The 106350-nt window shown below is 40.4% G+C and overlaps 1 protein-coding gene across 2 annotated transcripts; it reads right to left on the bottom strand.

The window, feature by feature from the left end:
- Window positions 1–13651: 13651 nt before the first annotated feature.
- On the bottom strand, window positions 13652–83022 carry LDB1 (LIM domain binding 1). 2 transcript variants are annotated; one of them, XM_083364365.1, is made up of 11 exons: window positions 82626–83022; window positions 31590–31692; window positions 27714–27758; window positions 24656–24731; window positions 23806–23908; window positions 21401–21573; window positions 19260–19382; window positions 19050–19133; window positions 18312–18435; window positions 17764–17912; window positions 13652–16465 (listed from the first exon to the last, which is right to left on the bottom strand). In XM_083364365.1, the coding sequence occupies exons 1-11, from the start codon at window positions 82648–82650 to the stop codon at window positions 16235–16237; spliced, it is 1236 nt and encodes a 411-aa protein (XP_083220491.1). In that variant the 5' UTR covers window positions 82651–83022; the 3' UTR covers window positions 13652–16234. The 2 variants fall into 2 exon arrangements, with proteins under 2 accessions (XP_083220491.1, XP_083220492.1); XM_083364366.1 differs by having other exon boundaries at window positions 17770–17912.
- Window positions 83023–106350: the final 23328 nt, after the last annotated feature.

The following is a 106350-nucleotide window of genomic DNA, read 5'->3' as shown; positions in this document are numbered from 1 at the left end:
TTGTCCAAAAATAAATTGGGCTCTTGCGAGAAGGGTCTTCTATATGTGACATCAATTCAAAAGTGAAAAAGACTTTAGAATAATTAACAAGGACTGAATCTGCAGAAGACACTGAATTGCAAGCTAGCTAATTATATTTTAGCCTATCATGTCAAACAAAGATAAAAAAAGTGGTTTGGGAAGATACATAAGCCTATCAGCCACATACAAATACTGATTCTTTAGCAACCTTGCTAATTGCCACTGCCAGGACTTAACACTTTCTAATATGTGGCTTTGGAGGTGAGGGCTCTGCATATATGCTGCTCTCATGGAGCTGTTTTCTAAAAAAAATCAGTTACAGGTGAATGTACTGATGTAGGATTCAAAAACACTAATTTGGCCCGTACCTGGTTCCATAGACGTTCACAGATTTTGATTTACCAGTGAAGGTGGAGTTAGGATGGAAATCAGATGCTAAATATTATGAGGCCACTGCTACCTGCCAAGGAAAGTCCAGAGACATAATTTTGTTCATGAATTCAGAGGGACAATCCCCAGAAAATCTGGTGAGAAATCAATACAGGTAGTCCTTGACTTACAACCACAATTGTAAGTGGTTGTTGTGGCTAAGTGAGACAGTTGTTAAGTGAGTTTTGCCTCATTTTATCGCCTTTCTTACAACCGTTAAGTAAATCACTGCAGTTATTAAGTTAGTAATAGGATTGTTAAGTGAATCTGGCTTCCCCAGAAGGTTGCAAAAGGTGATCACATGACTCTGAGACACTGCAACTGTCATAAATATGAGTCAGTTGCCACACGTCTGAATTTTGATCATATGACCATAGGGATGCTGCAACAGCCATAAGTGGGGAAAAACAGTAATATATCATTTTTTTCAGTGCTGTTGTAACTTCAAATGATTACTAAATGGACTGTTTAGTAATTATCTGTCAGGATTGTCTGTAGTATCTCCTAAGCCCTATTAGGGCAGGTATCTAAACAGTGATAGAGGCTAATACAATGCCCTCTCCTCCTTTACATGAGAATAGGGAGAAGATCCAAAATAGCAGAGCAATTGAAAGAATAACGACAAAGAGGGCCAAGAGAGAGGCTTAAGAAGTCTGTTAATGTCTGACTATGCTGGAGGCCCAGCAAGAAAAAATAGTGCCATCAGAACAAGAAGCTAGGGGTCACATTTTTCAGACAACCAGGAAGCTAAGTGTATGGGTTGGCATCACACATTTGGTGGTGTGTTTTGGAGGAATTGGGATGAGTTTTTGGAGGTTAAAAAGGTAAAGGTTCCCCCGCACATGCGTGCTAGTCGTTTCCAACTCTAGGGGCCGGTGCTCATCTCCGTTTCAAAGCCGAAGAGCCAGTGCTTGTCCGAGGACGTCTCCGTGGTCATGTGGCCGGCATGACTAGACGCCAAAGGCGCACGGAACGCTGTTACCTTCCCACCGGAGTGGTCCCTATTTTTCTACTTGCATTTTTACGTGCTTTCGAACTGCTAGGTTGGCAGAAGCTGGGACGAGTAACAGGCGCTCACTCTGTTACGCAGCACTCGGGTTATAGGAGGTTATAGGGCCACAAAAAAAGAATTTGAGGGGCAAACACTGCTCATTTAGGGTCTGTGAAGAACAAAAGACACAGAGTGGAGCATTGAGCAGGCAACCCTCTTGTGATTATTTTAATGTTTTCTGGAAATACTCAGATTCAGTGTTTTGATTTTCCATGATAAACTATATTTCTCTCTTTTATTGTTTTGTGGAATGTTTATTACTGAATATTACCAATTAATAGTAGACAAACATTCTAACTTGGGGTGAACACATAGTAGTTTCGATTCTTCTAGCAGATACTTGATGATTTCTGATTTAAAATAATTTAACTGACAAAATTTCACTTGCTCTGCACATTTAGGGTACTAAGATACCCTAATATATTATAATGGGATGCATTGCATTATGTTACATTACACCACACCAGAGGTCTTCAAACTTGGCCCTTTTATGATTTGTGGACTTCCAACTCCCAGAATTCCTCAGCAAGGCATGCTGGCTGAGGCATTCTGGGAGTTGAAGTCCAGAAGTCAAAAAAGGGCCAAGTTTGAAGACCCCAGCATTACACCATTTTCATGGGATACACTGACTAAAACATTTCATCATCCATCTGCCCTTTTATTTCTGGCCTCATTTAATTACATCACAGTTTTGGCCCAGTTGATTCTGACTTGTGGATCTTGGAGCACTAATAAAGAGGAAAGTACTGCAAATGCAAACTCTGCCATTACTTACTATAAATTCTAACACTTACCTCTGGAGCTAAAGATACCACTTCATCAATTCATGCTTATGATAAAAAATAATGCTTCAAAAATATATATTACTATTCACATCTACAAATAGCCATATTTTATTTATTTATTTATTTTAATTCCATTTATATCCCGCCCTTCTCCGAAGACTCAGGGCGGCTTACAAGCTTAGCAGTAGCCTTCATTCTATGTATATGCATGCTTATTAGGGCTTTCACACACACCCCAAGCGGCATTATTACAATATGAAGGTTCAGTGACTGTTGGCAAGAACAGAGGGAGACAGAAGAATTTGTGAAGAGAACAAAAACACAAGAGATAAAAATCTACAGATAGGAAGAGGAGATCAAAAGAGGCCCATCATAGCTAGAGAAGCAGAAGACCCCAGAGTGTAATACATAATGCTGACCAACATACCCAAAGCATACAGTACTTTGTGCATTTTTAAATTTCAGTCTGAGCTCCATAAAAACATAAAAACACCATTAAAAAAACAGAATCTCAAAGAAACTGAGCGTCTGGCTGTATACATATGACACACTGAACCGTCACCACTAAGCCATATTTTAGCTTAGTATTTTGTGCAAACACCGTATTGTATGTGGTTCTGGTGGCCTTAGTTTGATCTATTCACTATACGGCACTTGTAGAACCTTACAACATAAAGTAGAAGCTTCTACTGGTACTAAATGGAATTTATTTGTACTGTTGACTTGATTATATCCGTCCTGTATCAGCTATATGAATTGCCAGAGCATTTCTGGTTTCCATTCAAAGTGCTGGTGTGCTCTTTCAAAAATTAAAATTATTAAAGGACAGGTGACTTTTCATTTTGTCAAAAAAAAATTAGTAACTTTTCATAATTCACATGGCTATACAAGTCAGACTTTTGAAATAAAAAAGCACGGGTGTGGCAATTTTATTAAGTATGAGAAAATTATATCTTAAATTTGAGGAAATGATGTGTTAGTGCATTTATTTTAAATCTGAACAGGAATTAGTGAAACAAGAATTAGTGAAGTTATTACTGCACCCCTCCTTTCCTTTGCCATCTAACCCAGGACAAAGTGTTTTATTTAGTCTCTTTTCCAGTGAGAGGAACTAGACCAGGGGTAGGCAACCTTGGCTCTTTTATGACTTGTGGACTTCAACTCCCAGAGCCGGCTCAGGAATTCTGGGAGTTGAAGTCCACAAGTCATAAAAGAGCCGAGGTTGCCTACTTCTGATTACTAGACCATCCCCTTCCACAGCATTGAGGTATGGTCCTGTATCACACATGATAAATGGTCCTGGCAGAGTCTGGAGAATGAGGCACTTCTGACAGAAGATTCTTGTTCACTTTGCTAAGAGTGCCCTGAGGTAGAGTGAAGCCCTGAGAGTCTGAACTGCTTTCATCCTGGCAGAAGGGCATTCTCTTTGAAATCAGCTCACGCCTCTGGAAAACAAAATATCACTTTGCAAAACAAAACAAAATTCAAATGATGACATTTAACAAAGATTACTGAAGAAAGAATAAAGCTTTGCTTTCATAGTTTGCTCTCTGCCCTCAAAACATATGCTTTGCTGAAACTACAGTAACCTATTCTATTGGATGTGCTCTTTCCTAATGAGGAAAAAAAAGGTAATTTCTAAATGATTAATATTTAAACTTAAAATGGTAACATAACAGAAACCTTTGGAGAGATGGAAGATTAGGTTTGTGTTTTTAATGGTTGCCAAACATGTCAGGTTTTACTTTCATTAGATCAGCAAGAATTTCTTTAACAATCCCAACGATAAAGTGATTTTGGTCCTTTCTGAAGTATATTGCTGAAATGAGGCAAGCTGAGGCAATTGTGTGGAAGGGAAGACAGCCCGACTATCTGGTAAATAGATAGGGGGGATGGTAGTGGCAACCTATCAAAAAACTCTGAAATCTCTTGAAGGTTGTACCAACACAAACATGGGTTTTAAGGATTGCCTTCAAGGATATTTTTTTTAAAAAAATCAGTGTTTTCAAGCTATTCTAATAATACACCGAGGACTTCTTATAAATCCAAAATATTTTATTTTGAAGAAAAAGTGTTTTAAAATGTTATTTCATGGTCAATATAGGTGCTTTGGCAACATGGGACATGTAAAGACCAGTTTTATTTGTTGACAAAAGAGGTGGGAATGTCTGACATGAAGAAACATTTGTTGGCTTAGTGATCGGAGGCAGTAAATGCAAATACAAAGCAAACAACTTCTGCAATTGAAAAGGGTCACACAAGTCAGCAAATTGTCTCTCTTCCTGATCAGGTATTATCCCTTGCTCTAGTTTTGTGGAACATCAAGAACAAGGACAAAAGACACCTAGGTTTATAAGACAAAACACTACACAAATTAAGGCTTGTTATCCAAGCAATTAGTTAAAAAATAATGGGTGTGTCCTTTATAGCAACAATATAGAAAAGGCTAATTTCAGAGTACCTATTGGAATCTATGTGTGTAGGAAACGGTATGTATATGCCCAAGGCTTTCAGTTCCACTCCCCCAAGAACCTTGTGGGGCTAATTCAGAGCGTGTGTTACCACATTGTTTTCTTAATGTCTAGAATAGCATATTAAAAAGCTTGCTACTAAATCTGCCTGGTTTACCTACCATAGTGCTTACAGACAAATATAAAAGAATGGACAATATCATCATCAGTGTTTGGGAGGTTTTGGCGGATGATGAAATTCACTTCGCACCTGAGGCCAACTGTTGGCCAGACTCACCTCAAATGTTGTTCAGGAGTACCACCTGTTTCATTTGGACTTCATGGGTCTTCTTAGCAGAGGAAAATACCATAATCTTGCTTGTAAATAGGCAGTTAAGAAATATCAGCAGGTATGGTGATAATATTTGCAAAATCTAAACTACTATGGCTTATACTTTTGACCCTCCCGCTAAAAAGGTTGCTGTCCATCCAAGGATCTCAGGGCAATTAAAATATACACACATACATATACATTAGGAAAAGCACATAGATCATGGCTTCTGGAGTACTTTCCAAATCTTTTTACCACTAGAGGCATTTTTATTTATAACACAATAATGTGTTACAACATATATGTGCGTATCATACAATGTGGAAGTTATATGCTCAACTCTATTTTCACATGATGAGGAAGAAGGGAAGAGGCTTCAAGTGGAAGAACAGGTGTTGAGACATTGCCCAGTTCTGTCTCCCATTGAGGGAGATTTGTTTACTTCTACAATTCCTGGCCCAATTTGGGCCAAGTTCTAAGACAATCTTTCTTTCTTTTGCCAATTCTCTTTTTACACTAAATGTGCATCTTGCATTCTGTACAAAAAGCAGAGAGTTATCCTGTGGATAAACAAAGAACGTGAATATTTTTCATAATTTGTAATATTTGATTGGCTTTGAAAGAATCACAAAACAGGTATCATCTCCTAATTGCACTAGAGACAGAACTAAGACCTTCTAACATCAGATCCAAAAATTACAAGGAAGAAATCAAAGAAAGAAATCAAATAAAAATTGAAGAGGTAAGAAAATAGAGACATGTTGGGTTCTGTACTGGTCGTGATTTTTCTTTTTGTGGCGTCTTTGAGTCAATGTTGACTCCTGGTGACTGCCTGAACAAGTCCCTGCAGTTTTCTTGGTGAGATTTCAAAAGTAGTTTTTCTAATGCAGTCTAAAGAACTATGCCTTTAATTTAAAGGTCTAGATGTGCCATATGTCTGTCTCCTAAGTCCAGATCTACCACATTCGTCCAGTGGGATCAGAGTCATAGGAAAATGGGACATACCAGAGATATCCCTAAGGATGGGAGGGCGAAGGGGGTGGGAAAGACCAGTTTCTGCTGAATATTATTTTCTGTAGTCGCTTCTGCTGAAGAATGCTTGAGTTAAGCCAGAAGAATTAATCTTACAGACTTCAAAAAAGAGGATCATGTGGCCGTCCTATAGATGTCTGCCAGGACAGCATTATAATCAAGACCAGCTGAGGCAGCTATATTCCTAGAGAAAGGAGCTGTAAGGGAAAGCTTATTTAGTTTTTTCCTCAGCCAGTTTGAGGCATTCATTCTTGTTGGGGATGACAATAAAGAGGGGGAAAGAAAATCTCATCCTCTACGGGACACGTTTAATAACCTAAATGTGCTGAAGGTGGTTTATGACTCTTAGAACCTGCCTTGGGCATTTTTGCACAATTTGGGGGAAAAGATTATTTAATGTTCTGGTGGGAGGGTACTCATACATTTTGTAGGATAACTGGGTGAAACCATCCTTAGGACAAGTTTGATAGGTGGTTTAATTCTTCAAACCTTTTGCTCAGAATTGGTGTTTGCACATGCCACCCATTCTACTGATGAGGAAGATGTTTTGCTAGGATGGGTTTGGGGCCATTTGTTGCCCACCTCTTCATCTAGAGCAGGGGTAGGCAACCTCGGCTCTTTTATGACTCATGGACTTCAACTCCCAGAAATCATAGCATAGCTGGCTCAGGAATTCTGGGAGTTGAAGTCCATGAGTCATAAAAGAGCTGAGGTTGCCTACCCCTGATCTATAGTAATACATGGCTAATTCAATATTTTGTTTCATGTAGGGCAGGCATGAAAAGCAATGGGAATAGTTTGGAATTTTGCTGTCCTTGCTTTCATTTTTTTTAATTTGAATTTTTATCCTGCCTTTGTTACTTTGTAAGTAACTAGGCCAGTGGTGACGAAGCTTGACCGTGCCCAAACTGCAACCCAAAACCCACTTATGTATTGTTGGGTGCCGGGCAGGTGTGGCCTGCTGGGTGGGTGTGGCCCACTGGGTGGGCGTGGCTATAGTACTCATGGCAGACTGGGATGGCCAGGGTGGGCGTGGCCAGCTTGATGTTGCCGCTGGGGAGGGATAGCTGTGGGGCCTGGGCAGTGTTGGGAGAGATCCAGGGGGTCTCTGGCAGGTTGGGCAGTGGGCAGCAGGGCGTCTTGCTCAGCTTATGGCTTGTGGGGGGAAGGGGGCAGCTACATCCCCTCCCAAATGCTGCCATCTCATGAAAGCAGGATGAAAACTCCAAAAAGCGACGAACGGCTCCATTTGCCTGGCAGGGCAGGGGGTGCCCTTGCACTCGGAGATGCACGGGAGGCTACTGCCTTGCTTGCCGTGCTGGGGCTGGGCTGGGCATGAAGCCTCCTCGCTGTTTCTTCCCATGGTGGACATTGGGAGCGCCCACCCCACCTACCGCTCGTCCCGGGACAGCTGCTGCCATCTGGTGCTCTCCAGCCTGTCGCCGGCCAGCCGGGCGTGCCGAGCTCAGGCCTCAGAGAGATGGAGGCCGGAGGGGAGTGAGAGCCGCAGCTCCTCATCTCTGCTCTTCTGCCGCAGATGCCACAGCTGTGCTTGCCTTGCTGGCGGGCCTGGCCTTCCTTTCTTTCCCTCTCTCCTTCTTCCTCCCCTCCTTCCTTCCTCTCTCTCTCTCCCTTTCTCCAAAGTCCAAACTTATGTGTCCTCCTTTCCCTGCTAGCCTTCTGCAAAGCGCAAATGGACACTGCTTCCTACTTGTCCTCTCCAAACTCACGCCCACCATCGCTTCCAAAGGCCGTCTGCTCTCTTTCTCTCTCTCTGCACTCCTGCCAAAACCTGCTTTTATAGGTTTCCCTCTCCCCACCTAGCTCTTGCAATTGTTCCCGCAAGAGCACTGTTGGATTCAGTTTCCCTGCCATCTCTAGTTCCCACTAGTCAGGCGCATGTGGAGAGGGAGAGAGGAGTGTCCCTCTGGCACACATGCTGACAGGGGGTCTGTGTGCCCAGTCTGGCATGCGTGCCATAGGTTTGGCACCAGGGAACTAGGCTATGTACATAAATAATTCTCCTTCCTTCTCCTCTTATCCTCAAAACATTATTAATCAGGGACAAGTCTTTATCTTTAGTTGCAATTAGAGCATCATCTTGAGCATCATCAAACAACATGCCCACCTTTGTTCTCAGAATGAGAACTTGTAACACTCTAGTTTTCAGCTGCAGTTCTCTTCTGATGCCTACACAATCTATCAGTCTTCTGCCTGGGAACTAGGCCCTGTCGAAACCAGCAGCCCACATTTTGGAGTGATAAACTGGTCCAAAGGCAGAAATCCTGACAAAGATTGAAGTAGCCAGGGAGGCCCTTGTAGCTAGGACTGTTGTCTCATGTGGTCCATTTTCCTGTCCTCTATTTGAAGGTGTCCTCCTTGTCTGCATTTATGGTGGCTTTTGAAACCAGTGCTGCTTTGAGAACATCCACTGAGGGGTGGGGTGGAGTGAATAGAGCCGGTCTAGGTCTAGATACAGGGCTGCCTATGGGAAGGAACAGAATTTGGCAGCCAGAGAGAATCTCCCACTTGGCCTCTTAGGAAGGGCATGTTTGTTGAACAGTTCTGGGGAGACTAGGTATGACAGGCTTGCTAGCCCCTGGGAAGAAGTCAGCCACCAGCAGGTTCAGCAGAGGATCTGACTGGGCACGTGGGGAGGAGCTCTGTGTATTTTCTGTCAAGGTTCCATACACTTTCTTGAGTGGCTGGGAAAACTCTTGGGCCTCAGGAATGATTGTGTCTTCTCTCTCTAACTGGGTTTGAAAGTGCTGCTATGGTACTTAGCACTGCCAGTACTTCTTTATTGCTTCCTCCTGCGCATCCCCACACTCCTTCTCCAGCCATGATAATTTTTAACCTAAATTTAGCAGTTTCAGAAGAATGGTAGATGATTTCTCAGAAATAAATTGAGTGACAGATCCTAGGTATGGAGCAAAACCTGACCTGTGACCATTCACTTGGGTAGCTTACGAGGTGGCTAAAACTCCATCATAGGAATCCTGTCTGGCCATTCAACCCCATGGAATGGTTGTTCTTCCTACTTAAGCAATGCTCATCATGAAAGGGAACAAAGCTGGAAAATCCATAAATGATCTTACAAGCCAAAAAGGCAGTGCCATTCTGCAGTTTTACTATTAAGACTTAAATAGGGTTTGGCAGTCTAGGCAGAATAATTTATGCCAGCCACTTTTCTGATGACTCAATTGCTGGAGGAATGCATGTTAATGCTGTTCCTTGAAAGAACCCTGTATTTTGTGGAATAAATCACGACTGGGTTCATATTAACCTAAAACATCATACTTACCAGGAAAAGCACAATATGCTAAACCAAAGCCAAAAAGCTAAATTACAGCTTACAATAGGGGTGGGGGAACCTGAGGCCCCAGGACCACTTGTAGCTCCCCACTCCCATTTTTTGCCATGCACAGAGAGCTACTTCTAAGTACAGGTGCTAAAAATCAGCAGTATGATTTCCTGCGATTATAAGGTGCGATAGACAGGGATATATATATAGTAGTCCGGTGTAGTCCGGTGTGACTACAGCCTGTTCAATGGCCTTTGAGATAAGGCTGAAAACAGGAAATAAAGATTTGCCCCATGTTTGGGGCCTAGCAAGGTAATCTAAATAGTTAACATTTGACTCATATACATACATACATACATACATACACACACACACACACACACACACACACACACACACACACACACAGTGTAAGTTCTATGATGCTGTAATTTAGAAACTAGAGATCTCTGGCTCTATCAATTTTGGTTCATCATTCTACCCACAAAAGGTAAAGTGAAGCACTTGGATTTCCCACTTTGCTTAAGCACATATGTTAACTCCTTTATTGTGTGGGTGTGGAGTTCCATTTTTAATCTTTGCCAAAACCTTTAAAAGCCTTTGAAGTAGATATGCTTAACTGTAGAAATGTAACTTTCACTCTCTTATCTCAACTTTAACTCAAGAGTTGTTCACAACCTGTAGAACAAACTGTATCACTGCATATGGCTACAATGTTCTTTAAAAAAGAAAACGCAAGTGCCATTTTTCTATTTTTAGATTTTGGATTCTTTGACAAATTCTTATTCTACAGGAAACTTTATTTTTACAATGGGTGCGGCTGACAGGAACACCTTTGTATAGATTAGCAATGCATGAGAACAGAAGTAGGAAGCAGATTTACAATCAGCAGATGGAAGGTACGGCCACACTGTTCTGGCTTTGATATGGGATTTATTCTGTCTTTGGGGGCCATTCCTTGATACTGTGATTTTGTCTAGTATTGCACTGAAATATATTACATAAACATTAAGATGTTGAGTTCATAATACACAAAGCACATTCTATTTCTCCCCCATTATACATGTATTCTGGAATGCAAAATAGATTTTATAATATAATTAAGTTTACCAACTTATTAAATAGAAACATAATTCTCCAGCTGTCTGCACTGTTAGGACGGTTGATGCATTTTTTCTTTGCAATAGTCACAGGAAAGTGACAAGTGGTCATTTCCAGGAGACATTCCTTCCACACATATACGGTACCCAAAATGCAGCCCAACTGTTATTTCTTTCCCAGTGTTCATTAAGATATCCCAGGACAGGGAGTCATTTTAGCACTAACTTTTTCCCTAACTTGACGTAGGGAAAGAAAATACATACAATAAATGGTGGATCGTAAGCTGAACATGAACCCAACAGGATGATGCAATTGGAGAAAGAGTAAATATATAATGTCAAGATTTACAGAAGTCTTAGTTTGGTACTTAAATCAGGATGATACTGACAAACTAGTTATATTCAAAGGAAAGACACCAAGAGGAGGTCTGGAAATAAAAATAGGAACAGTTGGGGGACCTGGATATCTTTGGCTTACAGAACACTGCAAGGAGACATAATAGTTTTCTTAACGGTAGTATCTGTAATAGAAAAGATTGGGCAAAAATGTTTATAGTTGTTCCACCAGTCAAGACAAGAAACAATGAGTTTTAGTTATTTTTTTGTTGGACATAAGTGGAAACTTTCTTAAGAGTGATAGTTGTCAACTATCAAGCAGACTGTCTCTCCTTTGCTAAGATGTTTAAAGAGAGGCCAGATAGCAATCTGTCAGGGACAATATATAGTAGAAGTGGATTCTTGTACAGGGCAAGTAGTTGCTAGTATATTATCTTTAAGATGTTTTCCAACATTGATTTTATCATTCTAAATGAATAATAGATGGCACTTGAATTTTTCAAGCACAAAAAAGTAGAATAAGCTGATATTCAAGGTTTCAATGCTAGTTAAATGACAATGGATAATGGGAGTAAAATTCAGTGTTATTTTAAAGGATGTGTGTTTATCCATACAGTAATAAAACAATGAGCATATACTTTATTAGTGATGTAAATGGTCCACAATTGAAATGCGCCCCTGATACCAAGTGTATGTGTCACCAACATACCACAACGAAAACTAAAAAAACATTAAAAAAAACATGTACAGTACCTGATCACTTTACAACGCAAGGCGGTCTGTTTTTCATGCCCCTGTACTTAGACTAACTGAGTGGATTCATAAATGGTACAGATCAAAGTATAGATGGGACTGAATTTTTTTAGACACAGCAACACACACCCCATTTGGCATTTGTGGGCTTCGTAGGATGGAATAGGTGCCTTGAGCAACGCATAGGCTTCAAAAGACGTCCTTTAAAAAAGTTAAAGTCTCCTAGTCAAACTCAGCTCCTGATAGATAACAAGAGACAAATTTACTTCCAATATGGAAGTGAGTTGGCCTTTTTTTCTGAGGGGTTTTTTTTTTGGTTGTAACTTCCCAGACTATCCTCTGTTCTTGATTATCACTTTAAAACATGGGCAAGGCTTAATTCTATGAGGCTTGATTCTGCTTTAACCCTCTTAACCAAACTTTTAGCTGTCTCTTTGTTACTCTTTCTTTTGGGAAAAATAAAAATGTTATTAGAAATATGGTGGTATCCTGTATACAGCAACCCATGTTTTTCATTGCCAATCTTAGTGCAAACTACATTACAAACTTATTATGATCAGAATGATGCACTTTCTTATAATATTACCAAATTTTGTCCATCAGGACTTACTAGGAACAGTTTGACCTGACATTTAACTTACTTTGTAATCAAATCTCGATGTTATCAATCTTGTTATATTATTCAAGTTTAATTAAAAACAAAAATAAAAGTACTTTGAGTCTCCTTGCCTCCTTAGCCATATGGGCATGACCCCCACCAATGACAGCTTTTTCTGCTGCTAAACCTACCATTTCTAATAATGAGACCAGAAGCTAGACATCAGAAAGTCAAGAATCCAATTAATATTAGAACAGCAGGTACATTTTCTCTTTCCATAAGAATCATTCTGGTAGGAAAATTATTGGGATGTGACTGTAGCTCCATCAGCTAAATGTTTAAAATAAAATGTGCAAAGTTGCCGGAAGCAGATTTGTTCCTCTGCTGTCTAACAGATGATGATGGGTTCAGGATTTGGGTTTAAGCAGTATATATACAGAAGTTGCTGATTGCTTCTTAAAATATATTTCCCGCATTTTTTAAAAAATTATATGGAGAGAAGAAGCGAAAAGGTAGCCAAAGCCTTGTGTCTCTTTACTGTTGCAAAGTTTGGTTCCAAGAATGAAATATGGCATAAGATTACAATAGTTTTGAAAGACACAGGCAGGGCTTTTTTTTTCTCATAGAACGCTCAGAACGGAGTTCCGGCACCTTTTTTGGATGGAACCTTGTAGGGTAGGCAAGGCGGGTTGTATGACATGGGTGATTTCCAGCACCTTTTTCTTTTACAAAAAAAGCACTGGACACAGGTATTAACATCTTATAAAATGGAGGAAGGGAAGATGCAGGCTGATATAGTGCTAAAGTTCCCTTGGCTAGTGAAACAGAAATCTTTCAGGTATCGTTCTCTCTTTTCATACATTGTCAACACTAGGCACATGGCTAGCTTTTCTCCCCATCTCCTTATCCAACGCGACATGGGTGATTGAATCAGTAATAAGGAACTCTATTGAAGATGAAATGTTCCAACTACCAAACAAACTCATTTTCCATGACATGCATGATTTCTATCAAATTTGTTTGCCTTACTTTCTGTTAGTCAAACAACTGACAATGCAACCATATTTGGACCACAAACTGCCTGGCTGCCTGCAAATGTGGGAACGGTGTGGCTCAGGCTTCTTTGTGATATTTCTTTCCCCTTTACACACAAGAATACTTTCTTCAGCTGCAGAAACTTTTCCGTTACCTTTAGATGGGCTCAAGATTTCTCAGTTGCTTGGTGCACAGATTTCAGAACGCCTTATATCAGCACACAGAGTTGTTTAGAAAGGGAAGCAGGAAACAAGGGCCACAATTTAAAACTGGGAGATGCTGGCAGCAGAGAAAAGTATTAGCCCTTGAATTCCACCATATCAGCTGTTTAGCTCAGCCTAAATAACAGAATTCTGATGACTAGAACCTGCGTGTAAGAACAGACCCCCCCTTTCTCAAGATCCAGATGAGAAATGACACTGGAAGGAGAGCACCAAACCGAAAAGTTGTTTTATTGGTACCATACATGACCATAAATGGCACAAACTATGCAAAAAAAAAAGCTTTACAGTGCCCTAGGGGAGTGGTAAGGGACAAGGTGGAGAGAGCTGACAAGAGGACACGTCATCACTACATGCTGAGCCACAGCAGCAGAGAACGTGATGTTCTTATTTTGAAGTAGGAAATGAAACAGAAAAAACCCCAATCCCTTGTAAATTACACTACTAGTTGCTATAATTACCTGCCCACAGGGTAGGACCTGGGCCCAGTAATACAAAAGTGACCAAACCGCCATGAATATATCTCAGGTTCATCCAACTGGGCTCCATCAGAGTAGAGAATATCTAGGATTCCAGAGCATGACTTGAAAGGAAATTCTTCTCAGTGTTAAGAGAAATCATGGTCAAAACTAGCAGCTCTAGGGAAACTGATGACAAATAATGCTGCAAAGGGGGAAAAAAATCTTTGCAGATAGAAATCACCTTGAAGAAATAGCCTAAGTAAGCTTAAAGAGTATTGTGCCGTGACAGTGCAGCCTTTGTCCCTCTAAATCAGGGGTGTCAAACTCAATTTCATTGAGGGCCGCATCAGCATTGTGGTTGCCCTCAGGGGGCCGGATAGGTATGGCCAGAGTGGGCGTGGCCTACTGGGTGGGCGTGGCTAGAGTGCATATGGCCTACTGGGTGGGTGTAGCCAGCTCTACATCATTTGCATCAAGGGTGCCTATGGGGGCCTGGGCAGGAGTGGGACAGATCTGAGGGTCTCTGGCAGGAGGAGGGTCTCTGGGCCAGGGCCAAGGCAGTGGGGGCCGTTCCCTCACTGTTTCCAGGATGGCTTCGTGGGCCACATGAAACCACTTTGCGGGCCGGATCTGGCCCCCAGGCCTTGTGTTTGACATGTCTGCTCTAAATGCAACCATTTCACAATCAGTCTGGGCCATGAGGTGGCCAAAATATCTTATTTTTTCCACTCTTCTCAAAAATGGAAAATCATGCCTCACTCATGGCAATTTTGAGGCCTCTGTGACATAATTAAAGCATTTTCTCTCTCCAAGTTGTACAGGATAAACCTAGGCTTTAAGGAAGAACTTTGGAAGGTAGAAAGATAAGTAGGTGGATTTGCTACCTTGGGGATTTAGTACCAGCACTTCAAATAAAAATGGAGGTGTCTGACTGGGCAATGGTTTCCTAGAGACCGTTCCATAAAGAGAAGAAACAATTACACTCCCTTTGCAAAATGTGGGTATATTGCTTCCCCAGATGCCACAGCCCTATTCCTGTGGTTCTGCACTGCTGTAAAATGGTAACAGTACCCTCTGAACTGTCCTGCCTCCCAAGAAGGACACCCATCACAATCAACTCCTCCCCCACTACCACTGGTAATGGTAGCGGCTGCCTTAGTGAGAACACAGTGAAAGAACAGCATCATACACACAGCATACAGTGCAGAAATATACAAGCACAAGGTACACAAATTTGAAAAGGGAGGGATATGGTAGGGGAGGGTGGAGCAGGAACAGCAGCACACACTAATTACACGGGTGCGAGGGGCGGGGAGTGGGGCAGCCATGCTGTCCTCAAAGGAGTGTATAAAGGAAGTTTGCAAAGTCTCTCCTTGGTTTGAAGCTCTCAGAACTGTATACAAAAACTAAGACTCCCAATTAGTAGACAAGCCTGTACAAAAATCAGGACTGGGGGAAATAGGGAGGGAGGGCAGATTTTTTTTAAACTTACAATTTTATTTTCTTTCTTTAAAAAAGCCCAAAATACTGAGGGCGGGGTATGTACGAGGACGGCAATTTCCTTTAAGAGCAGGTTGGGGCAAAACAGCCCATGCCTAAGGATATGACCAAAAGGACAAGTGGTGCCCTTCCAGGTAACTGCAGAATATTTTTCTAATGCATTCCAGAAAATTTAAAACCCCATATAATCTCCTGCCATATTGGTTTTCTGGGTTCTTCAGGCAAAGCAGAATTACTGCTCTGCCATCTCTAAGACAGTCAAGATGAACTGCTTAAAATTCAACCCACAAAAATCATAGCTGCACCAATTTGAGTCATGACATTGTCCACAAGACTCTAAGTCTCTCCTGCTAAAATGGAACCTTCTTGATGCTCCTTATATGAAACTGAATGACAGAAGGGGGCTTAGACCAGATTTTTCCTGCCCATGTTAAGTACTCAGTCCTGTGACCTCCAAAGGTACTTCATGCTGATCCACCAAAGCTTGGAGGCTCTAAGGGACTGCTATGAATACCACCCCCTAACAGTGTAGCTTGTGGTATCCAGGGCACTGGATGCATTGACAGGGAAGAAGGAATTAAAATTCTGCTGGGACTAAAAGCCCACTGTTCCAATTCTGCCCTAAAGGGGACAGCCAAGAGTGCAGACAGCAGGGAATCGTGGCCAGGTTAACTGTAGGCAGGCAGGCGCTGCAGTGCTCATAGGCCTTGATACCTTGTTGGCCAGCCACTCTTCTTCACAATTGTCCAGGTAGAATGGTTTCGACTCAGTCCATGGGGCACCAGCCAAGTCAAGTATAGGCCCGGCTGGGCACTGTTTGGGGGGCTTTATTGTGATGCTTGCGACGTTGGATTCTCAGACTTGCTCTCCTGACTGGAAGGGGGCTTGCTGTTCCAGGGACTGTTGGCGCCCAAAGCGGGAGAGTTGTTGAAGCTGTCCTCATCATCAATGCCATTGGCAGCGTCAAACTGTGTGTTCTCCAGTCGAGTGATAAGGCGCTCATCTTCGTCGCCAAACTCCCCACCCATCAGGGTTGGCTCGCCCACCACCATCACATCCTGAGGAGGGAAGAGGGTCCCGAAACATAATCGAGGTGGAGACTGCCCTGACCCATATCACAATGTTCAAGGGAGCTAGCTATCACAACAGCGAGGACCTCTCCCCCTATGCTCCTAGAATGAGGGATCAAAATTAGTCTCAGCCTTTACTCACCCTTCCCTAATCTAGCACCTTCCAGATGTGTTGCAACTCAACAACTAGGAGTGGCATAGAACATTCTAGAAAGCACCTTATTTGGGAAGGTTTCAATGTTCTCTTCGAACATTACCCCTGGACTTGAAACAATGTTGCTATCTGTTTCTACTGTATCTGGGCACAAACAGCATCTGATAAATCAATAGGTGCCCTGGGATATTGGAGAATCACAGTCTCCTCTCAATTCCCACCTGAATGGTTCAAGGCCTGTTGTAACCTACTGTAAGAGGAAGAAGTCTGAGTATCTTTTACTCACAAAAAAATGAAACTCTGGCCCTAACAGCCTTCAAATGAACAGCTACATTAAGGAATTATATTAATCCTTTTTACTTTGTAAGGTAAGATAAAGGTGAAGGTTCCCCCGCACATGCGTGTTAGTCATTTCCAACTCTAGGGGCCGGTGCTCATCTCCGTTTCAAAGCCAAAGAGCCAGTGCTTGTCCGAGGACGTCTCCGTGGTCATGTGGCTGGCATGACTAGACGCCAAAGGTGCACGGAACGCTGTTACCTTCCCACCGTAGTGGTCCCTATTTTTCTACTTGCATTTTTATGTGCTTTCGAACTGCTAGGTTGGCAGAAGCTGGGGCGAGTAACACGCACTCACTCTGTTACGCGGCACTCGGGATTCGACCTGCCAAACTGCCGACCTTCTGATCGACAAGCTCAGCGTCCTAACCCACTGAGCCACTGCGTCCCATACTTTGTAAGATAGGATGGGCATAATCAAGATAAATACCTCTGGGACATCTACAGTAGATTAGCAAGGATTCCTGACATTCATTTAATAGCAACAACTAAGCTGCTTTCCCTTTCTAAACCAGGTTGCTGAAAAAGAACCTCTGAGGGAAAATCAAGAATAGATTTCTAGATAAAAGGAGATCAATTCTGGCTGGCTTATAGACTCAGACATGACCTTATTCCTTCACTCTTATTCTTTCCCTGAATCTGGCTTGGAGGACTCCTAGAAGCCTGAATTCTACCAGGTTTGTTGTAGGAAGCATCACCCATCCTTTCGGGGAGTGCTTCAGCTGCATGAAACGTGGCCCCAGGCCAAGGAATTCTCAGGTTAAAAGGAGAGGGAAGAATGAAAAGGGGATGCTTACAGGTACCTGACTGGAGAGGGCAAAGGTGCTGGCTGGGCTCTTCTTTTTGCTGTTGCTATTGTTGGTATTGCCTCCGCCGGAACTCATGGTGCTACCTCCAGACATCTTCCTTTTCCGGCGCTTACTAGGCTGCTGACGTGCAGGTTCAGCTATGAAGGAGTTTGTGAAACAATATTTGGTGAGAAATATCTTGCCTTTAGTGAAAGTAATCTAATGTTCCCAACTGTTTCAACATAGGCAAATTGTAAATTTGCATGTTCCAAGCAAGATCTGAATAAATGAATAAATACTTCCCACTGTTTATTCATAAATTTATATGCCGCCTGATTCAAACTTCATCGCAAATCTACATTTCCACACTAATTTCCACTTTCATGTTTACGTCCTGTGCTATAGTTTCAGAGATAACGTTTTAGCACAGGATAGCACTCATCGAAGCCCCGAGGCATCCCAGCTGCAGGAAGCCAATGCCTTGCTGCCCTCAGGTGGGCTTGGTTGGAAATACATCTGATTGACTGGTCAGTGCATAGGATAGTCAAAAGTCTCACCAGGTGGCGCCACCATACGTTGCCACTTCTGGAATAAGCACGTCTTGAGGCAATCCCGAGGACTGAGACTGTAGGTCTTGTGTCGAGACATCAACTCCTGCATTGGTTCTAGGATTACACACAGCTGTTAGGAAGAAGAAGAAAGAGAAATTCTGAAATAGAAGACAATCCAGATGGAATCCTCCTGGAGCCATAGATAGATTTCGAGACATTGATCTGAACCTGGCCAGATATGGACACTGACATTCTGACAAAACAATTTCTTAGTGCCTGATACTTGGGACATACAATAAAGAATAATAAAGTGCATCAATAAAGAACAATAGAGAACATTGTTAAAAAATAAAGAACATTCACCTTTCTCTGAGGCCAATCCCAATCAGTTTTGGTAAGAAGCGAGAGGTTCAGCCCATAGCACCCGTTTTGTGGGGTGCCTCAGGGCTCGGTGCTCACTCCTCTCCTTTTTAATATCTATATGAAGCTCATCTGTCACCATGGACTGTGCTATCATCAGTACATGGATGATACCCAATTGTACAGTCATGTCCTGGGTGATGCTATGGATGCCCTTTTACAGTCCCTGGAGATTTTGGAGGTCTGGATAAGGAGCAACTGGCTTCAACTGAACCCTGGTAAAATAGAGTGGCTGTGGCCAAGGGGCTCCTCTATATTCTATAGAGGAGGACATACCAAGGAACTTATTTCTTAGTTTCATAGGTGCTAAAGAAAAGCACTTACTCGGAGGTAGTTGAGTGTGGAGTTTGAAAGTCCACATCGAGTAATATTTTTGGACAACTGGTCCAACATTTGGGGATCTTGCGCCTGGAGAGAGAATGTTAGAAGCAGAAATAAAACAGTTAAACAGAAATATGTTGCATCAACACATAAACACAGCAGAAATATTTAAACCCCGTCTAAACAGGAGCTATTACTAAACTCTGAACTTACATGCATAGCAAGGATGCTACGGGGAATAAGCTCCCGATGCTGCCGGACACTGAAGTGCCATGTCTTTATCCTCATCATGTCATCAAACATGAATTCCAAGTAGAGGCGGCCCTCCACAGACACCTGGAAGAGAAGAATGTAAAGGGCTATGAGATTCAAGTGAGTATTCTCTTAAGTAATTATTTCAATGCTTGTATATAAAGTCTATGGGCCATATAATAGAATCAAATTCTGGACTGCTTTTTAGATTATAGCATCCCACTACTCAAATTATATCCCCAGAGTCATACTATTTTATTAGACCACATCTGAAATTCATTTAGTGAGTATCAGACATTCTATTAGTATTTCCCAGCAGGCATAAACTTTTCTTTTCTTAAAACTGCCTTCTGTTAGATTATTTCCTGATTTTTCATTCTTTGGTATCTAAAATTAAAACATGAGATATAGAAGTCATTATAATTTCAGACTACATTCCTAAAAGAATTGTTGCTTTATCTGACAGGAAAAATTGCTTTCCAAAGTAAATCTGACCTCATGCTTTTTAGCTTGAGGTTTCTCAGGTTTAGATTCAGTTAACAAGCCTGGAGACCCCAGGGGACTGGTGAAATATTGAGATGACCGCTGGTTAATTAGGGGTCCTTGGTGCTGTCTGAGCTTGCTTGTCTTCTTGCAGACATTTCATTACCCAAATATCATCAGTGCTAGTAAGAAGTGTTAAAGATCCCAACCAAAGGATCTCTAAGACCATCCCCACCAATATTGACAGGCCACCAGAATATAAACTGACAGCAAATGGCACTCCTTACTAGCACTGATAATGTCACCCAGTTTGGGAAATGAAACATCTGCAAGAAAACAAGCAAGCTCAGAGCACCAAGGACCCCTCGTTTCAACCCTGAGCTACAAATATTCTCCTTTATTGGTACTGGTTAATTAACATCTCCTCTTCCATCTATTCTATTTTTTATTCTGTTTTCAGCTCTGTGGCTTTTTACATTTGCATTAATATTAATTTGTAGATTTTGTTTTTAATTTTGTTGTAAGCTGCCCAGAATCACTTGATTGTGAGATGGCCAGTTTATATAAATATATTTAATGAATAAATCATTGCAAAGGTTTTAAAATAAGTAACATTAGCTTAACTTTCTTCAGCTTTCTATAAAGGAGGATTACTGGTTTAGAAGCCTTAAAAAATCCTACAAATTTCCTATCCATTAAAGAGCAATTGCATCTGGACCAAATAAAAGAATAACAAAATTTTGTTTTGCCCCTGTGTGTGTCTCTGTGTGTGTCTGTGTCTGTCTGTCTGTCCCTCCCTTCCTCAATTTGGGAAAGCTGACAGGATCCCAGTCTCATATTCTAATGAAATTTTAGGAATAAGAAATTCCTGGTTTGTCATTAAAACTGATAGCAGAAAAGGCTTGCTGCCTAGGACCCACCAAATGAAATCACCTCAGCAGGCCGTCTTTGCTGAATCTGGAGGGATGGGCAGATGTAATGTGCTTTTCTCATAAATCAATAGACAATGTCACTGACTGGTATGAAATTAATTTCCTGTTCTTTTAAAATTAGGGTAATATGATAATGACAAAATTTGCTTTGCATATTCTGTATGTCTCAGCAAATATTCAACAGATGTTGGTTGTCCCAAAGGTGCTTTTCCAAAAGGCAACTGGCCTTTCGCTTCTCATCCCAAAAGCTTCTTTAATTCTAACTGAATGGTGGGTAATAGAAGGAGTTATATTGTTTGGAATCATCTGGTTGCTAGCACTCTGCAAAAAATGTCTGCAAAGAATATAAATCTTTCCCTTCCTTGTTTTTGCAGTACTTGGGTTTTAAAAATGTAATTTCCACTCTCCATTTTTCTACCTATCCCATTTCTAAATAATGCTGAATTTAAATTAAATTTAAAATTGTGCTATATGCATTTGCATTTTTATTAATTCTTTTAGAATAAAAATAAATTTTAAAATACACTGTAACACAATTTTGTTCTAATTCTATTTGTAGCTATCAACTCCTTATTTCCAAGCAGGGGATCTCTTTACAAGAATATGTGAAAAATGATGAAGACTGTAATTAAACACAAGTACCTCCTGGTAAGCCTTGGGGCTGGAGAAATACCATTGCACTCTCACCTGGGTGAACATAGGCTTGCCATGCTGAGTGACCATAGTACATTGATCACAATCAAGTGAAACAAAGTTGTTATGGAAGGATTCCTTTGGGTGCTTCAGAACATAATACAGCTCAGTAGCGCCGCCCTCAAAGATACTGCGGAAGTAGCGAGGAATTAGGGTACGGCCAATTGCTAGACATCAGAAAGAAAAGGGTGATAAAAATCAATTCACTTTTCATTCTTAGGAGTATACATTCATGATTAGCACTGGCAAAAGCATTTTTATGAAGATTATAAACAATAAATGGAACTGCCAACAGGCCAAGACCCAAGTCTTGAATGTACTGCTCAGAAGCAATAATGTTTTTATTGATCATTCCTTGATGCTGCCAAGCTCCATACCCATCTTAGTTATATTTCTTTTAGATTCCTCTAATTTAAAAAGTATGGGGAGTAGCACAGAACTAGCTCAAAAAGAACTTTATTTTCAACAGTGCCTCTGGATCTATCTAGTGTCATCACTATCTTGTAGTATCTTTCAAGGATTTCAAACAGGGATTTTCCTAGCCCTAATTACAAATGTCAGGACTACACTTGAGACTTCTGCATGCAACACATGCAATCTATACTCAACTATGCTTGTTCTACAATAACAGAACTGCTTTAAGTTGTTCTAAACAGATATAATGTATTTTTCCATCTTAAAATAATCCATCTACTTTCTAGAAAAGCCTTCCATCCTTTCAAGGTAGGTAAAATGAGGACCCAGATTGTTGGGGGCAATTAAGCTGACTTTGTAATAATGCCGCTTGGGGTGTGTGTGAAAGCCCTAATAAGCAGGCATATACATAGAATGAAGGCTACTGCTAAGCTTGTAAGCCACCCTGAGTCTTCGGAGAAGGGCGGGATATAAATGGAATTAAAATAAATAAAAATAAAATAAATAAGTCCAAAAACCTGTCAATGCCTTAGGAATATTTTATTCAAAGTATAATATTCCAAAATAGGAACAATATCAATTTGCTGATATATTTAATGGTTTTCCCAAACACCCTAAGCATCCTTTTAATGTCACTTCTAACACTTTGGAAGAAATACCAAAGGAAAACCTTATCAGATGATTTTTAGGTGGGGGTAAAGGAAAAAATATGAAGCCTTATGTAAACTGGACTTCCAACAGTATTGTGATTAGTGATATATAATTTTTATTAAAGTAATACAAATCCTCTTAGAATAACAAAAATGTATTGTTGGTGGAACATGGAATTTTTTTAACAAAAATCATTTCTAAAAATGATTTTGTCCACCCAAAGGTAATGTATTCTAACTGAAAACTTCATGGTAATTTCTAAAAACACACAATGGGGAGCACAACTCTTATACAAGATCGTAAATGCTAAATGCTTGCTGGGAATGCCAGGACAGTTTCTGTAGGGACCTATATATATATAAATAAAAATATATGTACAGTTAAAAATAGTAAAGATTTTCATGTCCACCTCTAGGGGGCGTTGCTCATCTCCGTTTCCTAACAGAGCCAACGTTATCCGAAGACACTTTTGTAATCATGTGGTCGGCATGACTAAATACCAAGGTGCACAGAATGCTGTTACTTTCCCACTGAAGTGGTATCTATTTTATCTACTTGTATTTTCATGTTTTTGAACTCCTAGACTGGCAGGAGCTGGGGCAAGAAAGGGAGCTCACCCTGTCACACAGTGCTTAGGTCTTGAACTGCCAGCCTTCGGTCAAAATGTGCAACATCTTTACCACTAGGCCACCGTACCCCTTTATATACAAAAATCAACTTTCTTAACTTCTGAATTTAATGTTCAGAATTCTTCTGAATATTCCCTTTTGTGATGGTCTATCACAGACATGTCAAACACAAGGCCCGGGGGCCGGATCCGGCCCGTGAAGTGGTTTCATGCGGCCCGCAAAGCCATCCTGGAAACAGTGAGGGAACGGCCCCCACTGCCTTGGCCCTGGCCCAGAGACCCTCCTTCTGCCAGAGACCCTCAGATCTGTCCCACTCCTGCCCGGGCCCCCATAGGCACCCTTGATGCCAACGATGTAGAGCTGGCCACGCCCACCCAGGAGGCCATATGCAGTCTAGCCACGCCCACTCAGTAGGCCACGCCCACCCAGGCCATACCCACCCACCACCCTAAGGGCAACCTCAATGCTGATGTGGCCCTCAATAAAATTGAGTTTGACACCCCTGGTCTATCAAAACAAATAGGCATCTGATGCAGCTACAGCAAATGTGTACCAGGTCCCAAGATCACAATGACAATAGGAATTGTTCCCTTAGGATTTACTCCAGAAGACAGTGGATAAGCAGATAACTATTTGCATCTGCAACTTTATACATGAAAGATTTCTGAAGTACGACAACCAGGCATGGAACTCAAAGTGACTCACTGTATCTCTTTGGTCCATCTTCCAGACAGAAAGTGATTGTTAACATGGCATCATCCTCAAAAAACTCAGTGGTGAAGGCATCCCACCACAGATTGTCACATTCCTATAGGCACAGAGCAGAAGAGATAAAGGTGCTATTAATGGATGGCATATCTGTCCAAGGGGAGCATTCCACATTAATGATTAAATTCACAGTTTGGGAGTACTTCTGGATCTATCCTTGTTGCTTTAGGAACAAGTGGCCACTGCGACCAAAATTATTTTTTACCAACTTAGGTTGGTCCTCTACTTATGCTATTGGACACAGCTAGCTTCAGTACAGTAATCCATCTACTAGTGATGTCTTCTTTAGATCAGGGCTCCCCAACCTGTGGGCCGTGGCCTGCTACTGGTCCATGGCCTAGTTGCAACTGGGCGGCATGAGTGGCTGGCTGGTGCACGCACATGTGTGAGCGCAGAACCCCACTTGTGCAAGTGCTGCACTTGGGGCCCCACTCATGCAAGTGTCATGTGAGCACTGTGAATGCTTGGGGCCCCAATTGTGCAGCACTCTAATGTTTTTATAAAACATTTAACATACATGCTCATTAATTTTACTTATTGTTTTAATTATTAATGTAATTTAAATTATAAACTGTTTTGAGACATCTATTAATAGCAAATGATGCAGAAAAAAATTGAAATAAAATCAGTTCTCAAAAGTTAAATAAAAATCAAGGACTGATTAATAGCTACAGTCCTTTCCTCTCTTGTGCAATCATAAAATATATATACACACACGCACGCACACACACATCCATAGCTTTTCCATTCCTTCTAATTCAGTCATTCAGAAGCCACAGTAAGATACCTCTGTCCAGTTTTGCAGCCGCTTATTGAGTTCAAATATTCTGTAGTCAGTCTGGTTTCCATATGGTGTGTGTCTCCTGTCAAAACAACCACAGTAATTACCTAATATTTATCCAGGAAACCTGGGTGTGCAAAATATTTTATTATTGGGGGGGGGGCATAGATGTTATTGTAATTTCAAACCAGATTTTCACAAAACCTATTATCTTATTTGAATTTTAAAAATTAAATACAACTTTTAAATGGTTCTTATGTGTAGCTTTGCTGAAAAATAAAAAAAAAACATTAGGCAGATGGAACAGAAAATAAATTAGTTACTTACCTGTAACAGCAATTCTTTCAGAGGTCATCTATGAATTCGCTCACTTAGGTTGTGTACCTTCACAGAACCTTCAGGAGCTTGCAGAAACATTTAGAGGGACTACACTGAACCTGTTCAGTTCTTAACGTGGACACAGCGGGATAAAGAAACAGGCATATCACCTCTGACTTAACGAGGTAAAAGGACATACTGCGCGAATTAAGAGATGACCAATCAAAGAAATGGAAGCACATATAAAATACCCATTCTTCTTCATTATGGTCCTTGTGATTCAGAAAGATTGCTGATTAGTAAACTTCTTACTAGGAGTATGGTTTGGCCCACAAGATGACCAGAGGAGAGCTTTATAAAGCCTGCATCTTTCTGGAAGCAAAAGTCCACTCTCTAATACGGGGTGAAAGACGGAGACTATGCACCTGCTCTGAGACATCTATTAATGGCAAATGACACACAGCTTTCCTGTCTCAGAGGAAGGTTTCTGGTCTTGCTGTTGAGGATAGCATGGCAGCCCATGATAATCCTTGATGGTTACAACCACCCATTTGAGCACAAAACCTATAAGCTTTTAGAAAGTCCTTAGAAGGCCAAAAGTAAGTATTAACCTGGTAGAAGGGTGCCATTAAAAAACAGCATAATTTATGCCCATCCAGAAGGGGAAGTTTACTCCCAACCAGAACTGGCACTTATGAAATGACACCATAGGGCTGCAGGCTAGAAATCCATGACACAGGTTCAAAGTAACTTTATATTGTTCCACTAGTGTTGAAAAGACGACTGCAGGCAGTCCTCACTTAACAACTACAACTGGGACTGGCAACTCTGATGCTAAGCAACAATCATTAAGCGAGACATCATGGGACCAGAATGGACTTATAACCGCATTTCTGCTGTGGTTGTTAAGGGAATCACTTGCAATTAAGCGAGACATCATGTGACCGTAATTTGCAATTTTATAGTTGGCTTCTCCATTGATTTCATTGACTCTGCTTATCAGAAACTGATACAAAATAGGACACTGTTACCATCAAAAATGTCTGCTAGTCGTGAAGTGCCTGAATCTCAATCACATGATCACAAAGTTGCTGCAACATTCATAAATGCAAGGACAGGTTGTAAAGTTACTTTTTCAGCATATATGAACTAAGAAACTTGATGAAAGGAGAAGTTAGGAATGAACATACTATTGGTACTGTGGTTGAAAATGAACTCAGGCACTAGAGCAGAAGCTGCATTAGCTATTGGTATGGACAGGACAGGGCTCCCACTAAACGTATTTGTAGGCTCTAGAACAGGAGTGTCAAACTCAATTTCATTGAGGGCCGCATCAGCATTGCGGTTGCCCTCAAGGGGCCGGGTGGGTATGGCCAGGGTGGGCGTGGCCTACTGAGTGGGTGTGGCTAGAGTGCATATGGCCTACTGGGTGGGCGTGGCCAGCTCTACATCGTTCGCATCAAGGGTGCCTATGGGGGCCTGGGCAGGAGTGGGACAGATCTGAGGGTCTCTGGCAGAAGGAGGGTCTCTGGGCCAGGGCCAAGGCATTGGGGGCCGTTCCCTCACTGTTTCCAGGATGGCTTTGCGGGCCACATGAAACCATTTCGCGGGCTGGATCCGGCCCCCGGGCCTTGTGTTTGACATGTCTGCTCTAGAAGCTTCTAAACAGGACTCTGTACATGTGCATTATCTCATGAGTACAAATCACTAATACAACATGGAAAAGGCTGAAGTTTTAAAATATTAATAGGACTTGATTACATCATCGTCTCTAGAATGTGAAATTCTAAATTCTTCTATACTGATTATAAAGTTTAAGAAATCACTTTATATATCTAGAAAATATTTTCAGAAAATAAATTGCTTAGAAAATTTCTGTGGGGTTATGCAATTCTGAGAACATCTTTACAGAAAATGCAGAAAATTACAGGTAGTCTCTGACTTAATGACAGTTTGTTTAATGACCATTCTAAGTTATCACAAGCTTGAAAAAAGTAACTTATGATCTGTTCTTGAACTTATGACTGCTGCACCACCCCCTGATCATATGACTGCATTTCGGGCACTTGGCAATTGGCTTACATTTACAACTGGTTGCAGTGGATCTCTGAAAGCAATTACATCAGTTAGAAAGTTAGGGAAGTTTAATAACCTGGCAAATTGATTTTTTTAAAGTTGGGAAACCCAACTTTAAAAATTGGATGGAAGTGGGAATATTAACTTCATCTATAGATGAATTACTTAATTATCATTAAGTGTCATCTATCAGGTATCGCTCAATGGCATTTATACAGAAGATAATCATTTAAATGAAATATATACATACTTGAATATTTGCAGTAGACAAATATATACAGAATTATAACTTTATTGTTGTAACACCATCTCATATTGTTTCCTTTGTCGTATTTCTTTCACTTTTTGTTAAAGCACTATTTTCCTTTTTCCTTTTTCTCTTTGACAATATGTTTCCCCATCATTATCTTTGTGTTTTCTTTATTTTCTTTTTGTTATTAATTAAAAAGCAATAAATAATATATCATTTATACTTATTTCTTATAAATAATAAGAAAATAATAATCAAGAAATCATTTTAATCATACTTGAAATATTATGATTTTGCTATATTCTAGTTAGTATTATAAGAAGCTTTTTCAATTTTATCTCTCCCCTCCAGCAGGATCAACACATTCGGAGGGCATCAAATTGAACAAGGAAACACTCAAGACTTTATATGATATCTTACCCAATCCCTGGCTCCAGGTATGTTGGTGGATACATAGGAGTTGGTCTGCAAAGAAATAAGCCCATACAAGATTAATTCATCAAAACCCTGTCAAATCATTTAATTACCAAGCAGAGTGTATCCCAGACAAATAACTTTGGAAAAGGTGGAGGTGGGGGAGAACATGCTTTACCAATGTCCACCTTCCACTTCAGATTTTATTTCTTAGCTTAGGCTCCTCCAGTGATTAGACAAATAATTAATGCAAAGTTATTGAAGTATTATTATTATGGGGTATTATTATGATCACCATTATAACACATTGAGAGCTGTAGATAAATCACACTGTACTCAAACGTGTGTACATCAGGCTAGATCACGGGTCGGCAACCCGCGGCTCCGGAGCCGCATGCGGCTCTTTGAGCCGTCTCCTGCGGCTCCCAGCCGCCCGGTGCGTGCGCACCTCTTCGAATGGGCAGTGGTGCGCACGCACCTCTCCAAATGGAGTGTGGCACCGCCCGTTTGGAGAGGTGCGCGCGCACCTCTCCAAACGGGCGGAGGTGCGCGCGCACCTCCCCAAACCTTTGGAGAGGTGCGCGCGTACCTCCGCGCGAACGGGCAGCGGCTCCGCTTCTTGGGAAAGCTGCCGGCAAAGCTGGGCCAAATTTGGATGGGTCCCGCTCTACATGCGAGGCTCCCGAAGTTAATTCAGAAAGGAGTGGATCTGTGTTAGAGGCGCACGGAGCGAGTCCAGCGGAGCGTTCGTCCACCCCTCCGAAGCTCTCGTGTTTCTTGCGCGAGGTAATCGCCCAGAGAAGCCGCTTCGGGTTACAACACAGCGAAAGGTAACTGGAGATGATCCGCATGTGAGCAAACTCACCAGGGGACCCTTGTTGCCCCCCTGGCTTTCCGTCCCCTCCACCCCGAAACCCTTAATTGCAAGACGCCTTCCCATTGACTGAGGTCTCCTCTTCTTTCCTCTGCCTTCCTCTGCCTCCTCCTCCCTTGTACACCTACTATCCACTTTTATGCTTCCTTAGACCTTCCCGCCCCCGCCCCGACGGTTCCCTTCCAGCGGCCGCAGACTCTCACCTTCGGGGTGCGCGCGAAAGCCGCTGATCTTTAGGTGCAGGGCAAGCTAAGGGCAGGGCGGCAGCATCTCGGTCCTAAATGGGAATGTGCAGAGCTCGCGCGCACATGCTCACTGGGGCCTCTTGAGGACTTTGGAGGGCACGTTTCCTTCGGGGAAAGCGAATTGCGCCTTTGCTGGCTGCGGACTTTCAAGCCCGAGAGCGGCGGCGGCGGCGGCTGCCTTTTAGCGCCGGCAGGCTTGTTCCTTCACCCGAGCGCCGGCGGAGTCGGGGAGCTCGGCGCGCACATGCTCACTGGGGCCTCGTGAGGACTTTGGAGGGCACGTTTCCTTCAGGGAAAGCGAATCGCGCCTTTGCCGCCTGCGGACTTTCAAGCCCGAGAGCGGCGGCGACGGCTGCGTTTTAGCGCTGGCAGGCTCGTTCCTTCGCTCGAGCGCCGGCGGAGTTGGGGAGCTCGGCGGCGCCTACGCTCAATAGCAAACTGTGGTGGTGCCACTCTCCATTTGGAGAGGTGCGCGCACACCACTGCCCTTTTGAAGAGGGAGAAGCGGGATACTGGTTGGGTGGGGAAGCGGCAAAAGCGGGGGGGGGGGAGAGAGAGAGAAACGGCTCTGCCTTTGGTTCCCCGTCCTAAAGCACAGGGGCGCTAGAGAAAGTTTGGAGTTGGGTAAGGAAGCGCAAAATTCAGGAAGGAAAGCGGGGCGGCGAGCAAACGGGAGAACCGGGAGCATTGGGGGGGCGGAGGGGAGCGATTACTGTCTCGCTACTAAAACGAGGGCTGGCCACTCCGCTGGGGCGAGCGTGCCTGTCCTGCTCCCTTTCTCTTCCAAGCGGCGCTGCTCAGGGGAGACGGCAAGAGAGCAAGAGCCTCTGCGGGCAGGGAGGGAGGAGCGGCGAGAAAGGGACGTTTGGGGTCTCTCGCCAAGGGGTGTAAGCCGAGGAACCCCGAAAATCTTTGAGTAGAAAAGGAGGAGCTTTGGCAGGGAGGGAAGTGAGGTTGGAAAAGCAGGCCGGGCGAAGGAAGGGAGCGGAGGCGGCAGCTTTGCAGACGGGCCGTCGCGCAACTGGGAACCGGTTCCATCACTCATTAAAAAAATGGCAACTGCACGCGCCCGCAAGAAAAAAACTGTTTTGCGCATGCGCAAAACGATTTTTGCGCATGCGCGTGCATGGATGCACGCACGCGGCTCCCACTTTTTTTTATGTTTGATGGAACCGGTTCCCAGTGGCTCTTTTCCTTTTTCAGGTTGCCGATCCCTGGGCTAGATGAAGGCTGTTTAAGCTACAATCGCTATTAGAAATCAGCTTAACTATTTATTACTGGCAAAGTCCACAGCCAAAAGTATTGTAACAAAGTTCATGTGAATGGAGAATCATTGATGTACAGCCAAAATATAATTAAAGAAAGTTTGTCTTAGGATATTTGAAGTGATTTAACAGTGCTGTATCTTAGTGAACATCTGTGAAGAATACTTTCTTTGTGCTTTTTCTTGTATTTTGGCATCTTTTAAAAAGAAAAAAAAACCTAAAAATCAGTGAAAAAAGGGGAAGCAAATGAAGCAAATAAACAGTTGCTGTTTTGTTTAAAAATATACCATAACTTCTTCAGATGGGAGGACATATTTCCATTTCATTCATCAATACTTGGTGTGAATGTAATGAAATCATACCAAAGGGAAACTGCATCCCTTCCTCAGGAGACTGGGCCGGGAGAAAATGGTTATCCAAGCATCATGAACTGACCATTCCTACTCTGAGGAGATCCCCCTGCTCTGTCAACAAGTTTGATAGCATTTTTTGCCTCAGAAGAAGCTGCTCAGCAGTTCTGATTCTTATTCTTCCTTCTCCTTTTTACATGCAGGCAGTTCTCATGGCCTACATCGTAGCCAGTCATTAACTCGGCTATAAGAACTGAGGAGATGGATCTCTGCCCAAAATTCCTGCAAGAAAGTTTGTTCTATTTTTAGGCTCACATCTATCTTCAGGTTTCTCATCATTGAAGAGCAGTATGTTATAGGTCAGTGGATCACTGAACAAGTGGGCTCATTTTCCAACAATCGCACAGTTTAGCTGACCTGGAACTTCCTACTGCTTGAAACATGTTGCTCCAGACTACTGATACTTAAATTGTGCTCCTAAGAATACTAGCGTGCCAGGAGAATATAAATAATCACAAGTTTATATCAGCACAAAATAGTACATTCAGTATCTCTGCATGATTAATAGTGTTGGCCTATCCTCTTTCCAATCAAGAATGGATCTTGCAAAAAAAAACCTGCTTTGTATCCTGGATAGTCTTTTTTAAGGGTGTTTTTCCAATTTTAAATTAAAAAACAAATCAAACACACTTTGCCAGTTGAAAAAACATAAAAATATCAATTAAATATGAATAAAGAAGGAAGATGTTTTGTATTTGATTTTGATTCATCATGGGAAGAAAACAGTATCCTTATTAACCATTTTATTTCCTGTATCTTAGCAACTCTAATGCCCACTTCCAAAGTAATCCATGTTGGAATGCTTCCCACAAATTCCAACACTAATTACGTTGACAGTGACTGGTTAACTGGGTTAACCTGGGTTAGCTTGCAGGCTATATCAAGGTTGGCTAAAAGGTGCATACAGCTTATGAATGATTTTTGTCGTATTTTCAGAACCCATTTCTTTCATCTCTTTTGATCAGGAATTTAAAGACCCTTCACTGGCTTTAAAGGTCATGCCTTAAATCTCAAAGCAGGTTTGAGATTTAATTGGTTTTGATCAAGAACATCCCAATTTTGTACTACTAAAGGAGCTTTTCACTTACCCCACATCTCGATCCAGCATAGTGCCTGAGTGAAAGGGGGTGAAGGCGTTGCCGTTTGGGGGCTCCTTTGGAGAGTACAGCTTGAATGACTTAGAGGAACAGCCTGGGGAGGAAAAAAAGGCCATAGATTAATGAATGCTACTTAGAAAAATATAACATTTGTGGAATATCATTATGATGTTACAGACACTCTAAGTAAGACTCCCCCTGCAGTACACTAGGTCTGTTTCATGTCTTCAAGTTCCAAATAGAAATGGTTAACTCACTAAGGTAGCCCACTGCTGTCATTTCAAACTGCTACGTGTAAGGAGATCAGTTCTAGAGAAAAATCTAATATTTGAAGGAAACATTTTCTTCTACAGCCTTGATAATTCTTGAAGGAATTTTAACTGACATCTACAATTAATAAGCAGCATTTTACTATTTTTTTTTGTTCAGCAAAACCTACTGTAGATAAAGGATTTTAATCTTTGTTAGAAGGTACAACCCCAAAGTAGTAATATATCACAGACATGTTGGACTTCAAATCAATGAGACCAATTAACAAAACTAAGCAACCAATTAGCATAATGTAGGAAAATATTTGTGGCAATATACACCAATTTCTGTGTGATGTTGGTGTAGAGTTTCTACATTCACAATTAACAGAATAATGTCTTCTGGAAGATCATTAGGAAACATTAATTCCCTCACAAAATAAACAGAAGAACTAGAAATAAATGGTGACAAAAGGATTTAATACATAATCTGAGACAACTAAGTATTCCAGAATTATAAGTTCATGTATTTCAGATACATATACAAGAAAGGTTGCCTAGATCCTTTTCGTGATCTTAGTGGGATACAAAATTTGCAGCTTTTAGAACTCAATGTGGAAAGCTCTCTCCTATGTATAATCCAGTTTGTACATGTAATTACTGCACTCTAACTACTTGGATTGTTCTGAGTTTATAGTGTTTCATTCTGCACAAGATTACAAGACATGTGACAGTTGCATAGTTGCAGCTTAAGCACAATGATGAAAATCCTCAGTGTAGAGTCTATTTTAATATTCTAACCTTTCTGAAGTTGTTTATGGACACATGATTTGATACCATTGAAGCATTTAACAGAGATATGTTTCAAGATAATTACAGAACAAGATCTTCCCTCAATGAAAGGAAGATTAATGCCACTGTTGGATGAGCCATTGGTTAGTGACTCTAAGAATCCTAAATATGGTTTATTTGAATGCTCTTTTATTGAAGAAAATGAAAGTATATACTGTAAAGGGCTTACCATGGATTTGAGAATTCCTGCCAATGCAAATTTATGTGGAACATATTATATAAAGCTTCAGTTCAAAAAGACTACTATTGATCCTATCCTCTAGATAAGCATGATAGAATAGAATTTATAATTACCAACCTCAAGGGTGTGCATTTAACCCTTAACTTCACAAAACTCCCCAAAAGTAGGAAACAGTAATCCACTGCAGATGGATTTATTTCACCAAGTCACATTCATTCATTTCTATTGCTTATGACCACCATATTCCAAGGAAGAGATGTTTTGTGGTTGGTTTTTTTAGTCTGTATTTCAATAACCAATGCTGAGACTGTTATGGCTTTTTCATAAACCATATCTATTTCAGAAAAGCACATGAGGACTAAGGTAGATGTCATTTAAACATAACAAAAATAATTGATGAATTATCCTTTAATTATCCAGTGTGATTCTAGAGGCATTCTCTTAGCCAGCCAACAAATATCACCAGAGGGCTCCATGTGCTGTTCCTCTATTTCCTCTACAATCAATGCATTTCAGTGACAAAGATTCCAGTTTCTCTCCCTTCCTCCCATTCCATTTTTATGGATGTTATGAATTTTCCACTCATTCCCTTTTTCCTCATTTAAATCAGCAGAACAAAGCCAGAGCTTGCCTTTGTTCTTCTAGAAGAAGCAACATGCTAAAACATTAGCAGTTCTTGGTAAGCAAGAAAGACCAGTTCTATTCGTGGCAGGTGCCATCATGTCTATATCACACATGTTACAGCACCTCATTTTCTCCATTCGGGTATAGCCGTTGGTACTGATTATTTAATTAATGTTGGGAATGCTTAGCTGACAATTGCAGAAACATCGGCACAATAAAAGTGACTAAGAAACAACTGAAAACCACCAGATCAAAAATCAGGCCAAGACATGGAATTTTACACACTATATGACTTTACATAAAAGTCAAGAAGCACAGTGAAAAAATGGGACTAAGATTAAATATAAAGACCAAACTAACGACAACAGGTACAGCAATCACCTTTTAAACTGACAATGAAGATATTAAAGTGATGGATAGCTTCTGCCTTTTAAGATCAATTATCAGCAATAAAGAAATTGCAGACTAGCACTCAGTATAGTAGCAAGGAGGGACTTAGAAATGATACTCAGATACCATAATGTGTCTATATCTAAAAAAACAAAAGTGAATCATTCAGGCAATGGTTTTCTTTGTGAACGTTGAATTTGAAAAAGCAAGACAGAAACAATATTTATGTTTTTAAACTGATTTCTGAGAAGACTCCTGAGAATTCCACGTGTAGTCAAGAAAATAAAGAAATGCACCCTTATCTAAATAAACCCAGGGTTCTTGTTCAAGGCATGCATTATAAGCTTGAATTATTGTATTCTGGAAACATTCTGTAAATATCTAGCTCTCTTGTTACATCTATAATGCTGGGAAAGGTAGAAGGAAAAAGAAAAAGATGATCAATAGCAAGGTGGATGAACTTAACTTAGCTGCAACGGATCTTCCACTGGAAGACTTGAAGAACCAGGTTGGGTTAGGGTTCTTCATGGAGAAAATCCATATAGCCGCTAAGAGTTGTCACCAATTTGATGGCGTATAATCAATTGATCAATCACGCTATAATTGCATATTTATTCCTGGCATTTCAAACACTCATTTTGGTCACTTTCCCAGCAATGATATGAATAAAACAGCTGAAGAGTGGCCCACACTCCTCATTCCCGAGATATACACTTCTTTACAATTAATATATAGTTGCTCTATAGCAGTTGCTCTGGAAACCAAGAAATTTGGATTGTATTTCAGTGCTATTTAATCCAAACAAATATACAATCTAATGCCAAAATTCACTTTTTTTTTTCAAAATTACATGACAGAAAAAAATGTGTATAAAGCAGCATGAATTTAGAGACAAAATGCAGACAAACCCATATATGTCAAAAATCACTTGTGCATAATTCACATACAAGCACAGTATATTAAACTCATTATGAGAAATGTACATAAACATTAACACAATGTTTGTGTATTATTTAAATAATAAAATGACACGGATTATAGGTTGAAACTAATTCATATTCACCCAATTTTACACAAACCCATTCAACATGCATATAGGGATGCTCTTGTGATAAAACTATTGGCTGCTATGTATAGGACAGATCATTAATTTTGAATGATAGATTCAGAAACATACATGTTTTGTATGTACAGCTGGTCCTCGACTTACAACAATTTGTTTATTGAGTGTTCAAAGCTACAACAGCACTGAAAAAAGAGACTTACAACCGTGGCAACATCCCCATAGTCATGTGATCAAAATTCAGAAGCTTGGCAATTGACTCTTATCTACAATTGCTGCAATGTTGCAGGGTAATGTGATCACCTGTTGCAACCTTCTGACAAGCAAAATCAATGGGGAAAGCAGATTCACTTAACAACTATATTACTAACTGAACAACTGCAGTGATTTACTTAACAAATGTGGGCCAAAACTCACTTAGCAACATACATTTGGGGGTTAACTGTGATAATAAGTTGAGAACTACCTATATTTTGGCATAGATATATGAATAAAAGGTAAAGGTTCCCCCGCACATGCGTGCTAGTCGTTTCCGACTCTAGGGGCCGGTGCTCATCTCCATTTCAAAGCCGAAGAGCCAGCGCTTGTCCGAGGACGTCTCCGTGGTCATGTGGCCGGCATGACTAGATGCCAAAGGCGCACGGAACGCTGTTACCTTCCCACCGGAGTGGTCCCTATTTTTCTACTTGCATTTTTACGTGCTTTCGAACTGCTAGGTTGGCAGAAGCTGGGACGAGAAACAGGTGCTCACTCTGTTACGCGGCAGTCGGGATTCGACCCGCCAAACTGCCGACCTTCTGATCGACAAGCTCAGCGTCCTAACCCACTGAGCCACCGCGTCCCTTTTAGATATATGAATAATACTAGGTTATTCTCAGTGTGAGGATAAAGCAGTCTGAATTCAGTTTTCATTTTACTTGCATGAAGGCATAACTCCAATTTATAACATTTAAAAGAGCCCAGAGGTTCAGGAGTGGTATCCCCAAAATAAATTCCACAGCTTGAAAACTCACATATAAACCCCATTCACCCATTGTATATGCCTCACCTCAGCAGAGCCTTAATTACAGTCATACCCCTAACTCATGTTTAAACACATCTCTGGGCTTCATACAGAAAAAGAGAGCATGAAGGACCTTCTGGGTGACCTTTCCGTTGCTGTGGAGATAAGAGAAATCACCAGGCAACCAACCTGCTCCTCCCCTCCCAGCATCCCTTGACAGTCACCATCTGCTGCTGGGTGAGTAATGGAGCTTGCCAGGCTGACTGCAACCCCAGGTTGACCAACCTAACTATTCTGGCCAACTCACAGCATCTAGACTTGGCATTCCAAAATATTTGAGTTCCTCCTTAATATGCAGAAGAAACTTAGCTGTATTCACTCATAAAGCTAATACTAGGTTCTGGTTTATATGACCCGTCATAGGCAATAGTGCTGTTTCATGTGGCATTTATATTTCATCTGCCAAAGATCCATCCCATCTATTTTTTGAAGTCAAATATTTTGCAGGTCCACATTTTCATGTATATTTATCAATACTTAAAAAGTATTTCTTACAATATGTATCTTTCTATATCCTATGTTCACTGTGTATTATTTGATCAGATAACTGTATTGAAAAAACAAAAGCACGCCAAAAAATAATTGCAACCTTCGTTTGCAATCTTTAATTGCAATCAGTTTGGGAAGTATAAAGTGTATCAGATCATACCAAAATGTGAATATAATGAATTTGCTTCCCATCCTTTTCTGTAAGTTTTTTAGTTTCCCCCTCCCCATTTGGCCTCCTGCCTGCTAAATCCTGTAAGTACAATAACTTGGTGGTACTTTATAAATAACAGGGACGCGGTGGCTCAGTGGGTTAGGACGCTGAGCTTGTCGATCAGAAGGTCGGCAGTTTGGCGGGTCGAATGCCGAGTGCCGCGTAACAGAGTGAGCGCCTGTTACTCGTCCCAGCTTCTGCCAACCTAACAGTTCAAAAGCACGTAAAAATGCAAGTAGAAAAATAGGGACCACTACAGTGGGAAGGTAAAAGCATTCCATGCGCCTTTGGTGTCTAGTCATGCCGGCCACATGACCACGGAGACGTCCTCGGACAAGCGCTGGCTCTTCGGCTTTGAAACGGAGATGAGCACCGGCCCCTAGAGTCGGAAACGTCTAGCACGCATGTGCGGGGGAACCTTTACCTTTACTTTATAAATGTGGAAACTTCAGCTCCCCAAATGTCTCTGCCTGGGCATTACTGAACATTTTGAAACCTGCACATTGGGAAGATTGTCAGAACCCACTTCAACTAATCACTCAAGAAAGCATAACTCTTGAAACAGGCACTGTCTCAAAAGGAAACTTTTATTAGGGACTAGTGATAGCAGGGAATTCAAGGCGAGAGCTGAAGGCCCAAGTGAATGATATATGCCCCCTGCCACCAAAGTCATAATGCCCGTTTTAAATCCAGCCAATCCACAGGTGGCCTGGTGTGTGGTTAACTGGCACGGTAGGCAGGCATCTCAAGGTCTTCTCCAGCTTTCCTTTCCTTGTTAACTGTCTCCCAGATAAGGAGACACATTCCATTCTCAAAAGGAGGAGGCCAGACAAAGAAAGGAGAAGGCGCAAGTTAACACTATGAATCCCCCATGCACCCTCTCCCCCAACAAGAATGGCAGGCCCCAAAGGGATAGAAGAAAGGAGAGAGCAGATGAGGAGTTTGGGGGTCTGACAGAGATATTAGGTTGGAAAAGGCTGTATGAGACTGATTACCCACAACAACTCTAATCTCTTTGCTTCATCACTACTTAAATTGATCTGGTTGTCATAGGCTGCTTAATTCCGTTAGAAGAACAAAATGTTGGTTTGATGGATAAAAATATGGCTTTTGTATCAGAGAATCAAAATATACTCCTTCATTCATTGCCAAAGTACCACCCAACATCTTCATTTGTTTCCCCCCCCCCCCAGCAATTCAAAAAAGGATTTGTATTCTTGTATGTTAGTACACACTTCATTATGTAGGGAACAGACAAAGAAAAATTATACTGATGAAATAGATAAAACTGATTCAGAAGTACAAACAAAAGACGAAATCAGGTAAAGTTTCCTTGTGTAGAAAAGGCTCCATTTATTTAGAAGAGTAGTAAGGCAGGGAGAAAGTATCATATCTTTTCTTTTCTCTCTACAAATAATGTATGAAAATTGTATTAACATGTGGCAACACTTTAAATATCCCCTAACATAAAACTTGGTTAATACAGGTCATCCTCAACTTATGACCACAACTGAGCCCAAAATTTATGTTGCTAAGTGAGAAATTTCTTAGTGACTTTTGCCCCATTTTGCAAGTTTTTTTTATCACATTTGTTAAGTGAATCACTGCAGTTCTTAAATTAATAACATGGTTGTGAAGTGTATCTGGTTTCCCCCCATTGACTTTACTTGTGAGAAGGTCACAAAAGGGGATCACATAGCTCCGGGACACTGCAACTGTCATAAATGTGAGTCAGCTGTCAAGCATCTGAATGTAAATCACATGACCATGGGGATGCTGCAATAAATGTGAAAAATGATCATAAGTCACTTTTTTCAGTGCTGTTGTAACTTCAAATGGTCACTAAATGAATTGTTGTATGTCGAGGACTACCTGTATTGACCTATTTGGTCTCTTTACTCTGATGCATACTGATTTAAAATTGTTTTTCAAAGAAAACAACTGGATTTGAAGATGCACAAAAGTATCTACGGAAAACGGGATGTCGGGGTGTGCTGAAAATATTTTTAACCATGTGGCTAACATATGCAGTTTACAACTTCAATGGAAATCTTTTGTTATGCAAGCGTTGGATGGGTAGCAGCTGGTATTCAAATTACCTCACTGAGCCACTGTGAAGTTCTACCACTTCTATACCTTTTCTCTAAAGCACCTACTGCAACAAACCGTGAAGGAAAATACCTGGTTCCTCACTGCAGGAATAGGGCTGAAATTTCAGAAAACATGCATTTCTGTATATGATTCCGCATACAACCGAAACAAATAGAACAGTAACACAAACCCAGAGAGAAAAAACACAAAACGTCAAGTTCCACAGCAAATACAGTACACAGAAGAAATATTTTGGCAACAAAACTTTTTCCCTGTCTTTTAAATGTTTCTATGACTTGGATATATACATTGTCTCCAAACTACTATTTCAGATGATGCTGACAGTATTAAAATTATTAAATATGAGGTGAATTACATATGGACAGATTGAGTTTATTAAGTAATAAAATATACTGAATTCCAACGTATCAATATTAGTGGATTAGATACAAATGTGGAGATTGAAAGAAACCTTTCAATAGAAAATAAGAGAGAAAAGTTACAAAATGCGTGATACATTAGACCAGGCATGTCAAACTGCCGGTCTGCGGGCCGGATGCATCATAGCAAAACCACGCCCACCCCATTGCCGGCAATGGCAAAAAAGTCACAGTACATCACAACACGTCATGTAACATTGCGAGTTTGACACCCCTGCATTAGACTATGTCATGGGTCGGCAATGACTATGTCATGGGTCTGGAGCAGCATGCGGCTCTTTCAGCCTTTTCCTGCGGCTCCCAGTTTGCAGAGAGACAGAGACAGAGAGGGGCACTTGCACTTGCCTTCTCTCTCTCTCTCTCTCTCTCTCTCTCTCTCTCTCTCTCTCTCTCTCTCTGTGTGTGTGTGTGTGTAACTCACGCTGTCCTCTGAGAAGTTGTATCAGCTTGTCCAAGAACAGCGTGAACACAGCAGATCGGAAAGAGGGAGGGGGGAGAGGGAGGGAAAGAGAGGGAGAGAAGGGAAGCGCAAGCGCCTCTCACTCACACACACACACCACACAAACACACTAAGTGGGGGAAGAGGACTGGCAGACCAAGGGCAGAGAGGGAGAGGGAGGGAGGGAGAGAGAGAGAGAGAGAGAGAAAGGAAGCGCAAGTGCCTCTCTCTGTCTCTCTTGCGCGCACACATACACAAACTGGAAGACCAAGGGCAGAAAGAGAGAGAGGGAGGGAGGGAGAGAAAATATGAATATATGTGGTTGTCCTTACTGGACTTTTAAGAGATGAGATATGGGGATAATTATGCTGTATTTAAAGATGATAGATAAGCTACCAAAATTGTTTTTACCCATTGGAATGAAGGAGAAAGGGTTTTTTTCCTTCTTTCTCCTGTCCTTTTCTTCCCCCCCCCCCAATTTTTTTCTTTTCTATTTTTCTGTTTGTAGTTTTTATAGTTTGTACCGGCTTTTTATCTCATAAATACTTTTGATTATTTTATTTGAAAGTAACCTTCGACCCAGCGACTTTTTTGGGGGGGGGAGTTCAAAGTGCTTTTGTTACATGCAGAAATAAAAATTTGTTTTCTTCAGTTCACTGATTTCATAAATGCAGCACACTATAGTTTTTTTATACATAGCATAAAGGTAAAAGACAATATATACAGCGTTATCTTCATTTTAGATGCGAAAAGGGTTTTGCAGCTCCGTGTTTTCTTTTCGGTGGGAAACGGGTCCAAGTGGCTCTTTGAGTATTTTAGGTTGCCTATCCCTGGCCTATGTTATACAGGGAGTGCAGAATTATTAGGCAAATGAGTATTTTGACCACATCATCCTCTTTATGCATGTTGTCTTACTCCAAGCTGTATAGGCTCGAAAGCCTACTACCATTAAGCATATTAGGTGATGTGCATCTCTGTAATGAGAAGGGGTGTGGTCTAATGACATCAACACCCTGTATCAGGTGTGCATAATTATTAGGCAACTTCCTTTCCTTTGGCAAAATGGGTCAAAAGAAGGACTTGACAGGCTCAGAAAAGTCAAAAATAGTGAGATATCTTGCAGAGGGATGCAGCACTCTTAAAATTGCAAAGCTTCTGAAGCGTGATCATCGAACAATCAAGCGTTTCATTCAAAATAGTCAACAGGGTCGCAAGAAGCGTGTGGAGAAACCAAGGCGCAAAATAACTGCCCATGAACTGAGAAAAGTCAAGCGTGCAGCTGCCAAGATGCCACTTGCCACCAGTTTGGCCATATTTCAGAGCTGCAACATCACTGGAGTGCCCAAAAGCACAAGGTGTGCAATACTCAGAGACATGGCCAAGGTAAGAAAGGCTGAAAGACGACCACCACTGAACAAGACACACAAGCTGAAACGTCAAGACTGGGCCAAGAAATATCTCAAGACTGATTTTTCTAAGGTTTTATGGACTGATGAAATGAGAGTGAGTCTTGATGGGCCAGATGGATGGGCCCGTGGCTGGATTGGTAAAGGGCAGAGAGCTCCAGTCCGACTCAGACGCCAGCAAGGTGGAGGTGGAGTACTGGTTTGGGCTGGTATCATCAAAGATGAGCTTGTGGGGCCTTTTCGGGTTGAGGATGGAGTCAAGCTCAACTCCCAGTCCTACTGCCAGTTTCTGGAAGACACCTTCTTCAAGCAGTGGTTCAGGAAGAAGTCTGCATCCTTCAAGAAAAACATGATTTTCATGCAGGACAATGCTCCATCACACGCGTCCAAGTACTCCACAGCGTGGCTGGCAAGAAAGGGTATAAAAGAAGGAAATCTAATGACATGGCCTTCTTGTTCACCTGATCTGAACCCCATTGAGAACCTGTGGTCCATCATCAAATGTGAGATTTACAAGGAGGGAAAACAGTACACCTCTCTGAACAGTGTCTGGGAGGCTGTGGTTGCTGCTGCACGCAATGTTGATGGTGAACAGATCAAAACACTGACAGAATCCATGGATGGCAGGCTTTTGAGTGTCCTTGCAAAGAAAGGTGGCTATATTGGTCACTGATTTGTTTTTGTTATGTTTTTGAATGTCAGAAATGTATATTTGTGAATGTTGAGATGTTATATTGGTTTCACTGGTAAAAATAAATAATTGAAATGGGTATATATTTGTTTTTTGTTAAGTTGCCTAATAATTATGCACAGTAATAGTCACCTGCACACACAGATATCCCCCTAAAATAGCTATAACTAAAAACAAACTAAAAACTACTTCCAAAAATATTCAGCTTTGATATTAATGAGTTTTTTGGGTTCATTGAGAACATGGTTGTTGTTCAATAATAAAATTAATCCTCAAAAATACAACTTGCCTAATAATTCTGCACTCCCTGTAGTGATTCCAATTCGGAATGCTTCCTGATTAAAATTCCATTAGTATGGATAGCTATAATATCAAGAAGAAAATCTTTATTTTTTTACAAGTAGAGATATTCTGAAACAGCATAATCCAAAGACCACCTTTTCCCCATTGCAAAAGGGATTTAAGTGCAATTTAGTCCCACATTCTTCACTAATCAAGTTCAGCACCCCAGCTACTACAAATTCATGAAACCAATTATGGTCAAAGGATGAACTTGGGTCTGCACAGCAGTTAATCAATAATATTTTGTGATTGTCATAATTTGCAACAATTATAACGAGGCAGATATATCTTCTCTGATTAACAATATAACACAGCAGTGCCATAAGATCAGAACATACAGAGATCCTCTAAAAAGATAATCTAAAACTAGAACCCAGCCAGATAATCTAGAAAGACATATAATATAGGATAAATCTATATTATCAGTTATCAGTTATGTGACCAGATATTATCAGCTGTTAATGTGAAACAAGGTTTAGCTGGATAAAAGTGAATTGTAAAACTGGTTGTGATTCACTTGAGGAAAGGTAAAGATGGGATAGTGTTTACATAGATCAGATTAAAAAAAAATTGCCTTAACAACTAGAAATGACAGTAGTAGCATAGCCCCAGGACAAACAGAACGGAACGATTTTTATTTATTTAGTAAACCAATTTATTATCTGCCTATTCCCATTCAGCAAATACTGCACCAAGAAATATGGAAAAGTGCTATTAAGGTTCACAAAGAAATCAGTTAAATCTTTGCAATATCTGAAAGAAACAGAAAAGGGGAAGTTGCTGTCCCAATTAAAACATTCAGGTTAAAAATTTATGCATAATATGAATTCCATGTTGAGATTGAACCATATGTTGGAAATAATCAACAGAATTGTAGTTTTTCACCTGTTCACTTTGCTGCACTTCACTTGCCATTCCAGCTTGCTCTGAAAGGAGAATATCAGATCATATGGCCTTATCTGTAGCATCTAACTTGTGGTATTTTAGTAAAAGTCAATTTAAGAATAAGAATTATAAGCAAAGTAGTTTAAGTGACTTAAGCAAATATACCAGGCACTTTTGTTTGCATTTCTATACTGTAGAAGGAAATGACTGTGATCACAAATAGCTCTGGAATTGGCATTAATTCTGTATAGGTTCTAGAAGAGAAAAGGAAAAAAAATTTCAAAATCTAAAATAACTTGGGGCCAAATTATCATGGAAGCTGTCCATTATATTCTATTCCAAGATCAAAGCAAAAGGATTCTACCACTATTAATTTTAACTTTTAACATTACAAGCTTATAAAAAACCTCTGAAATTGGTGCTTTTATTTTTTATTTTCTAGATTGTTCAAACCAGCTACTCTTGAGGAAGTGGACAGGATCCTTGGGGCTTGAGCTCGGCCACCTAGACCCATTCCTCTCCTGATTGGCTAAGGTATCCCAGGAGGTAGCATGTGGTTGGATCCAAGTGGTAAGATGCCTTCCTTCCTTCCCTATCTATCTATCTATCTATCTATCTATCTATCTATCTATCGGATTACGTGTCACCCAGCTTGTCTAGTGAAGACTCTTTGCATGGTGGTTGTGGCTGCCGACTACCCTGAAAGAGGTGGGGAGGTTGCCCCCTTCTCAAAAGGCCACTCTTGGACATCACAAAAGACACCTTTCATCCAGCTTCCAACCTTTCTTTTTTAGGAAAGGTTGTGAGAAGGTAGTTGGTGCCCAGCAACAAAGGGCCTTGGTTGAAACAGATTATCTGGGCTCTTTTCAGTCTGGGTTCAGGCAAGGACACAGCACTGAAATGGCATTGGTCACAATTGTCAGTTCTCTTTGGAGAGCTCAGGATGAGAGTGGTTCAACTATTCTAGCTCTCCTGGATCTCTCAGCAGCTTTCAGAACCACTGACCATGGTATCCTTCTGTATTGGCTTCAGGGGTTGGGAGTTTGAGGCATTGTGTTACAGTGATTCTTCTCCTTCCTCTGTGGCCAGTTCCAGTTGGTGTTGGTAGAAGAAAGTCAAACACTAGGTCCCTGCAATGTGGAATTTTTTAGGGCTCAAGCCTTTTGCCTTCCCTTAACATGTACATAAAACTGCTGGGGGAAATCAGCCAGTATGGGGGCTGGCCTCCCATACCTAATTATTTATCTCTACACCTAGCTGGTGATACTGTGGTTCTGTTGGCCAAGTACCTGTAGGCTTTAAGACTCTGGTTGGGGAGGAACCAGCTTTGACTCAACTCTGGCAAGATGGAGAGGCTCTGGATTTTTGCCCCCACCCCTACCCAAACACCCAGATGATATTTCATCTTTGACTCTGGACAGTGTTGTACTCCCCAGGTTGTGGAGCCTTCTTGGAACTGCTGAAAGGACTGTGTTGTAGACTGGAGATAGATGATGTTGCATCCCTCCCCCTCTGTTGAGAGAGGGCTGTTCAATTTTGACATATATGGCCTCTTTGACCCCTCTTTCAAACCAGTGGTCCTCTCTATCTAAAATGTGGACTTTGCTGTCCTCAAAAGAATGGCCTTTGTCTTTTAAATGCAGATGGACTGCTGAATCTTGTCCTGATGGGTTTGTTCTCCTGTTGTGCCATCCATTAATGAAGTGGCTGTTTTGTTTCCCCAATGTACAGATCTGCAGATGTCTCACTGCATTGTACTACTTATACAGGTTGCTCAGTTGTGTCTGGGTGTTTTATTCTTGGCATGGACAAGTTTCTGCCTTAGTGTATTCTTGGGTTCAAAGTGTGGATGTATGTTGTGCTGGCTGAAGATCCTCCTTTTAGATAATCCTGCAATGTATGGAATGACAACATTGCTTTGTTTATTGTTTTCTTCTTTGTCATTCCATATGCTGTCATCTTCAGTGGCCTGGACAACTCTCTAAAAGGATGCAAATGACCAGCTGTCTGCAAGGAATATAAATCCTTCCATGCCCCACCATCCATCAGAGCTGAAGGAGCTGCTTGGATGAGAAGTGAAAAAACGTTTTCAAAGAAAAACATGAAAGTCCAGTTGCCTCAAAAGCACCTCTGGGACAACCATGACCTGGATGACTGAGAATCTCGCTAAACATTTTTAAAGGATGTTGAAATACAATTAATTTTCATTACAATGAGCCTTTACCACCAATATACAGCATGCAGGGATGCTTTCATTATTAGTGAGCAACTGCAATAATAAATCCAATACAAGATATTTACTTGGCAGTTACTTTAAATTGTATTGTTAGGAACAAATGCTTAGGAGAGCACAATGTCAAATTACTTAATATTATAAATTATATAAGGTATAATATTAAAAAAAAATAAATGTGTATCACTGACTACTAAAGTCCCTTAATCCATTATATCCCCCCCACAGATTTTTTACTTTACAGCTAGTAACTTTCCACAACTATGTTTTTATACAACTCCACTCAGAATGGAGGTGGATAGAACCACAAAAACATGATGCTACTGTTTTTGCTTTATTACAGTCTACTGTTGTTCCTAACAATACAATTTAAAGTAACTGCCAAAGTAAATATCTTGGATTTATTATTGCAGTTGCTCACTAATAATGAAAGCATCCCTGCATGCTGTATATTGCCGGCCACATGACCACGGAGATGTCCTCGGACAAACGCTGGCTCTTCGGCTTTGAAACGGAGATGAGCTAGAGTCGGAAGCGACTAGCACCTTTACCTTTACACCACCCATCTCCCTAATTTTTATTATTTTTTACGTGTAGTCCTCAACTTACGACAATTAAGCCCAAAATTTTCTGTTGCTATGCAAGACGTTGAGTTCTGCCCCATTTTACAACCTTTCTTGCCACATTTGTTAAGTGAATCCCTGCAGTTGTTAAGTTAGTAACATGATTGTTAAGTGAATCTGGCTTTCCCCACTCACTTTGATGTCAGAAGGTTGCAAAAGGTGATTGCATGACTCTTACAACAGTCATAAATATGAGTCAATTGCCAAGCATCTAAATTTTAATCGCATGACCATGGGGATGCTGCAATGGTCATAACTGTGAAACATGAGTCACTTTTTTCAGTCCTGTTGTAACTTTGAACGATCACTAAATGAATTCTTGTTAAGTCGAGGACTACTTGTATTATTATTATTATTGATCATCGCACAGTCAGCCAGATGTTCAGACTGGATTTGGCATTTCTGTCTACCTATCGAGTCCTTACCAAGGACCTGGGATAGGCAGTTGTGGATGTTTGATGGTATTACAGATATCGTCGCAGGATGGAAGCAGTTCCTAGTAAGGCCGCCTTTTGCAATTGACTAATGGCAAATTTATCAATGCCAATGGTGTTCAAGTGGTACTCCAGTTGCTTTGGGATTGCACCCAAGGCGCCTATTACTATTGATACTACCCTTGCTTGCTTTTGCCACAGTCTTTCTATTTCTATTTGTAGGTCTATTTTGTTATCTTCTCCAGTTCTTTCTCATCTATTCTGCTGTCTCCAGGCACTGCCATGTCCACTATCCAGACATTTTTGTCTTTCTTATCGACAATTGTTAAGTCTGGGGTATTATTTATTTTATTTTATTTTTTATTTTAATCCCATTTATATCCCGCCCTTCTCCGAAGACTCAGGGTGGCTTACAATTTAAGCACAAACCAATGTGCTTAGCAATAGCCTTCATTCCATGTATATGCCTGCTTATTAGAGCTTTATTATGTTGCAGGTGCTTGTCTGTTTGAATTCTGAAGTCCCAGAGCAGTTTAACTTTATCATTTTCTATGACTTTCTCTATTTTATGATCCCATCAGTTCTTGCTTACAGGCAAATGATATTTCTTGCATATCTTCCAATGCACCATTGTTGCTATTTTGTCATGCCGCTGCTTGTAGTCTGTGCTATCTTCTTGCAGCAGCTTACCAGGTGGTCCACTGTTTCTTCAGTTTTTTTGCATAGGCAGCACTTACTGTCTGTTGCTGTCTTCTCAATTTTGACTTTGTATGCATTTGTCCTTAAGGCTTGGCCTTGTGCAGCCAGAATTAGTCCCTCTGTCTCTTTCTTCAACTTTCCTGCTCTTAGCCATTGCCAGGTCTTGTTATTATCTGCTTTCCCAGCAATTTTTTTAACGTACTCGCCATGTAGTGCTTTGTCTTCCCATGCCTTATTCTGTTCTTCATTTGGTCTTTCTTGTAGGCCAGTTTGGTCTCTCCAGTAGTCAGTAATCCTTCCTGATATACTAATTTCTGTGCATCTTCATTGTCCTTCAGATATTCTTCCAAAGCCATTTTTTCTTCTTCAACCATCTGATGTACTTGCAACATTCCACATCCACCTATTTGCCTTGGTAGATGAGTCTGTCAATGTCACTGTGTGGATGAAGGGCATGATTCATTGTCATTATTTTTCTGGTCTTCCTATCCATTGCTTTTAGTTCTGCTTGAGTCCAGACCACTATTCCAGCTGTGTATCTAATGAATGGAATTGCCCAGGTGTTGATTGCCTTCATGGTATTTCCTCCATTGAGTTTGGAATTTAAGATCTTCTTCACTCTCTTGATGTATTCACCTCTAATCTTTTTCTTGACTTCAGTGTGCTTGATGTTGTCAGCTTGAAGGATACCCAAGTATTTGTAGTAATCTTCCTCATTCAGACTCTTAATGTTATTTTCGTGGGACGTCTTTATTCCTTCAGTTTTCACTATTTTTCCTTGTTTGAGAGTAAGTGTGGCACATCTGTCCAAGCCAAACTCCATTGCAATATCTTGGCTATATATACGGACAGTGTTCAGCAGCAATTCTATTTCAGATGATGTATTATTATTATTATTATTATTATTATTATTATTATTATTATTATTATTATTATTATCATCATAGTCAGCCAGATGTTCCGACTGGATTTGGCATTTTTATCCACCTATTGAGTCCTTTCCAAGGATCTGGGATACCCTGCTTACTATCATGGCACCAATTATCAACATAGAAAAACTATTATTTCAAAAAAGTAGCTAGAATTAAGTGCTGAACATGTTACAAAGTTTCAGTGATCCAGTCCTAGAACAAATCTCTGAGTGATAAAGGAATGAAAATTCCTAAATTTTATTATTTTTTCTATGTATTTAGAAACAAAAAAAATATTTTATATTTTTATTTTATTTTATTTTTGTTGGATGATGGACATGAATTTATCCCAAGTATGTTTAAACTCCATTACTGATGACTTGACACACTACCTCTGCTGGAAGTTGGTTACAAGCTTCCACTACTCTTGCTATGAAATAATACTTTCTAACATTACTTTTGAACTTCCCTCCTGTCAGTTTGAGGTTATGTCCCGTGTTTTTGATTTTTGCTTAATATTGCCTTCTAGAACTTTATTCACAGGTTTCAGTCATGTTCCTCTCCCTTCTCTTCTGTCCTCCAGGCTGTACATACTCAGGTCCTCCAATCTCTCCTGATATGTTCTGTCCCTCAGACCTTGCACCATTTGTGTTACACGTCTCTGGACTCACTCAATCTTATCAATATCTTTTTTTAAGTGAGGTCTCCAGAAACGGACACTGTATTCCAAATGGGAACTGATTAAAACACTACATAGCAGGATTAAGACCTCCTTTTTCCTGGTGATGCATCTACAGTAGTGATGCATCCCCAGAATTCTGTTTGCCTTCACAGCTGCCTGGCCACACTGTTTACTCATTTTGAAGTCATCTGTTATAAGCACACACCTAAATCCTTTTCTTCTGTTGTTCTAACACTGTAGTTCTAATACTGTAGCCTGCCAGATGATTTCCCCCCCCAAATGCATTATCTTACATTTAGAAACAATGAAATGCATTTGACATTTTTGACCAATTTTCCAGCAATGCCAAATCGTTTTCTATGTTACAAATATCCCCAGGAACATCAGGTCTATTACAAACTTTTGTGGCACCAGCAAAAAGATGAACATTACCTAACAGCCCTTCTGTTATATCACTATTTCTTATCAACCTTTTTCGTTTAATAAAATAGTTCTGAATTTAAGAGTCTACAGTATGGTAATATTTATTTAAGTAATTGTAAAAGAAACAAATGGAAACCAGAATGTAATTTCAAATGCAAAAGGTTCCAACTCAACATTTCTATGATTGCTAAACAACCACTGAGGTCTTTCAGAATTCTGTTTGCAAAGATATAATTAGGCATGGTCTTGTCATGGGTTTGACTGACAACATTTTGGAATCCCAACCCTTTGTCTAGCATTAGGATATTTATGCCTCCTGCTACCCATAGATGGAGTTTAGGCATTCAAGAATAATAATCAATATGTATCATTTGGTCTCTTACACCAGGGGTCCCCAACCCCTGGTCCATGGACCGGGCCGTGGCATACCAGCAACCGGTCCGCACAAACAAGCAAAGCCCCATCTGCAGGATGCAGGCAGCACACAAAACCACGCACCCTCTGGTCCGCGGAAAAACGTCTCTCTACGTAACTGGTCCATGGTGCCCAAAAGGTTGGGGACCTCTGTCTTATACAGAACTGTAAGTTCTACAAAACATATGGTAGTATATTTAAAAAAACTCCAAAAACTTCTATTATGTAAATCTTACAATAATTTGTATTATTTTAGATTTGATACTACTTCCTAATTACGATACTGCTGCATCATGCAATAAGGCAAAATTGTGATGGGGGAAAGTTTTCTGCTGAATTATATATCCTACCACAGTAAAGACATTAAATTCAATTGAGCTTTCACTCATGTAAAAATTCATAGGATTATAAAGCTATATTTTTTTAATCCCATTTATATCCCACCCTTCTCTGAAGACTCAGATAATCAATGTGCTTAGCAATAATTTTCTACAGCTAGTGTTACAATCATTTGTTTAATGATTATTTGAAGTTACCAAAGCACTGAAAAATTGACTTATGATCTGTTCTTGAACTCATGACTGTTGTGGTGTTCCTGAGATCACATGCTCAGAATTTGGGTTGTTGACAAGGTACTCTTAAGTCTAACCTCTCAAAGTTCTAGTTCTGTATATCTTTACCATTTTAAAATAATTGGAAAACATCTGGCTAATAATCGCAAACCAAAAATGCTGGTGGTTTTTATCCTTCCAATATAAAACCTGAAGAAGGCCTAATTACCTGCCAACATAGTAAAATATAAAAGGTTACATATTCAGCCACAGAAGGCTAGAACAGCTCCATTTAAACAGTGCATAGTATCATCATTTTTCTATTCTTTCCAAAAGTATCCTATCTTCCAAATAAATTAACCCTTAAGTAATCTGCCTTTAAGTACCACTGAAGGAAATGGCTGATTTAATTAATGGAGCATTTTCTTCTGTATAGCTGGAAACTCAGGTTTCTCTTCAGACTGTATAATTCTTTCACTGTGTACTCTTTGAATGATATTTGTCAGTTGATCAGCAGACTGTTGTGTAACCACCAGTCCCAAAGGTTGGTACTACCACTGTGTTTAAAAAAGAAAGTGACAGATTTAAATTTAATGTCAAGGGACATTATCCCTTGACATTAGAATAGTTTCCAAAAGCTACCAAACAAATCTGCATTAAGCAGGGGCAAAAGATAAAACTTTTCCTGAAAACCTACTGCCTCCAACCTAATCACAAATTGTTCTGTTTTGCCTCCTTTTCACTAAGCTTTATTCATATAGATATTAATCAGAATAGAGCTGGAAGGGACCTTGGAGGTCTTCTAGTCCAACCCCCTGCTCAAGCAAGAGACCCTATACATTTCAGACAGGTGGCTCTCCAGTCTTCTCTTAAAAATCTCCAGCGATGAAGCACCTATAACTTCTGAAGGCAAGCTGTTCCACTGGTTAATTGTTTTCACTGTTAGGAAGTTTCTCTTTAATTCTCTCTTTGATTAGTTTCCATCCATTGTTTCTTGTCTGTATATGGGTATACAGAGACAAAATATATACCATATACAGATGTGTACAGGGGTATACAGAGACAAAATCGGAATTCACATCTGAATCAAGATCAAATCAAACTACAGTCTAACCTTCCTGTAAATAATATGTCCAATTTTAAATATTCTTACTATTTGTTGTAATGTCCTAAAGCAGTGGTGTCAAACTGCTGGCCCTGATGTGCCACACGGAAGCCACGCCCAGCCCATTGCCGGCAGTGGCAAAACCTTCCCAATACGAGTTTGACATGTCTGTCCTAAAGCTTTCATCCTAACTTTCTCTGCAAAAATGTAATGCTTTATATAACTATGCTTAAAGTTGCAGCCTATGTCCGATTGAATACCACAAGATTTATTTCTAGTAAATCTCCACAGGACCACTGTAATGATGTTAAGAAACTCAACTATTCTCCACTCTCCACCAACATTCAAATAAAGGATATGTTTCCATTGTAAGGAGATCCTGAAGTAACTTGTAATTATCATCCGCAATAAAGCAGAGAAATAAGAAGCCTAACAAGTGATCCTTACCTTTTAAAAAATGAAAAACATTTCCCATCTTATTACACTTCTTCCTCCCTCCCTCCTTTCTTTACAATCTTGACTCTTTAACATCGTAACTACCCAAAAGGCTAGATTAATCAGTAAAGACATTGTCAGCTCCTGCACTGTTACCTCTAGAAAAGAAATTATATACCATAATGCATGTCTCTCTGTTGGTTTTCCTAAACATATTCCTAAATGATAAAAGTTGAGAGAATTAAGCAGCAGTAAGTACAACTACTAGAAATTATTCCTCCATATCAAGGTGCTAAACAGATTAATATTGCTGCCTTACCTAAAAATAAAAATCACACTGGATCAGTTAAAAGATTTATCTAGCCCAGCATTCTATCTTCACAGAGGCCCACAAATTGATCTGGAAGAGCCCACAAACAGAACATGCTGCCAACAGCATTATCCCCATTTTAGTCTCTCTAGTACTAGAGACTAGGTAAGTAGCTTACCTAACTTTTTCAAACTGTCTATGAGAAGTTATATCTTACATCTTGTAATAGCAAATTCCACTTCAATCATGTGCTGTTTGAAGCAGTACTTCCTTTGTTTTGACTAGAATTTCTTACAATTCAGTTTCACTGGATGATCCCAAAGTTCTAGTATTATGAAGTAGTGGACACCCTGCTTTGTTAAAACTCCAAACTGACTTTTATTGACATATTAGAACACTCTGCTGGATCCATTGTTGACTCTGCATTAGAATGAATACTGACACCGTGCCTCTGAGATATTATTGCTTTCCAACACTGCATCTATCATCATATAGTGAGACTAACAATTCATATGAGAAAAGACTCCTTAGGTAACTGTAACAAGTCACCAAATCTTCTAAGAATACATATTCCCCAATTTTTCATAATAGATATGTATATATGGGTAAGGTCTACTCTAAGCATTTCCCAAATTCATCTATCAGCCTTCTTGCTGTTTCCTTAACATCAAGCTGAAAGGTGTGCAGAAATTTCATTCCACTCTGCCATGCCTTAAATCCTATGAGTTCTGTAATCTTGCCTATGCACACCAAGTAGATTATTGGTGCTTTCAGGTAAAATGTGGATATGCAGATTCTATATTATTTCAAAGTTTAGCTCCAGCAACATATACACTACAATAAGTGTTAGCAATATTATGTTAGATCATTTAATTTAGAACTTTGATACTACCAATTCAATATGCAACTAACATAACTTTTGTTTAAGCCTAGATAAAACTATCATTGTAATCTCATTTTAATACTATATCAATGCTCAATACCATGGCCTAAGTAACCAGTAGGCTCTAATGTTCAAAATTAGTTAATATATAATAATCTCCAAGCAAGCATGTTTCTAACATGGCAAGGTTTCTGTAAATGAATAAATCAAGATACAAGGAACTGCCTTCCAACCACACTTAATATACATTTCAACCCATTAAATAATTTCTTCAGTGTTAAAAACTATATTCAGATTCAAGGATATTAAACAGAATTGCTGACAATGCTCTTCATTATTTTGCCCAAGAGTTGTGTCTGTTATAAGCATAAAAATATGGGGCCATTTGTTTCAAATCTAGAAATGATGAAGCAAGTTCAGCAAAGTGTGAGACTTGGTTAAGAAGGCCCCTCTGTATAATCTGGCAGCAATGCCAACACACACTCATTTAAGATACAAACTCCATTTTATCACCAACCAGTCCTGTTCTTCTACCTGAGTGAAATAGTCTGGGAACTGGAAAAACCTGCAACCTCAGCCAAGTACAGAGATGTCTTATTTACAAAGAAAAAAAAACAGGGAAGTGAGGGGAAAGGGTCTGAGACTTGTAGAAATGGTTGCAAGAATAGACTGACAATGTGAAATGGAGCTCTCTCCAGATAAACAGAGCTACCTCACTAGAGTTTGTGATTGCTATACTGCTCACATCTAAGGTGGATTTCTTTTTAGGATACCGGGAACCTGCCTTTCCTGTTTGAAAGTCATCAAGAACTCTAGAAGTTGCAGGGTCAAGCCCCACCTTGTTGCCTATTGGCCAGCCATCGCATTCAGCCCACTGATGAACTACACACCTCGATTGGGAACTTGTAAAGTTTGTTCCTGGTTTTTCAGTCCCATTCCTCCAAAACAGAGTATCCACATCCAAAAGACTCCCAATATAAAGTTATATTCCATGTCCTTCCTGTATTTCCCTTCCCTCTTCCCAACTTACAACTATCTTCTGAGAGAAGAACTTTCATCCATACCCACCAATTCAAGAGGATGAAAAGAATCTAAAATGCGTAAGATCGGAAATAGCAAATTCTCTACCAAAAGATCACTCTCTCACACACACAAACACATATACACACGGAGCACAGGACAGAACCCACACATATATATATCTATATCCAATCCAAACCCATTAATCCGAAATCTTTCAGCATTCGCTTGAGCCTCCTGTTGCCTCTTTCTCTCTTGCATAGCTACTTGCAAATCCTCACACGGATCGGGGACCGACTGCTACAGCAGCAAGAGATCCATTGCTGGGGAGAAGCCATTGGAAAGTGCAGCCACGACCCCCGACCATTCCAAGCACCCCGGGACTCCGCATCCTTCCAAACCCAGCGGCTTACCCTGAGGAGAAGTGCCGGAGCGGTGCAGATGTGGCGGGGCAGGGAAAAGGTGGGAGAAGGCAGGACGGCAACTCAGAACATCTCTGCCCGCGGGCGCTTTACTCCAACCCAGCCATTGGGGAGAGAAAAGTTCGAAATGAAAACAATAGAAGGGAAAAGCCGAGTTGCAAGTGGACGAGGCAGGAGCGGAGTGAGGGGGACCGCCGAGAGGCCTAGCTATGCGAATGGCAGCCGGAGGAAACAGGAAGGCTTCGCTGGAAAGGAGGAAGCCCGTCCTTTGTTTGCCAGGTTTTCCCTGAACAATGGCTGCTGCTGCTGCTGCTGTCTCAGGCCCTCTGTTGGGGTATGGAGGAGACTCTGCTATTGCACACCCGCTCGCTCGCCCTCGCGTACACGCGCGCACGCACACACACACCTCCCAGTGCCTTTCAGAAAGAGGCCCAGAAGCTACCCAAGGAGGAGGACCTCCCTCCCTCCTCCCACTTCTCTCCCCCGCTCCAGGGGCTGCTCGGATCGCAGGAACGAGGGAGGGATCTCCTATGCCAAGGCTGAGAAAAACAAAAGAGAGAGAGAGAGAGACGGTGTCCGACGGAAAGAGGTAAATCCCCAAGGCGGAAGGGAGACAACGCAGCGGAAAGACCAGAGGAGAGAAGAAGGCAAGGGCAGGAGGTGATGCCAGCCCTTGAAAGGGGAAAAGCTTCCTGTTGTAAAAAGTACGCACGGCGGCCTTGCAAAAACAGATCTTGCAACTAAAAGAGCCCCAGCTTCCCCACCTTGGAAGAAATTCTCGGACTGTTCTCTCGCTCCACCACCACCACCACCCCCCCACAAAAAAAAACAAAACCCGTGTTTCAAGGAGGATGGGAAAGCTTCAGTGTGTGTGTTTTATTGTGGCGTCTGAAAATGCTAGGAAGGAAACAGAACTTTGCCATGTCTGGGTTGCTCTCTTGTGCTATATATCTGCAGAAATAAAGCCAGTATTGACTCAGTTACAAGGGTGGGGAAAAGGAGTGAGACGTATTTGTTCAAGACTACATTTGTACTAGGAAGCTTCATACAAAAAAAAAAACCCCACACAAAATCTACCGCAATCAGAAGAATATGCACTAGCGAGCAAATCCCTCTGAATTTAATGGGAATTACTTCGAAGTAAACGTGATGAAAGCCATGATGAAATTGGTAGGGTCATTCATTACCAATATAAAAATAGAAACTTAATTCTATAAAAAGCTGAGGGGAGAGAGAATTGTGGCAAACTCGTATCTATCTGATCACCCTAGATCCTTTAGGTGTGGATGTTTGAGGTGTAGAATGAGCCAGAAGCATGCATAATAGCAATAGAAAATCATAATTTTATCCAGTTATACACAGATTGGATATTAATATGCTAACAAATTATAAGATCATTTAATGGTTCCATATCAGGAGTCCCACATATGGGATTGCATGAGTTCTTTATATGTGAAGTTTTATATAGCTTACATAGCTCTGTCTTCCAATAAAGGGCAAGGAATATAAAAGAAACTACCTTAACAGATAAGGTCCCTGCTATTTCCCCCAAATCTGATATGTATCCTGAGATTATTGCTGTACACTATTTAGTCGTAGGATTTGCCCTGCACTAGACTCAACTTTGCAATTGACTTTTAGAGCTAGAGGTTGAATTGCCAATTTTCATATATACTACCAATAGGAGACTCCGAGAACTGCTTTTCCCAAGATGGTATCCTCAGATTATTTTTAGACTACAATTTGTAGACTTCCTATTTAGCCTGTAATGATAATAGAAATAAAGCAGGTGAAATAGGTGAAGGATTAGGGTGACATGATAACAGTGTTCCAAAATCTCAGGGGTTGCCACAAAGAAGAGGGAATCAAGCTATTCTCCAAAGCACCTGAAGGCAGGACAAGAAGCAACAGATGGAAACTAATCAAAGAGAGAAGCAACCTAGAACTAAGAAGAAATTTCCTCACAGTTAGAACAATTAATCAATGGAACAACTTGCCCCCAGAAGTTTTGGGTGCTCCAACACTGGAGGCTTTTAAGAAGAGATTGGACAGCCATTTGTCTGAAATGGGGGTTGGACTAAAGACCTCAAAGGTTGCTTCCAACTCTATTATTGTTAAATACGGGTATTACAGTGGTTAAAGCTTCTGCTTTGAAATCTTCATATCTAATATAGATGCCAACAAGATAGGGCCATTGTCAATAAGCAAATTACAAACTTAGTCTACAACAAGAAAAGCAAAGTCAATGGCGGAAGCCAGGTTTGCTTAAAAACCATGTGATCACTTAATAACTGAAGTGACTCATTTAACAACTGTGGCAAAAAAGGTTGTAAAATGAGGCACAACTCATTTAACAACTGCCTTGTTTAGTAATTGAAACTTTAGGCTCAATTGTTGACCTGTTTATATATTTATGTATGTGAGCTCTTATAGACTGATTACCTTTTCCTGTTAAATATCCTGAAGACATCAAGGGAAGAACACACACACTTGTAGATAATGCTATTGTTTACATCTTGATTGTTGGTCTAGTCTTAATCTTGAAGACCAACAATCAAAAATAATAACCCAATCTAGTAAACAAGAAACTACTAACTCAGAGAAATGAGCTATCAGTAACCAAGGAACCACCAAGACCGCTTCCACTAACAGTGACAGGGCAAGGCATTAGTATATAAAATAAGTGCAAATCCCACTCCTTTCTAGCACTGATGATGTTACTTAGTTTGGTAATCAAACAACTGAAGAAAACAACCAAGAGAGCATCAATTTGCATTTGTTTTAAAATATTGTGAGCTTTTTAAAATTAATGTATTTCTAGGTTTACTATAATAAAACAAACCACAGGCATCTAATACAAACAAGGAAATAGTAAATGAAAAGATGTCACATGTAGTGATGTCAAAACAAAAAGCCCTTCTTTTCATGCTGGCATCCAACTGTCAGACACAAGTCATATGGTTTGAATAGCGACAATGTGATGAAAGTTTTATCATTTGTCCACACTTCTCCCCCCCCCCTTATGAGACAAGTCTTCAAATTATGGAAGGCATCCTTGATTAGCTTAAAGTAATGGAGACCAAACAAAAATTATCATATTCTCATATCATAATTTCAGTTTAGGGGTTAGCAAACATGGTGTTTTAAACAGTAGTTCAAAACAACAAAATAAAAGAAGAAAACATAATGCTGCAGGAAAATGTACTCTATGTATTTTGAGCAATTGTATTTGGCTAAAACTAAAAGTCTGCACATTTGTTTTTTTTTCGTGAAAGGATTTGAATCTTGGATTTTATGTGCTGAAATACTGTATCATACACTCATGCACACAAATACAATTTGGCCAGAGTACTACTGGGACAAATAAGACTATGCTCTTTGGAACAATAGAACAAAGATGGTTCTAATTATCAGATCTAAGCTTCAGAACTCAGATCACAAATTTTCCAAGACTCAGTTGGTCTCCATGAGTAATCAACAAATGTGGGTCTGTAATATATAAAAATAGTCTTACATGATTGGTGTATCTAGCTTAATATTCCATGACAAGTACTAGTTTCATATGCATTAGATTAAAAAGAGGCAATATAATCTCAAATTCCATTTTTCTGCCTCCCTCTGTATGAATCAGATTTTTCTGGTGTAGTGCCAAAAAACAATGTCGTTTATTTTGGAGAGATAATGAAACGATTGTATAAGTCCCTAGAATGGCTTTCACTTATTTTTAAAAATAAAACATATCATTCAGAACATCCCCGTAGGTGAAAAAAAAAAGAGAAAATATAAACATACTATAGACCACTTACTTTGTGTCATTATCCTGCACGCTTTACAGTCTCTGCACTGCACCTCCTAAAAACACATCAACCCTAAGGAAAGTCTAAAACATTGCATTCAATTACTATCTACCCTGTCTGTATTCATTTAAAAAATCTGCTCCTCTCAACCTCAGACATCAACTAAATTCACACAACATGCTACCTTATAGTTAATATTCTAATTATCTTGCTTAAGGACAGCTGAATCCTATTTTTCTGCAAATCAAAAAACAACCCCCCCCCAACATTCTATACCGCCTTTGAAATTAATTACAACAGAAATAGGCAACCTGATGCTAGATGATACAGATTACAGTTCTTTCCAGACCCGAACTGGATGCCCAATGGTCAGCACCATGGAGTTTGAGTCCAAAACATCAAGCCTATTGCTTAACAAAGTAAATGCTTGTTTACACCCTAATCTTATGAGAACATGTTTTCAAAAATGTTCTTCTTAATTCTACTAGCTGATCATCTCATATGGTGGGATATAAAAATAAACTTAAGTATCCTGCATAATACTCAGATATTGCAAATAACTCACTATAGAGCTAATTAAGCTGAAAAGAGAAGACTAGGAAAATAATCAAGGTCATTTTATTGGGATGAAAAGCCATAGCTGCTACCTTATTCTCAGATGAAGTGGAACATAGAATTTTAATATAGTAAACAAAGGCAGGATTAGACATTCCCCCAACTGCTCCTATGCTACAAAGTGAAATGTAAAACAGTGTAATTTTTTTTAGAAAAAACACCTCTAAAGTTAAGGTGATCCAAATTTAAAAGGCTAGCAGCAGTCTTTTTACCAATTTAGGGTTGCAGAAAATACTTGTTACAAGTAGATGTATAACAACAGGGTTAAACTGTTCCTTCTGGCAGCAACAAGAGATTGTGGATCTGTCATTTGGCATAACCAGCTGCTATGGCTGCAGTGATGATGACTGGGAAGTGTGTGGGTCCAATTATGGTTCACTATGATAGCAGAGACATGAGTCATCATTCCCCAAATGCTGGGTGGCATACTTTGTGACAGAATGATGAAGAGCTATGGAAAACTCAGACGGACTAGTTACTATCCAAATTTTCAGATAAACCTAAAGTTCAGTGATGACAACGACAATACAAACTTTTACAATAACCTTTCTGAAGAAAATCCCTCTTCCCTCATGAATTAGCTGGTGTCATTCTAATGTTATGTAGTGATAAGTACCAATGAGATAATTCAGGGAAATGAAATACCTCAGCATAGAGGTATTGATGGTAAGTATTTCTTAATCTAGTATCTATTCAAAATTCATACTTCCTAATTAAAGTGAACATTTACAGTTCTTTGTTATAAGAATATTAGAAATTTGATATATAATGCAGAATACTACAAAAAATACCTTGTTACAAACCCTTTCTCTCTCCTTTCCATATTTATATTGCTATCATAATGAGGAGGATATCCAAATTAATCTAAATACCAAGGTTGATTTTCTCGAACTGAAAATGGTAAAATACTAGAAAATAGTAAAATAAATTACAATACCCCTAATGCTAGAAACAAAAGTTATAGTTACTATGGCATTTCTAATTTGCAAACTGTTATAGGCTTTATTGAATTTGCTATCAAAATAATCCTGTGAAGCATATTAATATTCTATACTTATAGGACTGAGCCTGAATATTTCTGATCAATGGTTCTGTGACAGAGATGAGATGAATCAAGATTAGATTCCACCCTAGATATCACATGAAATAAATAGTTGCAACAACATACAAACATACATACTTCTCTCTCTCTCTCTCTCTCTCTCTCTCTCTCTCTCTCTCTCTCTCTCACTTTCTCTCTCTCTCTCTGTGTCCATGTCTCTAGGAAATAAATGAGGCAAATGGCTTCTCTGGGAGAGCACACAGCTAGAAATATAGTGATTCATACTAATTTGTCATTGTGTAAAAGAGAATTCCTTTCACCTCTTCAGCATAACTAAAACAAATGTCAATTTTTTTCTGGAGGTATTTGGGAAAAGGAAAGAAACTCTGGATGGGCTAGACCTCGAAGAATTTGGTCAACTATTATAGTTTAAGTAAACTTAAATCTGTTATTTCTTTTCTTTTCAATCCTAGAAGCAACACAGAGGAAATGGAAAATATGTACTGTACAAGGACCAGGATAGATCTTATTCTCTAGCCTTTCTTCAATATGGCTGCTTTCAACTCTTAGTATTTCAAGCCTACAAAACTAAACACCATTCTGGTTGGGAATTTTGAAAGTCGTAGCCTAAAACAACCAGTTACTAAGCTGAGGAAAGCTTTGTGAAGGCATCCTAGATATACATCAGTCTGGCAGCTATGTGACTTAGATGCAGACCGACTGATATGCAGCAACTCCATCTGATTCTGGCCATGGTCAATAATTTAAGATGCACTGGATGAATGCTGAGATGGATCGGGGTGCAGCTGGCAAAAGTCCTATTTAGTCCCCAGTAGGAGGCACTGAGGTATGCTTCCCCCAAACTCTGTATTTAGAAATCCTACAGTACCATGACGCTACACATCCTCTTCACAACCTGTTTTCCTTGTTACCTTCTGGGAGGAGCCTTCATGGTATCCAAAGCAGAACATCCAGATTCAGAGTTTTGTTCCATATAGCATCAACTTCTTGAACTCTCAAGTTTCCTCCTTACGCTATGTGTTCAAAATGGACAGTGATTTATATGTGTATATATCATGTGTATATGTGTGTTATGTATGTATATGGGTAGATATATACTTTCTTTTGAGGGAACAGAATTTCATTTTTAATGTGGGCCAGCATGCTCACAGTAAAAAATGTCAATAAAGGTTATCTTATCTTATCTTATCTTATCTTATCTTATCTTATCTTCTCATCTTATCTTACCAGCCTAGCCCGGCCCCTTTTATACTTGCAGCTTTCTTTTCAGTCCTGGTTCATCAGGCTTTTTATTGCACACTGTGCAGCTAGCAGTGCTGTTCTGGGAGACATAAATCACATGGACACAGTTTTATGGCCATTGATCCAACCACGTGGCAGTCAATGCCACTCTCAGACAAACAGTATTTCCTCTTATTATAAGAGACACAGCTGTTCAGAAACTCAAGCCTTTTTTTTTTGCAGGTGCCCCCTCTCCACTTGCTAAGATTGGAATAGCAATGGGTTACTGTACACTGAGAAAGATGAAGGAATGCATAAATTTAAATTTGAAAACCATATGCACAGAATTCAGGCTTGAAGGTAACAGGAGGGCAAGGTCAAGATTGTTCTGGAACCTAATTTCCCCAGAAAACATCAAAACAAGTATCAGACTGATAGCAAATCCTTACCCTTGCTTTCCAACATTTCTTATAATTCTGTTTATGCACGAAGGAGAGCATTATCATCTGTGAAACAGGCAGGTTTGCTCTGTGACTTACTAGAATAATAATTTGGAAGCAGGGAAAACTCTGCAGGTGTAGAGGCCATTGCTGAGCAGGTGCTCCCCATCATTTGTTTCAGAAAGCTTTCTTCAGATCTTCTGAACTGAACCCTTGATTTTCCTCCTTCACAACAAATTCTGGAGTCAAAGATTCTGACCTGCTCACAGTGTGCTCTCTCTTTGCTCAATGAAATTTCCGGGAGACTTTTGTACTAGGCCTTGTGTATTCTGCAATTCTCAGATTCACAAGAACTCGTGCCGCAGATGCTGCAAATTTGATGGTCATTGCCACAAAAGAACATACGGCTTCTTTTTTCTTTTTTTTTTAAGCAGGGACTTGCTAAAGCAGGGGTCTTCAAACTCGGCCCTTTTATGACTCATGAACTTCAACTCCCAGAATTCCTCAGCCAGCGTACCTGGCTGAGGAATGCTGGGAGTTGAAGTCCATGAGTCATAAAAGGGCTGAGTTTGAAGACCCCTGTGCTAAAGGATTACGGTACATTCACCAACTGCTTTATCTCCAATTGGATTTACCCAAACATTTGTACTGTTATGGAGGCATGTTTAACTAAAGCAGGGGTAGGGAACCTTGGCTCTTTTATTTCTTGTGGACTTCAACTCCCAGAATTCCTGAGTCAGCACGGCTGGTGACTGATGTAGTTCTGATCTCTTCTGTTTCTTTTGTAAAGTAAAGTGTCAGGACTATATTTTCTCAAAACTGAATAAGGCAACAAAACTATCCAGCCTCAATAATATTATGTGTTCTTGATTATTTGGTATACTTTTTTTTTCAACCACAAGAATGGCCAAACATCAAGTGTTTAAAACTATATCCCATCTAAGGATGTGGCAGTCTTGGTTTTTATTTCTTTGAGCTTTAAATTCCCTAATTAAATTCTGCTCTGATTCTGAGATTTCCTGTCACATTTAAATCGATAGCCATTAATAGCTATCAACTAGTTTTAGAAGATATTATCAAGAAAAGTCTTTGTGATTTCTGTGCTTTGCTGAATTTAACTTATTTCTTATTATATTTATATTGCACCTTTTCTCTGAAAGCTTGAGGAGGCCTTGGAAGAGAAAAGAGTTCCTCTCTAATTGTTATCTTCAAAACATCCCTGTGAAATAGATTGAGCCAAGAAAATGACTCACCCCAAATATCACCCTGTGAGCTCTAAGAACAAGTTTGGACCTGAACCTCAGTCTCCCAAGTCCAATTTCAACATGTTAGTTATAACAGCATATACCAGTACAGGGAGTTGTGAAATGCATAAAGATGCTGCCTAGGAAACAATCAGAAAGAGACGCAGGAGCCCCCAGAGGTTTAATTGTCAAAGAAACAAACTTTGGAAGAATCCACCCTATTAGATCGGGCATTTAAAAATGGTGGCAGGAGGTTTGTATTTTCAGATCTGCAAAACTATTGTCAGCTCTCCCAGGCAAGCTAGTCAGGAAACACGACAAGATGGACTAACTGTATTGTACTGTAAGGCAGAGGTGTCAAACTGCTGGCCCACAGGCCGGATGCGTCATGTCGAAGCCACACCCACCCCAACTTTTTCCCCGGCAATGGGGAAAAAGTCGTGATACATCACGGCATGTCACATGTCATGGCGAGTTTGACACCCTTGCTGTAAGGCTATGCTAACAGAATCTTGCAAGTCTGAAAAGCTTGGTCATTTTGGACTCAGGGCTCCTACTTGATGAGCAGGTAGCAGCCATGGCTAGGGATCTGTCTTGTGCACCAATTGTCCTCTTTCCTAAACCAGGAAGCCTTGCTCACCATCACACCCTAGTTATCTTCAGGCTGGATTACTGCAATGCACTTTACATACTGCTGTCTTTGAAGACCGCTCAGAAGTTATAACTGGTGCAGAACACAACAGCACATATAAAATTGGTTACCTATAAGTTCATCCATGTTTCTCCTTTGTTGCGTGAACTGCACTGGCTTCCAGTTTTATTCTGGGGGCAATTCAAGGTGCTGGCTATCACATTTAATGCCTTACATGGCACAGGAGATGGTTATTTGCAGGACTGCCTTTCCCTAAGAGTATTCACCTGTTCCACTAAGTCAGATAGGATGGGCATGCTCTAGGTTCCCTCCTTGAAATCTCACCATCTAGCAGGGCCTCAGAAGCATACCTTTTCTGTGGCTGCCCCTATCTTGTGGAAACAATTTGACAGGCCCCTGCCCTTCTAGCCTTTCAGAAGGCCATTAAGGACTGGCTTTTTACTGAGGTTCTGGGATGGTATGAGTAGAAGACATGCATCTCAAGGGGAATCAATACGGCACAGTTTTTTTTGTTTATTATTTTGTTTTCATGCTTTATGTTTTACGTATTATGTTTTACGTATTATTACGTATTATTTTGTTTTCATGCTTTATGTTTTACATATTTATTGATTTTACAGTTGTAAGTTTTTCAGAGTTGCTTAAGATGACTGGCCATATAATTTTTTAAAAATAAATAAACAATTATGAAAAAAAAATCTGGTTGCATTAGCAGAAGTATAATTTCCAAATCATGAGAAGTAAGACTGTAATGTTACTCTATATTCATCATACTTCATTTGAACACTATATCCAGATCTGTGTACATTTCAGAAAGTTTCAGATATGTTAAAGCAGAATCACAAAAAGGCCACTAGGAGGATCAGGAGATTACAAACTAATCCTATTAACAGAGAGTGAATACACTGAGAATATTTTCCTTTGATAAGAACAGAGGAAAGGGAAAGATGATACAATTCTCCAAATATCTGAAAGGATGTTGCACAGTAGAATGTCCCAACCTGTTCTTCATCATTTTAGAGTACAGGATTCAGAATAAATGAATTTAAGTTACATGAACACACTATTAGTAAAAGCAGCACAAAAATGGAACACATTTTTTCAGGGAGGTGGTAGATTCCCCTTCACTGAATATATTCAGCCAAACACTAGTTAGTCATCTGCCAAAGATAGTTTCATTACTATTAATTGATTGATTGAATTTATATGCCACCCATCTCCTGGTCTGAGGCAACTCTGAGTGGCTTACAATAAAATTAAAAATAGGAATATAAAAACAATTATCAATATGAACCAGATTACAATTTCAATAGGTCAAATACAGACTAAAAAAAAGCAGGGGTATGGAGATGATCAGCAATGGTGTCTTCTTTGTCACTGGACCAACCAACTACAGCTTCCTCCTCAGGGTCCCAAGCCAACCAGCAGAGTCAGGTTTTAAAGCTCTTCCTGAAGTCAGGATGAGAGTGGATCTCGCTTCTAGTGGCAAGATGCTCCAAGGGCTAGGGACCATGGCAGAAAGTGCTCTTCTCCTATACCCCGCAAGCCAAAATTCTTGGCTGATGCAATCGGCGGTGGGCTCTTCCTGCCAGAACAAGTGGGATGGGTCAGTCCCTTTGGGGCAAGATGGCTCCTCAGATGCTCTGGACCCATGCCATAATGGGCTTTAAAGATGAGGATCAACATCTTGAATTGGAAGCAGATCAGCAACCAGTGCAGCTCGTGCAAGAGTAGTATTATACGTACCACCTTAAGGCCTACAGAACAGGTCACGCTGCTGCATTCTGGACAAATTGTAGCTTCCAAATATTCTTCAAGGGTCACTCCATGTAGAGTGTGTTGCACTAATCCAAATGAAAGATGACAAAGGCATGAATGATTGAATGCAGCAATTGCTGCATGCAGCTGATGAACATGAACTTTAAATAGACATAAAACTAATGGTCATTAAGCATTAAGTGAGGACTACCTGTATGGAATAGATCAGGGCTTTTCAACCAGTGGTACATGTACCACCTGTGGTACATTGGCACCTGGCAGGTGGTACGTGACCATCCTAGAAAAGTGGTAGTGGGGGAGGAGAATGAGCTGAACCGGTGGTAGCACCGTACAAGCCTGAGCGAGAGATGGCTGGAGCTGCAGGGCTGAGCGGAAGCGCCAGGATCAGCACCAGCCTCCAGTTGGAGCTCAGCGCTGATCCTGGCGCTTCTGCTGAGCCCAGAAGAACCACCGATCAGCTGGAATGTTGCAACATCTCCAGGGTCTTGTGATTTACATTCAGATGCTTGGCAACTGATTCATATTTAGGATGGTCAGTGTCCCAGGGTCATGTGAAGTGACCAAAACCTGCTGCAACCACCCAGCAGAGGGGGGGGAATAGAAAACAAACACCCCCCACCCCATCCCCACTGCCAATCCTCAACAGAAATGCTCACAACAAAGAAAATCTCGGACAGGAGGAAGAGTGTCGCCGGGCGGGCAGGCAGGTGTCTTGCTCGGCTGTGGCTTGGGAGACACTTTTTTCAGTGCTATTGTAACTTCGAACAGTCACTAAGCGAATTGTTGTTAAGTCGAGGACTACCTGTACTTCATCAGTTTTTCCTCTTTTTTTTTGGTCATCAAGTTTTTTACACCTTGCTAGGGGACTGGTGGTACTCGGATGTTGCCATATCCTAAAAGTGGTACAATGGGTTAAAAGGTTGAAAAGCCCTACACTAGATTTCACAGAACTCTATGATATATATATTGGAAGCTATAGTCCAATACATCTGGAAGGTATCAATCAGGCAACTAATAATCTTTGCATGGATCAAAGGAGGAAGATTTCTTATCAATACATGTGATAAAACTCAGAAAATCATTCAAATTCAGAAGAGGAATTGTGAAGATAAAACATGAGGAGGGCAACAAAGTCACAAATAACTGCATAATCATGGAAAAATGTAGCTACTCTTGCTACAGTATCACAGGCTGCCAGATAGAATAATGATCTGAGAATCAAAAGACCACAGCACAGTTTCAGGGAGATATGGTAATGGTAGCAGCTCAACTTAGTCCAGCCAGCCCAAAACATGGTTGAAGGTACTAGATAGGAAGCTACGAGAATTCTTTGTGTATATCTAAGTACCATCATTGCTTGATGGGATAACAGCAGAAGTTGCATAATATGCATATATGCAGAACTGATGGCATCAGTAGTTTGCCTGGGTGTGTGCTGTGTGACGTCCATTCCAAAATATCCCAATCTTTGCAGCTTGTTATACTGCTTTCTAAGGTCACTTTCTAAAGATGCATCACAATCGGTTTCAGGCTTTCAGCTGATATGGTTTCTCTGCTGAGAATAATTTACAATACTTCTAAAGCAAACATTTCAACGAATCAGTTTTGCTGTATTTCTAATTAACTCCACTATAAAAAGAGAAAGTGAAAATATAATATTTTTACAACGGGAAATTTTAGCTACCTCCCTATGACACAATGGAAGCTTGGTATCTGCTGCTGAGCCCTTGTAAAGGGCAGGCAGTTTGTGAATTCCAGGTTAGTCAGAAAGCGTTATCAGACAACAACACCAAACTCAACAGGGAGTAGCAGCATCTGCAGCACTAAGATTAGAACTTACTAAGTGTTCCTTCTTGCTTGGACACAGGGCTGGGGGATTAAACAGTAGAAAAGGGAAGAATACCTACTCAGTAGGGAGCTCTCTATTTAACTAGGCAGGATCCCAACAGGGACTGTAAACCAATCTGGATTGGACTATACTGTCCTCCTGAGACAGAGCTGGCAGGAGAAACTGTGTGCCTAGTGCATTCAACATTCCCCTAGGAACCCAGATGCTAGAGCTAATGGAGGACATGGGGCAATGAATGTGTTTGAGCTATTGTGTATGTGTTAATAAACATTTGCATTTGGGTATTTGTGCAAATATATGGGTGTTATATACTAAATTTTGGCATTCATGAGCACTAGGCATTCTGCAAATAATAAGAGTAATTTGTATCTCTTGAGTATGAACATTTATGGTCTTCTGTGCTTCAACCTATATGTTTGAGCATCTGGGCTCCGTGAGATGTTTTTAATCTACAGGATCTGCATAGTTGCTTTTTCTTATTTTTATTTTACATAATTGCAAAGGTAACTGGTTTCCTAAGCAAATACATTTGAATCTAGATTTCAAGATATTAAGTGACATAACCAGGTTTAGTAGTCATTTCCCAAAGAATCAAATGCATAAAATTAGCCCCTCAGTACATCCTTTGGGTAGCAAGAGGTGGACAGCGCTCCTAATTTTTTTCCTATACTGGGTGCCTCCCATATTATTATTATTGCTGCTAAATAGTCCTCATAATTACTGCACTAGCACTCATAGCCACTAGTCATATTGGCCTAACATTATAGGAGTTGCCATTCAACATATCTAGAAAGCATCTGCTTTTTTTCATAATAACACTACCATGGCGTACCAAATGTAAGCCACTTTTCATTAACAAATGCACTTGAAGTAGATTTGTTTCACCGAGGACAGTTTAATGATCTAACTTTGCCCCTGTCTATCTTCTGAGTTTTAGAAAACTAGGACAATGCACTGGTGATTAAGGAGTTAGAGTTGGAGCAAGGAGACCCAGATTCTAGTCCATCTTCAGCCACAGAGGCTCACTGAATGTCTTTGAGCCAGTCACACTCCCCGTCCCACCTTCCTCACGGGGTTAATGTAGTGGGGGGAAATAGGAGAGAGTACTATGTAGTCCACCTTTACCTTCTGAATGCTAAGCAGGATATAAATTAATAAAACATCTGTGTCACATGAGCCATAAAAGAGTAGTAAGTTTTTTTTCTCCCAAGAAGATGAATAAGGAGCTATTCAACCTCTCCCAATGTCCCATCAACGGAAGGAAACCACAAGTTCTCCTGCTACTGCCTGATAAGAAACTTTCCTCTAAGTTCCATTTTCTTTATGCAAAAAAAAAATTAAAATAAAATAAAATAAAATTGAGGAGCAGGCATGATTTTCTTCTTGTTATTACTTCTCCAATTTCTTTCTTTGTCCAAGATTACATGCATACTTATAAAACCCTTAGTTTGCACTAATATCAGGTCTGTGAAAATGACCCTAAGCAGCCCTTTCTCAAATCCCATCAGATAATAAGATGACGTTAATGTCCGAACAATACAATACTGTATAGCCAGGAGAAAAATATCTGTTCTTGCTTTAAAAAGGAAACTAAAAGAATTGCTAAACTGTTTGTGTCTCTCACCCAGTCACTAAACTGTTATATTAAAAAAAGGAGTCTCTTTTCTAGAATTATACTGACAATACGATATAAAGTACTATTAATATCCATATCAGGGGTCTCCAAACTTGGCAACTTTAACAGACATGGCTGGTTGTGGAATTCTGGGAGTTAAAAGTCCACAAATCTTAAAGTTGCCAAGTTTGGAGACTCCTGATCTATAGTATTACATCAGCATTACAGTACAAATATTTGAAATCTCAAATCAACCTCTCAAATCATAAGAATTACTTTAGAAACTGTAAATACATAAGTACCTAAGATACTTACTATTTTCTAATCTTTGACCTATTTCAGCACCACTTTTTGAACAGGAGGACTGTTGTCTGGGGATGAAAAGCACCGTCATCCATCTTAAACTAAAATAGGGCTTTTGAAAGATCAGGATTTAATTATTGTAAGGGTTATGCCAGAAAGCTATGTCCACATACTACTTGCCCCAAAATAATTTCCCAGTGAGAAATCATCTTATTTTCATTAGTTAAAAGAAACCGAACTCAAATATAATCAAAATAAGAACAAAATACTACCAGTATTACTCATATTGAAATACTGGCTTAATTGGTACCAGCATTACAGCTGACTGGGGAAGAAATACAAACATGGTTGAAACTATAGGGGACAGAGTAAATCTTTAAAGCATGAGATTTAAAAGATTTAAAAACAAACACATTCTCAGTGTTTCAGCAAGACCCTATACAGGTAGTCCTCAACTTACAAAAGTTCATTTAGTGATCGTTCAAAGTTACAGGCACTGAAAAAAAATGACTTGACCATTTTTCACACTTATGACCATTGCAGCAACGCCGTGGTCATGTGATTTACATTCGGATGCTTCACAACTACTCACATTTATGATAGTTGCAGTGTCCCTGAGTCATGCGATCACCTTTTGTGACCTTCTGACAAGCAAAGTCAATGGGGAAATCAGATTCATTCAATAACCTTGTCATTAACTTAACAACTGCAGTGATTCACTTAACAAATATGGTGAGAAAAGTCATAAAATGGGGCAAAACTCACTTAACAAATTTCTTACTTAGCAACATAAATTTTGGGCTCAATTGTGATTGTGCGGATTACCTGTACTGCATATTGTACACACAGCTGATTTAATACAATTTGATTATGCAATACTAATCTTATTTCTGTCCTAGTCCTATAAGATTTTATAGTTTCAAAGTTAAGAATCAGTGCTAAGGAACAAATTTATTACAGCATCCTCTTTCCCAGTACTCTTCAATATCTTCATAAATAAATACATAAATAAATAATTTAGATAAGGAGATAGAAGGGGAACTCATCAAATTTCCTACCAAGCTGGTAGGAACAGCCAACATTCCAGAAGATAAATAGGCTCAATATACAGAAGAATTTCAAAAGACTTAAACACTGGGCTCTGTCTAACAAAATGAAATTCAATGGTGATAAAGTAAAATTCTACATTTAGACAAAAAACAAACACAAAGGTATAGGTATAAAATAGGTGGCACCTGGCTCAATAGTAGTAACTGTGGGAGGGATCTTGAAGTCCTAGTAGACAATCACTTAAATATGAGCCAGCAGTGTGCTGCAGCTGCCAAAAAAGCCAACACAGTGCTAGGCTGCGTTAACAGAGGGATAGAATTAAATTAACATGAAATGTTAGTACCCCTTTATCATGATTTGGTAAGGCCACACTTGGAATATTGCATCCAGTTTTGGTCACCAGAATATAAAAAAGATGTTGAGACTCTAGAAAGACTGCAGAGAAGAGCAACAAAGATGATTAGGGGACTGGAGGCTAAGATGGGACTAGGGGTGGCATGATAGCAGTGTTCCCAATATCTCAGGGGCTGCCACAGAAGGGGGGGGGGTGTCAACTTATTCTCCAAAGCAGGAAAGAAGCAATGGATGGAAACTAATCAAGGAAAGAACCAATCTAGAACTAAGGAGAAATTTCCTGAGAATTAGGACAAATAATCAGTGGAACAAGTTGCCTCCAGAAGTTGTAGGTTCTTCAACATTGGAGGTTTTTAAGAAGAGATTGGACAACTATTTGTTTGAAATGGAATAGGGTTTCCTGCCTAAACAGGGGGTTGGACTAGAAGACCTCCAAGGTCCCTTCCAACTCTTATTCTGTTATTCCTAAACATCAACTTAAGTTTATTATCAAAAATCAGGATTTAACTTCCCCACTCTACTGAGTACATGCTGAGTATAGTTGGGAAGAAATGCTTCCAGCACTTCACCTGTTGGGGATCAAAAGAACTTTAAAATATCTCCCCCTCCCCCATAGCAAAAAGCTCACATCAACAGTAATTCTTCAGCCTTGCATCAATCAGAGGACAAAACTGGCTTCTTTCTCATGTCGTCCCCATTGGGCAAAACAGAAAGATGAAAGGAGGCCATTTTGATACAGCATGTCAGTGGGTACCTTCAGGAGTGTGGACTTTAACTTCCAGAATTGTCAGAAATGGCAATGCAAACTAGATAGGACTTTTAAGACTTTGGGGATGCTGTAAAAAGCCATAGTGTGATATGACAGCCAATATTAGTTTTATACATCCAAGTGCTTTTTAAATAAACAAGTAAATAAACAAATGAAGCTGTATGCAGGTCCCAGCTGAGAATTGGGGAAGGTACTACCAGATGAATGCAATTATACTTTGCATTATACCTTGTAGGAGAAATATATTACACTCTTCCTGACCAACTACGGTACCAAATATTTTTAAGGTAAAATGGAAAATTCCAACAAAGAAATATTCTAAAGATGGAATTATACTTTTATGGTTGCTGGGAATCACAGTCTAGCAGGCCCGAAGGGCTATAAAATGTTCTGGCCTGTTTAATGTAATAGTTGTAGTTCAAGCCAACAGTTTCTATGCTCAACATTACTACATGTATTGAAACACCATATACTATATTTTCCCATAGCAACTTTGCTCCTGACTAAGAAAGGTCACCTATCAGAGCTGTTGAAACCCTCCTCCATGCTGGTGTTTTTGAACCTTGCTTTAGCTGCCTACTAAGCTTTTTTTTTTTTACTTTACTACATTTCTGTAGTTTAAGTATTCTACCAAATATTGGCTCTGTTACTTTGTATCCTGTACAGGTCCTAGAGGTTCGAGGTTCAAGGTTAATCTCCTTGCCATTTTGTATATATTTGCGAAGGGAAATTGGGGGAGCAGCATTGTTAATGAGTCTGTGTCCTCTTCAAAGTAGGATAGGAAAACATACTTTTAAATTTCAGTGAGAACATTTATTAAAGTCCACTTGGTGTAATACTAATGCCAAGTAAGGCCTCTAAGAGGGAGAACAGAAGTACAATAAATGCTTCCTACAACAATCAGCTATACTTCTAGGGTACTCCTCGTGTTACCAGGACAGACCACAACAGGACAGCTTCGAGTTTTCTCTTTATCTGTGATGCCCTTCCAACATTTTTTTAGCCATGTGAAAGTCACTTAGACTTTTCCATGCTGCTGATAGCTACATTTGAAAACGAAGTCTTAAAACATGATGACATAAAATAAGACTGATTCAATAAATGGGACTCATTTTCAAGATGAATGTGTGACTGTCATGTACTTTATATGTGTATCTGATTTTCACAAAATAGAAAAGGTCCATATACTGCTAAGCTTGTAAGCCGCCCTGAGTCTTCGGAGAAGGGCGGGATATAAATGGAATTAAAATAAAAAAATAAAATAAATAAATATACCATGAGACACCAACCTAACTGAAACGTAACTTCCACTATTTGAGATCCATTCGTGGAAAAACGGCACAGCTAAGAGAATGTTTTAAAAATCTGTTAGAAACTTCTTTGTAGGCTGACAATATTAGAACAGTTTTCTCTTTTTCAGAGTAAACAGCTGAAAAGAAATATCTTGTTCATCATACAGCTGGAAAAAGGGAAAATATTGTTGCTTTTTTAGAGCACTTAGCTGGTACAAACAGAGGAGGAACTACCCTCACTATTTTTATTTCTACGTAATATTTTGGTGTAGGACAATACATTTCTGTTAAGTAAACCATTTTTGCACCAAAGAATTGAAGCCTTTGAACTATGGTGCTGGAGACGACTCCTGCGAGTCCCTTGGACTGCAAGGCGCTCAAACCGGTCAGTCCTAGAGGAGATCAACCCTGACTGCTCTTTAGAAGGCCAGATCCTGAAGCTAAAACTCAAATACTTTGGCCACCTAATGAGAAGGAAGGACTCACTGGAGAAGAGCCTAATGCTGGGAAAGATTGAGGACAATAGAAGAAGGGGACGACAGAGAATGAGGTGGCTGGATGAGGTGGCTGGATGGAGTCACGGAAGCAGTAGGTGTGAGCTTAAATGGACTCCAGAAGATGGTAGAGGACAGGAAGGCCTGGAGGAACATTGTCCATAGGGTCGCGATGGGTCGGACATGACTTCACAACTAACAACAATAACAAAACCATTTTTATTTGCATTTTACAGTCAGAGTTATTAGAATGAAAGAATATCTATGCAGTGCAGAGATAATGCTCATGCCTTAAATATGGTCTTATACATACATTATTTGTAAAAAAAAATATAGAGTATTAAGGTTAAGTAAACTTCCAGTTTCACAATGTAAATATGGATGCAACAGGGTATCAGCTCAGCTCTAAATTCTAAATTTTATGCCAATTTTAGATTTTTTCCCCCTTTCTTTACTCATACATAGCTAAATTTCCTTAACGTTTTTGGCAGCTTAAAATTTATTTTGTTAAGATGACATACCCCACAGTGTCCCTATACATTTGTTAGATACCTACTGTAACTGATTACTGAAATTCTATTGTCTATCTTACCTAGAAATGAGGATCAATAAAGTTTGTGAGAACTTTAGAATTATTTAGAATTATTCAGAATTCAGAATTATTGCATGACAACGCTTCATAGAAATGACTTCAAAGCATATTTTGCAAAGAAACAGAAACATACACTACTGTATAATTCCTAGTAACTTCCTAAAGACTGCTAATGGCACAAAATAAGAATCTTATTTTCTCTTTAACCATGCATGATGCAAAATTTAAGTCAATGAAAAAGTTCTATACAGCAGTGAGTGAAGTCCTGCAATGTTTGAGATTCAAGTAAACATTTGAAAAAGTTATAGTAGGTGAAGGAACCAATGTTATTGCAATCAATTCTGCAAGTTGAGATTTCCTCTTACCTCTACTCTCACCTCTATGTTAAAGTTCACTATGAGGGTCGTAGATCGGAAAGGGTCAAATGTCCTGATTTTTTTTCTGCTTTCAACCTTATAGATTGCACTGTTCCAATCAGCTACATAACTTACACATCTTAATCAAGATCTTGTATTGCTTGGTGGTACTGCAGTGGAAACCCGAGTTACCTCGTATTATGGTATTTCATGTGCTTCCCTAAAAGATAATTGCACAGTGTGACTTTGTGGCAGTTTTAAAAGTACGTAAACACTGTACAGTGATAAGAAAGGATTAGGTGACAAACAACATGAAATATAGAGAAAAGTGCAGGATACATGAAAATAAAATTAAAGAATGTGTTTCATTGTTGTAGATTGACAGTTAGTGGAAATTAAAAATTCCTGGTCTTAAACACACAAGAAAAGTACAGATGCGGGGGGGGGGGGGGAGAATTTAAATGAAGGCAATGGTTCTGGGAATCATATTCAAGAGAGAGGTTGACAAGCTTAGAAAGGGGTCAGAATAGAGGTGGCAAAATGGCTGATTTCAGCAGCACATTTTTTTATTTCTTAAAAAGATGTTGGGAACAAAAAGCTACTACTAGGAGGCAACCTGTTTCAATTTCCACTCATGCATCCCCCCAAAGAGTCCAAAATAGAATTGCAAAAATCTAGCAGTGTAGTTGGACCATACCTAACATCCAAGGAAGTTTTTTTTTAATGCAGAAGTGGAAACAATTTGTCTCTTAAGGGATCCCTGTCTCTATTCCTACCCTTAATTCCCCCAAGGCTAAAAATGGGGCACTGTGCTTACCAGTGACATCAACTTTGACCTTCATGCTGATTGGAGACCCAAATTGCAGCCTCCAATCTGGGGAAAAGCTGCCCACTTAGCTTAATTGTATGGCTTAATTGTATGTTAACCAACTGTTGTATCACAAATAAAAAAATAATAAAAAGCAGCTTGTAGTGTAGTGCAATGTGAACAATGCTTTGTTCTCTTGTAGTTGTAAGGTCTTCTTATTCTATCTAGTGTTGTGCCAGATTTTAAAACCCAAAATAGATTTAAAGGTAAAGGTTCCCCCGCACATGCGTGCTAGTCGTTTCCGACTCTAGGGGCCGGTGCTCATCTCCGTTTCAAAGCCGAAGAGCCAGCGCTTGTCCGAGGACGTCTCCGTGGTCATGTGGCCGGCATGACTACACGCCAAAGGCGCACAGAACGCTGTTACCTTCCCACCATAGTGGTCCCTATTTTTCTACTTGCATTTTTTACGTGCTTTCGAACTGCTAGGTTGGCAGAAGCTGGGACGAGTAACAGGCGCTCACTCTGTTACGCAGCACTCGGGATTCGACCCGCCAAACTGCCGACCTTCTGATCGACAAGCTCAGCGTCCTAACCCACTGAGCCACCGCGTCCCTTAAAATAGATTTAGCTTCCCATTATTGCTTGCATGTCTTCCTCAGCCCTCCAACCTCCACCGAGAAATAAACTTAAATCCTGGGCTAGCAGAGCTCCTTTGGAGGGTAAGAAATTGAGAGTAGTGAGAAAGGAAAGGTTGCTAGTCTCTTTCATCTCTTGCCATTTTCCTACTACAATTGCCTCTTCCAGCTGCTCCAGCATAGGTTTTCAGAGGTCAGTTTATCTTTGCAGATATGACTCTTGAGGGGAGGCCAGCTTAGGAAAGTTCTTCTCAAACACGAAAGACAGATGGTTAGGTCAAGAAGGGACCTGAGAGTTTGTTTAGAATCAGCTTCTTTCAGCAGAAAACAATCTGAGTGATTGCAAAAGAGCTAGCTGGATGGTAAAGGGGAATTCCAGTTTGCTGCAGCTTTAGCCTATCCCAGTAGGAAGCACTTCCTGCCTCCTGCAGTTCCCCCCTCCCCCAGCCTTACCCATCCCCTCTCTATTCCCAAGACTAGTGCATGCCCAGGCGGTGCCGAGTGAGCCCCAGGCTGGCAGCAAGGAGGCTCTTTTGTATTTCTCTTGGAGGTGATTGGCTGGTGAATCCCCTAGGCAGCCAAGCGGCAGAGTAGAGCGCAGAGTAGAGCGAGTTGCTGCAGTCTGGCTGGCAGGGTCTCACATGCACCCAGCATGTGACAGTTCCCAATTAACTCCTGCTCCAGTTCTGAACATACGCAGGAAAAGCCACACATGTGGCCAATATAGCTCTCTCATCTCCCACTAACCGTCACTGGTGGATATTTATTGCTCCTGCCTCCATTTACCACCTACTGTCTCCATCTTCATTCTACTGCTTTTCTAATCTGGCCATCGCAAGCAGCAAAGTCCTATCTCCAGTTCCCTTTTCCTGGGAAACAATTCCTATCAGCATCTGAGAGCTAGTTTGGTCTAGCGGTTAAGGCACCAGGCTGGAAAGCAGGAAACTGAGAGTTCTAGTACTGCCTTAGGTATGCAAGTTGTTGGCTGGGTGACTTTGGGCTAGTCACTCTTAGCCTGGATATCAGACTCAGGCAAGAAGCTGATCAGTCAATTCCTGTCGCAATCAATGGATCAACATTCAGTTGCCAGACCCTGCACTTGCAGAGGGGGGAGGGAGACAGTGGGAAGGGGGGAAAAAACCCAATTCCTATCAGCAACTACTGCCATCCTGTGGCTTGGATAATAAGAAAACTCCTTCCTTTTGGTTTGCCAAGCACTCCCTTCAAATTTCCACTGCTAGGAAAAATTGGACGACATCAGCATTTGCTTAAATTTGTCTCAGTATTATTTGTCTATCTTCATGAAATTACAGCAGAGTATTTAAAGCCCAACACTGCTCAGCCAGTATTTCATTTATATGTTGCAGTTTTTCAGATACCTCTTTCCCATATTCTCTGGATTCTTTCAAACCCATAATGCAGATTTCCCCAGTTTCTAGCTGCATTTTCCAAAGTCCGGATTTAATTCATGTGCTTCTCTCACAAATCATATAAATACACTGATCAGGTTTATGCAACATAGTAAGCTGAAACATGACTGGCTAATTATGCTTCAGAATGCTATGTAAATTAAGCCAATACAATTAGTTTATTATTCAATGTAGATATATAAACTATGCAACTTGAAGAGTTATTAGAATTAGTGGACAATTTTAGCTGCATAACATGAAAAATTAGCCAAATAATGACTGCAAACATGCTACTGAAGTAGATGGATCACTTCATTGGGAAATACATATTGTCTCATCCTTTTTTGTCAAACCACATAAGTGAAGTTTATGTTTCTACATATATCCATTGAACAACATCAATGTAGTTAAGGTACACTCTTCATATTTTGTTTTAAATTTTATTGTTGTCATTTGCAAGTCACCATCAAGGATCTGCCTGTGTGCTTCCCTCATTTCTACTTGGCATTCCTGTAACACTGGTTAGTAGGTCCAAATGGAGAAGTGGTTTCCTAATCCATTTATTGCAATAATGGAGTTTTGTTAAATTGCACAATATCATTTACTTGCTAGAATGCCTGCCAAAGTCAAAAGCAGGTTAACAATGGCCTAGTTCTTATTTTGAACATGCCTAGTGATACCAGCAGAAATTATCTTTATATAATTTATAATAGTTTCAAGTAGCACTTCTTGGGACATAGACATAGATGTATGTAGATCACTTGGGTATTTCTACCCTTAAATAGCTTAATAAACAAAGCTAGTATTTCTTTTTAGGATTGGTTTCTGATTCAAAAGGAAATAAAGTCAATTACATCTCAGTCTGTTCCTTACTGGAGGAGAAAATTATTCTTATTCATCATGCATTGTATTCAGATTGGGAATCTCATTTTCTTTTAAAACAAACTTTAGCTTCTGGTCCTTACAAAAAGGGAAAGAATTTGTTGAAAACGTGGTGGACCCCAAGTATTCTGGACTTAAGCTATAGCTTCTCTAGTTAGCATGAATGATGGTAGACAATTCTAAGCACTCAATTGTAGTCCCCCAAAGCTAGAGAGCTCCTATTTGCCTATCGCTGCTCTAGAAGTAATAATAGAATTTCTAAGCTCTTACACAGAAACTTACTCAAGCTCCTATTGTGCTGAATCAAATACTTATATGGACAATTTCTCTCTCACTTGCTCAAATGTATTTTTTTTAAAAAACTATGAGGATGGATCACTTTTATTTCCTCTATCTCTCTCCTAATCCATCTTGACAACTCAGAGATAACATTTACAATAATTTAGAATTGGTATTTCCTTCACAGAATACAGTACAACCACTGGATCAGATAGCTTAAGATACTTGGTCCTTATTTTCTGCTGTGATGTGTCACCTAAAGTTGAGTGATAGAGTATTTGGCAGAAGTAACCCTGGTTTATGAAAGTGGTGGGACTTGAAAGAGAAGAATTTGAGCTATAATTTCCAATATGACAACTGGCAATTCAGTTTTAAAATGTTATGCCTCCTAGTCATATTTTCTGAGATAATAAAGTCAGGATAAAGGACTAAAATAATCTAGAATGACTCCATATTGGGACACAATAGTGCAATGCAGGCACTATTTCTTTGTAATTCGAAAATGTATTTATCATTGTGATTTCACACTGAACTTAACATTGAGTTACTAATTCTGCAATCTTGCAACCTGTATCAGGTGAACAGTGGAAATGAGAGATACACGACAGGTAAGCAGCTTCATCTAGCTAGGCAAATATGAGTTTTTAAATATATTTTAAATGTATTATTAATAGCAAATTTAAATAAATGCATGAAGAGAAATAAAAATATGACGAGTATACAACAACAAAGTTAATAGTAATGTACAAGTAACAGATAAGAAGGAATGGTTTCCTAATACCATAAAGGGGTTTTTTTTGTATAGTGTGAAATAAGGTAATATGGTATTTCTTTGCCATTCCACCCTTTAAAGACTTTTATTTTCAAACGTATTATAATCCACCCACCCCACTTCATAGAGGGCTGTGTTAATTCGTAAAAATGTAGAGGAATGTGAAAAGGGAGGTAGGAGGAAGGTTATCTGAATTCTCAGAAATATATGACACTTTTACATCAAGAGAGGAAAGCTCTTGTAACCCAGTCCTAACCTGGAAATCCTCAGCAGCACTCTAACAAAAAGTTGGAGTTAGTTTTACCTCAAGGTAAAAAAAAAAGGCATCCTGTCAGATAATGGCCAGAGTTACAAGATCTGACCAACCCAAAGTCTTTACTTAATTATGCCTAAGAGGGAAATTTTGAGGAAGAAATTCAAAGACACTTTGTAAAACATGCATATCAAGATCTTTACAAATGTATAGATTTACCGAGTTGGAAAGATTCTCTTTATGCCTTTACATCAAGGTAGACTTTCCTGTATTTTACTATTCCCAGAAGACAAGCTTACATCTTGTAGATTAATGTTTAGAGAAGCAGATAATCAAGCCACCAATATTATAGTAGATACCTGTAGATCAATGAATGCATTTAGAAAATAGATTCATCGCATAACCATGTGATATACAATGAACTCAAAATTGTCAATCAATTTTTTATATTAGAAACATGAAAACAGAAAGCATTCACCAATCTAAAAATTTTGATTATTTTCCAAACAGGCTTTTTATTTTATTTTTGCCTGACTCACTGCAATCCATTAAAATGGCTTTTACAGGATACTATCCATGGCAAATCCCCTTGTACTGAATTACTTGTGCTCAATTGTAGAAATTCTTACAGTCTCCTGACTGCGTGAAAATCATCACCATGCACTCTACAGAGCAGTTTCATTGACTGAACAGTGACAAAGGGATAGCATGTCCAGCACCAGCTTCAATCAGTTATACCCTCCTTCTCCATCATGCACTTTTGCCATTCTTTTTCCTTTAAAAATGGAAAACATTTTTTAAAAAAATAAATAAATCTGAATTTGGGAAACTGAAGAACTATAAAGCAAAAGACAAATGAATAGATCAAATATTGGGATAAGACATTTTTCTTCACTCTAAAAGAATGACGATGAGGAACTCGCTTTGCCTTCTTATCCTTTGGAGAATAGAAGAAATACAGAGCTACACCATATGAAGAAATGGCCAATGGAGGCAGCTCTTTTGTTATAACTTACAAATGCCACTGCTTCCTCTTTAAAGACAGACACCCACAGCTGGAAACTCCTCCAAGTAAATGCACCCCCCCCCTCCAGAAGAGCAGCCACATGAGAGGTTCATTAAATGTTTCTAGTTGGCAGAAAGCCAGAACCAGAGCTTGCTTGTTCTTCATTCCAATAAACAAGTCTGTCATGAGCAAAATCACAAGGAAATCTTCAATTTTGAGAAGAAAAATAATACATACACAAAAATATAAACCCAGCAGTTTATTTCTTATCCACATTTTTTTTTTGAAAAAGGCCACATTCAACTGGCAGGTTGATTTGATTGTCCAAGGAGGCCCTCTGAATCCCAGGTCAATTGTAATACCTTATCTATAAACATGATTACATCATAACTTGGGACATGGCACAGTAACGACACAGCATTTGTTTCTACTGCCATGTTGTAGGAAGGTGAGATTTAATAAAATCCTTGCTGCACCACAGCCCTTCCACCCTCCCCAAGGCTCAGCTAGAAAGGAAAATGGCAATAACGGCATTATCCTGTACAGACATTTGTGAGCATTTTGCTCCAGATGTAGCAAGAATTAACCTCAAGCCGGCAGAGCAAGTATGAATGTGAAATTCCCTCCCGTGTGTCCAAAGCTGCAGCCTGGGAGCAGGATGCTGTTTCCATATCCTGCCAGCCTCCATTTCAGTCAATGGGCAAAGGGGGAGGGAGAAAGAGAGAGGTGAAATCCTGGAAAAGTGTGAAAGGAAGTTGGATGGGGGAAGGGGGAGAAGCCCATGCTGTGCCTGGTGCTTTAAATGTTTGGCCTGGCTTTGGAGGGAGAACACGTGACTTTCTGCTTGAGGAAGCAGCAGCCGCTCTGGCAGCTTCCAGTGGGAGATGGAGGAGGAGGAGGAGGAGGTAGTAGTGGCAGTGGTGGTGGGGGAAGGGAAACAGGAAAGGAAAGGACTAGTTTAAAGAAGGGATTGCTGCAAGCTAAGGAAATAGCTTCAGCCAGACAACAGGTAGGGGGCAATGGCGGAATCAGAGAGGTGGGCCACTCAAATATCCAGCATCAGAGCAGGCATGCGGTTGTTGCTTTCTGGGAGGAGGAGGAAAGGTTGTGCTAATCTATAAGTATTGAAGGAATTTACCTATATCTGGACCAAGGAATACGATGCACTGAGACAGACAACTCGGGAAGCAGCACCTGGATATTCCACAGCATGCAGAATCTCAGCATGGAGTTGAATGCTTTGGAAGAACTGCAGCAATTCTCAGACAGAAACCATACCCCTGTCAAACTAACAGTGGAGGAGTTTCACCCCTCTACCTGGAGTGAAAAGGTATCCAAATATGTCAGACCTGACTGCTGAAAATAGCCTAACCTATCCCTGTACTCTGCACAGTTCATTTATTTCAAGCAGAGAAACTGAAATAATCCTGTTTCGAAGGAAAACTAATTCCTGAATTGCATTTCCCAATTTTGGAACATATCTCATCCTAAAATCAAGCTTCTCTACATTTATATGCTCTCTAGGAAACACAAGTAGGATGGTTTTACATTTTACAGCTAACGTCATTCGAAGACTAGTATTTTTATTAATTTATTTGCCACCTTTCTCACTGTGGGTGGCTTAAAATACTCTAGGTGGCTTAAAATAACCCAAAAGCTCCACAGCAAAGTTGTGGGGCAGTGTAAGAAACACATAATGTCAGTATCTCATAATGTCTTGGATGATCTTGGGAAGCTAAGCAATGCTAGCCTCGGTTGACACTTGGATGGGAAATGACCATGAAATCGCGAAAGCAACAGAATGCTTCCACACTGTTGCCAAGCAAACAAGACATATCCATAAAGTCACCAAGATCAAGCTTGATTCAAGATAAATGCTGACTTTTTTTTACCTAACAGTGTAGCATTTCCTTCCGTTATAAGTTTCATGTGAAAGAGGTGAGTACACTATAATCTATTCAGCAGTGATGAGTCTGTATCTATGCCAACCACTCCTGTTTAAAAGCTGTGCAGGTTTCAGTTTCTTAAAGGTGGAAGATGCCTCCCCATCCTCCACATAAACAGACTTTATCATCATCTTCCTCCAGGCCACAAAGGCCAACTTATCCTTTGTGCAAAGAGCTGTCCCTTCACAGAGCCCCTCCTCCATGAAGGAGTGAAGATTTGCACTGGCACAAGAAGAGCAAACCCAAAACCACATCCTTGAGAACTGGCAGGCCTTCAATAACGGGCATTCATGATCCTGAACTGAAGAGATGTTTCAGAATTCAATTTCCACCTTGAAGGAGATGCCAGATCACAAAAAACCAACTCAGCACAGCTGCATCCTTCTGGTACGGAACACAAACACTTCTGGCCAATGCTCTGCCCATGCAGGGACGCCCTAGGGAATAGGATTTACAGAGGAAAGTCCCGCTGCTCTTAACTGTTTTTGTAACATGGATATAGCTGCTCATAGCCCAGCACCTCTTCAGATTACCTGCAGCATAGTTCTCGTACCCCAGGCTCTCTTTCCTACTCCTGGAAATGGCTCTCCACCAAAATAGTAACTTCAACGGACATTCCCCTCCCCGCCAGGAATCCCAGACTTCTTTCCCAACTGATACCGACAGTTAACTGCAAGCAAAACGATCAAGAGCGTATGCGACGGGCGCCCCAGCCCCAAATCGATACCAGGTTGCCCCCCTGCTGCCAGAAAGCCGAATTCCCGCGCCCCGGGCTTGTTGGGGAAACCTAAATTCCCAAATGCCATTTTCTGTCTCCCTTGTCGTTTCCTGGAAGGAGGAAGATTGCTACGAGGCTGTTTTCCGATGGACTGTTCCCAACTGCAGAGGGGCCCGGGCAGGGGCAGGAGGAGGAAGGAGAATCCCTGGACTCGCAAAAAAAAAGGATGGACGCCCCAACCCTCCCTTCTCTTTCTCCGCGCGCCTAGACTCACCTGGGCATGCACAGCCTACTGACATCTTCACATGCCCGGCCTGGCGCAGCAAAGGTGCGACGTGCCCGCTCGGCGGGTCCTGGCATCCGCCGCCTTGAGAGAGACCCCAATCGCTGGGCAAGGCCGCCCCCGATTGCGGGGCCTCCCCGCCGGGGAAACACAGCAATCGCAGCAAGTGGGGCAGCCCCGATGCCTCTCTCCCTACGCTCGTCGGCCAGTCCAGGGCCGGGCTGGGCTGGGCTGCGTTGGCCTGGCTGTGCGCAAGACGACCCTGCGCTCCGACCGACTCGGAATCCGATCGCCGGGCTGATTAATATGGCAATGGAGCGGCGAAGGAGGAGGAAGAGGAGAGCGCGAGCTTGTCAAAGTGACCCGAGCTGAGTGGCGAACCGCGATAGGGAAGGGAAGGGAAGGGCGAGGAGAGAGGGGGAGGGGCAGCCATGTGACGCAGATGGAGAAAAACACACCAATCTCTGCCACAGTAGCCACCCTAGGCGGGCTCGCGCGAGGAGAGGAAAGGGGAGGGAACGGAAGGGAAGGGAGGGAGGGAAGGCAAGGCCAGGCTAAGGCGCGCGCTTCCATATGTGTGTGCGTGCGTGCTCAGAAAAAGACATGTGCTGACACGTTTGCAGGCGTGCAGGCATGTTTGCAGGCAGAGGCACGGTCTAAGCTTTACTTGTGCGCAGGTTGTTGTTGTTGTTTTTAGGCGCGAATTGTGATTTAGATTAACCCGCGTAAGTAAAAAGGGAGCCCCCCCCAAAAAAAAATCCTCTCACTTCCTTTTCACCGAGACAGTAATTTTTCTTTTTAAAAAAAAAAAAAATCCGAATCTCTGCTTTAATCAGAACAGTCGTTCTCCTTTTCCGACGAGTTCAGACTCTCCCATTCCACTGGGCTTCATGGGCTACATCGGAATATTTCACAGTCTGGAAAGGACGAAGTGAAGATTCTTCCAGATTCCCTGTAAACCCCCCCTTTCCAAGGATGAGCAGACTGGGTTAGTAGGCTCTGCTTTGTTATGAACTAGAATCCTGAGATTTACTAGGTGAAGCCAAGTGCAAAAAAAGAAGCCATACGCAGGTAAACGAACAGGCACTCCAGAACTGATTAAGGCTCACGGTGCTGTTCCACAAAAAAAATCCGATTCCTCACCAACAGTACACTGAGGATGGGGTGGAGAAGGTTATTGATTTGTAGGTAAGACGTGCAGTGATTAGGAATTATACAATCTACTGCAATTGATTCAGAGATCTGAAAATCCAAATGTCCCTTAAATTTATCTCTCAATCGACATTTTTTTTCAGGAAAAGGCTGTAGCCTTGTACTTCTCAATGCAATTAACTGTAAGTAGATCTCAGATCCAGGTTAGATAATTTGCAACAAATGGAAAAATATATTTCAAAATAATTGTCCCTGCAGTTTAACATTCAACCTAAATAGCTTTTCCCTCAATTTCTCGTGAGTGGGGTCTTGTCATTAAAAGTCATATACACTTATGGAAGCGTTGGCACGCTCCATTTTTTCGCCTATATTGGAATAACTATAGTTCCCAACAACATTAATCACCAATTGCTTTGATTGTGACTATGAGTGTTGTAAGACACAGTCCTTAAATCTGTGCTCTATAGCAGAGCCCCCCAACCTTTTGGGCACCAGGGACCGGTTCTTTGGAGAAAGATTTTTCTGCAGGCCAGAGGGGGCATGGTTTCGTGTTCTGCCTGCATCCAGTGAATGGGGCTTCACTTGTTTGGGCGGGCTCGTTTGCTGCTGACTTCCCACACTGGTATGCCATGGCCTGGTGCCGGTCAACAGACCGGAGTTTGGGGACCCCTGCTCTATAGCATAATTGTATGCTACTCCTTCACATTTTCTCCATCTTACTTTTTGGGTTCTGATTCACATGTCCTGTCTGCTTCTTATCTGTTCAGTTTTTTGCATTCAGAATTCAGCACATATTCCAGATTTCCCTTTGCTGAGATTCAGTCTTTCCTAAAAGTAAGAGAATATCTGGGGTAATTACTACTCCATTAAAGAAGTATAGATCATTTTTTCATTTTTCTAATGACAATATCAAAATAATGATTCCTAACGTGTAGTTTGATTTCTTATGTATACAGGGAAAACTTCTTTTATGTACAATGTAAGTATGTACATATATGATAATTAACAAGTGTGTATATATTTGATAATTAACAAGTGTTCATTTAATTTTGCCACTTCTAATACTACACACTCTCTCTCTATATATGAAGGGACGCAGTGGCTCAGTGGGTTAGGACGCTGAGCTTGTCGATCAGAAGGTTGGCAGTTTGGCGGGTTGAATCCTGAGTGCCACGTAACAGAGTGAGCGCCTGTTACTCTTCCCAGCTTCTGCCAACCTAGCAGTTCGAAAGCACGTAAAAATGCAAGTAGAAAAATAGGGACCACTACGGTGGGAAGGTAACAGCGTTCCGTGCGCTTTTGGCATCTAGTCATGCCAGCCACATGACCACAGAGACGTCCTCGGACAAGCGCTGGCTCTTCAGCTTTGAAACAGAGATGCGCACCGGCCCCTAGAGTTGGAAACGACTAGCATGCATGCGCAGGGGAACCTTTATCTCATATATATATATATATATATATATATATATATATATATATATATATATATATATATGGATCCTTGGTTTTTCGGGTTTTTCCCCGCGTAGAACTAGAGGTGTAGGCGCAACGTTTCGACGGAATCCCATCCGTCATCATCAGGCTTTAGCTTCCTTCTTCTGGGAGAAGCATGTGGCTGTTTGTTCCTCTTTTTTAAACTGCCAGAGGGGGTGTGTTCTGTGGAGGTGTGCTCTGATTGGGTAGGGGACCAAGTGTGTTCTGATTGGGTGGGAGTGTGTTTTGAATGGTGGGTGTGTTCTGATTGGGTGGGGGGGTGTTCTGAGTGGATGGGCTGGTCTCAGCTGCCAGCTCCAGAACTGAGCTGGTGAGTTGTGCTGCTTTTGTTCGGCTTCGTGTTTGTGGTGGTGCCATGTTTTTATAGTGGGTGTCAGTTTGCTTATTGTGTGGTTTGGAGGGGTTTAAAGTGGCTGATGTTGCAGCTGTAGTTAGGTTTCTGTTTTGTGGTTGTGTGTCTTTATCGTTGTGGGTTCGGATTTGCTTTTTGAATGGTTGTGTGGTGGTGATGTCATGAGATGTTATCATGAGTTTGGGTCTGGTATCATTCTTGGTGGTTGGGCCTCGTCTGTCAATCAAGGCGGGTTTCCAAATGGCTGGTAGACGAGAGGTATCATCTCGTTTATTCATGCTGTGGGGGCGTTTTTCTATCTCAATGGCTTCTCTGATTATTCTGTTGTTAAAATGTTCAATTTTGGCGATAGTTTTGGTTTTTTTAAAATCAATTTCATGTCCCGTGGCTTCAAAGTGTTGGACCAGGGATGAAGTTTGTTCTCCCTTTCTGAGTGAGTTTTTGTGCTCTTCAATGCGTGCACTTATTCTTCTGTTGGTCTGTCCGATGTATGTGGTGGGGCAGGTGGTGCATGGGATTTCGTATACTCCTTGGTTTTCTAACCCAATTATGTCCTTGGGGTTTCTTAGGATGGTGGATATTTTTCTGTCTGTGTAGAATGCTGTTTTGATGTTGTGTTTTTGGAGGACCTTGCTGATTCTGTCTGTGGTCCCTTTTAAGTATGGGAGGAGGGCTTTGCCATTTTCTTGTTCTCTGTCTTGGGTTTTTGTGGGTGTCTCTCTTCGGATTAAGTTGATAATCGTGTTTCTTTGGAATCCATTGGCTGTTAGTACATTAGTGAGAGTGTGTAGTTCGGTTTTTAGGTGTTGTTCGTCAGCTAGGTGTTTTGTTCTGGAGATGAGTGTCTTGGCTACGGAGTTGATCTGTGCTGGGTGGTGGTGTGAGAGTGCGTTCAGATAGCGGTTTGTGTGTGTTTTTTTATGGTAGATAGTGTGTCCTAGGGAGCCGTTGGATTTCTTGTAGACTAAGACATCAAGGAAGGGAAGTTGATTGTTAGCTTCTGTTTCCATGGTTAATCCCCACATCCTTCCAATTGAAATTCCACTCCAACTCTGCAGCCATCAAACGCATCCTGATAAGAACAGAACTGGCCCTAATCAGAAACGAACTCCACACAAAAAGATTCCTCTTGGACCGAATCAACAGAGACCTCCTCACACTTCACCTCAAACTCAGCAACAAGATCCACCCCACACTTTGGGACAAATTCAAACAAATCGCCGTCTGGAGAGCTGAAACAGAGACTGCCTACAAAACAGACACACACACCAATAAACTCCGAAGACTAAAGGAACGCCAGAAACAAACCCCTCCTCTCCCACAGCAACACATGAAACAAACTGTGCACAACATCTCAGATAGGATTCTCACCAAAGCCGAAACCAACGTCCTGTCTAAAGGATTTAATTTTGCAGTCGCTCCCAAACACATTCCCACGGAAACCATTATATGCGGAGTCGAATCCAGCCTGACCAGAATTAACCCTGATGATGCCAACAAAATCAGACTCGAAGTTACCAACATCCTCTGCACCAGCAAACCACCCAAAAGCAACTTACCTAAAGAGGAACAGACAGCACTACTTAACCTAAAAAATGACACCAGCATAATCATTCTGCCAGCAGACAAAGGCAACGCCACAGTGGTAATGAACTCATCTGACTACCATACCAAATTATCCAACCTACTCCGAGACTCCACATACAAACTCCTCAAGACAGATCCCACCACCTACCTGGAAAAAACCACAAAATCAAAAATAAAAGCCACCCCCATCAGTGAAGAGATCCAGAAAACAATCATTCCCAGAGAAAAATCATCCAGATGTCCCAAGCTCTATGGTCTGCCCAAGATACACAAAGAAGGAACTCCACTCAGACCCATAGTCAGCTCCATAGGCTCACCTCTACAAAATCTAGCCAAATTTCTTGCCAAACAACTACAGCCTTATGCAAATTCCATCACCTCACACGTACAAAACTCATTCCAATTCATAGAGATCATAAGTAAACTAAACTTACAGCCCTGTGACCTACTTGTGAGCTTCGATGTTGTATCCCTCTTCACACAAGTGCCAATCAAAGAAGCCTTGACAGCTATCCAAAATAAATACAACCCCCCAAAACACATCCTAGATCTGACCAACCACTGCCTATCTAACACATACTTCATCTACAATGGACAAAGATACAAACAAATGGAAGGAGCACCCATGGGATCACCCCTCTCACCTGTCATCGCAAACCTCTACATGGAACACTTTGAAACCCTCGCTCTAGAAAAATCCAACCACAAACCCAAACTCTGGCTCAGATACGTAGATGACACCTTCGTAATCTAGCCACACGGCAAAGAAAAACTGGATGACTTCCTCATACACCTCAATAGCCTACACCCCAAAATACAATTCACCATGGAAACAGAAGCTAACAATCAACTTCCCTTCCTTGATGTCTTAGTCTACAAGAAATCCAACGGCTCCCTAGGACACACTATCTACCATAAAAAAACACACACAAACCGCTATCTGAACGCACTCTCACACCACCACCCAGCACAGATCAACTCCGTAGCCAAGACACTCATCTCCAGAACAAAACACCTAGCTGACGAACAACACCTAAAAACCGAACTACACACTCTCACTAATGTACTAACAGCCAATGGATTCCAAAGAAACACGATTATCAACTTAATCCGAAGAGAGACACCCACAAAAACCCAAGACAGAGAACAAGAAAATGGCAAAGCCCTCCTCCCATACTTAAAAGGGACCACAGACAGAATCAGCAAGGTCCTCCAAAAACACAACATCAAAACAGCATTCTACACAGACAGAAAAATATCCACCATCCTAAGAAACCCCAAGGACATAATTGGGTTAGAAAACCAAGGAGTATACGAAATCCCATGCACCACCTGCCCCACCACATACATCGGACAGACCAACAGAAGAATAAGTGCACGCATTGAAGAGCACAAAAACTCACTCAGAAAGGGAGAACAAACTTCATCCCTGGTCCAACACTTTGAAGCCACGGGACATGAAATTGATTTTAAAAAAACCAAAACTATCGCCAAAATTGAACATTTTAACAACAGAATAATCAGAGAAGCCATTGAGATAGAAAAACGCCCCCACAGCATGAATAAACGAGATGATACCTCTCGTCTACCAGCCATTTGGAAACCCGCCTTGATTGACAGACGAGGCCCAACCACCAAGAATGATACCAGACCCAAACTCATGATAACATCACATGACATCACCACCACACAACCATTCAAAAAGCAAATCCGAACCCACAACGATAAAGACACACAACCACAAAACAGAAACCTAACTACAGCTGCAACATCAGCCACTTTAAACCCCTCCAAACCACACAATAAGCAAACTGACACCCACTATAAAAACATGGCACCACCACAAACACGAAGCCGAACAAAAGCAGCACAACTCACCAGCTCAGTTCTGGAGCTGGCAGCTGAGACCAGCCCATCCACTCAGAACACCCCCCCACCCAATCAGAACACACCCACCATTCAAAACACACTCCCACCCAATCAGAACACACTTGGTCCCCTACCCAATCAGAGCACACCTCCACAGAACACACCCCCTCTGGCAGTTTAAAAAAGAGGAACAAACAGCCACATGCTTCTCCCAGAAGAAGGAAGCTAAAGCCTGATGATGACGGATGGGATTCCGTCGAAACGTTGCGCCTACACCTCTAGTTCTACGCGGGGAAAAACCCGAAAAACCAAGGATCCACATACAGGCACCCGCGAAAACCTCAGAAAACACATGTTTTCTGAGGTTTTCGCGGGTGCCTGTATGTGGATCCTTGGTTTTTCGGGTTTTTCCCTGCGTAGAACTAAAGGTGTAGGCGCAACGTTTTGACGGAATCCCATCCGTCATCATCAGGCTGGTGGCTTTAGCTTCCTTCTTCTGGGAGAAGCATGTGGCTGTTTGTTCCTCTTTTTTAAACTGCCAGAGGGGGTGTGTTCTGTGGAGGTGTGCTCTGATTGGGTGGGGGACCAAGTGTGTTCTGATTGGGTGGGAGTGTGTTTTGAATGGTGGGTGTGTTCTGATTGGGTGGGGGGGGTGTTCTGGGTGGATGGGCTGGTCTCAGCTGCCAGCTCCAGACCTGAGCTGGTGAGTTGTGCTGCTTTTGTTCGGTTTCGTGTTTGTGGTGGTGCCACATATACACATATATATACACATATATATACTATATATATATATACTGTATATATATACTGTATATATATCAGAGTTTAAATCTTTTAAATAGGTTTCTGAGATATGAATATATTCGGTTATTTGTGAGTTTCTACTTTCTATTTATCTAATGACTAATTGCAGAGTGTTTTTCTTCATAACATCAGTAGAGGCCTTGTAGAAAGCCTCTTTATAGATATTCTGGTTCATATTTTCAACTTTACATAAAAATGAATAGATAGGCTTTGATTAGTTATTTAGTCCAATTGAGGGTAAACCACTGTGTGATGGTAGATTCCTTCAGGGCACATTTCTTACTTAGCAGCATGTCTCGCAGCCAATGTAAAAGTTGTTGAACCAAAGGAGTTGCATATTAATGGGTTTCATTCAGGTTCCTGAAACAAATAATGAAGGAGAGACAAACATTTTATACTGTTATTAAAGAGGAGAGTAATGTTTTATATTATCATTATTCAATTTTGCCAATACATCTCTTTTCAAGTTAATAACTCCCTGGATTATGGAAATCATGAGAAGGAATATATATTGTATTTTGAGAAATGCATTGGTCAATATAAAAATTTCATTTGTTTTAAAAAAATATACCCAACTCTTTAGGCTTTTCTATAAGAGAAAAAAAGTGAGTGCTTTGATATAATATGCCGATTTAACCCATCTTTTACCTTTTTTAAAAAAAAATCCTGAGACTTGATAAACTAGAGTGAAGGTTAGAATTACACAATTATTTTAAGAATTAGGCTGCAGCATAGGATATTTTTTTTCTTTCTTTTAGAGTATTTTGTCAGTTGTATGCCTCTTTTCCCTTGGATTTGCTGTTTGTTAGTACTGTATTTTTAAATGGCTGACCAGTACAGATTCTTACACAGATACAGTAATTTCAGAGTAGCCAAACATTCCATTTTCTTAAGAATGAACAACATAATAGGCTAATATATTGTGGGAATAATGGATAAACACAAGTAGAACATACTTAGGATAACCTGGACATTTTTTCATAGTGTTACAGCTTATCTGGTACCCTACAAGCTGTCTTCCACATCTCAGTAGAAAAACCATTCTACATGACACACAGTTCCAAATGGTTATAACCCTATAGAAAATGCACAGAGGCAAAGATGATGTCATTAGCTAAGGTCTCATAGTGCCTATGTCTGGTGAAGAAACCAGTTGGGAATTTTCCAGCAGTTTTAGCAAAGGACAAAGAAATCACAGAGGAGATGTCATGGGAGGAGTTGCTGTAATAAAAACATAAAAAGGAGGCCCTATAGGGAGCACAAGGTTCCTGCTGACTGGAGTCAGATCCTTCAGCAGGAATTGGTGATATGAAAGAGATTTCCAAACATGAGCTCATTTTGGCAAACCAGATAGAAAATATTGCTTTACTGTTAAAATCCTAGTTTTACGTTAACAGAATGGGAAAGGGAGCACTAGAAATACTTTTCTCAGAAAAAGAAATTCCAAATAACTTTGTTCAAAATCTTCTTAGTAGTAAACATTGAAACCAGTCTCCTTTGCAAAATAGAATGCTATTTATATTCATTATATGCATTAATAGTGCAAAAATTACCCTCATATATGGAGCGCTTCTATAATGAATTTACCAGCAGGAAGTACTTAGAGAATATGTAAGTTGAATTGGAAATACAAGAAAAAATGCTATCTCAAGGACACTTTAAGATATATATTCCTTGTTATAAGGGGGGTGCTGCTGAGATATAAAAGGGGAGGAAAAATAGGAAAACAGTGGAAATTAATTATCTTTCATATACACAGTTCCCAATGAAATAAATAATGTCCAAATTATCTACTTGCGTTGACTCCTATTTCAAAATATACACAATACTTATAAAGATGAAGAATGACACTTGCTTTTTGATTAGATATTAAGAATCCTCACACTGAGCAAAGCCACATACGGTATTTTATAGAAATTCATTAGTAAAAACAATTTTTAGCAGAATTGTCAACATAGCCAAAAAGAAAAATGATAAAAGATAAAATAGTTTACAAAAGACACACTGGAGTAGGTAAAACTGTTTCCAAAGATACAACTTATTTAAGGTATGGGAAAAGAAACTACCCTTAAATGAGCTACATCTCACTGGCTAATCTAATCCAATTGATTAACTGATTATGTGCCATCAAGTTGTGGTCAACTCTGATTGACTACATATTCTCCCGGACAATCTGTCCATAATTTGGGGAGTGCAAACAGCATGGCTGGCACAATAGGAAAAATGTGGTTATCATCAAGCTGCTTGCATGTAGTCATCCCAATAGAAAACAAAATTTTTAAAGCCCATGGGATTCTTGCCTATTTTGGGATGGCAGAAGATCTTCAAGAATAGGATAATTAAAATGGAAGTTCATATGATGAAACTCATCATTTGGTTCCAGGGGGAGAGGATTGAATAGAAAACATTTGTTTTAGCTCCATTCTGAATTCAAGTCACAGAGCAAACTATACTGTGTGGAATTTTTGAACATGGATTTTCTTGTGAAAATGTAATGATTTAGATTTTTCTTTAAAGCCTAAACAGAACATTTTCTATTGAAGAACTATTTTGATGAATTTGCTGTGTCTCTAGCTCTTAGATGATACTATAGCAAGGGATAGAATAACACTTGTCTTTGTTCTCTTTGCATTCCTACAAGAAGGAATAAGTAGAAAGCAATGTTGCTGATCTACATAAAAAAGGTCTGGATGTGTCATAGATCTTCTTGGCAGCCTTGATTAGATCTGAAGAAATCAAGAGGTCAGCACAAGTCTATCAACATACACTCATAGTTTTAGGCTCTGATGCATTGCACGACACACACTTGTTTAGCTCTTGAAAGAGCTTTCTGCTAATTCCATTTTTCAGACAAATTTTTCAAAGCCTTCTTTAAACCAGGCAGAAACAGCTTGAGAAACTGGCATCTGGGAAGAAAGCATAGGAGAAATCTGCAGGTGCCAAGTTCTCAATTCTAATATACTTTAAAAAACAATTCATATCTGAAATATTGTGCTAGTTTCAGCCTTTCTAAAGTGGTGCTTTGTTCAGTATTGATGGCTGTAAAGAGCCATACATTTAGGTTTGAAGATTGGGTATATTAGCAGTCAACTTAGAATTTCATCTAGAAACATTTCTTCATTTCCCTTATTTTTATTTACTATTAAATGTATATTTCACCTTTCTGTTGTATAAACACTTAACAGCTTAGAACAATTTAAAAATGTATAATATAAAACATAACTGTAAAACAGTACATACAGTTAAAATCATTTGGTTAAAATAACTTGGATCAGTATCTGGGCTTATCCTCCTATTTCAGCAGAGGGATCTATGAATGCTTCTTATGTTTTATGGGAGCACTGTTATACTGGAGTTTGCATTGACTTCTTCCAATATATTTCTCATGTAGAGGATTTATTTATCCAAAGACAGGTGCTTTATTCATCCAGAGATTACAGGGATTTCTGTTCCTTTTGAAAGCTTGTCAGTTTTTTTTACAGATGTTTCAAAAAGCTGCTATCATTTAGTTAAGCATGCTGAAATTCAGTTGCTTGCCCAGTTTTGGAAGGTGTAGGCTTCAGTCTGGACTGAAGAAATCCGGATAACCATTAGAAAGCAGCAAAAAAGACAGAGAACTCTAATTTGCAACTCTCCCCAGACTGACCACATTTTTGGAACTCAGATCTGACTGTTTTTACAGGGAGTTTCTGCAGATGCTGAGATAAGCAGCTAACCCTTCTGTGTTGAGAGCTGTCTGGACTTTTGACTTCGGTGGCATGGAATTCCACAGGAGTTCTGATAACAGTTGTAATATCAAGAGGAAGGGAGCTAAGCATTAAAATGTTTGCAGACATCCCATTTAATGCATGCCATCTGACTTTGAAGAAAATAATTTAAAATAAATTAATAAATAGAAAATGATGTACCCACATAAACATTAGTTGGTTTGGTCTTTCTGCTACCTAGACAACAGGTTTGGGTAATGCGGATGCTTGTCTATACCTCATACAGATTCAGAAAGCAAAATAAAAGGAATTGTTTGAACTCTGAGAGTTGTAGTTTCATGCTTTGGAGGGATGTTAGAAATGTAAGATTGGGGAAGATGATATTAAAGACCCCACTGAGTGGACCATAAACCGGTTTCAGTTTTGTAATCATCCAGATCAGGGGTCCCCAACCCCCAGTCTGTGGATCGGTACCAGGCCCCAGCATGTCAGCAGCCAGGTCGCACAAACAAGCAACGACCCCATCCGTGGGATGCAGGCACCACACAAAATTATGCACTCTCCAACCTGTCCCTGGTGCCCAAAAGGTTGGGGATCTACGATCCAGATGAATGGATGATTCCAATAAAAGAATAAAAGAAATTGATGTATCCCAAAGAGAGACAACAATGATTTTCTCTTGTAAACATATTCTTTATTTTTCAGGTTGGTTAATAACCTAGAGAAGACATAACAGCCATGTTTCTCTATAAAATAATACTCTTTTATTTTTCATGTACAGTAATAGAGTAGTAATTTACTCACAAAGATGATCACTGTAACTCTCCTTCAATTATTTTGATTAAGGTTAAGTTATGCTGTCTTCTTTTTCCACACAATAATGTATAATTTTAAATTACATGGAGAAGAGTAGGTAATGGAAACAAGAATTGTGACTGATTCCTCACTTCTGAAGCTATCGTCAGGCTTCTCTCATCAGGCTAACCTGGAACCAATTAAATGGTGGACAAGAATCCAGAAAATTCCAATAACGGGTTTTATGGTAGAAAAGTTGTCAGGCCCCAAACCAAGAATAACACAGACTGATTCTTCCAAGCTGTGTTCTTTATTGTTTCATACCTGTAACAAAATCTTTCCAGACTGAGTACTCCATTAACTGTACCTAAAATATACTGCGAACTATTAGTCCTCAACCTACAACCATAATTGAGCCCAAAATTTCTGTTGCTAAGTTAGATTTTTATTAAATAAATTTTGCCCCATTTTACCACCTTTCTTGCCACAGTTGTTAAATTAATTGCTGCAGTTGTTAAATTAGTAACACTTGTTAAGTGAATTTGGCTTCCCCGTTGCTTGTCAGAAGGTTGAAAAAGGTTACCACATGACCCTAGGACACTGCAACTGTCATAAATATGAGTCAGTTGTCAAGAGTCTGAAATTTGATCATGTCACCATGGGGATGCTATAACGGTTGTGTGAAAACTGGTCATAAGTCACTTTTTTCAGTGTCGTTGTAAGTTGAAGACTACTTCTATTAGGGAAGAGCAGACTTTACCCTCTTTCTTTCACACATAGTATTTGGACTGAGTTGCCTCTTCTGTGGAATGCACCCTGTCCCTCCTGGGAATTCGCCTTCTGACTACATTCCATCACATCTGCCAATATAAAATGTTTCAGTAACATTTTTTTTACTCACAACTTTTATTGTTTTATCAATGTATAAAATACAAAGAAAAATAAATATAGGAATTTAAGGAAAGGAAAAAGAGAGGGGGGAAAGAAAATATGAGGTGCAAGAGAAGAAAGAAAAAAAGCATTGACTTCCCACTCTTTAGCACAGTACAACATAACATTACAGCCTCAACTTTTTACTTCTACACATTAATATATAACTAGCCATTTCTATAACAACAATTCTATCTAATCGGCAAAACCAAAATCAAAGTTTCATTTTTTTTTCATCACAAGCACTAAATCCAGAAGTGATATCCAAATAAAAAGCATAATTAAATATATTCTCCTCTTTGAATAAAACAATCAATTTAACCATTTCTGCTTTATCTTTCTTGCTGTGGAAATAGTACGGTATGTATTTCTATTTGCACTTAATATTTATAAACTATCATCATTTAAATTAACAAAATTCACTGTATTCTTTCAGATTTTTTTAATCTTAAAGGGAAAAATACTTTTTCTCATCCATTTTAAAATACTAAACTTTTCTTTAAAAATGTCTAAAATCAAAACATTGTAATACATCTTTTTTTAACTTCCTCTTAACATACATAAAGTTCACTTTCAGGCAAATACAATTCCAACTAACTCCAATTATTAACTCAATGGTTTGGTGAGCAAAAATCTATGACTGTTGATTACAAATTGAGGTTAAATGTGCTATTCCCTAACCACAATATAACCCCTTGTTCTGCTTTCAGAAATTATAGCCTAACTACAAAGCAAATGAGCAGGTTTTGCAGACCAATCTTGATGTTTAATAACATGCTTTCATTAATGATTCGGATGCCTAGATTAATTTTTATTAATGACTCAGGTAGAAGAAAATTTAGATGGGTTTTAGAGTTCCTTTGCCACCTGACCCCCATATATGTACACATTACTTCCCTATGGATAACGTAATTATTCTAGGTGAATTCCCAGTACAGGTAGTCCTCAATTTGCAACCATTTGTTTAGTGACTTTTCAAAGTTACAATAGCACTGAAAAAGTGACTTATGACAATTTTTCATACTTATGTACAACTGTTGCAGTAGCTCCATGGCCATGTGGTCAAATTTGCATTAATTTTTGTAGTAAAACATCTTTAAACAGGAAAAATGTATGTTGTTAAATAATCCACATCATGTGTTCCAGAATGAATTCCTAAACTTGTCAAAAGTCCACAAAAGCTTTGGATGTTTCATCAACAATACAAATTAATCAGGGAATAGACCACCAAACACTACTGGACTACTCTAGTGAGGTTTTCATTTCTGGTTCACTTTGGAATTGACTTTTCTTAATATTTCATTCATATCTTTTTGCTGCAGGGTACTCCACTCCTTTGGCATATTCAAAATGTCCCTGCTATAGTCAGCAGCTCTCTATAAACACGACAGAAAGCCCCAATGTGCCATCTAGAGACCGAATCAGGAAAATATGCACGGCATGATGATGCTTCACCTAAACCAGGGGTCGGCAACCTGAAACAGTAAAAGAGCCACTCAAAACCGGTTCCCTCACAAAAGGAAAAACTGTGAGCCGCAAAAAATGGATGCACATGCGCAAAACAAGAGGCTTGACAGAACAGTGGATCCTAAGGTGAGACATGCAGCTGCCCTGCCACCTCTGCTCTCATTCACTCGCCTTTGCTTGGAAAAGCTTCTCTCTCGCTCTCATTCACTCATGTTTTGTTTGCAAAAGCTTCTCTCTTGCTCTCTCATTTCCGCACATTTTGCTCTAAAAAGCCTCTTTCACACTCTCATTCACTCACACTTTGCTCGAAAATGCTTCTCTCTCGCTCTCATTCACTCACCAACTCGAAAGGCCAGCCGTGGCGCCTCCATTGACTTCCATGGGGACGCTTGGCAAGTAAAACCGCTCCTGCTAGCGCTGCTACTGCTAACTTTTTCACTTGCTGCTTCGTTCCGATTTAACCTGAGAATCCCCAGATGCCACTGCTGGGGATGGAGGAGGCTGCCCAGTTTCGCCGTAGCGGAAGCCAACGACAGTAGTGGTGGAGGTGGTGCAAGAGAGACACTGGAGGTCTGCCGCATCTCCATCAGCCTCCGCCTCCCCCGCAGAAACAAATCCCCGTGCTGGCCCACATGGTAGCAGCGAGCCCCATGGCTTTCCTCCCAAGGAGCAAGCGTCTCTTAATTTCTTGGCTACAGTTCCCATCTGCAGTTGTCTTGGAGCCCAGGAAAATAAAATCTGTCACTACCTCCATTTCTTCCCCATCTATTTGCCAGGAATTGAGAGGGCCGGATGCCATGATCTTGGTTTTCTTAATGTTTAGTTTCAACCCAAGTTTTGCACTCTCCTTCATATCTAAGCTGCCTCAAAAGCAGCTGCCGCTGCCGCCAACCTTTGTTTTTTCAGCCCGGCAGGCAGGTGTTGCTATTCTTGCCACCAAAGATGCTCCAGCGTCTCGGCGAGTGCACTAGGCCGCCCCAACAGCAGCTGCCACCGGCGGAGCAATTGCTTGCTCCTTGGGGCTCACTACTGCCATGGGGGCTGGCATGAGGATTTGTTTCTGCGGGGTAGGTGGGGGCTGTCAGAGATGTGGCAGACCTCCATTGTCTCTCTTGCCACCGCTGCCGCCTCCACCGCTACTGTCGTTGGCTTCTGCTATAGCCGAACCCGGGCAGCCTCCTCCACCCCCAGCAGTGGCATCTGGGGATTCTCCGGTTTCATTGGAACCAAGCAGCAAGTGAAAAAGTCAGCAGTAGCAGCACTAGTGGGAGCGGTTTTAATTGCCAAGTGTCCCCATGTAAGTCAATGGAGGCGCCGCAGCTGGCCTTTCAAGTTGGTGAGTGAATGAGAGCGAGAGAGAAGCATTTTCGAGCAAAGTGTGAGTGAATGAGAGTGTGAAAGAGGCTTTTTGGAGCAAAGTGTGAGAAAATGAGAGCAAAAGAAGCTTTTGCGAGGAACGTGTGAGTGAATGAGAGAGCGAGATAAAAGCTTTCCTTCTATCCCTTTCTTCCGACACCACCTTCCCCCCCCCCCGGCCGTTTCTCCCGAGTCACCAACCTTCACAGCTCCCTGCCACTAGTAAGAACCATCTTTTTGAGTTTTTTACTCTTCTTTTTCCAGGCTAAGGGAGTGCCAGCCCTGCTGATGTAGGAAAAGGGAAGCCGGGGCCCTGCTGGCTCTCCAGAATAGAGGGGCCGTTTCCTAATAAATGCAGCTTCCTAATAAATGCAGGAGTCTTAGTTTCTTCTGCAAGGAATGGTTGGGGGAGGGGTGTGTTTGCTTCACACTTTCCTCCCCGAAAAGGTTCCCTCCTTGGAAGGAGGAACTTGAAAGGGGTGGCTTTTGGTTTCTTTCCTTTTAATGGACAGAGTGGTGCCCAATGGGTATTAGGGAGGGTACAGATTGGGAAAGGGGATTGCGTCTTTCCTCATCCAGCAAAACTGGTGAGAAAGCTTGTGGGCTGACCAACTAAGCTGCTAAATCCCCTCTTTCTAGCAGACCCTCCTCACTGGGAAGAAACCTTGGCAATGAATGGATTTGGAGGTGTACACACACACACACACACACAGAGAGAGAGAGAGAGAGAGAGAGAGAGAGAGAGAGAGAGAGAGAGAGAGAGAGAGAGAAAACTCCCCCTCCCCGACACGCACCATCTGACCGACCCCCTCACTTTTCCAGCAGTCCTCCTGTCTCTTCCTCCGCTGCCGCCATGTGCAGTCCAAGGAAGAAAAAAGGTTTGTGGGCAGTCCCACAAACAGCTTGTGGGAAGTCCCATAAACCAAAGAACTTCAACCAATCAATTCAAGCTTCGCAAGTTTTTTTTCCCATGAGAAGTTTGAATTGATTGGTTGAACTTTTTTAGTCCCACTTTTTTTTTGGACTGCACAAGACAGAGGAATGGGAGCCGCAGGAGATGGCTGAAAGAGCCACATGCGGCTCTGGAGCCACGGGTTGCCGACCCGTGACCTAAACATCAGCTAACTGAGCACATGACATATAAAGATTCATAATTGCTTAATAAATGTGAGAGAAAATTTATTTTATCAATAAAAATACATTTTGGTCAATTTTAGGAAATGTTTGTGCCTATGTATACACACATACACACACACACACACACACACACACACACACACACACACACCACCTGGCTTCCAAGATAACAAATTCAATTACATGCAACATAGTACTATAGTACAATCATGATAAACTTTCTATATTCACTATCGTTTCTCCAGAAATAACCATGACAAAGATATGATCAATCCTTTAACTCCAAAATTCCTAATTTGGGATTCTGTGCAAGAAATTTTGATGGTGACACAGAATCAGAGTTTCTCACTTTCTTAAGTCTCCTGTTATGGGGATGATGTGATCTAATGAAAGGTCATTTATTTAATTATTTTTATTTATTTATTTATAATCTTATTTTGATTAATAACTCAAGGTGGCTAACATACCTAATGCTTCTTTCTCCTCCTATTTTCTATTTTCCCCATGTTGGGCTGAGAGTGTAACTGGTCCCAAATTACCTAACTGGCTTTCAGATGGGACTAAAGCTCACAGTCTTCTGATCTCTAGTATGGTGCCTTAACCACTACACCAAACTGGCTCTTTGCTGGACCTGCATTTCTTTCTGGAAGTCCCCATTTTCCTTATCCTAACAATGGCAAATGGCTATGGGTGTATCAGACCTGTATACCGTACTATAATTGACTCGTTTTGATCAATGTATTATATCATACATTGGCAATATATTTATTAGAAATAAGACAGATTCAAAATGAGAGTAAACAAATTTGTGAATGATAAAAGTATCAAGGGCTATATATTATCTTCACTATCACGAGCAATATATATTAGTGTCTATTGTATTTGAGTAGGAAGGTGTTACAATAATCATGTCTTAATAGATTTTCCATTGGTCTCTGACTGGCTATTGTGGAAACAGAGTATTGGATTAAACAGGTCTTCAGATTGATCCAGCATGCACTTTTTTTGAACCTGGCAAAAGTAGATGACAAACTATACCCTACACATAGATTATCCATTACAGCAGAAATAAAAAGACAGAATCTGTAAAAAGCTACACTCATTTCTGCCATCAAAAGGACATTATTCTTACTATAACTTCATTTCACTCAAGAGGGCCATGGAATACAAAGATTTCAAAAGAATCAGATATTAGGCATATAAATATTGGTAAAAATAATAAAAGATACAAAGAATCAAAGGCATAAAAATAATAAAAACACTAATCATAAATCTATTGAACTACAGAAAACAGTATTTAGAAATATATTTAAACATTTATTTATCTACATATATCTTAGGAAAATTCTCACGAGATACATATGAAACCATGTTAGTTTGTTTGCTTATTTGTTATCCTGCTATAATCTTGTGACCTTGATGCTTAGAATGTCACAATAAAAATAACAGAATTAAAACAGAAAGAAAAGTTGACCAGACTTTCCCAAGGAAAAAAAGGCATATATTGGTGACCGAAAGGCTTACTAAAATAATGAAGCCCACAAATTATCATCCCTTTTTCCTCTTTCATGTGTGGATAAATGATAAAGGGCCTGAAAACAGTATTAAGAAACTATAAACAGCTAGGCATGAAAGTCAAAGTGTTAGGAACAGAAGTGGTGTTTTCATCTGTACTTCCCACAGAAGGTCAATATCCAACGAGAGAACATATTTTAGAAGTAAACCACTGGCTTAAAGGATGGTACGATCAAGAGAGCTTAGGATCCCTTAAACCACAGTCTCTGTTACCTACACGAAAGGCACCTTTCTGAGGGAGATGTGTGGTTCAGAAATATGGAGAGAGAGAGAGAAAGAGAGGGAGAGAGAAGAAGAGACACAGGCTCAGAATGAACTAAGATTTCAACAAATGCCAAAAATAATTTTTAGAAAATTTCTTTCAGCATGTGAAAGGAAACTATTGGTCCACTAATAGGAAAAGACGGCAAGGAGGTGACAGGTAGCATGGATAAAATGGAACTGCTTAATTTATTCTTTGCACCTGTTTTTATGCAAAAGGGAAAAAAACCAGTCCAACCTATGAAAAGCAGTACTTTAAAGAATAGAATAGGAATACAAGTCGAAACAGGCAAGAAATTGGTAATACAATACCTATCTATTTTAAATGGTTCAAATTCTGAAGAAGCTGTCAGACATGATCTTGGAACCACTGAACAAAATCTTTCAATGCTCCTGGAGCACCAGGGAAATAGCAGAGGATTGGAAAAGAACTGATATTGTTCCAATCTTCAAAAAGGGAAAAATGGATCCAGGAAACTACAGACCAATCAGTCTGACATCAATACCTGGAAAAATCCTGGAAAAGATTATCAAGTAAATTATTTGTGAGCACCTAGGAATGAGCAAAACTATTACTAGAAATCATGCAAATGAAGCTCTAGAATTGATTTTCATTTGATAATACAAACTCAGGCTAAGGTTTTAGGTCTTACTGAATATTTGTAATTCTTTACAACATAGAATAACAGGGTTGGAAGGGACCTTGAATGCCTTCTAGTCAAGCCCCTTGCTAGAGCAGGAGATTGTATATTATTCTGGACAAACAATTTTCCAGTATCTTCTTGAAAACCCCCAGTGATGGAGCATCCAAAGTTCTTGAGGCAAGCGAGAATTGTTCTGTCAGGAAATTTCTCCTTAATTTTAGGTTGGATCTCTGTTTGATAATCTTCCACCCACTACCTCTTGTCCTGCCCTCAGGTGCTTTGTAGAATAGGATGACCCTCTCTTCTTTGTGACAGCCCCTCAAGTATTGGAAGTATTGGAAGACTGCTGTTATGTCATTCCTAGTTCTTCTCTTCACTAGGCTAGACATGCATAATTCCATTAACTGTTCATCATAGTTTACTCCCCAAACACTTTATTATCTTCGTTCTTTTCTGCACCCTTTCTAGTCTCAGCCTTTTTTGTATCATGGTGATCAGAACTGGATGCAGTACTCCAAGTGTGTTCTTACTGTGCTGCCACCACATGGCTGTTTTGGGAGAAATTACAATGTGGGCATTCAGACCCTCCTACCCTATGATGTATTTCCTCTTCCCTCCCCTTTCTGGGATGGACTTCCTCCTCCTTTGTCCCTGGAGAATCTCCTCCTCCATTAACCACCAAATATGTGACAACAGCAGACATGTGCAGACGCTGGGAGTATTACCATTTTCTGACTATTCTGGATCCAAGCCATTGTACTGTAATTAATCTCTTGTTAAGACTTCTATGGTCTATATAAGCAGATGTCATTAACGTTAACAGCTCTCTCCAGATAGTTGAACTCGTGGAAAACACCTTTTATCATATAGAAATACCTTTATTGCATGTAGAATCGAATACAGTAGGTGGGGTGCATTAAGATGATGTTTGTACAGCATTTCCAAGATATTTCCAAGGTATCTCCAAGGTCAGAAAATGGTAATACTCCCAGCGTTTGCACGTCTGCTGTTGTCACACGTTTGCTGGTTAATGGAGGAGATTCTCTAGGGACAAAGGAGGAGGAAGTCCATCCCAGAAAGGGGAGGGAAGAGGAAATACATCATAGGGTAGGAGGGTCTGACTGCCCACATTGTAATTTCTCCCAAAACAGCCTCAAGTGCACAGAATGTGGTAGCGACAAACACGATACAGCTATGCATCCTGCTCCACTTCTAGGCAATCCACAGCAACCACCCGTATCCAACCCTGCTTCAAATTATGGTGGGTAGCAGCATGGCGGGGAGCATCAAAGTCACGGTCCAGTCACAAAGGTCTCATCTTAACTCATATCTCCAAGTTAGAGACCTTGTTTTGTTTAAGGACCAACGAGCTCAAGAATCGAAGGGCACCAAAAACTTTCATCAGACCATCGCAGAACTTGTCCTGCTTTTGTCCCTTGAAGACTGAACTCATTGCCTTTCATGGTTGGATCCTGACTCCAAGAAGAAAAGTTATTTGAACTTTAATCTACACTATTTTAAGCCTGTAATGACAGTTTTTATTATTGTAATATGTATGTATGTTATTTCTTATCTCTCTCAGGGTTTATGTCTTATATATCTCTTGTTTATTTTTATATCTCTCAGGTTTTATGTCTTATATGTATGCACATTTATTTCTTATATCTCTCAGGTTTATGTCTATATTTCTCAGGTGTTTTATGACAACAAGCAAACCACAAACTTGTATTTGCATTGTATAACTACTGTTATATGATTTTATATGGTGGTATTATATAATACCAGACGGGGAGTGTGCTGCCACCACATGGCTGTTTTGGGAGAAATTACAATTACAAATTACAAAGACCCTCCTACCCTATGATGTATTTCCTCTTCCCTCCCCTTTCTGGGATGGACTTCCTCCTCCTTTGTCCCTAGAGAATCCCCTCCTCCATTAACCAGCAAACATGTGACAACAGCAGACATGTGCAGACGCTGGGAGTATTACCATTTTCATACCTTGGAAATATCTTGGAAATGCTGTACAAACATCATCTTAATGCACCCCACCTACTGTATTCGACTCTACATGCAATAAAGGTATTTCTATATGATAAAAGGTGTTTTCCATGAGTTCAACTATCTGGAGAGAGCTGTTAACGTTAATGACATCTGCTTATATAGACCATAGAAGTCTTAACAAGAGATTAATTACAGTACAATGGCTTGGATCCAGAATACTGTACTTACTAATGCAGTATAAGGCAATACTATTATTTTACATGATTGTAATATGTAATGCAGCCTAGGCCTAGGGCTGCATTGGCTTTTTTGGCAGCTGCTGGCTCATACTTCAGTAGTTGTTCACTAGAACACTTAAATCCTTCTCACAATCACTACTGTTGAACCAGGTACCACCTATTTTATACCTGTGCATTTGGTTCTTCTTGCCTAAGTGCAAGGCCTTGCTTTTCTCAGTAAGGGATTACACTGGATAGGACCCAGTATTCAAATCTATCAAGATTCTTCTGTATCTTGAGTCTATCTTCTAAAATCATGGCTATTCTCTCCCAAGCTTGGTGTAGCCTGCAGATGTTCTATCCCCTCATCGATATCATGAATATGTTGAAGAGTACTGGACCTAAGACAGAACCTTGAAATCCCTCACTGCATGATTCCCTCCATTTATATGTAATTCCACTGAGCATTACACAGTGTGTAAGCTGGTCATCCAGCTGTGAATCCATCTGATGATGATGCTGTCTTTCCCACATTTTTCTATCTTATTAAGATGTCAGAGACAGAATCAAAGCCTTGCAACATTTTACACTACTGTATTTCTCCTTCTCTGCTTTTCAAGAAGAGGCTTATTTTTCAAGGACATTTGCAAAATCTTTTTACTGTCAATAACTTGAAAATGACCTTGTCGAGGGCCTGGACTGTCTTTGCTCCACTCCTCCCAAGTCTCCTCTTACCCTCTTATCACAACTCACTCTGGTAACATTCCCAGTTACCAAGCCTCTCTTAATTTATCCACCTGCAGTGTTTTCTAGGACATACAAAATTAGAAACTGTGGAAATCAGTTCTGGAGGGAGGGAGTCTTCTTGCTGAGGGCCAAGAGCAGGTTGCCTGTGCTCACCCTGGGAAGTGCTGCTAATCTGCTATTACAAAAGTTTCAGAGATAGCATTCACACAACATGGTAAACCCAATTATAGTTTGTCTGCACAGGGATCGCAAATACTTCTGAATCACTGGGAAAAAGTTAAATTTTGAGAACACTCTGTAGTTATTCATAGTTGCTACAAAGACCTTTTTGCTGTTCTTGTCGTTCAATTGTATCCAATTTTTGGAGTCTGGACAAGTTCCTTCACCTTTCTTGGCAAGATTTCAGAAATGGCTTGCCATTGCCTCCTTTCTAGGCCTGAGAGTGAATGGCTCAAGGCCACCCAACTACCTTAGCTTTGTACCTAAAGCAGGATTAGAATTCCCAGTCTCCAGGTTTGTAGCCTGATGCCTTAACCCTCTACACTGAACTGGCTCTCCACCACAAAAAACGTAGGCTGTTACAAAAGTTTCATTACCAGAGGGCAAACTTTGGAAGTTTATCCGTAGTCCTCCCTTTGGCCACTGCAGTTCTACCATCTGAGCTTATCATGGTCTTTGGGTATGGAAGCAAAGTATTTGCAATATGACTCCCAAGTATATTTTCTCAGCATTGTTAATGTTTAGAAGATGTCTCTACTATCTATGTGGGATTTTTGGAAATAAGAGACTTCACTTATAATTGCACTCTTTGCCTTGCAGCATGCTTACTTTATTTTTATTATTAAAAGAAACAAAAATATATAACAGGGACAGAAATTGATAAAAGCCAGTGGAGAAACTGAAAAACCTATTGGTACTCCTTGTCATCATGATAGGAGACAAGTGATTTAGTATGTTGTGTAAATGACCTTCAGTATAGTTTTCTCAGCAAACTGTGATTAAGTAGAACACGACTTATCATGGATCTTGCAGCACTTGAACTAAAATAAGATAGCACGACTTGTTGCTGTTTGAAATCCGAGGCATAACAAACTAGAATAGCACAAACTGGTGCCGGGTGTAATCCTGGCATTGAAACAAGCAAGCGGTTGCTGACAGGGTGAACTCAAAAGTGCGCAATGCTAAACAAAGCCCCTTGATGTCTGGTGTTCCTCCGACCTAACGCCACATCCTTCCTGGCAAAGCTACAACCAAGCTGCAATCACCACCACGCTGTCGTCGCAGAAGCTGTCCTCATGGAAGCGCCCACGATACGAAGCGGGAGGGTGTTAACTTCCGGCTGCTAACCGCGGGAAAATCAGGCTACAAAGAGGTGGAGATGATGTTGTCAGCTACTCTTTGAATGGGATGGTGGGATGTCCACGACTGAGACGAAGCTGAAACATCAGACTGTGCAAAATGGCTTCCGTCTTAAGCAGAGCTGAACCACAATCGCTTTGCTGCCTCCTGCAGCGTTTTGAACAAAAGGCGAGAAGATTTTAAAGTACAGTAGATACGTTACAGAATGTAGCTAGGAACCTATTAACAGCTACATCTATGTCAAAATCAGGAACACCA

The sequence above is a fragment of the Vipera ursinii genome (genome assembly GCF_947247035.1).
Source record: "Vipera ursinii genome assembly, chromosome: 5".
Lineage (NCBI taxonomy): Eukaryota > Metazoa > Chordata > Lepidosauria > Squamata > Viperidae > Vipera > Vipera ursinii.
Note: the sequence above shows the minus strand (reverse complement) of the source record. Positions and strands in the feature narration are given on the sequence as shown.

Bases quoted from the DNA above. Each gene is read 5' to 3' on its own strand.
- LDB1 (XM_083364365.1), bottom strand. From the start codon at position 82,650: ATGTCAGTAGGCTGTGCATGCCCAG. The intron at 24,732-27,713 runs GTAAGATATCAT...TTGTTTTGACAG, and splicing joins TACCTGGAGCCAGGGATTGG to GAGACACACACCATATGGAA. The intron at 23,909-24,655 runs GTATCTTACTGT...CTGTGCCTATAG, and splicing joins GGCTGCAAAACTGGACAGAG to GAATGTGACAATCTGTGGTG.